Here is a 144,179-nt window from a genome sequence, read left to right as displayed (position 1 = left end):
AGCACTTGCCTTGAATGTGTGAGGCAATGGGCTCTATTTTCAGCTCCATATATAAATAAAGTATTAAAGGTCCATCAACAACTAAAATAAATAAATTAAAAATACTTTTTTCTCATTTTTGTATAAAGGATTATTATTATATGTCTTGAACTTTTTTGCTGTTTCACATGGTAATATAGGAAAATATTTTGCTCAAGAGAGCCTGGCCCAATGAGAGTGATTGTATTTTTTTAATTAGTTTAAATTTAACAGTAATTGAAATGTATCTTAGCCTCTTTTAAAATGGAAACACTGAAATCCAATCCTGCTTTGAATCTTCTGTGTCTAATTTATTGCATAGTGCTCAATAAGGTTTTATTGAATGCAATCAACTATACATATGTGTGTGTGTGTGTGTGTGTGTGTGTGTGTATTTATTTATTTATTTATTTATTTATTTATTTATTTTTGCCATTCTATAACAAATACTCTTATGGGGGGAGTGTTTTTATATTTTCCTTTAGATTTTTGGGTAAACTTACTATTAATTAAATTAATTGCTGTGAAAATCACATAGCTCAGATGTTGGGCTTGAATCCTGATTTTATCACTTATTTATTTACTATGGAGTTTTGGGATAGCACTTTATCTCTCTTTAGCTATTTCCTATTCCTTAAACCAGGAACAAAGATATTTTGTTCCTCTTTTTTTATTAGATGAGCTTATTCATGCAGAGTTCATAGAATAAAATATATTATCTATCTAAATGAGTGCCTTTCATTTATAGCGAAAGATTGACTTTGATTATCTCACAACAAAGTTGTTTATAAAGAGGACATAAAAATGATAATAAAAAATGTGAATATCCATTTCTCCAAATCCTCAGGAGCCTCAGAGAAACTGGAGATGGAAATCTTCACTGATACCCCACATTCACTTTTCACCACTACTTACACTTTTCTTGCTTTGATCAGGACAATACCTGTTCTCTACTCCAGGTATTTTGTTTTCTTGCTGACCTGCACATTTGCATTACCTTAGAAACTTTTAGAAAACCATGATGACAAAATCTCATCCAAAATAAGTGAACCTCAAATTTCTGAAACTTGGAATTATGCATCATATTTTTCAAAGCTCTATAAGTGATTGCATGGAAAATCCAATGTTGAAAACAACTGTTTTACTAAGCACACTCATGGTCCCAAGGTTTCTGGTGAATCCCAGTTCCTATTCATATATTCAGATGTCTTATGAGCTAGGGTGTTACATGGGCAATTTGTGTAAATTTTTAAAACTCCTTTGATATTAACAAAATGCATTTTTTTTCTAATTATAATTACTGAAAGCACTGTGTGATTGACTCTAAGCCACTGATTGAAAATATCTTTCTATGCTAAGTAACATCATTAGCCATTACCAGATTGTTACTAGGTTATGCACAGTTAGTATATTGGATCCTCATTTAATCACCTGTTGAAACATTAGGAGGATATTTCTTAGAGATGGATGCTTCTCAGATGAGGTTTTATGCTGAGAGCAGATTCCCATAGAAAGGGACCATATGGTTGGCTGTAAGCATGATGGGAGACCTCCACAAACTCATGTAAAGATGAGACTCCATCCATTTAACAGACGTTAAAACCCTTCATCAAAACCCTTCTTTATGAAATATCTAGAAAGCTGACTTTGATAGAGTAAAGTGGTTTTCATTCTTTGTTTTGTGTGTATTTTGTCTTTGACACTTTGATAACATAAAATTTGTTAGGAGAACATTTTAAGGACTTTGGTGAAAAACTGCCATACCAAGTGCTCTATCAATCATTAGAACATCCCTTCATCTCTTATGACATGATGTGTAAGAACTTTATAACTTTATCTCCATCCATTCTTTCTCTTTTCCTCTCTCTGTCATTATGTCAGTAATTCTTTCCATCTATGAATACAGGTATTAGTTTCATATTCTATCATAGGCAACAGACTTACCTGTTAAACTGCTTTCCTGGTCACTTAAATCTCTTCATGAAGTCATCCAGCCCTAATCTCAGAGTGATTTTGCTGCAGTAGTTACAACTAGAATTATGAGATCAATATCTATCAGCTTTTCAATAATTGTATAGAATAACTGCTGAAGACTTTTAAGAAGGAAAGATTGGTTTCATTGGCTGCTCTAAATTGTGCTTATTCTTTTATAACAACTTCTTTGAAACTCTTTTTTTGTCAGGATTATCAAAGACACATGGAGGAAAATCTGATAATGTGCCTTAACAGAAAAGAGTTTTTCTAAAATTCCCTACTAATAATTTTCCTTTTGTTCCTTGCTTTTCCTGAATTTTGATCAACTCAAATAACACAATGTACTTTACATTTCAAAAAATTAGAACAAAGGATCTTGAATGTTATCACCATTACAGTGATAAATGTTTAAGAAGATATATATGCTTAACCTAATTTAAATGTAACACAAAAAGTAATTGTATTAAAATATCACATAGTATCCTATTAATATGAACAATGTATATTTTTCATGTGTTTGAATTTGCTCATTTATTAATTAATTTAAAAAAACTAATTATTATGCACTCTACTAAGTTTGAGGATATAGGAGAGTAATACACAGTTCCTACTCTTAGTGAACTTACTGTGTATATGGAAATACAAATGCAAAAATATCAATTGCTTTTAAAAATAAGTCAAGACTCAGAAAGACAAGCATTGTATGTTTTAAATCTTATTTTATAGCTGAAAAGAAGAAAGTTAGAAAAAAAAAGTGGGGAGGGGTGTGTGAGGATCTCATGAAAATAGCTCTCCTCTACCATTAAGGTAGAGAAAGGAGGACAGGGCAACAGATGAGGGGAAGGCAAGTGGAGTGAAATTGATCAAATTATGTTGTATACATATGCAAATATGGCATGGTGAGACCCACTATTTTATATATTAATATATATCCATAAATTTTTAAAAAGATAGATTAGAAAGAAAAAAATCATTTTCATAAAAAACAAAAATCAAATCATGCAAAAATTGTTTCTGAGGAAGTATGGTATATTTTTAGAGGTTTTCAGGTGATATTTAAGATATAGGAAGCATAATGTGCCAATTCATTGAGGACCATAAGAGTTGGATAGCTTGAAAACCAAACTGTGGGAGCCAGAAATGAGACTAGATAAGAGAAGGTGCTAGGCAGGAATATGGAAACAGATCAAGAAGGGTCTTGTTTAAAAAGAAAGAAAGAAAGAAAGAAAGAAAGAAAGAAAGAAAGAAAGAAAAAGACTTGCAAACTTAAGTCTGTACTTCTGAGTTATTTATTAGTTTAATGACCTCATTTGCCCTCATTGTTCTTTTTCACACACATTAGTCCAGAGTATTGTTGCAAACATCTGCCATGATAGATATTATTGTTTCTACCATTCCATTTTTATTGTCCTGATATTTAAGTTGAGTAAGATGGGATATGCCTAGTAGAAAAAAAAAGTATGCTAAATTTAGAAACAAGTATCTGTGGATTAGTGAACATATCAGATTTATATTATCCATTTTGATACTTATGAGTCAATATAAACTGTAAAATTGAATTTCTACAAAATATATGAAAGCTAAATTTGGTTCAGTATCTAAATGTAAAACTTGTAAAATGTTCCTGATTATTTTCAATACTTTTAATTCTCTGAACCAAGAAATTTTTCCTACATAAATTTTGTTAACATCCATTTCTTTTGCAAATCAAGAACATAGGGGCAATCAAAATAAAAAAAAAAGGAAAAGAGAATTACCCCATGAATGAACATCTAAGGAAAGAAATTGCCACTTGGAAATAGAATAAGCAGGGAAATTTTTTCTGCTCTGCATTTGGTTGTGCTGTATTTGTTGACACCTTGAAATCTAACCTCTCTTTTCTCTCCATGGTCTTAAAGACTCTTCCAAATTTCCAACAACACATCTGAAAGTGTATGAATGCTAGAGACAGTTGTGATCTTGCTTTTAAACAGTCCCACCAGTATGAAATGTTATTAGCAAGCATACTCAAACATGACTTTACTCTTCCCAAGATAATGACAATTTTATTTGATTAATCCATACTCTTAGCAGAGGCTAATAATTGTGTCCTGACCAAGCAAGCAACAAATGAGATTGACACTAGTGTTTACCAAATAATGACTTCCATTTTTTTTTTCTTAATTTGGAGAACATTTGCTCTAATGATGAGTATAATGGTCAGATGTGGGCATGAACATCAATATGATAGTCCAGTGGGAGAATGTGTGATTGGTCACTAAGGGTTTGTGAAACTCATAAATCAAATTACTAAGTCTCTGCTTTATTCAAATGTTGAAAGATATTAATGATATTATTCCATCTTAATAGTGCTTGTTAAAACTTAATTTCCCATTGGCCTCTGTTTTTTTTTTTTTTTTTAAATTTCTATATAAGGGACTAAATGGGGCAAGATAGTACCTCCTCTATAGGTAAGCAACAGCATCTATGATAGAATATATAGAATTAATTAAGTTAAATAAATCCAATGTGCAGAAAGTCAGTATAAGGAATCAAAGACAAACATGCTGACTCATCTGTCCTACATTCTGGAAATCTTCATGAAGCTATTTTCTAAACCGGCTGATCTCTGAAACAGGCTGTAATTATGCCAAGTCCAATGGTTTCTTCCCATTCACAGTTATTCAACATAATTAGCAATATTTAGAAATTTAGTCAAGTGTTGCACATTTCCTTTGTAGGTGTTGGATTTTTGCCAAGTGAAAATTCAAGGTGCTACAGTCCTTAACACTTCAGAAAAGATGCCTTTCAAAGACAATGAGATGTCAATTAGTTTAGTTGCTCTTTAGTTTTACATCTCTCTTAAACATCTTTCATTTTTGACAGACTATGTTTCTGAGTGGACTCTAAGATAAAATCGTGTGCATATTTCCCCTTCATCTAATGATAGGGAACAGATAAAAAACCAATTTACAACAATGTAATAAGAATGAGAGTCTAGATTTTGTGTGTTTGACATCTTTACTGTAAGAACTTTTTGTTCTCTAAATCAAATTTTGTCACTTGAAAATTACAATGTTGTTGGAAGTTAAGCCAATTTTAAATGCATAACTTTCAAACATTAGAGCTTTTCCTACTAGCTCTAGTATGCAGATTTAGCATTAAAGTATTCCTTATTGGATTAGTTGATGCTTTACAAAGTGTGAAAACTTTCATTTGAATCATAGAAGAAAGTTTATTTAAAGAGAATACCACAAACCACATCCCTTTAAAAACCAGCTTGGTTAAGATTATTTATATGTTATTTAAATCAGTGAAACATAATAAAGAAAATATCTCCATTTCATGATAGTGGGATTTGATCATTCTTAATGTCAGTCAAATGTTATTTTACATGAATATCAAAATAAACAAGCAATAAAACTGTCCAAGAAAAATTTTACTGGACAATTTTCAAAAATATTGCAATATTCAAATATATTACAATAAGGAAATATTTTCAAATATTGTAATAAGGAATATGGTGATATTCAAAAATATTGCAATAAAGAAAGAGATTAAACCTACTTGTATTGAAACAAAAGATAGGAGGAATTTTAAGTGCTGGGATATAAAAGCAGAAATTTACTGGAGGATATAAATCTTGAGAATTCTCAAGGTAACTTGGCCATCTGTGTTGCTAATTGTTGCTTATTGAAGTTAGATACCTACCCTCCTATAGGGACTGGAATAGAGGGAACAACTTTTGGGGTTTTCAAGTTCAAAGAGAGGTCTCCCAAGTTCTTGAGGAAGTTCTTCCTAGTAAGAGTCTGAAGAAGATTTATGTTTCAGAGTGGCAAAAGAAGAATTTGCCATTGGTTTTTCTAAAGTAAATGTTGTAAGAAAAAAGGGAAGTCAGAGATGAATGTTAAGTCAGGAACAACCTTCTTAAAATTTAGTCAAGTTGAGGAAAGATTTGAAAAAAACAAATAAAAGCAAAAACTTAATTTCTCTGGAGCCTCTCTGTAACGTGTGGCATAGAGGTGTATATGACAGTTGCTTTAAGGATTATTAGAGAATTTTGACATTCAAAAATATATTTTAGAGTACTCCTTGAAATCATGATGTAAATCTTTTATATCACAATTTATTTGTAATATTTATTATGCTAAGAATTCAAGTATGTATTTTGTAAGTCAGAGGTATTTCATTCATTGTCAGATCCAGATAAATGTTGCTCATCATTTTCAAAGAAATCCTATTGTAATGTTATGTAACCTGTAACTAGTCATGGTAATTAGGAAACTATCACCTTTGTGTTTCACAACAGTTAGAGAATGACATTAGCAACATTCAGACAATTTCAAAGATTTCTGGCAGACCTGTTAGTTTATTAAGCTTTAATAGGATGTTTTCTAGGCAAATGAGAGTAACTTAATTTAAAAGCTCTTGAGCGAAGAATGTTCCTTTAGTTCACTTGGCTAATTATAGTCTTAGAGATCAGAACATCCTTCCAAACAAAAATCAATTTTAAATCACTTTGACCTAAGGTCTTCAAGTAGTAAAATGAAAATATTGAGTCTATGGAAATGTAAAAGTTATTGTCTCTAATACATTCATTTAAATAAATGTATTTCACCATTCTCATATTAATACTGATTTGGAAATCAATGTTTCTGCTGAAGAAGGGTCCAAAATATTTTCTAAAAGTATATACTTTCACAGAATAATAAACACACAATAAGAACACATAAAATAATGGTTAATATGCGTTGTGATTTCTATATTCAAAGTAATAAATATTTTAGATATATTCAATCAATTATTCTGTCAACTCTTTGAGACAGGTGCTATTAACAGTCTCATACATAAGTTACATTGCTTATCCAAAATCACACAGTAAGTAGTAGCCAGGATATAAGAAGTCTGATTTCAGAATCGAAATGTTTATTATTAAGGTATACAATCTGTGCAACTCTGAAGTCAGAATTTTTCAAATTACTAAAGGTCAGAGTCTCTTTTATATTAAACAAGATAAAGTGTAACGTTATTTCTGTTGGTTTTTGATTTTCAAATGAACTTTAGAAATGTTTTTTTTAAAGAAATGGAAGAAATATAGAAAGACTGACATTCTATCCAATTTTTATTGTCCTCATTGTAAATAATACCATTAAGTGCATTCATTACATTTTTAAAGGAAAAATAGCATTTTAATTGCATGGTCTTCACATATTTTTCAAAAAAAATTAGTAAAAGAAAAAAATTACTGTAAGTAAAGAATTTTATGACTTTTTTCTTTTTTATTAATTATTGGTGCATTATATTTATACATAATGTTGGGACTCATTGTGATATGGTTGCACATAGAACTAACATAATTTGATTGATTTAATTCCCCAGTACCTTCCCTTTCTGTCACCTACTTCTTTCCCTAAATCCCATCCTCTATTCCTCTACTGGTATCCCTACTATTTGCACCCCGACCTTGTTTCCTTCCCCTCCCCACCTCTAGTTTGTAGATAGAAGAGAAACATAGAGAGACTTTGTTTTTTCTTAGTCTGTATTATTTCATTCAACATGAAGTTCTCCATTTATCTTTTTTTATATTATTTTATTGTTGGTTGTTCAAAACATTACATAGTTCTTAATATACCATATTTCACAGATTGATTCAAGTGGGTTATGAACTCCCATTTTTACCCCGTATACAGATTGCTGTGTCACATCAGTTACATTTCCATTGATTTATAAATTGCCTTTCTAGAGCAGATTATGCTAAGTGAAGCTAGCCAATCCTTAAAAAACAAATGCCAAATGTCTTCTTTGATATAAGGGGAGTAACCAAAGACAGGGTAGAGACGAAGAGCTGGAGAAGAAGATTAACATTAAACAGGGATGACAGGCGGGAGGGAAAGGGAGAGTTAAGGGAAATTGCATGGAATTGGAAGGTGAGCCTCAGGGTTATACACAATTACATATAAGAGGAAAGGAGGAGTAGGATAAAAATTATATAAGTGGAAGAAACAATTTATAGTAGAGGGGGTGGAGAAAGAGAAGGGGAGGGGAGGGGAGGGGAGGGGAGGGGGGATAGTGGAGAATGGGATAGACAGCAGAATCCATTTATCTTTTGAGGGGCACCTAGGCTGGTTCTATAATTAGGCTACTATGAAATGCACTCCTATAAACATGGGTATGCAGGTATTGCTATAGTATAGTGATTTGGATTCTTCTGGATAAATAGTGAGGAGTGGTATAGCTGGGTCATGTGGTGGTTCCATTTTTAGCTTTTTAAGAAACCTCTATACTGATTTTCAAAGTAGTTGTACAATATGACCAGCAGTATAAAAGTGTGCCTTTTCCCCCTCATATTCTTTCAGCATTTATTATCACATGAATTTTTGAAGATTACCAATCAGACTGAGATGAAATTGAAATGCAGTTTTGATTCCTTGGTTCCCTGATTACTAAAAATGTTAAACCAATTTTTGTACATTTTTTGGCAGTTTGTGTTTCTTCTTTTGATAAATGTATATGTAAAAATTTGAATCTGTTCATTTGTGTTTAACATATGAACAAATATTGCACAATTAAATTTTCTTCATAATTACTTTTTCACAGTTTGCATAAATATTCATGTATGATTTGTCATATTATTCTAAACAGTTATGTATTTAGACAATTTGGCTAATTCTATTTTCCACCTCTTCTTATGAAATACTTTAAGGATTTTATTGATATAGACTCTACAAAAATGTTATATATTGCAATTAAATAAGTTGCACTTGCATGATGGGTAGCAATTAATAAATTAATAAATAAATAAACTACACAAGTTGCTGTAGTTTATTAATTTCACACAATAAAATGTGTTCTATTTTTACTATGATCTCTTTTCCTTGATCTTCATTACTCTTCTCTCTTCTTTTTAAACAAGGTTTTGCTATATTATTTAGGCTAGTCTCCAATTTCAGGGCTCATCTGACCCTCTTTCTTACCTCCCTGGAGCTGGATCTTTATATAGGCTCATGCTACCACGTCCAGCTTCTTCACAATGGTCTTCCATTTTTCTTTACCATCAGCATCATACTTTCTTTACAGTTGAATTATGGCTGAATTTTCTGTGTATACATAGTAGTAAGAAAAATGCATGTGAACTGATATATTTTGTTACAAATAACTGTGGTGGAATTTTTAAAGTTGTTTTTTATTCTAGTTAATATGTGTATGTATATCCCTTTCAGTGGGAATTAGCTAGAATAGATGAAAATTTTAAGGTACATTTATAGACTTTTCAGGACTTAGAAAAAAATGTCACATTGGTAAAACTGCAGCTTTGTGGACTATTTTCTGCTCTGTAGGCTAGGAAGATTCACTAGAGAGCATGATGTAGACTTATTCACAGTAATTCAATATTGGCCATTTATTGAGCATTTAGTGTACATTTCACTAAATATATGAATCATTTTGCATGCATTTACTTCATTAATATTTAAAACCACCCAGTGGAGTAGAACTCCTTTTTTTATTCTTTATTATTATTTTTTCTTTTTTTTATTGGTTGTTCACAACATTACAAAGCTCTTGACATATCATATTTTATACATTAGAATCAAGTGGGTTATGAACTCCCATTTTTACCCCAAATACAGATTGCAGAATCACATCGGTTACACATCACATTTTTACATACTGCCATATTAGTCATTCTTTAGATGACTTAAAGATGACCAAACCAAATCTTACATATATTAAATAATTATGCAAGATCATACAGCAAATAAAGCTGAAATACAGATTTCAAACAAGGACTTCAAAGTCCATTACTTATAAAAAAAACTTCCTTATTTTTTGTTCTAGTTAATTTTGATATTTATACAAATTAAAAATTGTCATCTTCAATCCAATTATTTTTGCTCAAAACTAAATACTTAAATATGCAAATTTGTTTTAATCCCTCTTTTGTATTAATAGATTCATCTAGTTACATCTTTTTCTCCCTACTCTATTTAATATTTACAGTAACTCCAATAACTTCTACAGCATGCCTTCTGGGTTCCAAGATATGACATTTGTGTTGAAGTCACTAGCTAGACTGGTGTTGTACAAATTTAAGCTATTAAAGAGAAATAAGAGTAATTATATTCAATTACTGTTATTAATAAATACTAGTAACTAGCTAACAAGTAATTTATATATTAATGTTTATCATGTGGTTTTTATTAGTAGTTTACAGTTGTACATAGTAGTTGGGTTCATCTGGACCAATTCATTCATTGCAGGGAATGTGATTTCAGATCTCATTCTCTGTCCCTTTTCCTTCTTGTCCTCCCTCCTTCACCTGTTCACCTTTTTCTTCTCTTCTAGACTTCCTTTCACTTGTCTACTTATTTATATTTTTGGTTCTTTTTACTTAGATATAAAGGTGAAATGTCCTATGGTATATTCATATATGCACATAACATGATATTTTAAGAATTCATTACACTTTACCTCTTCAATTTCAACCCTCCATTTTGCCTCTTAAAGTCCTTCTTCTACACTACTGATTTTCCCTTTATCTTTTGATATCCTATCTTCCTCTACCCCTTTCCGTTATTTAACAGTATCTTTTGAATATAAGAGAAAACATGAAACCTTTGAATTTCTGATTTCACTTATTTCACTTAGCATGATATTCTCCATTTCCAAACATTTTCTTTAAAAATGCCATATTTTTATTCTTCTCTGTGACTGAGTACAATGCAATTGTGTAAACATACCACAATTTCTTAATCCATTCAGCCATTCACAGGCACCTGGGTTGATTCTATTATTTAGCTATTGTGAATAGCTGCTATAACACTCAGGTGACTATATTGCTGTCGTATACTGATTTAAGATCTTTGAGGAAAATACCCAAGTGTGAAATACCTGGATCATATGGTGCTTCCATATAATGCTTTCAGTGGCGAATCTCCATTCTTCTTTCGAAGAAGTGGTTCTATTAGTCTGCAGTCTCACCAGAAATGTATAAATTTATCTTTCTCCCCACAACCTTATTAAGTTCCACCACTTAATATTGGTTGTATCCTTGATCATTGCCATTCTGACTGAAGTGAGATGAAATCTTAGTGTAGTTTTGATTTGCATTTCCTGATTGCTAGACATATTGAACTTTTTAAAATATATTTTTTTAGACATTTGTGTTTCTTCTTTCAATAAGTTTCTGTATATTTTTTGTTCATCTATTTATTTTTTATTTTGGTTATTACATTTTTTGAGTTATTTATATATTGTGGATATTAATCCCCTATTAGAGCGGAAGCTGACTATGATTTTCTCCCATTCAGTAGGCTCTCTTCAAACTCATAATTATTCACTTTGCTGTGTGATGATATTCCTGATATCCCACTTATTGATTTTGAGTTTTATTTCTTGCCTTTTGGGAGTCTTTTTAAGAAAGTTGGTGCCAGGCCCTATATGATGGAGTGTTGAGCCTAAATTTTTTTTAGGAGTTTTTTTGCAGGGTAAAAGATAGGGATCTAGTTTCCTTTTGTACATACAGATATCCAATTTCCCCAGTCTTACTGTTAAAAAGGCTGTCTTTTTCTAATACATACTTTTGGCAACTTTGTCAAGTATCAAATAGTGTAGGTGTGTGGGGTTTTTCTCTATATCTATTGTGTTTCATTGGTCTTTATGACTATTTTTATGTCAATATCATGCTGTTTATACTTTCAGATTAGGTATTGTGACATCTCCTACTTTGTTTTTCTAGCTCAGTATTGTTTGACTATTCTTGGTTTTTTATTCTATCAAATGAATTTAAAAATTATTATTAGTAGTAGTATTAGTATTTTACTTATGTGAATAATGCCATTGGGATTTTGATGGGGATTGCATTGAATCTGTATATTGATTTTGCTTCTAAGGTCTTCTTCAATTTCCTTCTTCAGCATTCTATAATTTTCATTGTGGAGCTCTTTTACATACATACTTAGATTAATTAATTCCTGATAATTTCTTTCTTTCTTTCTTTTTCTTTTTAGGGTATTCTGAATAGGATCATGGCATGGTTTTCCCGTCCAGATTTATTTATTTAACTATCTATCTATCTATCTATCTATCAATTTATTTATTTATTTATCTATTTATTTATTTGCTTATTGTAGTGCCAGGGTTTGAACCCAGGCATGCTTAACCAATGAGCTGCAGACCCAAAAGTTTTCCATATTTTTATCAAGAGACAGAGTCTCACTGAGTTGCTTAGAACCTTGTTAAGCTTCTAAGTCAGGCTTTGAACTCAAAGTTCTCCTACCTCAGACTTCCAAGGTGCTGGGATTACAGGTATGCACTACCACACTCATGGCTGGTTTATTTATTTATTTTTTAATTCCTCCTCAGCTGATTCACTGTTGGAATATAGGAAAACTATTATTATTGATCTCATATCCTGGTATTTTGCTGAACCCATTTATAAACTCTAGAAGTCTTCTGGCAGATTGTTTTGGGTCTTCTAGATATAGGATAATGTTGTCAGTGAATAGAGATATTTTAACTACTTCTTGCCTTATGACTCTGGCTGATGTTTCAAGGATTATATTGAATAGAAGCGCTGAGAATGGAAAGCTTGTCTTCTTCCTGATTATAGAGGAAATGCATTTAGTTTTCCTCTGTTTAGTATGATGTCATTTTGAGTTTGTCATAAATAGCCTTTATGATATATAGGTAAATTCTTTCCATCCCTAACTTCACCAGTGTTCTTAACATGAATGGCCTTTTATCAAAGGCCTATTCTGCATCTGTTGGGTTGATTATGTGATTTTTATCTTAAATGATGTTTAAGTGGTGAATTACATTTATTGATTTGCATATGTTGAACTAACTTGCATCCCTGAGATAAAATAAAACCAACTTGATCATGGATATATGGAGATATATATATATATATGTGTGTGTGTGTGTGTGTGTGTGTGTGTGTATGTGTACAATTTTTCTTGGTGTTGACTTCTAGTTTTATTTCATTATGACCTGATAGAATGTATGGTACTATATCAACTTTATTGCTTTGCGATTTCAAATATGGTCTATTATTGAAAAAGTTTCATGAGCTGCCAAGTAGCTAAATTCAGCTGTCTTGTGTTGAAATATTCTGTAGATATATCTTAGGTTCACTTTATTTATAGTATTATTTCGTTTGGAGACATCTTTGTTCTTTTTGGGGTGTGTTGACATCAGCCAGTATTATTGTGTTGGGTCCATCTGGGATTTAATGTCATGGTATTTTTAATGCAATTGGGTGAACTGAAATTTGGGGCATATATATTTACTATGATTGTATCTTTTGTTTGGATTATTCCCTTTACCTGGATGTAGTATCCTTATTTGTGTATTTTTATTATATTTTCCTTGAAATATGATTTGAGAATAATGATATGAGAATAATGATTCTGGCTTATTTTCAGGGTCCATGTGCATGGAATAGATTTTTTGGCATTATTTTATCTTCAGTCTGTGTCTTTGCCTATAAGATGAATCTTTCATAAACAGCATATAGTTGTATCTTGTTTTGTGAATCATCCTCATCATCTGTGTCTTTTAATTGAAGAATTGAGATTATTAACATTCAGCCTTAGTATGGATATGTGTTTGTGGTTTCTTGCCATTTTGATTTTTTTAATGTTTAATACTTTCTTGATTCATGTTTAGTGGATTACTCTTCTATTGATCTTCCTCTATTTGGAAGCTTTGGGAATTATGTCTTTTTAGTTCTTCTGTGTGCAATTAAGTTTCAAGTATTTTTTGTAGTGCTGGCTTGGTATTCATGAATTCTTTTAGTGTGTATTTGTTGTGAAAAGTTTTTATTTTTGTTTCAAATTTGAAAGTGAGCTTTGCCGAGTATAGTAAACTTGACTGTCAGATATTCTCCTTTAGAACTTGAAATATTTGATTCCAGGCCCTCATTGATTTTAGAAATGAGAAATCAGAAGTAAACTTTTTGGTTTGTCTTTAAATGTAACTTGATGATTCTTTCTGTACCCCCCGCCACCTATTTTCTATGTTAGGCATTTTGATTATGATATATCTTGGAGAGTTTCTTGTTTGAATAGGGGTTCTATAAGCCTACTCTATGTGGGTCTACATGTCATTTCTGATCTGGGAAAACTTTTCTGTATCTATATCATTGAAAACATTCTTTAAGCCTTTAGCTTGTATTTCCGTGTTATCTTCTATCACAATGATTCTCAGGGTTAGTCTTTTGAAGTTGTCACACAGTTCTTGCATATTCTGATCACGTTCTGTAGTTTTCTTCTTTATGGAATTCTGTGTACTCAAGATCTTATAGCCTGTCTTCAAGACCTGAACTTATATCTTTGATGGCTGGTGTTCTATTTTCTATACAATCTAATCTGTTAGTGATGTTTTCAAGTAAATTTTTAATTTGGTTGATTGTGTCTTTCATTTATGGGAGTCTTGATTGGTTTATTTTCACTCTTTTTTTTAATTGAAATGGTCTTTGGTTTACTTTATTTTCTTTCTTAATTCATATATTTAGTCTTCTTTTAGTTCATTGAACTTTTTAATAATGAGTTTTCTATAATCTTTAAGTGGGATATTTTGTTGAGGGATTGTGGATTTTGGGGGTATATGTGTTTGCTCTTTCCTAATGTTTTCAGAGGTCTTTGACTTACACACTGATTGAAAGGGGTTCTTCTTCCTCTTTCATATGGTTTTGATATATGGGTGAGACCTGAAATCCCTTATTGTTTTTCCTTGGGTTGCTTTGGTGTTTTTGTATCCTCAGTTCTTTGAGTTAGAGTACATTTAGGGCTCAGTTGGGTTATATTTTGTGGAGGGGTGAGATTCATTCTTGCAGGATCTCTACTCTCTAATCTGAAAGTGTCCCAATCTCTTTCCTGTCCCTCTTGTGAATGAAGGGAAAGCCAGAAATAGCACTAACTTCAGCAACAGATATATGTCCCTAATATAAATGTCCAGTGTCTATTTTGACATTTCTAACACTAATTGCCACTGAAATAGGAATGGTGGGGTCAATGTTTAACTATAGTATCAATGACAAAGAACTATAAACTAAATCAGACATTTGACAGCTGGTGCATTCTATGGTGTCCCTTATATTAATAATCTCAACAACTTGAGTGGAGTAGGAATTACATTGTTTGGAAAATTTCTATTATTTCATGAGATTGCAGTTTCTTAAGTAATAGAAAATAGAGTAGGAAGGCAACAGAAAAAGTGATCAGGGGAGAGGAAAGAAATAGGAAGCAGCTATCAACTGTAAAGAAGAAATAACAAATTAATTGAGATGGGTGGTGGAACATGCCTGTAATCCCAACAGCTCAAGAGTCTGAGGCAGGAGGGCCACAAGTTTGAGGTCAGTCTCTGAAACTTAGCAAGGACCCAAGGAACTTAGTAAGACACATTCTCAGTAAAAAAAAAAAAAAAAGAAAGAAAGAAAAAAAAAGAAAAAAGAAAGAAAGAAAGAAGTAAAAAAGGTTTAAGGATGTGGTTCAGTGGTTAAGCACCCTGAGTTCAATTCCTGTACTAAAAAGTAAGTTTTATGAAAGAAATTTTTTAAAAAAGCAAGAGAGAAGGAGAGAATAGGAAGTTTTGGTGTTATTGGAGGAAGACAGTGAAGAAGGAAGATAGGAGGGCCCAGAACTCAGGTATAAGAGAACCAGCAAATGTAAGATTGAAACAACTTGACCCTCACCTAAGTCTAATCTAGGGTAAATAATGAACACATGCAGGAGAGAGCTATTAATGTGTAAGTAAAGTTATATAACATCTTTGAAGTGAGAGCATACATAATCACAGAAACACAAACATTAACATACACACAAAATCACACATAATAAAAAGAAGAAAAAGGGTAAAGAACAATAAAATAAATGTGATAAAATAATGCTTGAAGAAAATTGTAAAATATATTAAAACTTAGGGGCTGGGGATGTGGCTCAAGCGGTAGCGCGCTCGCCCGGGTTCGATCCTCAGCACCACATACCAACAAGGATGTTGTGTCCGCCGAGAACTAAAAAATAAAAAAAAAAATTGGAAATTCTCTCTCTCTCTCTCTCTCTCTCTCTCTCTCTCTCTCCTCTCACTCTCTCTTTAAAAAAAATATATTAAAACTTAAAAAGAGCAAAAAAAAAAACAACTAAGAACATGAAGGAAATAAAGAAAAAAATCTTTGTGAGAGATAAAAGGGTTTATTTCTGCTGTGGTGGTCAAATGCAATGGCATGTCTATATTTTTAGCTACCTTCCTTATGCTCCTCACCCAGCCGCCAGTGAGTCACCACAGGGGACTATTTTGGATTTGTTTTAATTGAGGTGCTTACCCTATATAAAAATCTGTATCCATTAACATCAGCCTTCCTATGTAAACCCCAGGTTTCCCTAGGTCAATTTTTCTTTATTTTTTTAAATTTCTTTATTTGCTGGCCATGTTTTTTCCTCTTTCTTTTTTTTCTTTGTTATTTTTATATATACATGACAATAGCATGTATTTTGATATATTATACCTTCATGGAATATAACATTGTCTGTGCTCCCCATCACTCTCTGATGGTGAAGAATGTAGCATGTATGTAAGGTATTATTTCTTATATTCAAGTAACTGGATTCTGTACCTTTATGATTTTTTAATTACAGTTAAATATTAGGTTTCAGTGAGGATCCTTTGTTATTTTACCTCACTGAGTAGAAGTGCTCCCGTTTTGTAAGTCTGGTGCTCAGGGACTGCTGGGCTTGGCCTGCTTTCTCTGCCTTGCTAAATTCCCTTTTCTGACAAGAATAAGTAATTTAAAGACTTTTATATCCAAAATAAATATTTCAATTGGAATAAGATTACATCCTATACTGGATCCAGTGCTAGAAAACATTTAATATCTGTATTACTTATAAGGAGATTAAACAATTTAGTAAGCATGTAAATCCAATAATTTCCTACATATTGACTGGTTGTCAGTATGATTAAATTATTTTTCTTATTATTTTAAGGAAAATGCTTATGTTGTGTGAATAGTTTTTTTAAGCTAATAATTATAAACAAACATATTTTGCTACTGTTGTTTGAACTGCAGTTTATCCATAATGTCTTATGAATTCAGAAAAAAACTTGTAACCATTTCAGAAAACATACAAAAAGAAAAATATAGGATGAAGGCAATTTATTTCTTTTTTCATGGACTTTTTCTAGTATTGACAATAATTTTTATTTTCACTCAAACTCAGATCTGAAATTTACGGCGGAATAAATATGAGAGCTTTATTTTACTGACAGACTAGAATATCATTGAGTAGTTGATGGTATAAAATGCTATATTTTTCCAAGATTCTACTTCTTTAAAAGTTCTTTCAAAAACTTCTTTAAAAGATCACCTTAGAAAATAGTTTAAAGTAAAATAGTGCAGGTATTATTGTGAGTGACTGCTGAATTTTCTGTATGAGAAACATTGAGTGAAAGGATGCTGTGTGTTCTATGAGATGAAGGTTTTATTTTGGGTTTTGTTTATGTGAACAGGATGCATATAGATAAAGAGTCAATTTTTTTAAATATGCTTCTAGACATAGTTGGAAAAGCTTGATTGTGTTCTAGAAATTAATGCATTATTGTCATCAATATAGAGATTAATATGGAGCCTTTCAGTAATCACAATAGGGCATTATTGGAAAATGATTCAGTTAGGCTCAATTGGAACTCAATAATATAGAGTAATGTAATTGTGAATAGTCTTATAATATACACCAGAGAACCTTATCATAAACTACCAAATTTTACTTATAATGATATATCAATATTAGCTCATGAATTAAAATAAATGAACAACATTAATGAAAGACATTAATAATAGTTGAAACTGAGATGGAGGAGTGATGGAACATAGAAATCTATATTTCTTGTTCATTTTTCTGCTAAATATGCTCAATACATAAACCCTACTTACTTAAAAAATGAATAAAACAAAGTTTGTCAATGTATACTAGTTTATCATAATACAATATTAGTGTATCTATATTTAAGGTACCAATACTACAGTTCTAGGAAGAAATTATAAGAGTTAGGTCTTGATATATTATTTTAATTTTCATATGTAAGTGTCAGTTAAAAAGTGAAAAGAAACAGCATTGTAAAGCATTTCTTTTCAGCAAAGGCTCTTCCTGATTATCCTGAGTATCCATTCTCATTCATTTTTAATCTAGATGAAATATGTCTATATCATTGTTGTAATGCTGTAAGTTGCAGAATATAATAAAAATTTATATGAAGGGATAGACATTTTAATATTATTAATTAATAGGAATGCTCTATTTTCTTCTTCTCCTTTGATATCTGATCATGGTAAATGCATTTTTTTTTGATGTATTGAGCACCAGAGGGAGTTTTAATAAACATCATTTAATTTTCTACTTCCATTGTTGTCAAAAAGGAAATGAAGCCAAGTTAACTGACATATTTCTAATAATAGTATTAAAAAGAAAACTTCAAAATTTTACTTTTTAATACTTAACCACACAGAGAACTGTGACATGGATATTATTTTATTAAAACTAAAAGTTTACAGAAAATGAGCATCAACTTTGTGTGCTAATTGAAGTTACTATTGATTAGCAGCAGTCTAATAAAACTCCCTGAGATCATGAATATTTTATATGTCTGGTCTATTCAATACTGTAACTACTAGCCCTATGTTGTACCTGAACACATGAATAATGGCTAAGATACAATATTGTTAATTTAATGGAAATACCTTAAAATTTGATTAGACAGAACAGGAAGAAAAATAATGGGTTAAAAACAAAGTTCTTTGAGTCATATGAATTCTGAAACATAAACACCGAATATCTATAAGTTTCAATGTTATTAGTGTTATTTAATGTTGTGATTTTCAGTGTTTTAAAAATTATTGTCAATGTAGAGCACAGAGATTTAAAATATATAACTATGAATATATGAGAACTATTCAAAAAGGTTGCTGAGAGAAAATGAAACAAAATAAAGATCTATCTCTTAAAAGCAACTTTAACATGAAAGGTAAAATTTTTTGGTAATAGTCAACAGAAGTTTCCCAAAGTAAACAACGTCTTTTCCCTTATTAAAGTAGGTAGTGAAATTAATTATTTCAATTAACTTACTATATATAAGCTTATTTAATTTTTATAACTCTCAGGAGATGGATGCCATAAATGATATTGTAGAAGTTCAGAGAATTTTGGTAAATCCAACTGTTGTTAAATAGCTGAGCTGAATTTTTATATTTATTTGTTCAGAAACCTCATATTTTCTCATGCTATTTCCAGTGAAAACAAGGACTCCAGGTAAAGATGATTAACACTCACACGTTAATAGAACATATGGTATTAGTTTGCTAGGGTTGTCATTAAAAAAAAAAAAAAAAAGACTGGCGGTCTTAAACTATAGAGGTTTGCTTTCCCATAGTTCTGAAAGCTAGAAGACCAAGTTGAAGGTGATTGCAGGTTTTGTTTCTCTGGAGGCCTGTCTGCTTGGCTTGCAGATGGCTTCTACTTTGCTTCTGTGTCTCTTCATACAGTCATCTCTATTACCGCCTGTCTTTTTCAGTCTACTATCAAAAGATTGGATATTGGTCTATCATGATAAATAATTTTAATTTAATTACTTTTTACAAATCCTTATCCCAAGATACATCAAGGCATAGGGTGAGGGCTTCAAAACATGAAATTTTTAGAGGCCCAGTTCAGCCCATAGAATCAAAATACAGTAAATTATACTAGCAGTTTTCAAAATATATTAATAAACACTATTATCATTTTGATTATAAACAATAAAAATGTAATTTAAAGTATATGAGAATTTTTAAAATGAGATAAGGGGCAGAAAAATTAATTGCAAATAATTTCATTAATATTAATGTAAATATGTATTATATATTAATGTAAATTAATATGTGAGGCCATGAACTTGTCAAAATTGGTAAAATGAGTTAATCTCTTAGAATAACAGACTATACACCATTGTAAAACTTATGGAATACTTTAAAGCCATAACATACCTAGATTTAAAAAGTATAACATAAACATTCTTCTGTTAAAATATTTAGGTAACCTACTTATAATTAAAAAGTAAACTTAAGTGGGTGTAGCTCAGTGGTAGAGTGTCCCTGTGTTCAATCCACAGCTGCACCAAAAAACAAACAGACAAGAAAACAACAGCAACAACAACAAAATAAAAAACACCAGCAAGTCTAAGCAAAATATGATTAAATTATTTTCCATTGAGCTTGAATGATATTTCTCTCTGCCTGAGAGGGATCAAGGATAATTTATTCTGTTAAAGTTTGAAATAATTTTTGTGAAAGTGTGTGTTGCTTAACTTATTGATAAAAAAAGTAGTTTTCTAGGAGATTCAGGACCTCTATTAATCATCCAAATTCTGCCACTGAATTCATGCCAACTCACCTGGACAAAAAAGCAAGTGAATAAATATGGAGGTAAAAAGCTAAAGGGATCTGAGAGCAAAACCAATTTGACACAAAGAAACATGGACAAGTGATTGTAGGCTGACTGTGAACTACTTGATTCACCTATAGTAACTCTTTAAGGTGATAATTGGTGAGTGGGCAACATAAGGCTGACATTGTACCAGAAAGAAAATGTACAGTTCTAAACATATGAATAAGATTTAAAATAATCTTGACTTATTTTGTTAAAACATGAGTTGCGATATTCCTTACTTTTGATATAATATTAAGCTTTTTTTTTAAAGAGAGAGTGAGAGAGGAGAGAGAGAGAGAGAGAGAGAGAGAGAGAGAGAGAGAGAGAGAGAGAGAATTTTTAATATTTATTTTTAGTTCTCGGTGGACACAACATCTTTGTTGGTATGTGGTGCTGAGGATCGAACCCGGGCCGCACGCATGCCAGGCGAGCGCGCTACCGCTTGAGCCACATCCCCAGCCCAATATTAAGCTTTTTTATTTATCATGTAGTCTTTCAAGATATAATGTTAATGATTGTTATGGTAATATGAAGCATTTTGATCACGGCATCTGTGGGGTCAATGCATTTATGTGGGATCCATTTTCTGTTAAAGGTTGAAGAAATATTTATAAGACTTAATCCTTAAAATGATGAATTTGTAGATAAGAACATTAAATTCAACTCTTATTTGAAAATATAATGAAAAGAATACAAAAATATAATTTTAATGAAAGAATCCATTCATTAAAGTGTCTTAGATAAAAGTAGTCTTTATTTTCTGCCAAAAGTAAATTTTCAACAAATAATAGGTAATACTAACTTTACTACTGCTGTTTATGTTTGTTAATAAAGGAATCTTATGAATCCTGTCAGAACCAAACAGCTATGTAAGGCTGAAGTAGTGATAAGCTGAATGTTTGTTATAATTTAATGAAAATATTAATGTTGTAGTTTAATCTGCAAATGCATATTACTTCATTTTGTATTTTCTTAATCAAAAGTAACATTTGATAAACTTGTCAATTTCTCATTTATGTTTTGAATTCACACTTGGAGTTCTTGTTAATTAATACATGTTAAAAAGCAATATAGAAAATATTTGCCCCCAAATACATTTTTGAATCAATATTTTGTTGTTGATTTTGATACTTCTTTATTACTCCTAAGATAGATATTTCAAGTATGTATAATTTTCAAAGTTTTTTTTTCATTTAATTAATACTCTAATTTGAACAGACACTTTATGCTTTCAAGAAATATATTTAAAATATTCTATACACAGGATGTTTGTTACATGTTACCAATAAGCAAAATTTGAATTTTTTTTCCGGAATGTCAATCTCATATTAGTCTAATGAAACAGTGGTATTAGAATAAAACTACAAAAGAATGGTGAGTAAATAATGTGTACTAGGAAATGATGGTTAGGGAGAATACCCATCTTTCCATCTCTTGGGAAAAGGGGGAAAAATGTACATTACATCTGGGACTCACAAAAAAGTAGAAAATTTAGTACCTGAAGGAAGAATGTGACATAAAAGGAGAATTTTGAGAAAATTGTAATGGAAATTGAAGTATTTGAACATAATGCTTAAATGACAGTTTGGAGTCATATTTTTCAGTTTCTTTGTCTCTGTCTAGCCAGTTTGGGTTTTATCACGTAGCCACATGTAGGTTTTTAGCAAGAATATCATGTGAGGAAATTTAGAACAATAGAAGATATACTAAAATGGGAAAAGTCAAATTGCAGAGTCTATTATGGAGGTATTCCATTAACCCAGGTGAGGAATAAAGTAGAGGTAGCAACTGCATTAAACTAAGGTAAATAAAGCTAGATATAAAAACAACTGTGTTGAAAGTTGATATGATATAAAAAAAACAACTGAATGGAATCTATATAAAAGAATGAAGATAAAAAGACAAATATAAAACTTTTTACTTTAAAAAACTGAGTGACAGAAATGCCATTACTGGAAACAAGAAAATGGGGATAAGATATGAAGTGGTGTGGTAAAAAGATATGAGATAATTTGTGTGATAATTTCTAGTTACTAAATATAAGATAATGTGTAATATGTATATATAGTTAGAAATTTAAAATAATTTTAATAAATTTAAAATGTGTAAAGTATAATTTTATGAATTTAAAAAAAATGTTTGTAATTTATTATTTTCCTAAAACTTTTATAACCTTTTTACATTGCCGCATTAATTTTGGCTTTAATTACATTTTATTTGTGATCATAATTATTAACTCTTATTAATTATAAAAAATAATAAAATTCATTGATAACCCCATATATTCATTCATTGTGAATTGATCATGTTCCACCATTCTTCTTCTACAAACTCTTTTGATTAGCAATGCTCATGAATAAAATGGACTTTAATACATTGTTAAGTTTACACAAGTTCACAAATTTTGAATGTATGAATTTAAACTTTTAGTACAAACACTTAAATTAAATTGTACATGATGTTCTATTAGAATACTTATTTATTTTAGTATAATAAGAAAGCTTGTGATTTTTTTTTCATGTACAACCAAAAGTTTGAGTTCTACAGTCCTGAAATGACTAAGATATTTATCTTCACTTTGCTGTGCTACTACTTTGAGTCTTGTATTTTTTTATGGATTAAATTGATCACTGGATTCAGTAATTCAGGCTTTGAACATCTAAATAATGAGGCTTGTTTTGATAAACATGTAGTTGGTTGAAAAAAAATGATCTTTCATGTTTCTGATCAAGTGATTTCATCATGCTTGCTTATAGGAGCATTTAGTTGAATCTAGTGACTCTTTTAGACAAATACCCAATTTATTATACTATTCCAACTGCAGGTTTAAATTTCTGTCCTCTGGGGGTTTTTTTTGTTTTGTTTTTGTTTTTGTTTTGTTTTTTGCTGCTTTTCTGTCACATTTTAAATGCTGTGGAACTACAAATATGAGAAAGAATATCTGCATATCAATGAAATTAAATCTACTTGTGTCTTTTTTGGACTGACTCAGTTGAACAACATGGCTGTGTTAGGCACATATTCAATTCTATTTGCTTCCCTTAGTACTGACAACCCCTTTGGGATTCAGCTGTTCCTTTCTTTTGGTCTTAGGCTTGTGGCATCACAAGATTCATCTCTCTTCCATACTGTAGACAGGTAAGCTTGTCATTCACCATTCTTAACACTTCCCCATGTTCAAGTCATGGGATACCAGGAGAAAATCTGCCCTGGCAATATGTGCTGCAGGATGTCAAGGGGAATCTGCCTATGCAAACGGATCATTCAACAAATGAACTGCTCTTCTGAGGCCTGGTGACTGATGTTACTACAATCCAGTAAGTGCTTATACCAAGAACAGCGTTGGAAAATAGTGTGCCCATCATCTTGCTAACCAATAACCACAGATTTCATAAGGTAAACTCTTCTTTATATTTCATTTTATCCTTTCAGTGCATTCATTCTGCGAATTTAGTGGTCAGAGTCCCAACAACTCCTGAAAATGTATGCTTATCTTCAATTCTTATTCCTTCCCCCTTTCTCCAGATCTTGCTACATGAAGTGAATGTGTAAAGTCTCTCCCTCCAAATTTTATTTTCCATCCAAATAATTTGCTCTGAAATTATCAATTAGTGGATTCTTCTTTCCTTAACATAAAACTGTCTTCTCCCTTCAGTTTATTGGTAATATTAGAGAAATAGAGAAAAGATCTTCAGTAAAATGAAATATGCCATATCTCAGAAATCTATGTATTAGCATTTTCATCCCTGCACAGACTACTAGATTCAAAATCCAGAGACTAATAATTTAGTCTTAATTTTCCAATCAAATGATTATTTCCTGTTTGTCAAATTACTGTACACTCTCAGGCCTTTGCTTTCCTCATATGTAGATTGTGAAATAAAGGACAGTTAATAAGTTAAAATTAAAATTTTCTAGTTTCTATGAGGTTTCTGACACAAAATATAGTAAATCTAGAGCAAGATGATAGTATAATAGTTTCCTGATGTGTATACCCCCTGAAACACCAATAATTTCACCATTATATATAGACAAAAGTACCTTTGTGGGAGCTTTGATATCCAGGAAAAGAGTCTTAAAACTGTGGTTGTGCACAAGACGAAGGAGGACTGATTTAAAAAGGCAGGGCTGCATCTAGATGGCAGACTTACCAAAGATGGCACTGGCTACAACCTTTGAATAGTCCATTGCCTTGCAGACTTAGCTACATCCCTTTTGGGTCCTCATCCTGATACCAGTACTATCTGCCAAGGAGGAACTCAGAGGAGAAATTTCCATCCAGTCTTGGGTGAGTGTCCCACTGACACTGTTTATGCACCTGATTGTGGCTTAGTAACTCAATCCCATCCCCCTCTCAGTCCTGGACTAGGAGCAGCCCTGCCCCCTCAGAGGCCTGATGGGAGACATACTCCAAAAGACAGACACGTAAACCTTAGACCAACCATGGAACCTGAACGGACCTATAACCTGTTCTAGTCCTACTTGGCCATAGTCTGAGAGTAGTCCTAACCACCCAGAATCTGTCCAGTGACCAGAAAAGAGCCATACATATCCACATATTTGGTAGCAGATTTTCCACTGAAGACTTAATTGCACATCCTGAAGTAGACCCTTGTCCCAGCACTAAATCTACTGAGAAATATGCTGTCTACCCCAGAACCAGGCAAGGTCTACATTTGATCAACTCCTGGTAAAGGTTTTCCAACTGCACACCTTTAGTGGGCATAGTAGCAGACAAATGACCTGACTCTAAACTGACATAATTACAATAAGAAAGAAAATTCATTCTCCTCTGTTAACACACAGGAGAAAGTGTGTACTTGCATATGTCAGTCTCCAAAAAAATGGAAGCATTTTCTCCTTCAAATGCAAGCTCCATCAAAATTTTGTGGATCCTGAGATCCAGGCAAATAGGATGTCAACAATGAAGACATAGGCTCAGTAACCGACCGCATACACACACACACACACACACACACACACACACAAAGAAAAAAAACAACAAAGATGTAAAAACTTCCTGACAAAAAACTCTTAATTATCTTAAGAATCACAATAAGACACAAGACAAAAGAGAGAACTAAAATCAGGACAACAGTATGTGAATAAAATGAGAAGTATATTAAAATACAAGTGAATAAAACAGAAATCCTGGAACTGAATAATAAAACAAAAAAATTCAAAAATTCAAGATATCTTCAGAAGTAGACTGGGTCATGCAAAAGAAAGAATCAGTGAACTTGAGGTCAGATTATTATAAATTAGTGAATTAAGAGATAACAAAAAGAACAAGAAAATCAAAGAAGGTATTCAGGACTTACAAAGCACCATCACATAAAGATATATATTTTAGAGAAGTCCCAGAAAAAGAAGAGAACAAAGGGGGCAGAAATAATATTTAAAATAATGGCTAAACACTTACCCTGTGTTGGAAAGAGGGACATTGCCTCAAAATCTGTCACAATGTAAGAGGGTTGCTATAAAATAATAAAGGGTACAATTCAATATGAGGCCACAATAATTGAATATATGTATGCATGAAACTTTTGAGCACCTGAATATATAAAGTAATTACTTACTGTTCTGAAAGAAGAAACAGGTGTGTTGTAGTAGTATTGGACTTCAATATCTCACTTTCAACATTGGTCATCCAAACATAAAAATCACTAACGAATGATAAGACTTTAATAACACAATAGAACAAAATTACCTAACAAAATATACAAAACAGTTCTCTCAACAGTAGAGAATATACATTCTTCTTAAGTTCATATGGAACATTATCAGTAAAAATAAGTCAGGTCCCCAAAAATGTCTTAACGTTTCCAGAAGACTGAAATCATGTCTCTTTAAGTCTTTTCCAAAAACAATAGTGTGTAATAAAAAGTCAGTAACAGGAAAAACTGGATAATCTCTCTCTCTCTCTCTCTCTCTTTCTCTCTCTCTCTCTCTCTCTCAAAATTAAACATCATACTTAAAAAATTAAAAACATCATACTTCTGAAAGATCAATGGATGAATAAAGAAATCAAATAAAATAAAAAAGTATCTTGAAACAAATGAAAATTGAATCATAATATCATAGTATTTTGGGATCTGTCATCAAAAGAAGTTTAGATTGAAATTTGATAAATACCTACATTTAAAATAAAGAGGTAAATGAATATCCTGATATTTCAATAAAGATCTTAATGTCTCAAGAAACTAGAAAAATATAGTTTTCTATCAAACCAATGCAACAATAGCAGAGGGAATAAAATATAATATCAGAAATAAATGAAATAGAGACTAGAAAGACAAGCAAATTAACAATTAAATTATTAATTTGTTTTTTTTTAAAGACAAAATTGACAAAATTTGGCTATACTAGCCAAGAAAAAAGAGAGGATTAAAAAATATAAAGGATGAAAGAGAAACATTAAGGATCACAGAAATACAAAATCATAAGCAAGTACTATGAACAATTGAACATTAGACACTCCAATAACTTAGAAGAAAGGGATCAATTCCTAGAAACAGAACTTTCCAGTACTGAATCATGAAGGCATAGAAAATGTGAGTAGACCGGTATGTAAGGTATGTAATGAGATTGAAGTAGAATTTTAAAACCTCCCAATAGGACCAGATGCCTTCATTAAAAAAATTCTATCAAGAAATTTTAGAGGAATTAACATAAACCATTCTCATACTCTAAAAAGTTTGAGAAGACAGACACAAACTTATCTTACACGCCAGCATCACCCTTATGCTAAAGTGAGGAAAGAACACTACAAGAATATAAAATCACAGACCAAAATTCCTGATAAACATACATTAAAACATCCTTAGCAAAATCCTATCAGACTAAACTCAATGTCACATTAAAAGGACAACACACCATGATGTAGAATTTTATCTTTATTGTGAAGTATTGAGAATCTGAAAACATGCTCCTTTATGGTGTTTGGAAGTGAGGCCTTTGAGAGATGATGAGGATTAGAAGTTCATCAGGGTGGAGTCCTCAAGACTGAATGCTTGTGTCTATAAGAGGTTGGAGTAAAAATAGACATAGACATGCATCTATGCCCTCCCTATTTCCTGCCAAATGATACCCTGAGACACCTTGAGACTGTGACTACTCAAAGGGCCATCACTGGTAGTGGGCACTAAGACTTGAAACAGAATCATGAGCCAAAACATTCCTAATTTCTAATAAATTACCCAGCCTTGGGCATTTCATTATAGTAATAGAAAATGGACCATTATAGTGGGCCAAGGCCTAGAATATCTTGTATTGTAGGAAAAGGCCTTCTTTGTTCTAGCTCATGTCAAATTCATTTTCCACCACTTATTCCTTCTTACTTCATCTTCCAGCAGTAGTGTAACAAGTTCCAGCTCTCCACATTTGTATAAGTTTTGTATTGCCTAGAAAGACCTTATCAAATTCTTGTTATCCTTGAATCCTCAATTCACACTGGCTTCATGGTAGACTGGCACTTAATTAGGTTCTCCCCTCTTTTTTCCTGTGGTAAAGCAATATGAATCTCTTTCCAATTTCCAATTATAATCCATGTGTACTTTTACTTTTATATTCTAACATATTTTAATACACTTAACTGGTTGCAAGTCTATCTATCCTAGTACACTGTGAATATTTGATGTCAAGAAACATGACTTGGTCATCCATGAGGTCAGGATTCAAGGTATGTTTATTAAATGTTTCTTGAATTAACTTATGAATTGAACACTAAAATATATAGGTTTGCTGTGAAGTTTGATGAGTAAAGTATTGTTCCTGATATTTATTTTTTTTCTTTGTCAGAGGGAGCATTCTGAGTAAGTGAAGAGTATATTTATTCTGTTTTTCATTTTTAAAATTCTTTTCCTCTTCTTACCATACAATTCACCAAATATATTTCAATGTATATATTTCAATATATCTATATCTATCTATCTGTATCTATCCATATATACATTAATAATTATTTCTTTGTGTATAGGGGAAAGAATGATTTTAGAGACAATTCATTGTTATTATTTTATATGCAGAGATACTATTATATGAAAAAGTTGTTTTGGGGCTGGGAATGTGGCTCAAGCGGTAGCACACTCACCTAGCATGTACGGAGCACTGGGTTTGATCCTTAGCATCACATAAAAATAAAATAAAAATGTTGTGTCCACTGAAAACTATTAAAAAATTCTCTCCTCTCTCTCTCTCTCTCTCTCTCTCTCTCTCTCTCTCTCTCAAAAAAAAAGTCATTTTGGAAAAAAAGTCTTAAAAATAAATAATTATTATTTACATCATACTAAATGTATGAGTATAAAACAATGGTATTTCTAGGCTTAATCACAGACCTAAACATATTTATTTTTAATTCATATTTTGCGTTATGTTGTATTTGTATTTTCTTTATTTAGTGTGAGCTCAGAATTTCTTTTACCTTTATTAAAAGTAGAATACTTTCAAAATTGTCCTGCAATTCATTTTGCAAACCTCTAAGATGTTTCTTTAGAAAAGGGAAGTAATGAGTCCCGTACCTGCTTGGAAAGATTTGAAGTAGAATGATATAAGGTTTGAAATCTGAGGCAAGGCAATGAAGTATTGTTACATTTATAGGACATGTAAGGTGTTTCTTGGTTTTGATCATAAAAAAGAAAAAGGGAATTGAATCTTTGACATGAAAAGTATTTCACTTCCTTCTTCTATATATATACAATGGCAGGTATTTATTATTTGGTAAGAGTCACTTTCTAATATTATTTTTAGCAAGAAAAGTAGTAGTCTGAACTCTGAAATGCCAAACTTTAAGGGTAAAATGTCATGAACAATATGTTTTAATAAAAATGATTCACCTTGAAAAAGGCAAGCATCTGTCAAATGTCTGATCATGCGCACCCTGATCAGATTTTTCGATAAGTTTGAAAGTAAAGTTGAAGAGGCAGAAAGGGTATTTGACATAAATGCTAGTTTCCTTGATATCACCCTCACCTTAAAACAAGTAGAAATAGAGTAAAATTTAGATAGATCGTTTGAATGAATTATGACTACTTAACGCTTTCTAAATTTTATTAAATGGCTCTCAATTTCTCAGTGGCATATAAACAGGCCAAAATGACTAAAAATTGTTATTAAATGTTATAAAGCAAGGGAATATGTGTAATCTTTCATAAAAAGCTTAAAATAATTTTAATTCCCAATGTTTTTTTGAGTGCTTACTTTTTGGCATAAAGTATGTCAAACACTTTATAGATAATAGAAATTTTAATAGACATTTCACTGAATTTATTCTATTGTTATGTTTTCAGATTAGGAAATGTCAGGGAATCCCAACACCACAGGATTTAGGGGAGGATATAGAGACTAACACATGAAAATCTTTTTTTTTCTGTTTATAAAGACTTATTTATAAGGTTCTATTAATGTGGGAGTACACATAAAACTCCAGTTATTGCCTACTATGAAAATCCATGAATATCCATGCTCATGAAATTGTTTTCTTCCAGAATTTTCCCCACCATTTTTTTTTTTATTTCAGAAAGGGGGCAAGGTAATAATCTCATTACAGTTTATTTGTTCATTCTGCATACATGCTCAATTTATAGCAAAATAAGGAGAAGATGTAAGAGTTATAATACAACTTAGAAGAGAGTAACAGATGTGGGTCAGGACCCTGAACTAACTTTTAGCTCCTAGACTTTCTATGTCAAAAGTTTGCATTTCAGTAAGGCTCAGTCACACACTTTTGTATTCCCAGTGACTCTGGAGGTTGAGGCAGGAAAACTACAAGTTTAAGGAAAGCCTCAGCAATTTAGTGAGACTGGAGATGTGCCTCAGTGGTAGAGTACCCCTGGGTCCATTCACCATTAATGGAAAGAAAACACATTTTGATATATTTTTGAAGTTAAAAAGAAAAAAAAAAGCTTTTATAAACAGGCATTTCAGAATGCAATGAAAATGAGTACAGGAGTCATATTGGATATAAACCAGTTTTCCAAAATATAGTTAGTAAGGTTAATAATGTACTTGTGAATTATTTAGGAATTTTGTCTATCTTTTGACAAACTAAGTTTGTAAGAAATATCTGGTTTTACTTTGTTTTTTAAAAGCTAACTTGATCATATTTTGAGCAAAATCATAATGTCACTACCTATAATATTAGTTAAAAACTGATTTATTTATTAATTATTTTATTAATTTGGTGATCACAGAATTAACCCATAAGCCCAATGGAGTGCTAAACCATTATTTAATCAGAGAGTATTAAGCATGGAAGGAGTTAGATCATCTCCAACACCTGGTTAGATTAATCATTTGCTTATAAAGAGATAATCTTTACTCTGACAGATGAATAGAGAGGTAGAAAAAATTCATATGGTATTAATAAATTTTAAGAAAATACATTTGAATGAATTCCTTGGCAATTATTAGAGCACAATACAGGTAAATACATAATAAATTACATATGATATATAACAGAAAGATTAAGTGCTATTTTTATGTTCCTCTATTCCCCAAAAAAAGAAATATAATTTTATATTTCATCACTTAAGAAGATAATTAATTTTTACTAGCAATGCTTAACAACAGTCAGGAGGAGGATATTTTAAGTTTTAAATTCTTAATTATGATGCCCAAACTTTTCTCAAATATATTAATAACTGCAACAATAGAAAAGTCTTAAATATAAATAATGCTTTAATATCTTTTTTTTTACCATCATACAAAAATCCTTTGCACCAACAATAAGAGCTTGTCAGCAAGATAGGCAACCACCTAGAAGGGAATAATTGATGTCAGATATTAAATTTTCTGCCTGCAAATGACTTTTAAAAGGTTGCTCTTTGAAACATTTTAGAACGTGTCTGCAAGCAACTTGGATGGGCTTAATCTCAATTTAGGATGACCTTGCTTGATATGAGAGATTCCAATTTACTATTAACCATGTGTTAAGATTTCTTTAATATTCTTTGTACCCTTTGGAATGTTCCTAAAATCTCTTATGTTATATAAGTACCATATACATACAGAGTATAATTTTCCCCTTCACAACTCTGACACTCAGAATATAATTTTCATATCTCAACCAAGAAGATTTTAAAAACTCTCTAGGAAAAGCTCTGAATTGACCTGAAAATTAGGCATACTAGATTTCATTGTCCACATTCACCTGCAGGAATCTGCAAATAACCATTCCATTCTATATTTGGGGTAGAATGACCTTACTTCTTTTTTCTTTCTGAGTCTCTACTCTTCTTTCTCACAACTCCCTTCCTTGTAAATTTTTTGTTGAAATGGAAAAAATACCTTATGGTGGTTAGGCTATGGAAGTCCTAATGTTACTTCATATAAGAATAAGCTTGGCTTTGTCTACCATTAAACTGCTAAACATGACTTGAAAAAAAATGATTGATAAATAGCTATGAGTTAGTATTAGAATGTTTTTGGCCAGGTGATTTTTCTTAAGATAGTAAAAACTGTTTAAACTGATGTGTCTTCATTTTGTTATGCTATACATTCATTTCAATTTATTGATTGAGTGAATAATTATTAAACAATTGCTATGTTTGGTGTTGTTGGAGTACTATAGATCAGATACACAAAAAAACTTGTAAAATTAAGAGGCATTTAGTTTGATTATTACAATATTCAGAAAGAATATTGAAGTAGATTTAATTTCAGTATAATGTGAGTTGTACTATAAAATAGTTGTATGTAAAATCTCTGATGACTAAGAACAAGGAACAGATTGAGTTATCTGAGGATGTGGGAAAATAGTCAAGTATGTAAGGAATGATGCTGAAGAGAAAATTTGGAGAAGAAACTCTCAAGCAATGAAAGTGTATAAGAATATCCCAAAGAGAAGAATTAGCAAGCACAAAGGCTTGGTGGGTGCAAAGAAACAATGATTCAAGAAACTGTAAAGAGCTGAGTCTCCCTGGGGGCGATCACAGACAGTATGACAGAGAACAGTATACATTCACTTCTGCTCAGATGTGGAAATGTGTGTGGGAATCAATTCGATGATATTTTGTCAGCTTTGTTTCCTGAATGCACCAAGTAGAGTTTTATCCTAACTTCACAAAGGGAGGACGTTTTTCTACTCTAAATCCAACTATCTGAACTAGTTAATAAATCTCAGTTTAGGAGATAAAATACATAACCCAAAGCATCTTCCAAAACCTTAAGAGCATATTACGAATATTAATCCTAGAAGGGAATCTTAAAATGTATAGAGCTCCCTAGCTTAATATAACTATTTAAGAAACCCTCAGCATGGCTCCTTGATTAGGGTTACCATTCACCAACAATTTCTCCTTCCAGTCATATAGTTGCATTATATTTTCTGACTCTTATGGTTTGGTGGTACCAAACGGCCCAGAATGTAAATGAGTTATGAGCAAAATTGTCAATATATGTGAATTTATGCCACTGTGCTTGATGGCATACAGCTTCTTGTGTGTTTTTGCCTGGATTTATCACTTAGTCCCCTTAGTCTCTTTCCATCACTCTCAATGTAGCCTGCAAAAGTAGGGTTTAGCCTAGAAGACCAAAAACTGCAACTCAAAAACGTGCCCTATCGAAAGAACCATGACTCAGTTCCAGGAAACCTTATTGCCTGGCCAAAGTTTTATTGGGGTATAAACCTTGTTAGTGGGATTTGGGGTCCAGTGTCTCCTTCAGTGTCTTGCCCCCACTCCCAGTAAATTTTCAAATGTTGAGTACTCAATGAAGCATATAAGGATGGGTATGTATTCAAAAGTGTACCCACATTTCATTGCATTGCAGCTTTTCTTCAGGTTTTATGCATATATATTTAGAGCTTATGATTTCCTTTTTTATTGTTCTAATATAAGAGAAAAACTTTTAAATTATCATTTATCTTTTTATCTATGAAAAGAGTGTGAAGATTATTCTCCCATCTTTTCTAAAGTTTTTCATCGCTTTAATCACAATGTTTTAAAATCACAATGTTTAGGACTGCTGTTCATCTAATATTTGATGTATAAAGCGAAGCTTATAATTTATTTAGATTTTTCATGTCACTCTGGTTATTTCTACACAATTTTTTTGAAAAAAATAGCTTTTCTGTATTGAATACCTTGGCACTTCTAGTGAGCATCATCTGTTGGTAGCTTTGGATTTTGTTTTTGAGTTCTTATGTGTAGTATAATTTTAAGAATTCTGTGTAGCAATGGCTTAGTGGTCATAGATTCTCTTATCCTCCTGAAAAGTTTTATTTCTTATCAATTCTGAAAGATACCTTTGTTTGATATAACAATCTATCTAGAAAGTGTTTTCTTTTAGAGTGTAGAATATCTCATTCCAAGCTCTCCTATATTTTAGGGTCTGTTTTGAGAAGTCAGAAGTGAGCCTTATTAGTTAGCCTCTAAATGAGACCTGTCATTTATCTCTTGCAGCATTTTATTCTTATTTTCTATTTGGGGAATTTTTATTGTAATGTATATTCAAGTGGTTTTTTAAATTTTTGTCTATTCTGAGTTCTGTATCTGCCTTTTTTGCAGATTTCTATCTCATTTAGATGATTAGGAAAATTTTCTGGTATTGTTTTACTGGAGAATTTTTTAATGCCTTTAGCTTATATCTCCATGTTCTCTTCTATCCCAATGACTATTAGGTTTGGTGTTTTGATGGAGTTTTAGAGAATATATAGGTTGAAACCTATCAATGCAGTAAGGACCCCACACACACACACAGACACACACACAGACACACATAATCATGCTGATTAGAAAAACATTAAAATAATTAAAAATGAAAAATAAATTAAAATTTAGAAAAAGAAAAGTGATAATGATGAATGAACCTTAATGAGAAATAGAATGTTTCTGCTGAGGTGGTCAAAACTGTTGGTAAGAATGGATGTTCATTTCTTATATTCTTGTGTCTGTCTTTGTATTTGGGAGGGGATAGTGGCTTTGCAACCTTTGGTTTATGATTTAGGAGTTAAGTCCCACTTCTGTGTTTCTCACAAAATTGCCACCTGTTGTGGCCAGGAGCCAAAACTTGTTAATAACTCTCAGCTTCCCATATCCCAGTAAAGGATGGGATACATTGAGGTGTGCTGATGAATGATATACCCCTATAGCAGGTATGTTGCAGAGTCTAAATTAGAATTTCGGGTAGGTGTGATTTAGTCATGGCTAAGTTTTAGAACTCTGTCCATGACTGTTTGAGATTTGATCCACATTCCTTATAGCTTGGGCAGTTGCAATCTCTTCTGAATATCTGGTTCTCAGGTGCCTCTGAAAATTCTACTTTTAGAGTTCGAAGGCTGTTCTTCCCCTTGCCCCACATATTCACCATAAAGGATGTGAATTACCAAGAATCATACCTGGAGAGTAGGTTACTTGCATTGAATACCTTGGTTACTGGCATCTTTCCTGTTGTTTACATGGGACACCAGCAATGAAGGGAGACCTTTTCCCTTCTGTCTGGCACCTGGATCACCTTGGCCACAATTCTCTCTGCTTGTTTTCAATCACACTGGTCCAGGCACACTATGAACGCCACAATAGGCGACTGCTGTGGCAGCCTGGCAACTTCTTTATGATCCTGCCTCTGATCACTCTGGGCAGCTGCTTTATATTCAGCACATCGTGTATACTCTAGTTGGTGTTGGTTCTTAGAAACAATCCTAATGCAAGTAAAATCAAAGGTATATTTTGTTAATGAGACAAACTTGAATTATTATTCTCACTTTGATATTTATAAATGACCCTCACCAATTAATTAAAATTCTCAAGCTGAATTTTTCATGAAATTAAAAATTAACATACATATCTGCTATGGATAATAAATAAATATATAATAAACCTTATATAAAATAGAATCTCAATGAAAGCTTGTGCTTTTATTTACTTATCTTAAATAGAAATATTATAATTGTACATACATAGAATACAAGGTGACATGGTAATATATGTGTATAATATGTAATAATCAGACCAGTGTAACCGACATATCCAACACAAATATTTTCATTTATTTTTCCTGGTAATATTCAAAACTTCTCTACTGGGTACTTTGAAACAAATATTTGTCTTCAACATAGTTGCCCTCTTGGGCAATAGAGTATTCCAAGTAATGGCTCCTTTCTAGTTGCACCCCTTTACCCATTCATCTTCCTCTCTCTATTCCCCTATACTCCATCCTATCCAGTATTTATTTTTAATTGCTCTATATTATTTATTTTTATATAGGTACCACATTTTCTTTATCCATTATTCATCAATGAATATCAAGGTTGATATTTTGACTATTGTAAGTAGCGCTGCAATAAACATAAAAATTCAGTTATCACTTTGAAATTCAGATTTTCTTCCCTTGGATATATACATAATCATAAAATTTCTGGATCATGTGGTAGATATAGAGAAATCTCCATACTTCTTTTCATAATGTCACCATTACGTTTAATTACCAATAGTAGTGCATGAGAGTTCCCCTTTCTCTGTTATTTTTTTATTTCTATTCATGGTCATTATATGACATAATAAATATTTGAGCAGAAATAAAATTGAAACAATAAATAGAAAAGATGAATAAAACAAAATTTGATTTGGTGAAAAGGTAAACAAAATTAGAAAACCATTAACTAGACTAAGAATAAAACAAGATCAACATAAATAAAAATTTTCTTATTTAAGAAACTTTTTAATTATGTGTGTTTTCACAGAGTCTTTAGGATTTCTTCTCTTTTGCAACATAAAATTATAACATCTACAACAGGGAGAGTTTGACTTCTCTAATTTGGATGCTTTACTTTTTGATGTTGTTGTTGTTTTTGCCTAAGTACTCTAAATTTTAAAGACTCTAGTATTATGTTTAATAAGATTTGTGGAAATGGGCATTCTTATTACAGATCCCCAGATTAAATACTTTCCATTTTTTTGCCCCATTCAGTATGATGTTAAATGTGGGTTGTTCATATAGGGCCTATATTTCGTTGCCCTATGCTTTTTCTATACTTTATAGATTGAGAGTCTATTTTATGATGAAGAGATGTTAAATATTATTGAATGCTTTTTCTGTGTCAATTGAGTTGATCATGTAACAAGTTTTATGACTTGCATATGTTGACCCTTCTTTACCATTCACTTGATCAAAGTGTCTAACATTTTTCAGGTGCTATTGGATTCTGTCTCCTATTATACTGTTAAGATTTTTTGCATCAGTGTTCATCAGATACATAAGTTTGCCACTTTCCTTTTATTATCTCCTTTTCTGGTTTTGGTATCAGGGAAATGCTAGTCTTGTATAATGAGTGATAAAAGATACTTTACATCCAATTATTTGGAATATTTTGAGAAGAATTGCTGATAGTTTACAAAAATACGTTGAATTAAGCAGTAAAACATTCCAGTCCATGGATTTTTTTTTTTTTTTTGGTGGAGAAACTTTTTAATTCTGATTAATTTTGTGTAATCAATGTGATTAATTTTGTTTTATCATTATTTTTCTGTTTAGATTTTCTGGATTTTCAGGGTTTAATACTGGTTGGTCATATGTGCTCAGACATTTTTTTTTCATTTTTTCTATATATTTAAGTGTATTGACATATAGTTTTATAATTATCCTCTATACTTCTTTGTATGAGCTATACTACCCATTTTTTTTGTCTATTTTATTTATTTGGGTCTTGTATTATTTCTTTGCATAGATAAGAATTTTTCCATTTTGTTTATCTACTTAACAAGCTAACTTTCTGTTTTGTTAATCTTTTGTATATTTTAGCTTCACTTGTATTTCAGATCTAATACTTATTTCTCCTTTTCTTATATTAAGTTTGAAATTGCTTCGGTCTTTCTAACCCATTGACTTGCAAGGGTAGGCTACTTAAAATACTTTTCCTTTTTTGATGCAGGCATTGATTGCTACAATATTCCATATTAGACTATTTTGATATATCCCACAAGATTTTTAGTAAGCTGTTTTCATTTGTTTCAACAATTTTTAAACATGTTTCCTTTAATTTCTTCATTGTCTAATTTGTTATTCAGAAGCACATTGTTTAGTTTCCACATATTTGTACAATTTCCACATTTCCTACTATTGTTGATTTTTAATTTATTGTATTGTGACCAGAGAAGATACATGACAAGTTTTCAGGGCTTTTTTAGGGTTTATTGAGAGTGCTTTATAATGTGGCATAATTAGGTACATTCTTGGAGAATGTTCCATGTGTTACTGAGAAAAAGTATATTATGCATGTATAAGATGAAAAGTTCTATAAATGTCTGTTAGGTTCATTTGTTCTACAGTATGGCTCTATTGCATTGTGATTTTTATTTTCTTTGTGCATAGATTCTCTATTGAGGAAAGTGGAGTGTTGACATCCCCAGCTATTACTGTAGTAGAATCTTTCCCGCCATCCGTGTCTTATCCTATAAGTAGTGTGAGATATACATTCATGGTACTAATTATTAGAATGATATTTCAGATGCCTCTACAGCTGTGCCAGTGGAATTTACCAACTTGATACTTAATGCAGATCTACAAACCCTGATTCTTCTGAAAAACAAGTATCATTGCTTAAAATATAAACTTAGTTTAAACTATCAAAACTAATATTAGAAATTTTGAGATGAAAGTTCAAACTTTTCTCATTTATAAAGGTAACTTGCAATCAAACATGGAAGGATACAGTAATATCTAAATTTTTTTAATAAGTTCATAGGTGAGAGAACTAGATCAGACTTTTTTTGAAAAATATTTCTATGTTATTTATGTCTTAACTTATCTTTAGAGAATTTAACAAGAGAAATGAATTAAATATATATATTTTTTCTAGATAGTATCTAGTAATTGCTGTCAGATAATTTGAAAGAAACAGAAGATTGAGTGATAATGCTCTCATATAATGTTAGATATGAAAATGAACTTCAAGTCCAAATGTACTTTTATGAATCTCAAAAATGTAGACAGTTTGTCCTTTTCTTATCAGAGTTGACAAATATCTGACCACATAATAAAATTAATTTCAATAACACATGCCCTAGGTTTTCTATCAATTTTGTAAACCTCTGAATTTTGAAAAGTTAATTTGAGAACTTGACACTATTTTACTGCTAGCAGAAAACATTGTGCTTAGGAATCTACAATGAGATATAAAAAATGTATATCTTGAGACTGTACTAAGTAGGCAAAACATGGTCCATCTACTTTTTTTTCTTTGTTTGTACCAAGAATGTGGAGCTACATCCCCAACCTTTTTTAGTTACTTACTTTTATTTTGAGACAGTGTCTCACTAAGTTGCTTAGGGCCTCCTTAAATTGCTGAGGCTGGCCTCAAATTTACAATCTCCTACCTCACCTTCCAAATTGCTGGGATTACAGGCATGGGCCACTAGGCCTGGCAAGGGCTACCTAATTTTTATCATCTCTATTTATTTTATTATTACTTATTGCTTTATATAATCTATATGCTTTTTAAAAAATAAACACTAATATAAATAATGAAAAAGGTACAATGACTAAAACATTTGGACAATTTCTTAAAATTTAAACTTGCCTACCTATGATACAGCTATTTCATTTCGAAATATTTGTCCAACAGGAAAATAAAAAGATTTGTGAATGAGTGCTTACACTACTGTTTTACAATAACTTAAAGTTAGACACATAAATATCCATGAAAAGATGTATGAGAAAACAAATTTTGTAAATACACAGAAAAGAATATCATTCAACAGTAAAAAAGGAAACCCATTAATATGCACAGCAACAGGGATAAACCTCAAGCTAAATCTTCTAAATGAAAATAGAAAATAGAAACTATTATTCAAATTCTATAAAATTGTAGATAATGTAGACTAATCTGTAGTGACGGAAAAAAAGATTAGTGATTATTTTCTTAGGGAAGGAGAGGGATAAGATAGTTGGTTAAGAGTAATACCTTTGGCATACATAGCTAGATTGTGGTGATGGCTTCACACAACTTTGAAAACATATTCAATTGTATGGTTACATATATGCAATTTGTTCTTAAAATTATACATCAGTCAGATTGCTTTAAAAATCACAAAATTATGTGTAATGTTATTTAGAAGACAGTAAGCAGAAGTATACATGTGAAATATATCTTTAGATGTAATGGATTTTAGAGGGAAACCTTTGCCCCAATCTGTATAAGTGTTTATAATTTCTTTTATTTTCCCATCCCATGAAAAAAAATGGACTCATTGTATTGCTCTGCTCTTGATTAGGTTTGTTGCTTGTGATGGTAGCAGAGTTCTGTGTATTGCATACTGTTATGATTGCCAGAGAATAAGAGAACCCAAAGCAATCTCAATACTGCAATAATAAACAAAGCATAACTTGCTTTAATATTTTAATAGTCTATTTTTATTGCCCCAGTCTGGCTGGGCACAGAATCACGAGCCACCACACACCTTGTAGATTCAAACAGCAATTCTTTATTCCTGAACTCACACCGGCCCCCTACAAACACGTTCTGGGGAAATCCACGTTCTGCCACAAAATTCACGTACTCCACCAGGCTTTGAATCCCAAATACTTTCTGAATCCCAGGAGAACTCAATGGGAACTCAAAGATTGGGCGTGCCTGAGGCAGCAGGATACGCCCGGCAGGGTACACCTTAAACCTGGAACCACCCTAAACCCTAGGATGGGATACTCCCTAAAACCTGATCCGCCCTAATCCAGTAGGATCCTCCCTAAACCAGGATCCACCCTGGTCCTTGAGCAGGGTCACCTTTCTCAAACATACATGCAAAGTCACAGCAAATGTCCAAGGCAAGTCCATTTCCAGAGTCCTTCCTCTAAGCAACATGGGGTATGCTGGCAAGGAAATTTCAATGCATCATTCCTACTTGGCAATGGCTCTCAGCATTTTATATTGTCATTATCAGCATGAGTATGAAAACCAGATTTAAAAAAGCAGAAAAATCAAAAAAATGACTAATAGTTCTAATTATAAGTCTGAACTACTTTAAATGGGTAAATATAGCAACAAAGTTCAATCATAAGCATAGGCTTACTATGCTAGTTTAACATTTACACACACAACCAATATTTAGTAAACTCCATCCAGGCTCCTAAAGGCATATGCATAGAATAAAAATCAAATAATTAGAATCACTACACAAAATATTTTGTAAGCATTAATATTTGAATGTTTTAGACTTTGAAAAGTTACAAAGATGTTACCAAGAGTGTCCTTTCACCCCAACTCCGGTTTCACCTCTTATCAGAATCCCCTATTTGATTGGCATGTTTGAATCAGCTGATGAGCCAATGTTAACACTAGGACATATTTATTTGTATTTTTTCTTTTTACCTAATTATTTTTTAATCTAGAATATTCCATCCAACATCCATATTTTATTTAGCATTCATGTTATTTGTCCCCCTCTGGACTGTGACAATTTTGCAGATATATCTTGTTTTAATGATCTTAAGGGTTTGAGAATTACTGATTATGTATTGTAAAATGTCTCACTATTTTAAATTATCTGAAGTTTCCTTCATGACAAGAGGTTTTGAGACATTACTATGAGTTTTTAGATGAAGACACAAAAGTAAAGTGCCACCCTTAGCATATTATTGGAAAATATCTATTATATATATGGTTATTTAACTGATATTGTGCTCCTTGATTTCAGGGCAGAGATTGTATTTATCTAATTAAAATGAACTAAATTTTTGCCTTATTTTTGTGTTATATTCTTTGGAAAGAAGCTATACTTTATATTCTTAAGTTATGACTAACCAAGCAAATATTTTTCAATTACAGGATATTTATCTATTTGCCTCATTTATTTAGTGTGCCAATCATATATTTTTTATCAATTTGGACTTATGGATATTTATTTCATACTTTAGATTATAACATAATAGTACTTGCCTTATCAGTGTTCAAGTTGCTAAAGTTCTGGTTATAGGTATGTCTTTTAATTTGCTTCCATGTCCCTTTTACAAGCTCTATCACTTTGATTTATGAATATTTCCTTTCTGGAACTAGAGGATACTGCAATCTTTTTCTGTATATTCTTGCCTTATCTTCAGAATCAGTAATTTCTCTAAGTTTATTTTGTTGGCAAATGCTATTAGAAACTAAGATCTGGGAGTTGGTATTATATTAATTTTTAATTTATTTTAAAAAGGTCATTTCCCCTGTGGGCCATCTTAACATAGTAGAGATCAAAAACTATGAATTATTAACTGGAATCCCCATATTTTGTATTATATTCCATATATTATAAAATGATTAAATGTTCATATGAATAAATTGCATTAAAATAGTTACAGAGCAGATTCAAAAGTGTAACATAGTAAAGCATAAAATGAAATAAGTTTGACATAAGAAAGCCCCTGAGTCATTAAGTCTTAATGCATGCTTGACTTCCCTTCTTCCTTCCTTAGCCCTTGGTCAGATAGTAGGCCTGATGCTGTGTATTGTAGGATTAATAGCCAAAGATGTATTCTCTGACCTATCATAATGAAATTAGGCTGCAAAATATTTTTTATATAGCCCATTAATTGTATTTGTTTCTGTTTTCCTGCTTTTCTTTTCTATCTTTTTATTTTTTAACCTCTCTCTTCACATTTTCCTAAAAATTTTGATCTTGTATATGTATAGTTTTCACACCCATATTATCTTTGAAATCATATGGCTTATGGTATCGAATAGAAAAAAAATACCTCTGGAACAGGAGGAAAAATTGCAAATTATACAGTTTAGGCACAGTGAAATGGAAATCCATGGTGAAATTTAATAAATTTTAAAAAATTAAAGGCATCTATGAAGCAGAGTAATATACCATATTGTTTTCATATGAATGTTGCCAATGTCAGTATTATGGCCAGGAAAATGAAAAGGTATTAATAAGATCACTGTATTCTCTTTTCAAATACCACAAAGAACAAAAACATGAAACATTATCATATTCAATTCCTATAACCTCACCATAATGCATCCAGCAAAGTAAATCACAGAAAGGTGATGAGGAAATCTTGTTCAAGTCTTATTCTTATTTCAGGTCAGCCCAAGTTGGTTTTCTCAGTTACCATTTTACTAAATGGAGAAATGAAAAAAAATCTTTCCTTACAACTTATACAAAATTTCTCATGAGAAATAATTACGTGTGTGTAGGCACCCTGAAAACACAAAATATAATCTATTTCATGAAATTCCATATGCCTTTCAATCAGTTAACACCTAAATTTTCTTGCATCAAATATTCAACTTTCTGTAAACAGTAGGTAGAAGTAGGGTTGGCATGTATTTTACAGGACAAATAGCAAAGATTCATTTAGAAAATTCTTTAAAACTACTTGACCTATCTCTACAAGTTAGTTTTAAACCACAATTTCTTAGTAAGCATCAGTCAACCCTTTTTAAAATTACCATTATGTTTTATTTTTGTTTACTTAGTTTTGCTTATAGTTTATTTCATTTTATGAAAAATAGTTCAAAAACATTCTTCATTTTTATTGTTCTTTATTTTGTTCTAAAACTAAAAAAATAGTTTTCTGACAGGTAGGAAAGGGAAAGTAGAGGGAATGAGATTGATCAAATTATTTTATTGAATAAATATGACACAATGAATCCTACTACTGTGTAAAATTAAAATGTACCAATAAAAATGACTCACTTTAAATACAATGACACTAAAAGTATAAAAGTTAAAAAATGAAGAACATATATTCTAGGCAAACAGTAAACAAAACAGAGTAGGATGGCTGTACTATATGAGGTAAATAGATTTTAAATAATAAAAAAACTTTAAATTATTATAAAGTTTCTGTTTCATAAGATGAAAATAATTCTATGTTAGTAATTACAGTAAACAATGCAAATGTACTTTATATCATTGAATTGTACACTTAAAATGGTTTAGATGTCAGATCTTATGTTTTGTGTATTTTATTACAATTTAAAAATTGAAGAAATGAAAAACATTAGTTTAATGAGAAAACTTAATTATGATGAAGAGGGATTTATTCCTGGAATATTTGGTTAGTTCCATTCTAAGTAGTTCATTAATGTACCATAATAATCACCATAAATAAAAAATACTTTTATTATCTCTGTGATAAATAGAAAAAGGTGGAAGGAACATGATGTATAATATTGATGCCTCAAACATCCAAAATGGCATAATATGTTGTAAATGCTCTCAGATGATCATATTCTTATGTACTTTATGTACTCCCACAGTGACAGTTTCCGAATTCATTGCTTTATTTTAATGCAAGGGCCATATACATTTACCATAAAATGTTATTAAAATTGAAAAAAATTCTGTTTCATAACATGAAAAGAATTCTGTATGTTCTATTTCTTAGTTTGAAGTTTGTTTCAAAATGAGATCCTCTCCTCCTCCTCCTCCTCCTCCTCCTCCTCCTCCTCCTTCTCCTCCTCTTCCTCTTCCTCCTTCTCTTTATTCTTCTTCTATAATTCTTTTTTTTTTATGTGCAATACCAGAATACACCCTGACATAATCACAAAAGTGTAGAACACAAGTTGTTCCAATTAATTCCCTGGTGCTCCACCCAATCTCCCTTTGCTCTCCTTCTTCCACTCCACAAATCCCTCTTCAATCTATTTACTAGTGACCTGTGGATATACCAGTGCTGGGACCCATCACGCCATATCCATGTATGTACATACTAAAGTTTGTTCAGATTAATTTCACTATTTTTCCCTTTTCCTGTCCTTTCTTCCTCCTCCTCAATCCTTTTCACTTACTCTATTGACCTCTTCTCTATTTTCTCTCTCTTTTTTCCACTTTATATTTTTAATTCTATTTTAACCTCCCCCACTCACTTGCTTCTTTTGGATTAATGTTCCCCTATTAAAGAAAACATTTAACCTTTGACTTTTGGGGATTGGCTTATTTCACTAAGCATTATAGTCTCAAGTTCCATCCATTTACCAGCAAATACCATATTGTCATTCTTCTTTGTGGCTCAGTAACACTTTTTTTGTGCATATATACCACATTTTCTTTACTAGTTCATCTGTTGAAGGGCACCTAGTTTGGCTCCACAGGTTGGCTATTGTAAATTATGCTGACATAAACACGAGGTGCTTACATCACTGTAGTATACTGAGTTTATTTTTTTATTTGTTCTAATTAGTTATAATAGAGCACAATTTGACATACTGTACACAAATAGAGCACAACTTCTTCTTCCTCTGGCTGTACATGGTACTGAGTCACTACATTAGTGTAATCTTACATGCATAAAGGGTCATAATGTCTGTCTCATTCTACTGTTCTTCCCATCACCACAGTCCCACCCCTTCCCTCACTTCCCTCCACAAAAACCAAAGTTACTTCATTCTTTTATATTTCCTCACCCCACTATGGATCAGCATCCACTTGTCAGAGAAAACTTTGGCTGTTGATTTTTCAGGATTGGCTTAGATTTTTCAGGATTCACTTAGAATGATACTCTAGTTCCATCCATTTACCTTAAAATGACATAATTTAATTCTTCTTTATGGCTGAGTATTATTCCATTGTGTACATGTAGCATATTTTCTTTATCCATTCATCTGCTGAAGAGCACCTAGGTTGGTTCCATAGTTTAGTTATTGTGAATTGAGCTGCTATAAACATTGATGTGGCTGTGTCATTGTAGTATGCTGGTTTTAAGTCCTTTGGATATACAGTGAAGAGTGGGATATCTGAGTCAAATGGTGGTTCCATTCCAAGTTTTCTGAGGAATCTCCATACTGCTTTCCGAATTGGTTGCACCAATGTAGTGCCACCAACAATGTATGGTGTACCTTCTTCCCCACATTCTCACCCATATTTATATTAGTATTTGTATTTTTTATAACTGCCATTCTGACTGCACTGAAATGAAATCTCAATGTAGTTTTGATTTGCATTTCTTTAATTTCTAGATATATTGAAAATTTTAAATGTATTTGTTGATTATTTGTATTTCTTGTTTTGATAAGTATCCATTTAGTTCTTTTGCATTTTTATTGATTGGCTTATTTGATTTTTAGTGTTAAGTTTTTTGAGTTCTATGTATGTATTCTGGATATGAATTTACATATTTGTATCCACTTATCACACACCACTTTCCTTCCTTTTTTACCTACTTTATCCATAAAGCAGCAAAAGTAGTGTTGAATTCAAATCTGATCATAGGACTCCCTCGTCTAAAAGCACTTCTGGTTTTTCATTACACTGAGCATTAAGGGGAAAAAAATGGCTATGAAGTTCTGAAATGACTGGTCCAGGAGAATCTCAGCAGACTCATCAAATGAGCTCTTTGCCCTTATTTTGTGATCCAGACATATTGATCTACTTCAAAATTTCCAAATGATTCCTATGCCACCATTACACAGAATTTCTGTATCCATGGTTCTTTTACCAGGAACAATCCTGTATTCTGTATTCACTACCCCACATACCCTACTCCAACATTGCCAATTTAATAATAGATTTCAATGAAAATTGTACTACTTTAGGATAGTGGTGAACCACAGCATATTTAATATTCTCATTGTTTTGTTATGTGTATATGTGTACATATTCAAGTATTTCAACTTCATATACACATATATATGTGTATAAATATGCACACACTATATACATATGTGTATATGTATGCACACCCAAATACATGACCTATATATTTATGTAATACATATATGTATATATGTATACATACATGAGGTATTTATATAGATATCTACCTAACTATCATTTCTTTTTCTCTGCACACATATATAAATATAATATAATAATTGCTGTTATTATTGTTTTCCTGATTAATTTGATTAAAGTCTGTCTTCTAAAGAAAACTGTAAGATACATGAGAACAGGGACTGAGTCACCTTGTAAGATTTTCTCTCTGTTTTCTCATCAGTCCATAGCAGAATGATTCAAACTTCTGGACTCCTACTGAATTTTGAATAAGTGGATAGATTGCCTCATCTATTTTGCATTCTTTGTGACTCTAAATGTAATTTCATGTGTATGTGTCTGCATACACGGGAGGGTTTTGATGATTTAGACAACCTGCAAATGCTTAAAAATTAATGAGGGAATAAAATAGATGCCAGATGTTTCTTCCATTTGGCAACTGTCTAGACCCGTAACAAAATCTTTTAATATAGGATTTTGTGCTTCCTTAACACATAGTTTTCTACTTAACTTGTTTTCAAGAAATTGTTCAAAAAAAAAAAAAAAAAAAAACAAGAGCATATTAAATCTGAAGACATCCTATCCCAAGTGGAAAAGACAATCATAAATTGGATTAAAAGTTAATGAAATATTTTACTATTGCATTTTACCACAGCATTTGAAAATTGTATCTAAGAATCCTGATAATTTTAAAACCATTCTCCTCATCTCAATCAGTGAAGGGCCATGAAAAAGTTCTCATTTTATGAACCAGAAAGTCTCCTGCAAAAGAAGAGAAATTAGGTTATAAAAAGAAGGTACTGTATAACTTGCCTAATGGCCTGTAATCTGCTAAAGGTACAGCTGTGGTGGGCTGTTTAACAGGTGCTATGATTATGGAGCATAACAAACATGTTAGGCTTTGTAGTGCATTTAATACCTTATAAACAATTGGGCTAATTTGGACAAGGCTAATGGATTAGTTCAAATGACACTCTTGTAAAAGGTCTGTGATTATGTTGTGCAAATTTGACTGAAATTCTAAGCTTAACAAACGTGTTCAGCTTTAAAATAACAAAACTATTTTTTAAAAATATTCCACCACTGAATTCCAATGCTGTTTCCTCCATATATAACATTTACATTCGAGAATGAAGATAATCATCCTCCTGGTATTCTAGCAGTTTCCGTCAACATAAAACCATAGCTTAGAGTGTTCCACTAGTTCAATCAAAATAGCCCATGTACTGTTTGAAAATGAGCACAAATTCCCTACCTGAAACCATCAGAGCAAATGATTTAAGGTTTTTGCGCCAAGCAATTAACCACACACGTGTTATTTAAGCACCTCTGAGGACAGTGACAGGATTTTTCTGTATAGATTTAAAGCTAATTACTTAATAAATGAAAGACTGCAAAAATACTGAATATGTGCATCCAAAGGCAGGTGTAAGCTGCCAAATGGCAAAAAGAAAGTGCCATAAATAATAAGACCTCCAGATATACTGTGTAAAATACAGAGACTTTAAGAACAAAGAATGAATTCAAGAGTCATGTAGGGAAAAAAAAGAAAGAAAGAAAAAAAATAGAAATTCACTTTGCTATGGGCAGTGATACAACAGGGATTCAAATGACAATTTAGAAGGAGGTGTTAAAGGATGAGTCAACTCAGAAGATAGGACCAGTCTAATGGTACAAATTTAGAAACCATTAGCAGATTTATTGGAACTATTTAAATAGATCTATGATTTAAAATGGGTGTATCTAGAGTCCAGGCCTGGTGGTACATGCCTGTAATCTCAGCACTTTGGAAAGCTGAGACAGGAGGATTGTGAGTTCAAAGCCATCCTCAACAAAAGCCAGGCACTAAACACATCAGTAAGACCCTGTCTCTAAATAAAATACAAAATAGGGCTGGTGATATGACTCAGTGAACAAGTGCCCTTGCATTCAATCCAGGTACCAGCCTGCCCCACAAAAAAATAGGTGTATCTAGAGATGTCAGGAGGTCTAAAAACCAGCTGCTAAAAACAATCATAAAAGGTTAGAAAGAGGGTGAAGGCAAGAAGGCTGAACCAGGAGAGAATGGTTGGTCTGGCTGTGGCACCTCGGAAACTTAGAGGAGAAATTGTCCTGAGAAATGAAAAGAATATTTCAAAGTTCTATTGACTATTGTCAAGAAAACAGCAATGGCCTTTAGACATGAATTATTTGGATGGAGTTGTAAGGATAAAAGCATAATTATGAGGTGTTAAGTATAAATCAAGACATATCTCTGGCAATGCATAATAAACTAGATAAACATCTGTTTCAATGTGTTACCAATTACCTGAAAGGTATAGATTAAATCAACTCAAAGAACAATTAAAATTTAGTGCCAAAAACTGGAGAGTATAAATACAATTTAGGATAAGATAGATTAAATAAACATAGAAATCGCCGTTGGTAAAATAGCAGTAAATTTTGAATTTAACAGAAAAACTATCATATATAATATTACTTATAAAATACAATTTCACTTAGCAATCTATCATGTGTATTTTTCTTTATGTGTATATAGACTTTTGCATTAAGTATGCATTTAATAATTTAGAAAATAAAAAGTTTAACAAAATCTACCAAATAATATATTATAGGTTCTTTTATTTTTCTACATTTTTTCAAATTTTATTAATGTGACTAATATTTGAGAAAACATAGAGTAGAAATTGGAACAACTAGGAGATAATAAAAAAATACTAAATAAAAAGAAAGCTCAGTGTTTTAGCATCACACACTTAATAAACATTTCTGATATATCTGCTATGAAAAAGAAAATCTTCTACCAGCAGATTGACATATGGAATAATAGAAGGACCGAATATTTATAAATTGACAGAAGGACAGTCAGAAAAGGGTTAGGGTTAGGGTTAGGGTTAGAAAAGGAAATCTACAGGTGCAAGCTAATGTGGCATCAATGTGGCATTAAGAAGGTACACATTTAATGTCTCCATCACATCTTTTATTCAATATTGTTAGAAACATTTTCCATGGTAACATATTTCAAGTCACAAAATTAAAGCCCTTCTGAAGTAGGGAACAAAATAATTAAAGTACATAGAGACTTCACCAAAGTGGTAACTTAGAACAAGCTGACACCTCCCTTGGAAGTAGAAGAGAGCTGGTTCATTCAGTGCAAAACCAAAAGTTGGGGTCTTATTTGGCCAACAAATGAAATAAATATCTAGTGATCCACTATCAAATCTCAGAAGTTTACAAGGGTTACGTTTCAAGCCCATTAGATGGTAAAGAGAAGCAAAATTTAGATGTCAGAGACAAGAGCTAATTTTATGGGAGACACAAACATAGGGAATGGTTAAATGAATCTGATAGCTTTTTATATAATAATAATCTTTATGAAATTGGATGCCTATTTCCAAGAAGTATCTTCAAAAGTTCTATATTTTCTTTTTATGTAATATTTTTATTTATATATGACAGCAGAATGCATCACAATTCTTATTACATACATAGAGCACAATTTTTCATATCTCAGGTTGAATACATAGTATATTCACACCAATTCCTGTCTTCATACCTATACTTTGGATAGTAATAATCATTACATTCCACAATCATTAAGTACCCCATGCCCCCTCACTTCCTCTCCAACCCCTCTGCCCTATCTAGAGTTTCTCTATTATTCTCATATTCCCTCTCCCTATCTCACTATGAATCAGCCTCCTAATATCAAAGAAAACATTCAGCATTTGGTTTTGGGGGATTGGCTAACTTCACTAAGTATTATCTTCTTTAACTCCATCCACTTACCTGCAAATTCCATGATTTTATTCTCTTTTATTGCTGAGTAATATTATATTGTGTATATATGCCACATTTTTTATCCATTCATCTATTGAAGGGCATCTAGGTTGGTTCCAATCTTTTCACACACAGAATTCATATACAATAACACAATGCTGATAGAGGTACTATTATTGTATAAAGATGCAAGGCAGAATTGGGTGGGGAACATGACTGTCTCATTGTGGATCATATTAGTCCTCATTCACCAGATATATAGTTTTTTTTCTTGTTATATAAATGAAAATAGCATTTATTGGATTTTTCATTGCTTTTGGTATTAATACCCACAATTTCAGTTAGTCACTGTAAAATCATCCCTGCAGATCATTACAATCTTCATTACTTATACATATTATCAATGCAAACTTTTTATTTGCAGTTTACATGTTAATATCTGTCTTTTTCACTCAAGAATGCCAATACTGATGAAACCAGGAATCCTATTTCAGAAGCAATTACTTTTACTGTTTTTCCCAAAAGACAGGTAGACCTTTTCAAATATACTAAATTTCTCTTCAAAAGTGTTTTCCAAAATAAAAAAAAGATTTGTTTTGCAACTTTTTCTGTTAATCATTCAGGTAGGAGCTAAACAGGTCCTGAATAGTATTCTTATATCATTCATCATCTACACACACACATTATACACACACACACACACACACACACACACACACACACACACCACACTGAGCAACTTCTAATATCTGAACTTCATTTTCCATAGGTACTACTGAATGGAGGGTATAAGCTATTGATCAAAACTAAAAGCAAATCTAAAAAAAATCACAGTTATGGTCTCTGAGAGCTGTTGAAACTGGTATGTTGATAGAAAAATATCTCATCAAATGTTAATCTATCTCAATGTATTTATTTTAATATACAATTATCTGCCTTTATGTATCTAACACAAGAAATATACATCCTGACACCAATTTCTCACATTATTGCTATTATTAGAACAAAATGTTTGAATTCCCTTATTATATAACTTTTACCCTTCAAGTTCTCCATATCATGAAGTATGTAGATATCTGACTAGAAGTTGATCTGGAGGCTGTGAGAGTGAAAGGAGAGTGTCATTAGGAGAAGTGTCATTCTTTTACATGGGAAATTTCTTCAGTAGGCTTCCTTTTTTTTGCTTGCCTCCAATACAAGATCAATTACTCTTGAATATGTATAAAATAAAGTTGAAATGAACTGCAGGCAATTTGAATAGATAAGAGTATGATTTTTCACATTCATTCAAGATATTTTTATAGCTCTTACCCTGAAAACTCCATAGCAGAACTGTGATAATGAACTGCTGTCATTATTATTTTTAGTTGAACCACTTTATATAGGTGTGATTTGCATATGAAATACGTTTATATGTCCGTAGGTATACTTAATGTATACAACTTAATAAATTTGGAGATAAGTATATCACCATAAAATTATTGCTATAATGAATATTGTAAATATCCATCACCTCTAAAAGTTTTTCTTTGTTTTGTGATGAGGACACTTAATGCAAGATCTATACTCTTAGTGAAGTATTTAGGTGCATGAGACAGTACTGTAAACTATAGGCCTAATGACATACACTAGCTTTCTCTGACTCATTCTTATCCTATAACTGAAGCTGGTTAACCTCTGACATAACTCCCATTTCTCCTACCCAGTCCCTGGAAACCACCATCCCACTCTTTGCTTTTGTGAGTTTCACCATTTTATATCTACTCTATAAATGGAATAAGGTAGCATTTGTCCTTTGTATCTGGCTTATTTCATGGAGTCTTCAATTCTCCAGGCTCATTTATATTGTTGCATATGGCAGGAATTCTTTTTTAAAAAGCACTAAAATGATCACTTAAACTTCTTAGAGTTTCATTTCACTTTCTTCCTAGTTAGAAGAAATATGCCCACTTTATAGTCTTGAGTTTCATATGATTCTTAAAATGTCATATAATCAGGGCCACACTGTCTAGAGAAGAGTTATCTCTTTCCATCTATCTTTCTAGGTGACAGCGAAAACAATTTTCAGCAAGTCTTCATCATTACACTTCTTCCTTTAATTCTAACCAGACTTTCACAGGCCTCAAACCCTCAAACTCATTCATATTAGAAATAACCTATTTCTTAATTATATTGCCCTAAGGATTTTTTTCCTACATGTAAGTTTAGCTGATGAAAGTAAAATCCATTCTTCAGATTTTGAGAGGACAACGATTTATTTTAAAGCATAGACCAGAGCACAATATTTGAATCATATTCATCAAGAAATAGTAAAAAAAAAAAAAAAAAAAAAAAAAAAAAAAAAACACCACTAATGGCATTGTTGCGACATCTGCTGTGTAGCCACCTGTCAATACACATCTCAAAATAAAGACCAGAATGATAGAATTTCCGTCACTGATCTTTCAGAAGAATAATAGACAAAAAGCACAAACTTCCCACCTGGGTCATTTGATCACATTTCCCTTTTAGGCCCACAAACCTCATTCGTGTGAATGCATCTACTGAAAGAAATGTTGCTTTCAAATAGTTGGGAAACAATGTTTATATTTTGTTTATTCATCTAACTTTATATTCTCTAAAGTACATGAAATCAAGCTAGAAAAAAGATGGAATGAAGATGGTGAAAACTTAAATATTAAACAAGTCCAACTTTCTCAGATATGGTTGTGACTTGGAGCCTATTCATATGACTTGAATGTAAATACTCTGTCTTTGGAACAAACAAACAAAAAAAAACTGATGAGGAAGAATATGATTAATGACCTAACATTTAAGTTAACCAGATAAAACACTTTTCTCCTCAGTTTGCCTCCAGATAGTGTTTGATATTCATTTTCTAACACAGTTGGAACTAAATTATACCAAATGCAAAAATGCAGATATAAAATAGTATGAAATATGTATGATCAATTGTGCAGCTCAGGAAAACTCTTGAAAAGATAAACCAATTCTGCAGTGAGTGATGTATTTCATACACAATTTTAGACTGAATTTTATTTTACAATAAATGCTTAAAACATCTATGTCCTGAAATATAAAATTTAAAACATCTCCCATTCATTCAGCTGTCAGTATAACAGAATTAATAATGACTTATCTCAAAATGATATACATTGTTTGGGCAGTGATTTCCTGCCAGAAAATTAATAATGAGATAATTTAAGAAAGTACTAAAAATGATTTAAAGACTCAGTCTGCATTTTCTGTACTACTCTGACATTTTGCTTATAACCTTTTGCATATTGTACTAAGACATCAAATGAGATTCCTTCTAACCCAATCCCATAATGTCTTAAGACAATAGAGTCTTGATATTATCAGCACCCACATCTGTGAGCTGCCAGACCACTTGGAGTAAGTAAAAACATAGTTAAAAATTAATTTGTAAGCTTTAGGTTTTTATCTATTTAGACTGTATAAAAACAGTAAAGTTGAAGAGGTAAATGGGAGGGATGTACTGTTAATACAGTGAAGTTTTTTACTCCTTTCTTTGGAGCTGTAACATAGGATAATACTTCCACCTCATTCTTAATCCAAGGAAAAGAGTCTCAAGAGATCATTAAGAGAGTTTGCCCTACTTCTCCTGACATCTTTGGAAGAAGGGCACAGAATGACTGGTTCCAGACACATGCCTTGAAATCCTGAAAGCTTGAGAAGATGACCACCTGACCTCCTGATTGACACAAATGAGATGACTATGTTGGAAATATTCTTCCTATTCAAAGTTTGTTTTGGCATAGATATTAGATATATTCCACTTAGACATGGACAACCAATGAGAACTGACCTGAACACGTTTTAAAAGGATAATTTCCAAAACAGTTATGGGTGAAATGTCAAAAGATAAAATCAATACAGGTCTACTAGCATAAACCAGAAGTTGACAACAGAGTGCTAAGTAGCCAGATGAAGGAAAAAGTATTAAGGAACCCAAAGGCATGGATTTAGTATAAGAAAAAGTCTCTGAAAAATCTCCAAATTTCAACTCAAGTAGTAGTGTCACTATCAATATCTTCATTGGCCATAAGAAACCAACCCAATCTTATACCACTTTCAATTCAATAAACCACTCCATTACTCTTACTTCCTTTCCTTATTCTTCCTTACTTCATCCCTGGAAGAATCAGGAGAGGAGGTTAAGGTACTAGAAGTTGTTGTGTTGCCAATTATTTTAGCTATAATTGTAGTAAAATTTTGTGTTTCTATTAACTATTTAATAACTAATCTCTGAGACTAAACCAAGGATCCTAGTTATAATCTACTAAAACATTCCCTCATTTTACTTTGTGATGAATATTACAACTGTAATGAAATGATCACTTTTGAAGTTATTTGTTCCATCTCTATAAGTTCTATTTTCAAATATTACTAAAGAATAATACTTGTTTACTCCTTACCAATTGAAGGTAACATTATATACACTAAGTCATTCTTCATCATGTACCCATGTACTATAGTTTGGATCTGGAAAAATCTTCAAAGACCCTTGTGTTTAGGGAATTGTCCCCAGCTTAGTTATATTGGAGATGTGATGGAAACCAAGAGGTTGAACCTAGGGGGAAGTCTTCAAATCATTGAAGGCATGTCCTCAAAGAAGATTGGGAGACCCTGGTCTCTTCTTCTCTTTTCTCCCTGGCCAAGAGTTGAGCAGTTTTGCTCTACCAGCTACTTCAGCCATGGTGGATATGCTGTCTCACCACAGGACAGAATCAATGGGGGATAAGCAACTATGGACTGAAACATCAAATCTATGGGTCAAAGTAAACACCTTGCCTTTATAAATTAATAATCTCAGGTATTTGTTACAGTGACATGAATCTGATGATGTCAGAAATATTTCATTCAATCTTCTTTATAAGCCTGATGACATTTTTTTATTCACTGTATTTAAAGAAAATTAAGATTTAAAGCATTTACCTTGTTTGCCTAGTAATACTATAGAAGTATATCATATTCTGTAGTAAGCATATCTTATTCATTGAAACACACTATATTTTCTCCTAAATGTACCCTATGCTCATCTCTTCCTATGCAAACTTATTGCTATAATTCTGTTTATTAATTTATATTTGGTTTATTGCAATTATTTTCAGAGTAAGGTCCCTGATATCTCTGTGACCTATTTTTTGATCTTTTACTATAAGAGATTCCTTTTTAAGAATTCAGATGTTTCTTTCTTTATTTATTTTTTTATATATGGTCTGGGTATTTCCTTTGGTTGATATGAAAAAGAGAGGAGTTTACAATATGTTAATGTATTTTTGTCACGTTTTTAAGCAAAAAATATTGCCTATTTCATTCATCAATAGCTTAACATACAAATATACTTGTTTCTTTAATTGTTGCATTTTACTACAGATTCCCTCCTGTGTTCTGCAACATTTAACTGCAACACTGTTAACCTTATGCAAATTATTCTATAAGCTGAAAAATACTTTAAACGATGAAAATATCCCTTGTGTTAGTACAAGGACAAGTGTCACAAACACATATACATGACAAACAACGTTTCTCTCAAAGTGAAAATGCTCCCTTGCAGTTAAGTTTTGTTTGTATTACAGTATGAATCCTTTGTGATCTAGTGTGCTCATATTATTTGTTATGGTCTAAATGTGCCCTCCCATTCATATGTTGATATACTAATCCCCAGTGTAATAATATTAGAGGAGGAGCATTGGGGGTGTAATTACATCATGAGTGTGGGGTCCTTAGGAATAGGATTAGTGCCTGTATAAAGGAAACCTTATTGATCTCCCCAACCCCTTTTCTCCATTGTAAGGATGCAAGAAAGAGCAGAGAATGTACAATAAGAAAAGGGCCCTCATTATTGTTCATGCAATTTCATAGTATATTTCCAACCTCCGGAACCATGAGAAATAAATTTCTGTTTTCTATAAGTCACATACTATATGAAAATTTGCTGTACCATCTCAAACTAAAATATTATTTCAGACCTCATTAACAATCTACAATTTCTGCAAGGAAACAAACAAACAAACAAAAATGTTTTCTAGATGCCTAAAGAAAATAAAAGGTATGCACAGATAATTTCTTCTTATGCTTCTGTTGTCATAGACTCAGTATTTGTGTCCTCACCAAAGGTAAGTATTAAGGCCTTAGCCTCCAGCATAGCTGTATTTGGAGAAGACTGAAAGAATCAAATTGAGCTCAAACTATGTCTTACAAATGGAGCACCAATCCCATTAGATTAACATTCTTATAAGAATGAGATGCTTACTTGCTTTCTCTCTACTTAAACCAAAGAGATCATAGAAGCATACAGAGGAATAACAGCTGTCCATCTTCACCAGACACTAACCCTATTTGTACCTTGATATTGGACTTCCATTCTCAAGAACTGTGAGAAAATTATTACTGTTTTCTAAGCAGCAGTGTGTGTAATTTTGCTAAGGTAGCTGTAGAAAAATAATACATGCCTCTTGACTTTTGTCTGTTTTTTGTTGTTGTTGTTGTTGTTGTTGTTGTTGTTGTTGTTGTTTGGGGGGAGGGGCAGGGGAGGCGTGGGTACCAGGGATAGAACCCAGGAGCACTCAGCCACTGAGCCATATCCCCATCCCTATTTTGTATTTTATTTAGTGACAGGGTCTCACTGAATTGCTTAGCACCTTGCTTTCACTGAGGCTGGCTTTGAACTTCCGATTCTCTTGTCACAGCCTCCCAAGTCTCTGGGATTACAAGCGTGCGCCACCATGCCTGTCTTTCTATATATTTTTCAGGCAACCTCAGGCAACCTAACACCCACATCTTTCATTCCTATTAACATAATATCTATTTCTTTTAACAACAAAATTACTTTATGAAAACAATGTAAGATTCAAATTGTGCAAATTTTTCTAAAGTGTAATCATTTCACTTCAGAGAACATACTGCTTAGTCTAATCTAGTGACAAATGCTCACTTATGACTCAGAGGAATGGTTAGAAGAAAAGAAGTGATGGTTGGATACATTAATTTTCATTCATGCATTTACTTTTCTAAAAGTAAAATCCTTGGTTGTAATAATAATGAATACTTACTTTGACCCATGTGAATTGCTTGGAGGGAAATAAAATGAAGATGTTGTTAACACAGATGTAGTTAATATTTGCTTACATTTGCTATAATCATAATTGTGTACCTATGCAAAGATACTATGTGAAAATCTAGTAATTTTTTTTCTAAATAGAAGAAAATGACTACATAAAATCAAGAAACCCTTAAGTTTTCAATATTTGTACATTTTGAGTAAATATATAACCTAGAATGAGAGTAGAAACCAAGCAAACCATACATAATAGCCTCAGGTATGTTTTAATGTATTTGTTAAGAATGCCTTCATTGCCTCCCCTACCTTAAAAGTTATTTCACCTATGTCAAAAGCATAACTCCTACTTGCTAGATAATCCAGACCTATCCAGAATATGACCTAGATTACTAAGTAAAAGCCTTTCGGCTCTAGATATTCAAAGCTCCAAGCATCATGAAAGTAGCTCCCAGGCTCTGAAAATGACTAATAGAGAAGAACAGAAGCTCCTGAACATGGAAGGCAAGGAGAACTTGTGCTCCTGTGCATAGTGCCCCTCTCCATTGCCCAAGAATGTCCCTGAAGCCTGACTGCCTCAGCTGGCTCTAGTCTTCAACTTCTTTTGCTTTCTCAGAAGCATCCTGAAAGCAACACTCTCAGAGTGTTTAGTATAAAAGAGTGACAGACACAGATCTGTTTTCCAGGACTCTAGATCCTATAACTCCAAACTTTTCCTTTTTTCCTGACTTCAGAGGTTGACAGAATTTTCGTTAGAAGCCCATGAGGCAAATAATTGAGGTTTTGCTACCAAGAGGTGAATTCAATTATAGTACATATAGACAATTTATAAAAAGTTTAAAAATGTTAAATCATTCTGTACATACCTTAAAAATAGGTGAACAACTGAAATTAATTCACAGGCCACTGCTTACTGACCCCTGACCCACATCTTGGGGTGTAGTTGCTTCCTACATTTATTATGTGTGTAGTACCTTAACTTTTTCTTTCTTATCTTTTCCATTCTTTCTGATTGATGCATGCAATTTTGATAAACACAATGTGGGTTTTCCCACTCATGTGCTCAGAAACATCTAGGATCAAGGCATAAGAGGGTGGAAATATGAAATTCCATGGTTAAGCAAAATGAATGGAAAAATAACATTTAAATTTTAATGAAAAGAGACATTGCATAGCACTTAAGCAGAAATCTGTTTTATCTTTTCCTTATAGATAAAAGTAAAGATCATAATTCATTAAACTGGAAATCAAAGAGGGTAATTTTTATATCCATTATTTCCATGTACTGAGAGAAAAGAGATGTGAGATGAAATTTTGATTCTTGAATCTTAGAGTGTCAAGAAGTGTCTTATGAAAGAAAATTACAGACAAAATGTATAAATAATTGATAATCTTATTATATAACATTGGGACTGGATTAATATTACAGAAGGTTAAAAATAATTTTCATTTCAAATTAAAAATTAACATATATACATGTAATTTATACTTTAATTTTCATAATGTTAAGTCCGACATTTTGTAAAGTTAACTACTTTAACTTAAACATCTTCTGTTGATAAAAATATAAAACCCCAAAATTTGAACTATAATGTTTGAATCTTAATAATAAGGTCATTGCCTACAATTTTGCTTCAAAATATGATACTTGCATATTTTTTAGATCTTTTACTAGTACTCACATTAGTAATGGGAAATTTTAGTTTTGGTGTAAAAATTTCAATTATCATGTTCAAGTAGAAACAAATGCATAAATCATTGTTTGATAACAGTAAGGTTTTTTCCTTTCTTTTTTTTTTAAATCAGCTTAAGAATCAAGTGACATGACATTGCAACATTGGTTTAGTGTTCTGATACAATGGAATTGTCATTACATCAATTTAATTAAATTGGACATTCACATGAAGAAGATAAATATTCACTACTTACAAGCTGTGGGTCCATCCATGGGTATAAGTACTAGAAAGCTTTCTTGAGATTGTCCATGGAGCAATGGAGTCAGTCCTATATCTGATCTTTGGATAGCATTTCTGAACACCATAGAGAAAGCTACCTGGACACTCTTTACACATTTTCTCTCTGGTTGGGGTCAGCTAGCATAGCTTCAGTCCCCTCAAAGTATAATCAGATCCAATGATGTTTAGACATCTATTAGTATAATCCACAATGGAATAAAAATAAATAAATTATACCAGAGTTAATCCAGATTGGAACTGCATTGTTGTTAACAAGTGGTAATTTCACCACTAGGTTGAACAGAAAATAGCATAACCTTTACATGTACATTTGTTTATAAAACATTATAATGTGTTGAATTGTCTTATAAGCCAGACTTGTAAGAATATGGAAATGCTGTTCACTAGTTTGATAATCCTGTTCGAACACAGTATCACAAATGGAACAAAATACAATCCAACCTGTCACATATTACCACTGCAGAATCTTAAATATGAAGGGCAGAAAGTCATTATCCAGACATACAATTTAGGGATAAATGCAGATCTCCTGTATTCAGGGCTCCTACTTATAACTCTATGTTTTCTTCTATTATAGTTATAATACTTATAATACTATCAATAAATTGATGGTGGAGTAGAAAGAGGGAAAGTAAGGATTAACCATGAATGAGAAAGAAATTACATGAGGCCAATATGCCAGTTTAATAATAATGCAACATAAGCAGGGAAGCAAGCTTTATTAGTTATTTTTACCTAAGGTTATACAAAATATATTTTATGTGGCATTGATGTGTCAACCTAATTTTAGTGTCCTGAGTTATGCACCTGTGCAAACCATCATCAAGTAATAAGAACCAATTAACTAAAGTCTGCTTTAATAAAAAGTATATTTTCAATTATATCCCAAATGGTCCTAAAATTATGAACAAATGCTAGAGAAGTCTAAAGCTAACCTTTAAAAATAGATTCTCCTAGCTGACCCACTACTTTAAAACCTCTAACCACTTAGTGTTTCATAATGAGGAGAATAATGGGCCCCAAATACTATTTTCTTTAACAAATCAATAATGTTTTTAAAAAAATCAACACCCATGACTTATGAAGGTGACTGATGCAATGCAAGTCAGTGCCTTAAAAAAAAACACATTAAGTATTTGTATTTTACAATTGCATATAAATCGTGGCAATTTGGCAGTGTAGTCTTATTAAAAGTTCATTTGTAAAATTGTGCACTGTCATCTTTTGTGTTTCAAAAACCCTCAAGGGAAAATATTTTGTGTTTCCTGGAAGAAACCATACATACATAAATAATTCTTTAAAGTCAATTATTTGAAAGCATACCTTAGAGAGTTAATCATATGTTGATGTACTCTAGTTGAAAAGACATAGAATACACAATTAATACAGAATTAATTCTGCATTAAATTAAGAATTGTTCTCAGTTTTCCTAAAGATAATAAAGGTGAATTTTGAGGTGGGGAAAGAGGAATCTACATCTGGGTTGTTTAAAGTAATAGAGATCATCAGTATATTTTAATCATACATTATAATTACGGGTCAATGAAAGTAATAAATGGATTCATAATTTTAAAGGTAGCAAAAAATTGTGTCATTTAAAAAATTTATGTGAAAAAATTAATTTAGAAGTTACAAAGATATAAAATGAATAGTTGGTATTATAAACATCACCCATATGATGTTTAGTGGTCACAAATAAATTCTTAACTTTATATAAGTCCCTATGAGCCAAAAGTAGGCATCATAACTCTTAATATTAATTAATGAACTAATTAATGTATTTATTGGTACTAGAGTTTGAGCCCAGGGGTGCTTTACCACTGAACAGTGAGCCACATCTCCAGACCTTCCCCCACTTTTTTTTTTTAAATTAGAATCTCACTAAGTTGCTTAGGACCTTGGTATGTGCTGAGGCTGTCTTTGAACCTGTAATCTTCCTTGGAGGAGCAATGCTTTTAACTACTAATTACACATTGAACTTGTGGTAAATTCAATGAAGGAGAAGTAGAGAGTGATGATGTAACATAAACGGGAAGGATGCTTTTATCAATGAGACTAGGGAGATTTATTCATAGAATCAACATTTAAACTAATAACTGAGGGTTTATAGGAGTTAGTTTGAGGAGTGTGTGTATGTGTGTGTGTGTGTGTGTGTGTGTGTGTGTGTGTGTGGAGGGCAAAATTGTGTGTATGTGTATGTACTCAAATGCAAAAATCACTTCTTTTATAATGATCTCAAATTAGAAATAAAGCCAGTATTTTCAAGGAAATGAAAACTAGCCAACATGATTGAAATCCATAGAAAACCATATGAAACAAAGTACAAGATTACATTTTTTGAAGAAAGTATAGTGCAGAATATATATATATATATATATATATATATATATTAAAGAGTGCCCTTCATACCACACTGTATGCATTGCTCTTACTGTAATGTTAAAAGTTAAGCAAGATAAAGAAAATTTGTTATCAATGACTGTATTAAGCATGTCTTTTTATTCTGATTCTTTAACATATTAGGGTTTTTCTGACATCAGAGGGACTTCCCTTTCCAGAATTAACTATTCCTAGAGAATAAAAACAACACAGTCCAGAAACTACCTTCTATATGCAGACCAACCATCTTCTATATCAGGATCTCAGAAAACTCCCACATTTGGGGCCAACATGTTCTTCCCTTAATTGACCTGGGAACAATTATCAGATAATCAGAGAAATCACTTCCACCCCAAAGACTGCTGAATTATTCAAATGATCCAATCCTAAACCTGATTATTCCATGTACCCTGCCTTGCCTATCCCTTTGCAGAACCGTAAGGGGCCTTGTACTTTTTCCCCCTCATTCATCTGCCTCCTGATCAAACTCACTGCTTCCCTATGTGATCTTGCTTCATGTGACAGGTCTTTTTCTCTTGAAAACTGTGAGATATAGTCTTTTGATGGCATCATCTCCAGATCTGTAGGCCTCAACATACTTAAGCATTAACAAACCCACATTTTTTTTCATTAATATCTTTTAGTAGTTGTTGGTCCTGGAAGTGAAATAAAAACTGGCGAAAAAAGTGAAATAGAAAAAAAAAATAAAATATAGAATACCAGTTTGAATTTCTTAATTTTGATAAATATTCAATTCTATAGTCTTCTAAACTGAGAAATACATGACTGAAGGGTATTTGGGAACTCTGAGCCCCTTCCTTGCAACAATTTTGTAAATCTACATTTATCTCAAAAGAAAAGTTTTATTAAAAATTAAACAGCTTACCCATAAAAATAGCAAGAGTGAATGTGCAAGTTCCAGTTAGGGGCTGTAACAAAAAGGAGAGAATTATGAATTACTTTGACTTCTGTAAGGATGGATCTGATTTCAGTGTGCTTTACCTCAGCCCATTTATTACAATACTTGACAGAGGAGGTCTACTGAATTATACCACTGGTGAATTATACCCATTGATTTATATTTATAGTTTGATGCAGTCTAACTAAATTAAGAGGTATTTAGTTTCTTTATGTTTACTTTCCCTTGGAAAAAATTGAGGGACATTTCCCCCCATATTTACACTGGAAACTTAAAAATTTTTCTGAGATAACTTTATTTAGGTCTACTTGGATGGCCCTCTGAATACATGTCCTCCAACTGGTGCTTATCATCAAAATGTGGACACATTTCTATCTGCTTGATTTTTATATGGGTATTACAGGAAAACTCTGCTGTGCATTAGAAGTCTCACACAGAGCTTCTTCAAATCCAAGCAAAAGCAGAAATAATTGGAAAGATGATGTCTTAGGACTTCAATTTCCGGGTTTTCATACTCATTTATACCTATACTTCCAGAACTAGAATCTATCATTTTTGTAATATATTAGAGATCCTTGAAGTTCTTCTGGGACAATATTTCCTTTTTTTTCAATTTATTATTAAAGCACTTTATCTTTTGCTTTATCAACACTCCAAAAGGTGTTTTACTAAAAGAAAAAAAAATGAAGCTAATTTTTTTCTATTTTGTTAAATGATTTTTGTTATTGTTGTTTGTTTTCTCCTCTTGTGTACTGACTGAGAGGGAATAGAGATGCTGCCACAGTGCTCAAGGCAAGGATTGGGAAGGAGAGAAAGGACAATGTTTGAGCTTACACTTGACCTTATTTATTTTGGCAAATAACTCTCAATGCAAAGTGACAAAATATAGTACTATGTCAGGCTACATGCTGGTGAATCATAAGAACCAGCCATTATAAGTGAATTTGAATTTAAGAAGTGAGAATAATTATACTTACTCTTATACCATCTTGGCACATAGCCTTTTAGTATATATTTGTTGCACATGTTCATGATGAATATTGACATTTATCAGGGCTAATTCCCTCGATATGAATGCAGTGATGTTATTCAAAAAGTTAAGAAGCACTAAAAATTTTTAAAGTTTACATATGAACAGAACTCAGCAAGTAAATAATGCATAACATTCCTTTAGGTGTTGAATTTAAAATTTAAGCCCTCTAGATGCAGAGAAAAAGAATAGTTGGTTTCCAGCGATAAAGCACTTGCTTATCTTTGTCGGACAGAAATGCTTAACAACACATCTCTGCTTACCAACACACTGCAGTATGCAACTTAGCATTCTACATGATTGTATGATTTATGTCATTATAGTCCAATATATTACTATATTACTAAAAATTGTAAATGATTACACAAGTAACATTCCTGGCACATTGCTTTTATAATTACCTTACTTCCTCAAAATGGAATTACATTTATAATCTCTCTCTTGAAAAAAAATATGGATAAGACGTAAGAATTCATTTTTATTTCAAAGAACATCCAAGAAGCACATTTATTTGAAAATAATTATGCTGTATAAGAGATGAACTTACTGAAGGTTCTTCATAGGCAAACAAATTGGAGAAAGAAAAATTGAATTGGGCTTTTGTTTTATAAAAGTCATATCCATGTGTGTTTCCTACATTTTTATCTGTATGTATTATTTTATGCTTACAAGTCACAATCTAATTTGTTTTATTTTCCAGATTAAAGGACAAGTTTTCCATTAAGAATTTTTTTTCTGTATTTCTTCTCTTGCAGACTTGGTATATGTGGAATACTCATTATAATCAGCATTATATAAACTTGTATTGTTAATTATTATATTCTTGGGAGCCTATCTGATCTGACTTTGTCAAATCCCTCATGAACATACCATGCTGTTCTTTTATTTCAATGCATTTATGACTTTTAGAATTTATATTCTGTAATTATTTGACAAATATCTTTATGCTATTCAAAATTATAAACTGTATTAAGCTAAGAACTCTATCTCATGATAATTTGTTCTAAGTTTCTCACATTATACTTAATGTAAAAAGATGAAAATATCTTTTTGAGCTATGCATGGTGGTGCACACATGGAATCCCAGTGGCTCAGGAGGCTGAGGCAAGAAGATCATAAGTTCAAAGCCAGCCTCAGCCAAAGCAAAGTGCTAAGCAAATCAGTGAGAAGCTATTTATAAAAAAAAAATACAAAATAAGGCTGGGGATAGGGTTCATTGGTTGAGTGTGCTTGGGTTCAATTCTTAGTACCCCCAAAATAAATAATAATAATAAAAAGATGGGAGATATAGCTCCAGTAGTAAAGCACCCCAGGTTCAATCTCTAGAATTGCCAAAAAAAAAAAAAAAAACTAGTTGAATTAATCAATGTGTGATTCGTACACTAGGAATATTATAAATGGACTTCCAATTTTTCCGCATGTCCATGGCACAGTGATAAACTTTGAGAAGAAAAAAGAACAGTCTCTTTATCACTGCATACTTGCTTGATTGGAACATTAAAAAAAACATTAAAAAAGCATAATAATGGAAATACCAATTTATTCACTGCTTAGATTTTTTTAACTGCTTTGAAAAAATTGTGCATTTCATAAACTTTATATTGTTTATTCCTCAAAATAATTCTGAGTTTAAAATTCTAACATTCATTTAATCAATGAATAAATTGAGACACTGATTAATTTCCACTATATTATACAGCACGTGATACAGTAATTCAAATACAAGGTTGGATTCCAAATATAAACTATTCTTAATCCAATATGATTTATTTAACCTCCTAAACTAAATTAAATCAATCTATTTTAATAGCTTTCATTCAAATATCTTTAGGTCTCTTCGTACAATTCTAAATTTTTTAATCAAATTCAATCTCATCTTTCAATGTATCATTTTTTTTAAACTTTTTTTTGGAAAATTGAAAAAAATGAAAATAGCATTTAATATATATACTACTGGTGAAGCTTCATAATGTATACATAAAAGTATCTTGCTTTATGTATATGTATGTATATATATATACATATATGATGATTAATTTAAATATATCTAGATGCAATTATATTGTATGCATTTAACAAATATATATTAATAAATATCTACACAGGTTTTGCTTTATTATAATGAGTAATAAATTATAATAAATACTTGAGCCAAAGCTTAAATGAACTACAAGAATCACAATAATTTGATTAGAGACATATATCAATGAATGAATAACTTCATCCCAAAATCTTATAAAATAATATATTTAACTTAAATATTTTAATTGGCCTTATGAAAAGTTTTATTTTTCCTATCTGATTAATAATCCTGGAACAGTAATCTAAAAGTCTGTCAGCTCCTAACTACCCCTTATCTGTCCGTTTTTCAGTTGATTCAGTTCTATTAAAAATTTCTTCCCATATAATTACAATTAAACAAAGTTAGTGCATTGAGAATCATTCTAGGATTTGCATTGCTTATCCTAATTATAGGCATTGTAATAATTGTACATTTTCTAATAAACTCTTTTGCATGGAGAAAAAAACAAAACAATGACTTTTATTTTACATGATCACAAATTAAAGACCAAGAATAACCTTTCACATATTCCAGGCACTGCTATCTAATTTGCAAATAGGAGTCATGAATCATCTAATCAGACAGGCTTCATTTGAAATGACACACACTGCACAGCATTCACAATGCACATGCTAGTTTACAGGATCATAGGTCAATTGGTTTTTTTTCCTGTTGCTATTGTTTATGTCAGTCAGTGTATTTTTAGATTTTTTTTAAAAGCAAGCTTTATTTTGACCAGTGCTGTTGTTGTTAATCATATATTTTTATCTACATCCACCAAATTAAAATTTAAATAGAACTGCTATTTTATGGAGTATGAGGGGCTAAAAGTGAGAGGAATCAAATGTATAAATTCTGAGCATGAGTGGGGCTATATCACTCAGCTTGCTTTAGATTTTTCTTTCTTTATTTTTTAATTAAGCATTTTTATTTTTTGCACTGCCATTATTTTTTACCCCGTCAGTTTTATTTTATTCATGGGTAGTTATTTCACCTGGCTTTAGCATCATCTTAGTACAATCATTAATAATATTCTGTGGTCTCTGATGCATATTATAGGCAACATTTCGTAAAGAAATAAGTATAGAATTTCCTTGTGTGTATTGTTTTTTGTCATAATCTTAGGTCATTTTTAAAATTGTGACTTTTAATGTGCATAGTTTGCCACACATTTTACACACACACACACACACACACACACACACACACACACACACATATTAAAAAGCATCCTAAAATTATATTCTAGTTTTCAGTCAATTCCCAAAATTTCAAGTAGAGGGCAGGTATGAAGAGAGAAAGAAGAGACACCTTTTATTTTCTCCTTGATCTCCACCCCCCCCCATATGGTTTGACTCAGAAGATGTTGAAACAGTAAATAAGGCATAAAATAAATGACAATACAACCACATCTTTCTATTTCTTCTTCTGTCTCTTTAATTCATCCAGGATTTCAATGTAGAGCAAGTTGGGAGCTTTGAGACCAAGAGAGTACGAGGAAGAAAATGGTCATCCCTGCTCCCCATGTATCCATACCTTATACAATCTTAAAAGATCAAAGGTAGGAAATAAACCTTAATACATTGTTTTACTCAGGTTTTTCAGGGTTGTGACTAAAAGCCCAGGACAAAACAATTAAAGGAGGAAAACTGAGGGTGGGGATGTGGGCTCATGGTTTCAGAAGTCTCAGTCCATAAATATCTGTCTCTACTTCTCTGTGTTTGACGTAAAGCAGAATTTCATGGCAGAAGAGTGTGGCAGAGAAAAGTGGCCCAGCACATTACATCAGGAAGCAAGGAGAAAGAATGACTTCATTATCAGACACAAAATATATACCCCAAAGTTTTGATCCAATGATCTACCTCTTCCAGTCACACCCTACCTGCTTGAGCCACCACTCAATTAATTCTGATAAGGGGATTAATTCACTGATTGGGTTAATTTTCATTTCACCTCTAGATGGTCTTACGTTTTCTCACACATGATCTATTGGGGGACAAAGTTGTCAAAAGCATACAATAAATGTTGGAAAAATTGACTATCCACAAAAAATATGGAAATGTACCTTCTCACAACATATAAAAGAATCAATACAGATTCATTTAAAACTTAAAAATAAGGCCACAAAAGGGGATAGGGTTGTGGCTCAGTGCTAGAGTGCTCCCCCAGCATGGGTGAGGCACTGGGTTTAATACTCAGCACAACAGAAAACTAAACAAATAAAAATAAAGGCATTGTGTCCACCTACAACTTAAAAAAAGGCCACAAAGTATATATATGTACATAAAAAAAAAAACCTATAAAAAAACCTAGGAGACAAGTCATACACTCATTGGCCTGCACAATGATTGGGCCCTAACTACTTCAATGAACAAAGACATTTGATACTTTTGAGAAATAGCTTTATGGTGTAAATAGTGTATCCAAAGCTCCTCCATCAAAGTGTAAACTACAATCATATTGAATATATTCACAAAGTTGTTTAATCATTTATTCTAATTTTTTAACATTTTCATAACCATAAAAAGAAAATTGAGAAACATCATTATTATATTTAACTTCACCTACAGTAATAGACAAGTATTCATCAACTTTCTATCTCTGTGAACTTGTCAATTCTAAATATTTTATATATAAATATAATCAAACAGTATTTAGTTATTTCTAACTGGATATTTTTAGTTGAACATGTTTTCAAATCTCTTTTACTCTGAATCACAATTAATAATATTTAATTTATTCCTATATATCAATAAATATTATTCAAAGTGTAGATATACCACATCTGGGTTTTTTTTTCATTTTATTATTGACTAATAGAAATTATGGCAGAATCATTTCTATACAAATTTTTATGTGTATGAACATACTCTTTTAATTTTTTAGACACATTTATTTAAGTGCATTTCCTCTGTCCATAAGATAATTAAAACTGTGTATTTAGAGGACTGCCAAAGAGATTGCACCATATTACATTCTCAATGGCAGTGTATGAAGGTTCTATTATCACCATGTCTTTGATAAATTTTAATGTTTATTTTTGCCACCGTGGTTTATGTAAAGATATACAATACTACAGTTTTGATTTATCTCTCCTCAATAAATTTTCAACATACTTTCCTGAGGTCATTTGTTTATCTTTTCTTGGTGAAAATGTTAATTAATCATTTTCTTTTTATTATTGATTTATTTTTTAAATGCTAAATTATAGTTATACATAACAGTGGAATTTATTTTTATATATTCTTACATGCACATGATATAGTTTGATTAATTCCATTCCCCTTTCCAATACTTTCTCCTTCCCACTCATTTCCTTTCATCTACTTCAATTATCTCCCTTTTTAAAATTGTTTATTTCACTCTGTCTTCTGTATATGAGAGAAATATTGACCCTTGACTTTCTATGCCTAAATTATTTCATTCAGCATGATATTCTCCAGTTTCATCCATTTACAACAAATGTCATGATTTCATTTTTCTTTATGATTGAGTAAAACTCCATTGTGTATATATACCAAATTTCCTTTACCCAATTGTTTATTGAGGGACACCAAAACTAGTTCCATAACTTGGCTATTGTGATTTGTGCTGCTATAAAATTTGGTATATAGAGAGAAGAAGATACAAAACAATGAAATTATTCCTGGCTTTGGAGAAGATAATGCTAAGTGAAGTTAGTCAATCCAAAAAAAAAAAAAAAAAAAAACAAAAACAAATGCCAAATGTTTTCTCTGATATAAGGAGGCTGACACATGGTGGTGTCGAGAATGGGGAGCATGGAGGAACAGATGAATTCTCGATAGGGCAGAGGGGTGGGAGAGAAAGGGAAAGGGCAGGATATTAGCAAAGATGGTGTAATGTGATGGACATCATTATCCAAATTATATGTATGAAGACTCAAATTGGGGATCAACACACTTTATATACAAACAGAGATTTGAAATATTGTGGTATATATGTGCAATAAGAATTTATAATGCAAAAAAACACCAAAGTACATGTATAAAGGCATGAATTGGTGTGAACATAGTTTATATACAAATATATGAAAAAATTGTGCTCTATATGTGTAATAAGAATTGTAAAGAATTCTGCTGTTGTGTATTTAAAAAAATAAAATCAATAAAACAACAAGAACAACAATTAAATTAGAGATAGAAAAGGAAAAAGCACCAAAGATATGGCTGAAATTCTGAGACCATTAGGAATTATTTCAAAAACTTATACTCCAATAAGTAGAAAATCTAAAATATACTGACAAATTTCTAGACACATAGTACTTATGCAAACTGAAACAAGGGGATACAAAAAAATCTAAACAAATCAATATCAAGCAATGAGATTGAAATAGTAATAAAAAGCTTTTCTGAAAGTAAAACCTAGAACCAGATGAATTTTCTGATGAGTTTTATCAGATCTTTAAAGTATTTATGCCAATTTTCTTTAATTCATTCCATAAAATAGAAAGGAAGTGAACAGTCTCGAAATCAATTCTATGAAGCTAGTATCAACATGATTCCTAAACCAGAAAGATACATAAAGGAAAGAAAACAACAGAGTTATAAATCTAAGAACATATGCATGGCAATTCTTAATCAGTTAATAGCAATCCACACTGAATAACTTATTAAGAAGTTTGTGCATCAAGACAGTTTCATTCCTGGAAGGCAATGTTAATTCAAGAAAAACAAGTCAACAAATGTAATTTATCACTTTTTTTTTACTTTTTTAAAAATTGTTCTTTTTAAGCATACATGACAGTAGATTGTATTTTGACATATTGTACATTCGTGGAATATAACTTGTTCTAATTATGTTTCAATTTTTGTGGTTCTATATAATGCAGAGTTTCACTGGTTGTGTATTCATATATGAGCCTAGGGAAAGTTGTGCCTGATTCATTCTACAGTCTATTCCCATTCCCTTTCTCTTCCCAAACAAAGGCTGAATGTTCTCTCTGATAAATGGATACTAACACACAATTAGGGAGATTATAGAAGTTCATCATTTTTCATGAATAGAATCAAGGGCAAAAATCACATGTTCCCCTCAATAAATATAGAAAAAGCTTTTGAAAAAATTCAGCACCCATTAAAGTTAAAAAAACCTGAAAATATAGGGATAAAAAGAATATACCTCAACACCATAAACACTATATATGACAAACCAAAGTCAACATTATTCTTAATGAAGAAACACTTAAAACAGTTTTTTTCTAAAATCAAGAATAAGAAAAGAATATCTACTCTCACATTTTCTATTCAATAGAGTTCTTGAAATTCTAGACAGAGAGAAGGCCTGTAAGAGAAGGAAATCAAAGGGATATAAGTAGGAAAAGAAGAAGTCAAATTATGTCTACTTGCTGATGACATAATTCTGTACTTAAAGGACCCAAAATACTCCACCAAAATTTTCTAAAGCTTATAATCAAATTTATCAAAGTAGAAGGATGCGAAAATCACATAAAACTGAAGTGTTCCTATATTACATAAATAAATGTGCTGAGGAAGGAATCAGTAAAACTACTTAATTCACAAGTGTCTCCAAATAACAACAACAACAATAACAAACAGCCACTTGGGAAAAAATATAACCAAGAGATGAAAGACTTCTACAACGAAAATACAGAACACTGAAGAAGAAAATGAAGAACACTTTGGTAGACGGAAAGACCTATCATGCTATCTAATAGGCATAATTAATCTTTTCAAAATGTTCATATTACCAAAAGTGATACACAGATTCAATGCAATCCCCAACAAAATACCTATAACATTCTTTGTGGAATTAGAAAAAAATTCCTAAAATTTCTATGGAAGGAAAAAAAACCCAGAATAGCCAAAATATTACTGAGCAATGAGTGATGTTGGTGGCATCACAATACCTGATATCTTTGATACAAAGATCTTCTATCTACAAAAACAAGGTGGTATTCACATAAAAACAGACACAAAGTCTAATGGAATGGAATACAAGACCCTGATGTCATCCTGATAGATACAGTTGTCTTATTCTTGAAAAAGTTTCAAAAGCATACATTGTAGAAAAGATAGAATTTTTAAACAAATGGTGCTGGGAAAACTGGATATAAATATATACAAAAATTAAACTAGATCCCCATCTCTTACTCTGCACAAAAATCAAAATTGATTAAAGATTCTGGAATTAGAACACAAACACTGCAACTGCTAGAAGAAAACATTGGGTTCCCACTCCATCATATTAGCACAAGCCCTGACATCCCTAATAAGACTCTTAAAGCTCAAGTAATGAACGAAGCATATACCAGAATACATATATAGAACTCAAAAATATTAACACCAAAAAAACAAAAAATAAGCCAATTAATAAAGAAGCAAATGAACTATACAGACAATTCTAAAAAGAAGAAATGCAAATAGTAAACAAATATATGAAACATTTGTCAACCTCCTTAGCAACCAGAGAAAAACATATCAAAACTACACTTAGATTTAATGTCACCACAATAATGACAATCATAAAAAATACAAATAATAGTTAATGTTAATTAGGGAAGAAAAAGGCATTCTTGTTTGGACTGAAAATCAATACAATCACTATGGAAAGTAATATGTAGATTCATCATTTTCTTATTTTAAATTAAATTATCTTATTACATTGTCAAATTTTAAGAATTATTTTTTGACTTACAAATGAAATTCTGTTATTAGACATCTTATGCACAAATACATTAACCATTCTATCAGTTATCAGCTATTTTTCACTTTCTTGGAAATAATATTCTTATCAAAATTCAAATTTTTATCTCATGTAATTTGTCGATTTTCTTCTTTGTCATATGAGCTTAAGGTGTTGTGTGTAAGAAATCATCAACACATGGCCACCAATATACATTTCTGTGTTTCCATTTAAGTGTTTTATACTTTTAGCTCTGAATTTCTGATCCATGATCAAATACACTTTTTTTTTTTTTAGTATGTTGTGAGATAGACGTACAAATTAACACTTCTCATTTCTACTTTGGATAGACGTAGAAATCTTTAAATAAAAAGAAAAGCTGTTTAAATAGAGTCAATGTAGAACATCAGGTTCTCATTAATTTTCACTTGAGGTTGTTTTTACTTCTTTAAAAATGAGAAGCTGAGATTAAAATCAAACAGATACTATTTTCTTGCCTAGGAATATTCACCTCTATATACTGGAGTCAGATATTTCTCATTTTATGATTATTTTCTTAGTTCAATGAGCCTAAAACTGACCAATGCATAAATAGATTCTATATATTTAATCCTATTCTTTTCCTTCTTGGATTACACTCTTAGTGTTGGAGGATGAGGAACTTCCTAGTTCCAAAGTCTCCATTCTAAAGGTCACAATGAAATAAGATCTGTAGAATAATATTGATTGCATTATGAAAATGTATAAAAGAAAGGATTTATTGTTTTCAGAAATAAAGAATACCATAGAAACTGTAGTATATCAAATTCTAAAGAATTAGGGAGTTTTATAAGGAGGAAGTAGAGATGAAAAACAACATAATTATGCTGTGGCATATGAGGAATATGGGGTAGTTTTTAAACATTCTGCAGGCAAAGTGATTGTAAATTAACTTGAAAATGGTGCTTTAAAATAAAAAAAAAACCCTCTTTAGCCTCTAAACTAATTTTGAACTTTGCTCAAATTTCAATGCACTAGAACTGCATGTCAATCATAATTTCAATTCCATATCAATAATTTAAACCATCTGTGAAAAAGGATAAATACCCCCTCTTTTCTTGAACATTCCAACAAATAATATAATAGAAATAAATACTTTTATTAAAAATAAGGGCATAAAGCTTTGTTCTAATCCCAGGAAATGTGTATTTTACCTCACTTTGAAGTGGCACAGAATAAGATAATGACTGGAAGGTATCTGGCAATGACCTTTAGATTGGCAGTTCCTAAAAATATTCTAAACTTCACAATACAGAAAAATAAATGAAGTCACCCAAGAAAGATTTGGATATATTTTATACACGGAGCAAGAGGAAAATTCATAAAACACAGGAATGAAATACATCTAACATTTTTCTTTATTTTCCCCCATATTATAGTCTTTTGATTTAGATGACAGGAATTGTGGGAGGCAGAATTTAAATCTCCATTACATTCACATGGATTTCAAATAATATTTGCATATTTCCATATAATTGTAGGCCATGCAATGACTTAGGGAAATAATTCCACTGATATAAATAAACTGATAGTTAATTCCAAAGCTGTACATGTTATTTTAATATGTAGGAGATTTCTCTTAATCTTTCACTCTAAACTGTCTATTTTAGCTTTCAGTTCATTGACTAAGGTACATTTATAATGTCACAAGCACCCTATTACATATTAAATCACTTATTCCTAAGAAAAAATGATAATGGCAGGTATTTTACACACACACACACACACACACACACACACACACACGCACATGCACATTTACTTTAGTGATTTGGGCTAAAACCACTTAAGTAATTATGGCAGAATCAACTAAGTTTCTAAACACATGAAAGATATTTGCATCTCACACAGCTGAAAACTATCTTTCTTTCTTCTTTAGAGATGTGGACTTAAAATAGTTTAATAAGCAGCCAAATAATGCACATATACTGGAAACAGTATCTACTTCATTAACATTTAATGAGTTTCCTTATGTAATCAAAATCATTTTAGATTGGGTAAATTTTGGAGGTTCATAGAGAATCATTTCAGATTTTCAACCTATTCACAATGGTAGTAAATGTGAATCTATATATCCTTAAAAGAATCAAAACTGATAAGAAGAGAGAACAAAAAGATAGCATTTTAAAGGAACTTTATCTTAGAAAACAGTATAGATATACAGGGGTGAAGGGAGAGAAAGATACACTTATAGTATAATATATATGTACATATTACAATATACATAAAATATTTTACTTTCTCTATGTGTGTGTGTATGTGTGAAAACATGTACACACACACACACATACACTTAAGGAGAGGGGAGGAGGAGGATGAAGGAAAGATAGGTCAAGTGAGGGAGGGAGAGAAAGTGCCCCAACTAGAATACTTTTGTTTCTTCTTACACACATGACTAAATTAATTTTAAAAGTATTATTAAATAGTAAATATGAATAGACAGAAAAAGTTTTATATTCTGAAAATGGTGCTACATTAGTTGAATGATAGCTTAGGGAATAGCTGTGAATTATTAAAATCAACAGACTAGAAAGTATTTGATATATTCTTTTATATCATCAATCCTTTAAAATCTATTTCATTTTCCTTTTGAGTTATTCTAAATTGAAATAGGAAATGTAATATTTGCCTTTTGTTTGAAAGAGATATATCCTTAGTATATTTTGTGGGTACATAAATATATATCTGAAGTGAAGCTTATCATCTTGAGATTTTAAATGAATAGCACTGGAAATAAAGATGTGTGTGATGATACTAATAAAAAGAATAGTAAAGAAGATGCTATTGTCAATTTTATATTGAAAACTCTAGTTACTAAAGTTTTATTTTAGAACACTATAATACCAGATAGTTATTTTAAGTGTTATTTTTCCAATTGCCGTTATATAAATTTGTATAATATCACTGAAAAAAATAAAGTTATGGAAATATTTATCTGAAGGCAGAAATAGTACTGAATTTTCAGACAATTACTATTTTAATTAACTATTTTTAAAGTTTTTTTGACAGTAATCAGAGTAAAGTACTCTGTCTCCCAAAATGGCAAATAATTAATGTAATAAAAGTATGGACATTAGTTATTATTATAACCAAAATATAAGAGATCAATATGGGAAAAATGCCAGACTCTCTGTAACTTTACTGTTCAAATCTAGTAAGAGAAAATTCCTCTCACCCAAAAACTACTCAAACACATCTTTGTCATTTGCTGTGAGATAGGCTTACTTGAAATCACCAGTATAAGCAAAATCATCATGTTCTATATTCAAATTGTGAATTTGGGGAGAAAATATTCAGTACTTGTGTATAGATGTCCTCAGTGCTGATTAACTAGCATATTACCTTATATGTGTTTGCATATCATGGTTATTCTTTGACGGCCTTTAGGATAGACATGTTTTGTCTAACCTTTAGGATAGCCAAAAAATAGTATTTTGTTTTATTTATTTATTGGTTTTATTATTTATACCTGATATAACTGATAGTTTACAGCTTATGCTGTCTCTACCTCCCACCATCTCAACCCTGAATAAGATGAATTCTTGCCAGTGCAATGTGTGAAAGGTAGAAGTGACTTTCCTAGACCATAGCAGTTGAAAGCAGTTGTGTGTTTTCCACATTCTCTTTTCCAGGAATACAAAACATACAATACTAATAAACACTGAATACTACTTCCATAAGTTAAAACTTCTTTAGGGTTGGGTCTATAGCTCAGTAGTAGAGTGCCCACCTCACACTTGTGAGGTATTGGATTCGATCCTCAACACCACATAAAAAATAAATAAAAAGGGGCTGGGATTGTGGCTCAGTGGTAGAGCACTCCCCTAGCATGGGCAGGACCCAGGTTTGATCCTCAGCACCACATAAAAATAAAATGCATTGCGTTGTGTTCATTAACACCAAAAAGAAAATATTTTAAATAAATAAATAAATAAAGATATTGTGTCCATCTACAACTAAAAATAAATAAATAAATATTTTTAAAAAACTTCTTTAGATACACTTAGTGAAAATCTAACAGTAATTTCTCTGAACAACATTTTTCCTTACCTAAACAAATCAACTTTCCTTCTCTGTTCATATGTTTCGAATATTCTAAGCCTTAATTTTTATTACAGTTGTCTATTGTTATCTTCTCTCTCAGGTTATGTTCTCAAAAGCTGTCTAAATAGAAAGAATCAATGTTCCTTTGAAAATGCCCCAAAGTTAATGGAGAATTAAAAGTTGGTTTCATATGGCAAATTAAATGTATGTAAAATATTAAATATGTGTATGTTCACACATATACATAAATATCTAACTATCTCTGTCATTTACCAATCTGTAAATAGAAAAAACTGTAAGAAAATCAAAAGGAGACAGAAGCAAGGTACAGTGACAAAGTGGCAGAATAGCAGGATGGCAGAATAGTAGAAAGCTCTTGTCCAAGCTGCCAGCTTTATTTATATCAATAGTTTACATTAGGTCAGGGGCATCAGTAGTACATTATTGTTATTGTGTCATTAGGCAGGTTATAGAGTTAGAAACATTATGCAGCTTATTTCTCAATTACATATTATAGTTGCATTGTGTGATGTTAGGATCTTTGTGTAGCTCTTAAGAAAGTCCATTGCTTAAAGTTACTATTATGTAGACAGGTTTAGGCTCAGCTGAGCTTGGTGAAACATTGCAGTTGTCAAACAAGAAAGTTCCTTTAGTCCAAGGAACTGAGTTCCTGAGATCAAGATAGAGGAAGATAAGACTCTAGCACAAAGCCTCTTTATTCAGGGCATTGACAAACATTGCACATGTATTAGTTACTATAGTAGTTCCTGGGAGAAACTGCAGAATATTCCAACTGCCGAAAACAGGGCACCTGTTACCCCCTGGGAGTTTGCTCACCAGGAGAACTCTGTCCTGTACATTTCCACAGCCAGAATCCTTATGTAAAACAGACAATGAAAATAAAAACATAACTTCAAGTTGGTTCTTTCAGTAGATTAATTTTATGTTCATAACTCCAGGTGAATTTAACTTTAACCTATCTTCCATAAGAAAACTTTTTATTTTGGCTCTGCCAACAGTCTCCACTTGCTTCTTTGTTACTCATGGTTATTGTTTATTTTTCCAATGTCATTCACATTAATTTGTACCCAAGTGTAACTTCCTTATGTCAGAGCTACAACATAATAGTTAAAAATTTCATATAAGATATATGAAATTCTCCAGAAATTCAAATTTTAAAAAATGAATTTTCCTCAAGTTGTCAACACAGAGGGATGATTAAGTAAATATAATTGTTTATTACCCTGATTGCTCATTATATATTATATAAAGGTTTTGAATTATTATCCTGTATCCTATAAAGATATGTAAACTTTAAGTGACTAAAGAAATAAATGAATCTAACTGAATTAAAATTTCTTGGTTCTATTTTGAAGTAGCAAATAACATTCATAAATATTTCTGGTTACTATGTCAAAATTCTCTATATCAAAATAATGCTAGTGAATTCACATCCAAAATAATAACTTTTCTAGTCAAGGAAGAAACTTATGGAGTTCTACACTTCTATGGATGAAATAGGAGTATGAGTGTCAGTAAGAAAGGATTAATATTTATCTAACTTATTAATGTGAAAAACAAGTGATAGCTATGGCACTTTGAAGATTTCAACTCTACTGAATAATCTAATATATCCTTTTTTTTAGCAAGAGTGTCTCAAGGTATTTTAAAGAAAAGGAATATTTAAAGTTATTCTTCTCACCCCAGTAAGATTGGCAGCCATTATGAAGTCAAATAACAACGAGTGCTGGCGAGGATGTGGGGAAAAGGGTACTCTTGTACATTGCTGGTGGGACTGCAAATTGGTGCAGCCAATTTGGAAAGCAGTATGGAGATTCCTGGGAAAGCTGGGAATGGAACCACCATTTGACCCAGCTATTGCCCTTCACGGAGTATTCCCTGAAGACCTTAAAAGAGCACACTACAGGGATACTGCCACATCGATGTTCATAGCAGCACAATTCACAATTGCTAGACTGTGGAATCAACCCAGATGCCCTTCAATAGATGAATGGATAAAAAAAAAAATGTGGCATTTATACACCATGGAGTATTATGCAGCACTAAAAAATGACAAAATCATGGAATTTGCAGGGAAATGGATGGCATTAGAGCAGATTATGCTTAGTGAAGCTAGCCAATCCCTAAAAAACAAATACCAAATGTCTTCTTTGATATAATGCGAGCAACTAAGAACAGAGCAGGGAGGAAGAGCAGGAAGAAAAGATTAACATTAAACAGAGACATGAGGTGGGAGGGAAAGGGAGAAAAAAGGGAAATTGCATGGAAATGGAGGGAGACCCTCATTGTTATACAAAATTACATATAAGAGGTTGTGAGGGGAATGGGATAATAAACAAGGAGGGAAATGAATTACAGTAGATGGGGTAGAGAGAGAGAAGATGGGAGGGTAGGGGAGGGGGGATAGTAGAGGATAGGAAAGGTAGCAGAATACAACAGTCACTAAAATGGCAGTATGTAAAAATGTGGATGTGTAACCAATGTGATTCTGCAATCTGTATTTGGGGTAAAAATGGGAGTTCATAACCCACTTGATTCTAATGTATGAAATATGATATGTCAAGAGCTTTGTAATGTTGTGAACAACCAATAAAAAATAAATAAAGTTATTCAACCAACATTTGTTCAGATTTCACAAGAAGTCTGTTTCTAAATTGAATTATTTTGCATGTGCTAATTTTGAGATTTACCAGTTATGGAAACAAGAAGATTTTGATCATTATATATCCTTTGTGACCACTGAATAACCTTACTGGATATGAATCTGTGGGACAGTTTTCCATTATGTAAGAACTTGGTTACTATGACTCATATTCTCAGCTACTCACTTTATTGAAAAGTATTAATTTTGGCCCCCATTAGTAATATGGCAGTTCTGCTAGGTTCAGCCAGCAATGACCAAGAAAAGAATGATCCTGACTATCTGTAAACATTTACTTTTTATTAAATTACTAGTCCTTCATTAAAATTTAGTAATTCTTAAGCAATAACTGGTGCTATTTTTTCTTTGATATTTAAACACTAAATAGTTTATAGATGAAACTGATAAAAATGATAAAAATTCTGAAGTCATACTTTGAGCACTTGTCAGTTGTAATAAATTTGATATGTTTTAAATGAGCAGGATGTGATCTCAACTTAGTTTACTTAAATCAAGGTAAACTAAGAAGAAACTATCATCAAACCAGGGGGGGAAATGTCATTAATAAATATAAACTGGGCTGGGGATGTGGCTCAAGCAGTAACATGCTCGTCTGGCATGTGCGGGGTGTTGGGTTCGATCCTCACCACCACATACAAATAAAATAAAGATGTTGTGTCCACCGAAAACTAAAAAATATTTTAAAAAATTCTCTCTCTCTCTCTCAAAAATAAGTAAGCAAATAAATAAATATAAGCTAAGGAAAACTAAATTTCAAGTTCCAACTAATGTTTCTGTAGAATTTTAGAAAATGTCTTGTAAACAAAATTATATATCATTTCACTATCTGAGGAAAACTTTGTCAGGCATTTTCTATACCTAAAATATCACTTGATTTCCCTTTAATGCTTTGTTTGAGGGGTGTTGGAAATTTATAATTATTACTCAAATCCAGGAATCACAATCTCCATCTTTGCAATTTTTGTTGTTTTCAACTAGTCTGAGAAAAGAGGAGCTCATTAAGTTTCAGTTTAATGACTTTTGCCTTAATTTAGGATAAAAACATGACTTTATAAACCAAAAGAAAAATGACTTTATAGACCAAAGAAGACAGGGATCTAGTTTATAAGCTGTAAAAGAACATTTCTTAGGAATAATTCTGATTGGTTTGACTTAAGAGTGAGACCATTCCAAAGCCTACCGCGGGAATACTAGGTCCTATGCCCATTTCCAATCACATATCTAGTTCTCTGGTGCTGGGAAAAGGGCATGGAAAGTGTTTCCAATCACAATCAACAAAACTACAGTATCACAATAATATATGAAAGATTGCCCCAAATAAGAGGAATAGATTGTTAAATGTATTAGAGATTGGTCTTCTACAATCTCTGCCTCTTTATGTTTAATCACTTGTATAGTCTTCTCCCCTGAAGTATGGATATAATCTGTGTGATTTGCTTCTGAGAATATGACAAAGGTGACCATATGTAGCCTCTTGGTGAATCTCTTTCATTTTCTGGATAGGAATAAAAGTCTTGTCAGAAAACCCTCTGGGGCAAGGAAATATGTATAGCCTTTAGGAATTAAGAGCAGTCTATCACTCACCACATAAATGATTAAAGCCTAAACCTAAAATCAAATAAACTAAATTCTGCCATTAGCATGGGTGAACTTAGAAGCAGACCCTTCTCTAGTAGAGTCTTAGAGAACACTGCATCCCTGATTGACAGCTTGCCTACACATTTAGTCAATAAACAAAGGACCCAGCTAGCCATGTTTGGATACTAAAACTCATAGATATGGTTAGAAAATAAATCTATGTTGCTGAAATGTAATCAGTTTGTGGAAATGTTATGCAACATATAACCAATACAGATAGTGTATTTTCATTAAAATGATGATTAATAACAGTGACCGTGACTCTCATTAACAGGTGTCACTGAAACAATACATCCCATTACTCATCCTTATTTTAAGTGAATTCTTTATTTTCATGATCCTACTTTCCTATTTACTTACTTGATATATATTTAAATTTTTATATGTAAGAGAAACCCTCTACATGTAAACTGAAACTTTCAATTTCATTAGCATAATTGTGACAAATACCTGAGGACAACTACTTAGAGGAAGAAAGTTTTATTTGGGCTCTTTATTTCAGAACTTTCAGTTTCTGGTCTGACAGTTCCATTACTTTTGGCCTGGGGTAAGGCAGAACATCATGGTGTAAGGACATGTTATAGGAAAGCTGCTTAGCTCAAGGTTGCCAAGAAGCAAAGAGACAAGGGAAAAATGTAGAAACTGGGAAGAAGCTATCTGATGAAGTCAGGGACCTCATGGTTCTAAAATTTCCACCTCTGTACACATGAGATTTTAGAAGACATAGCAGGTCAAAAATATGGCACATCCCCTTTGCTGCCTTGATGTCTCCCTACTGTTCTGTGACCCCAGACACAATGTTTATCACTGCATATAACAGCCAAGTTGTGAAAATATGATGTTTCTAATTTACGGATTTTCAATTGCTCCAACTTTTATCAGCTTTCCAGTATTGATGGAAGTTGAAATCAAATAATCTATGATCAGGACAATAACTGCTTAATTATACAATTGTAGGATTGTTAATAATGATGTTCAGTGTTCTCTGCATTTTCCATTCTTTTATAATCCTTTTTTCGTTGGTACAAAGAAGAAAGTTCCTCTGATTTGTTCTAAGCACAGAAACTAATGTTGAATAAACTAAGCTAACTGTATTTTTCGGAAAATGGAGACTGACAAAAAGAATAGATGTTGCTTCAAATAGAAATAAAGTTTCCTACTTTATTATCTGATATCTGAATTTAGATTATCAATTTATCCCTGTCTATAGTACCAGTATTTGTTATCACATTCTCTTAAAAATCTCAATATGATCCTATTTACACTTTATGAACAATATATCTTAATATGGAATTGTACTTTCTAGTGGTAATATTTGAAATATTATAACATCAATTTTTAGTAAGAATTATTTTTATTGTTATTTAAAGCAAAATAAGATTAAAAGTCAGGACTATATCTCTGTTTAACACCTTAAATTATACACAAGAGAAAAGGACTTGGTAACCTTTTCCTTGATCAGTTCTTAGATACAAAACAAAAGGGTGTGCACATATGGATTTTTCACAGTTTAATAAAGTTAATAGTATATAATATATAAATTTTATCTATAACCAACAAATAACTCTTATTTACAAGCTCAGTAGATCTTCTAATTCAGAGGTTGGTAACCTCTTCCTGTGAAAATAAGTTAGTAAATATTTTTAGGTTTGTAGACCATAAAATCTCTATTGCTACTACTCACCTCTGTGAGGCCTCAATAATATGTAAATGAATGACCATATGTCTATTACAATAAAACCTTATTTTCAAAAATAGATAAAAAATATATTGAACCTACAGGGCAAGAGTTTTCTGACCTCTCTTGTAAGGGAATGCAAAAATATGAATCTCATTAATCAAAAGATATGTTTTATCTGGTCATCCTGAAGGAAAGAAGGATATGATAGAAATTTGAGATTTGACACTGAAATAGAGTTTAAATTAAAATATATGTTAAAGTTGGGAGTAATTTTGTTGTTGTTGTTTTGCTCTCTTTGAGTTTTGGAAGGAGAGGAGAGACAGAAAAATGTGTGTGAGCTAAGAATTCTGAGAAAACTTTCAGAATGAAAACACATTATCATGAATGACATTATCTATAAAAGAAAATTTGACACCCAAATATCCACAGTACATTAAATGTCCATGCTGTAATGCACTAATTCTAAACTTTCTCATCTTACTCTAAAATTCTGTAGCTAAGACTCTGTTGTTCTCAAATTGTTTCTGTAAATAAATAACTTTTAAGTGTTAAAATTTAGGCATCTAGCTGTAAATTGAGCAGGACCAGGAAAAGGTCTTAAAAATGAAATTGTCTTTATTTGACTTTCTGTTATCCTTTGCTGTAAGAGTTCTTGCAGGAGGCTTCCACCAGTAGACAAAGGCTCACATTCCTTAGTGAGTCCAAATCTGATTTTAAAAGCACACAAAAGCACAGGATTTATTCTAGTTGGCATTATTTATCCTAAGAATTGCCAATAAAATGCAGCCAAATAAAACCAAGTCTTTTTTTTTTAATTTCTACAAGAACTCTGTAGAGCTCCATAACACTTTATTTTTTAGTTTACTCCTCCTTACTAACTTTCCTTATAATGTGAAATGTTGGGATAAGTAATATACAAGCACAGTTTTACCCTTTTTGGTTTTATTCTGAAATTGTGCAATTATATACGCACATATATGTTTATATATGTGTATATACATACTTATGATGAATATGTGTGTATATTTGTATATATTTGTTTTCTTCAAACCTTAAACATGTTAATGAAAATATCTACAAGAATTCAAAACACTGGGAATACATAATTTTGCTATTCAACTTTTTTATAAATCAGTTTTATGAATAGAAATTTGAACCTATTTCTTTGACTCTAATAATAAATGGAAAAAAAAAGTTGAATTTTTGGCACTATTAAAACAGAAGTCTAAACACTAAGCATGGAGAGTTAAGTTACAGTCACCATTGGAGACAGCTTAAGTCCATTTGCCTTTCCTGCCTCTCATTGTCTCTTGAACTTTGAAAAATGTTAAGATAGATAGCATTTTAGCTTCTATTTCCCAATTTACCATCCTTGCATATTGTCATCAGAGTGAAATCCTTGACACCCTAATTCCTCCTATAATTAGTCTAACATCAAGAACCTTCTACAACCCTAATCTACTAAGACTATATATAGCCTTTAAAGACTATAAATCTGATTTCTCTTTCAACTTTTGTAGCCTACAATTCCCTTCCATGTCTATGAATCCTATTATCCACTTATGTATTATTTTCTGAAGTTCCAGATATTTTCAGTAACTACCTACAAAGGGAATATATATTATGGTGCATCAATTGATAACATGGGCTAAAATTCTTCATCCCTCCTGTAGACAGGCTTTTTCAGTAAGTCATCTCTTAGGGAAAATATGTTTCTCCACTCTTTGTGGTGAATTGTTGTTCTTACCTTGTCCAATGGAAAAGGAAGAAATTTGATACAAGAAGAGGCTTGAAAGTGCCTGAAGTACAAGCCTGAAGTAGAAGCTGCTTTACATGAAGAACTTACATTATAAGAATGTGAGGTAAGCCTGCTGGAAAATGTGAGAGACCTATAGTAAAAGTGGAGTTGTTTGAGGTAGGATCATCCTAAACAAGGCTTTCCAGCATCCCCAAGTAACATCAGTTAAAATGAAATACACCCTATTGTTATGTATGTCTAAAAACAATAAATAAATATTTTTTTAAAAAAATTCATTTTCCCCATTTTAAAAAAAACAAGTTGAATCTAGACAAGAATAACAAATAAAAATATTTTATAAATTCAGGAAGATAATAAATATTAGGTCATATATGAAAATAACTGAATTAAGCTTTTTAAAATTCAATAGGTAAACCCCACATTTCAGAAAGACTAATTTGTTTGCATTAAAATGGGAAAAAAAGGCAAAAACCATCTGTTTTGTTTTATTTTTGTCACATGTTAAATTTAATTCATAACACCTGTCTTCCTGTCTAAACATTGAAGATTTGTGATATAAATAGTAATGAATGAAAGATCTCTGTTATCATTAAATTTGTTTTTTTTAAAAGAGTTTTTCACATATAAATTTATCCAGGTAAATTACAGTTTATCATATCTTTACCAGAGTTAATACTTGACTTAAAAAAGTAAAAAAAAATATATTTTAAGAATACAGAAATAGCCCCCTTCCAAGTCTTTCAGCTTTCATTTATCTTTGCCAAGTAATGTCCATTAACAGTCTTTTGGCTTGCATTTTTCTTCTTTATTCCTGAAACTTTATTACACCACTATCTAATAGTTCTAATCAAAACAGCTTCCCTCAAATAACTCATGGCCCATTTATTATGTTCTGTGTGTAAATGTCAAGAAAAAGAAAGTGTGGCTGTTAGGACTTATCTAGTATGTAGTGAACATTCAAGTTATCTTTGATAAACATAAGACTATATTTGTCTACCTCTGAAGAAACACAATTAAATTACTACTCTGAAGTTTAATTTCCCTAATCTGTAGGTATCCACACTTTATTGATATTAGTTATGTCTCTCTACCAGAATGAAATAAGAAAAAAAATAAAAACTTTAACTTCCCCAAATGATGCACATAAGACAACAAAATCTACCTAAAATATCTCTAATGCCATAAATTCAAAGTTAATGATGATGAGTGTAATAATTTGAAATTGGTTAAGGAGGAAATTGGGTAGTTTTATTGATGATGTGAATAAATTTATAAAAATAAATGAACAGAGATTCAATCTGATAAATCCAGTTAACCTAATTTGACACTTTTAATCTCCTTACCTATCATTAGGTCAGATGGGTCACAAAAGTAAAATATGGCTAGAAGGTATTTAAAAAATATCAACTACATACAATTCAATGACAACTACAGATAGAAAATATTAGGAATTCAGTCTAGCATAGAACAAGAAGTCAAAGTTTGGAAAGTTTATATTGAATTCTATCTGTAGGTTATCATGTAACATAAAGAAATATAATAATTTCCCATCTCCTTTGTGCTTCATTATATCCCTTTGCAAAGGTAAAGCATCACCACCTCACAGAATCTTTAATATCACTGAACTTCCTTAAAAGAATGGTGATGTGTAGCCAAATAGCATGAGATCACAAATGTAATACAATGTAAAACTTTAGTAAAAATATAAGAGCATGAGTGAAACAAATTTTTCGATTCTTGGCAAGTTTAAAAACATGTTTTCAAAATGAACCATGATAAAGTTAGTGAATAATGTTCTCTTGTTTACTTAGTGTATATTTATTTATTGCCCATACTATATAAAAAAGTATGCATGAGATATTTATTTTACTCAATCAAATTTCACAGCTACATTCAAACAAAAGTGAAAGAATTTCAAAGATATCTTGACATATGAATTAATATAAAACATTATTTTATGTATTCACATATATAATGAAAAATTAAGCAACCTTCTTTATTTCAACAACTTGAGAGTGTTGCTAAAATAAAGTCAGGAAAGGAAAGGAACAAATTCTGCATAGATCTAATACAAAGGTATATTTCAAGGTGGGCCAACTAGGGAAACTCATTTGCTTTCTCTAAAACTATCATTTTTATTAATTCTTAAATTTTTATTCATATTTCATAATTTTGTAAATATTTAAGTAATGTGTTAAAATCAAGTTATCTAAGTGAAGTAATACAAGATAACTTGTTCTATCTTCAATATTTGAATACCCAAATTTGAATTCTATAGGCCTGCTTTTTATTTTGATTTTTACAAAAATTTTTAGGGTACTTAATAGTCTTTAGGATATTAAACAGTATTTTATAGTTTTCAGAGTTTTTGTTTGTTTGTTTGTTTTACGTTCTTTAGTTTCTAATGGAAATATGTAATGGCCTACATTTATATTAAAAACTTGTGCAGTAGTCCACATGTACCTTTGTTGAGTCAGACTTTATATTTAACAATAAAATATTATCAAGCTGGCCTGTTCCAATTAGTTTAATTTTTACCATTTTTTCTGGGTAAGTCTTTTGGGTTATCTTATTTTATTTCATGTCACTGCCAGCTGCAAAAACACTTTCTTCTTATGATAATCAAAAAATGAACTGCTATAGAAATGTGAAATGATATTGTTTTCTTCTCATCCCGATATCCCATCAACAACTTACAATTTCAATGCAGCATTAGCACAAAATAGCAAGAAACAGCTGCTTAATTTACCTTAATTGTTAGGCAATATCTCATTTTATCAAGATAGCAAATTCAGCAGATTCTTGAGAACATATGTTTATTGTTCTTTAAGGTTGAACAAAAAAAAAAGAAAAGAAAAGAAAGATAAGTAAAAGAAAAAGGAGAAAAAAGCAGGCTCTATGGTTCACTCTCACAAGAAAAAGTTTCCAGAGGATCATGCTTTGCAAGTGAAAAATAATAGCCACTAACTTTCTGCAGAGCTGGCTTTAGTAATTTGTTAGATCACATTGTGACAGATGCCCTGGATAAAAGCAATTGGGAATGAGAAACAATTCTACTTGACCTTGTAATACTACTGCTCCCAATGTATGATCAAGATTTAAACAGCAGTAGAGAAAGGTACCCTGACGATATTTGTTTCTGTGAGTGTGTTTTTGTGTCTCTGAAACTTGGTCCTTAGTGAAACAAGGAATCTATAGAGTGTTAAAATTCTTGCAAATGACTAAACACTCACTACATCAAAAAATGCAACAAAGGAAATTTCTTCAACATATTTCAAACTCACCTTTATTTTTCCCTATAAATAGCCTATCATGTGGTTTGAGAATGAAACTGTTACACTAGGGTTGCAGGAATGGTCATAAAGAATTTTGTTTTATTATTTTATTTATAGTTAGATTTTATTTATTAGCATTTATTGAAGATGTTTATATTTGTGTTTATAGGTAATGCTGAAATGTTTTTAATTATCTCATTGCTTTTGTCAGATTTCTAACAACATTAAGAGTTTCATGTTTTTTATTTTTTTATTTATTCACAGTTTCATAGATTGCACTGTTAAACCAAAATGCTAGAGACCAAGGATTCTCCAAACATAAAAGGGTATGTTGAATTGTTATAGAAGCTATCCAGCAAAGAACTGGCCCTGGGAGCAGTAAGTTTAGATAATGACTAGGAATATGTCATACACATTAGGAACCAAGAGAATCTTTATAACTAAAAGTGGGGAGAGAAAATATTCATCATTTACATTGAGCTTACATTGACTGTACATAATAGGGGTGGATCCAATTGAGATGGGAACGCCTTAGGAGAGAAGGACAATCCATAAGGACTAGAACTTATTGATAGTGGATTAATTGAAGTTAATAGTGCAAAAAGGTCTTCATCAGCCAGACATGCTGATGTCCAGTGGCACACTTGTAGTTAAATTTAGGATGTATCAGAATCTTGTTTTTATCAGTACTTAAGACACAAATACTGTTCAGATAATTTATTTTTTAAAAAAGAGTAAGGAAATAGAATTTCAAACTGAAGCTAGTGTCTTCAATAATTATACATTAAGCATTGTTCTCTGATATATTTTGTAATTTTTTTAGTATTTAAAAGTAAAGTACCCTTCTTATTCTCTCTCTCTACCTCTCTCTCTCTCTCTCTCTCTCTCTCTCTCTCTCTCTCTCTTTCACTCACTCACACACACATATACACACACTCACATGTACAGTTTCTCTAGATCATGCAATCAGTTTAAATAGTTAAAAAGTACTTACTTACTCCTTTTTTTCCAGAAAAATGTGAATTAATTTTAACATGATCACTTTCAGCTACTTTTATAAGAATTTGCTTTAATCAAAAACATCTAAGTAATCATATTATATTACTCAAACTAATATTTTTTCATATTAGAGATTATTGTTAATATAAAACAACAATTAAAACCAAATTTCAGGGTTTCTATTTTTTTTTTTTTTTTGGTACCAGGGACTGAACCCAGAAGTACTTAACCACTGAGCCATGTCCCCAGACATTTTTTAAATTATTTTTAAATTAATGTAGAGATACAGTCTGGATGAGTTGCTTCCAGCCTCGATAAGTTACTGAAGCTGGCTTTGAAATCACAATCCTCCTTGCTTCAGCCTCCAGAACCAATGGGATCATAGGTGTGCACCTCCATGTCCAGCTAGGATTTCTACTCTTAAATTCTTGTTAAACAAAGTTTTATGGGAGGCCATTGTTTTGTACTATCCTCCTATACTGGGATAGACCAGATCAAACCAAAGTGTACTTTTCTGCTTATAAAAATAACATTCTTGGCTCAGTTTGTTGGAAAACTGATTCTCTTTTATAGAATGTGATGTTGTACATTCTAGAATTAAAAAAAAAAAAACAAGTAAGTTATTTAACCTACATTTGTAGTAATTTTGTCTTTCAACATACAATCTCCAGGCCTGAGTTAGAATGTGAAACAAACATGAGATTCTTATTAAACAATTTTTCTTATTTAGCTGATTTCTGATATTTAAGTCTGAAATAAATGCTATAAAAGAAAATAGCTTTCACTTCAAGATAACTTATGTGAACACCTTATCATGTCACTCTCACTACCCAGATCAATATCATTTTGTCAGAATAATGTTATCCTGTAAACTGTGGACATAAGTGCTAAAAAGTGATCTCACTGATAATCAAAATATAATTTCCAAGTGAAAAAAATAATAAAAGTGCATAACAACAGGAATGAAGAACACACACACACACATACAAACACACACACACTATAATATACAACATATATTGAACAATTTTTCTAATTCCAATTATTTCAGTAAGATTAGGCATGCAGAGAGACATGTTGCCAAGTAAGTGGATCAGCTTTAAATTATTTGAACATATTTTAAACCACCTATGACTTAGTTTTAAAATGAGTTTGCCAAATTAAATAGGAAGAATACTTTTAGCTTTTAAAACTTTTCTGAAGACACTAAATTTCAAAATAGATGACCTAATGCTAGCAACGTTTTTCATTACCTATATTTCATATGCTGAAAATGTAATAGTGGGAGGCAATTTAAGAGATAATGATAATGAATTGGAAGGGAATGAAAGGACCAAGAAAATACACTTCTAAAAAAAGTATGCATCAGCAAGCCCAGACCACTGGTAGGAAAGAACACATTGACAGAAAGTCTATAGCAAAATTGGAAGCTGGCAGCTTCTAACATGTAATAATAAGGGCAAGGAAATAAACTATACCCATGAAAATAAAATATGAAAGAGTCACCCAATGAATTATTTGAATAAGCTGTGAACATTTTTCAAGAGTCAGAGGTATAGGGAAATCACAAAGATAAGGATTTGAGTATTGTTCAAGAATTTATGGACAGCCTACAGAAGACCAGGTCAAAATAAATTGCAGCTAGCACAGGATTTTCAGAAGTAAAGAAGAAAGAAAATTTAAATTGTATATGGGGATAAGTAATAATCTATGGTGAAGGAAAAGGAAGACCTGCAATTTTTAAATAAATAAGTAAACTAAAATGTTCATTTTATTAACATTTTACCTTTTTTGTACACTAAAATCTTTTGATACATAGGACTAGATATGTGAAAATTACCTCTTAAAAAGGAACTACTTAGTAACTTACTTATAATCCTTTGATCCAAAAACAAAAATAAAACATCTTGTGTTGTCACATAGATATGTCCTAAGTTTCAGAACATTAATTGCTTGATAAATAACTAAGTTGATGGTTGGGCAGACAAAGAAAGAAATGAAAACATAATTAAAAACTAACTCTTGGTAGGAACTGCTATGTATGGCAATTTTAGTTTCAAATAAAACAGAAACAATAAATATCATTTAAAACTTTATCTATATAGTGTACAATGTAAGTAGGGAGAACAGATAAAACCAATGTTAAGGTACAATTTTTATCTTTTTCCCTTGCTATCTAGCCAACTTCATCAATCTTAAGAACTACTGATACATGCAACAAAGCTCCTACTAATCAATTAGCAAGGTAATTGGCCCCCAGATAACTAAAAGTTGGCCTCAAGAGAGAAAATAAAGCATTGAGCCTCTAGTTCATGATAGTAGTATGAACAAGAAATAATAGATAAAACCAAAGATATTATTTCTCATATTTTAATTGCTTTTGTTTTAAAAATCTGGTCAATTCATATGAGAAACAAAAATAACATTTAAATTGGCATTGTTTAAAAATGTAACAACTAAAAGTAAAGTGTTCTCCATGCCCATTGCCAACAAACAAATCCAAGCCTCAGTCACCTCTTGCTTTCCTTGTTGCAGCAATCCCCTAGGGATATACTGGTGTCCTAGAGTCTCATTCCAATTTCCTGACACATTTGACTTCACCTTTACCTTTTCCATTTTTTATTTTTATTTATTTCGTTACTTATCTATTAAGAAAAATCAAAAACAACAACTATTTTCCTGAGTACCATTCCTAACCAGCACACCTCATGTTTCTCAACATATTGGAATTACTTGCAAAATTTAACAAATACTAATATCTGGGTTCTAAAGTAGAGACTTGATCTAATTGGTCTAGGGTGAAGTGTAGGCACCAAGGTTAATGAAAAGATCTTGGTTTATTCTTGTGTATCGAGGATTGACCACTACATCTTGCTTCCAAGTTTGATTTTCGTGCTCCATTGATGTAATTTATAATATACTTTAGACTTTCTTGAGTCAAAACTATTGTCTTCCCTCCCTGAAAATGCCATGTAGCAATAAAATACCGAGAATAGGAGCCTTTTGATGGTCTTGACAGGATGCTGAGTTTAGAGAACATAGAAGAAATTCAAGAAATATCCATTGAATAGCTTCTAGAATTAATGATTCAACTCATCAAAAAACATATAAATATCATTTAATTGTATTTGCCCTCTACATAATTGTTTTAGAATAGGAGACTTCAGAGATATTTGTTTCTTTTAAGACTCAGAGACTGAAACTGTAAACATTTACTGAAAAATTTATAAAAATTGAAATATATAATAAACTGAAACAATGTATTAAAATTAAGATAATGAATTTTTTTCAAGTAATCTAAACGGTGTATAAACACATCTTTGGAAATTTGCTTATAAATTGATTAAATTTAATGAGTCCATGTGAATATGAACATATCTATTATTTGTTAATTACATTATGTTTGGGAAAACTGACTTAAAAATCACTTGAGATTTTTTTTTCAAATGCAGATTCTTGGGAAACTGGATTAAAATTTAAAGATGTGACTCCTAGAAACAGAATTTTTGGAAAAATAAAATAATACATGAAAATGAAAATCATTCTCATTATTTCTATCAGTTTTCAACTATGGATATGCTTTTTTAAAAAATGACCTTGTCTTTGCAGGAAAACTATCAGCATAGCTGAAGTAGTTATTGTATTTGACAGAATGCTGCTTTGTTTACTTAAACTATTTCATAAGTTTGATTATTTTTAATTTGTTCTTGATGTAATTTGTCTTTAACTCTCTTTGGTTTCCTAGTATAAATTAGAGAATCTTAAGAGATTTAATTATCAAATACATAATTATTTTTACATGGAACTTTCATACTAAAAAATCATTTGAAATCAGTCTGAAACATTGGCTAGGAGTTTGTTAGAGAAATAGAAAGAGAAAGAGAGATAATTTTCCTTTGGGAAAATGCATAAAATAGCATTATCTTTCCAGGAAATATTGAGAAACTCTTGGAAATAGTGAATAATAACAAATGAGTCTTCAGTGAATTCTAGGAAACATTCTGAATGGTCATTGTCCTAAAATATGATCATGATTTTGTTGAGGAGAAGTGTGTGTGTGTGTGTGTGTGTGTGTGTGTGCACGTGCATACATGCAAGCCCAGTAAAAAACTACTGGTCAAATAAAATTTTCAGACTACTTTATTCAAGGCACTAATTAATTTTATCAGGGCATACATAAATTCAGCTGTGAATGTTTCAGAATTTAATGACTTCCTGATTCAGAATGAATTCCATAATAAAAGCTAATTAGAAGGGAAATGAATGCCTAAAATATCCCTCATGTTCATAAAAGAAAAGTGTAAAGATCATTAATTAAAATTAAAATTTAACAGTATACTAATGCAGCATGACATAAAATTCCATCTGTTCTATAGCATCACAAAAAAAATACACAGGGAATAGTTCATCTTATGCTTTGGATGGTTAATTCCTGGTTAATAAGAATGTATTTGTATAAAAAATGGTGTTGATTATAACAATTCCAAAAAAAAATAGTAGAATTTCTTTTTATTTTCCAAGTTGACTTGCTTTTGGTAAAAGAAATCCAACTGGCTAACTGCTACAATAATATTTCTTTTTGTAAATGAAATATTTCTTTTTTTACTATCAGAATTTACATGATCCCCATAAAATATATAATGTATGTTTGAATATATGCATATTTCTATACATATTTATGACTTGTATATAAATTATGGACAAAAACATTGGATATAACAATGAAATAAGAATTGCAATAAAAAAAAGAAAGTAGAATGGCATTTCTTTTGTATAAAAAATATATATAGATGACTAGACTAGCAAATGAGACTTCTTCATTTTTCAGCTGAATGGTATTATCTGAACTACATATCATATATTTTGACTTTCAAAATGTGATTCTAAAGAGAATTTTTATTTGTCTGAAAGTAGTACTGAACTGTAAAACAAGTATTATGCATGTATATCAACCTCAAGTAGAAAATAATTAATTGTAATTAAAATCAATAAGAAGTTGCTATAAGTCCTGATGCTACCATGAAGCATACATAATTACTTAAGAGAAAGAAAGTCTTTGCAATATCATGATATTTTTAACATAAACAAAATATTCCCATTACATATGGGAATAACCTTGATTATGTTGGTCATCCTGTTCCAATACCTACCTCAATGTAAACACGTATGTTAATAAATGTCCACTAAGTAAAAATTTCAAATTGACAATAGAAATTAACTTTGTCAGTGGTAGAGCCCTTGCCTAGCATGTATGAGACACTGGTTTCGATTCTCAGCACCACATATAAATAAATGAATTAAAAAAAAGGTCTACTGACAATTTAAAAAATATTTTTTTAAAAAAAAGTTAACTTGTGAAGATTTTGTTCATCTTAATTGTGAATTTTAAAATGATCCATTTTAACAAACTGTGGGGCAATTTTAATTTAATCAAGCTTTTTAAACTTATGTCAGCACTAAAGTGCTTTAAATACTTTACTGAATGAAAATTAATTTTACTGAAATATTTTCTAGATCAGGCAACCACTGGTGCCAGAGACACCCAGCACTTCGTGACAATATCTGAGATTGAAGAACAGTCTGAAGGCTTGACCTCCTGTTCATTGTGCTTCTTTTTTTTTTTTTTGCAAGAAGTTCTTGTTTTAATCCACTTATTTTAAAGTAATTCATTGTATATTGATATTTGGTTATATACCATAATTATATCATTCTACTTCTTATTTTATGTAGTATCTTTATACAGTATTCCTTCTACTATATTTCTGTTGTATTAGATACCTGACATAAAACTCTACTGATTATATTTATTACTCTTTAATAATCACTTACTATTAGTTGACTATTTAACAATCAAATATTCTGCAAAAGTATGACATTTATTTTAAAAGTCAGAATTGTTATTAAAAATTTCAATATTCCAAGAGATTTTGAAAATTAAATGCAATAAAAATCACCCTTTCTTCTTTTAGTTGAGCTTTACAGTTACACATAGTAGTTGGGTTCATCCCGAAAAACTTATATATGCATGGAATTCAACTTTAATTCATGATACTCCCATTTTACTGTCTGTCCTTTCCTTCCTCTACTGTACTGGGATTTTTTGGTCATCTATTAATTTATATTCAATTGGTTTTTGCTGCTAATACATAAAGATGAAATTTCATTATATATATTAACATAAACAAAATGGATGTTATAAAATTTTATATTATATATATTATATATATGATATACATACATGATATATATACATTTTATATATATATATATATATGTATATATACATATATATACATATATGTATATATACATATATATATATATATATATATATATATAACAAATATTTAGAAATTAGTCTAATCAAGGAGGCCAAATTGCTCTACAATGAATATTATAGAACACTGAAGAAATAAATTGAAGACCTTAGAAGATGAAAAGATATATATGTGATTGGCATTTTGATGGGGAGTGCATTGAATCTGTATATTGCTTTTAGGAGTATGGCTATTTTGACTATATAGATAGATAGATAGATAGATAGATAGATAGTATGTCATATATATGTATATAAGAATTCATTCTGCATTTCCTCTCCTTACCCTTCCCTCTACTTGGCCCTTAATATTCCTCTTATAAAATATTGATCTTCCCTTTAACTCCATGTTAACCTATTGTTCCTTCTGCCTTTCTTTAGTTTTACTCTAGCTTCTACTTATGAGATGGAGCATTCGACCTTTGAGTTTCTGAGCTTAGCAAGCAAATTTCACTTAGTATGATATTCTCCATTTTCATCCATTTACTGTCAAATGTCATAGTTTCACCCTTTTTTTAATAGCTGAATAGAATTCCTGTGTCCTTGTGAATGGATAAAAAAATGTGTCAAAATTTTTTAATACTTTCTTTTATTGAGAAGCATCTTGGTGATTTCATAATTTAGCTCTTATGAATTGTGCTGCTATAAATATTGATATGGGTGTATCACTACAGTGTTCTGATTTTAGATATTTTGGGAAAATAACAAGGAGTGGGATAGCTGGGTCATAGGATAGTTCCATCCCTTGTTTTTTTTTTTTTTTTTTTTCAGAATCCACTCTATATTTTTTATTATCTTTTCCAGTTTCTTTTTTCTTTTTTTTTTATAATATTTTATTGTTGGTTGTTCAAAACATTACATAGTTCTTAATATACCATATTTCACAGATTGATTCAAGTGGGTTATGAACTCCCATTTTTACCCCGTATACAGATTGCTGTGTCACATCAGTTACATTTCCATTGATTTATAAATTGCCTTTCTAGTGACTGATGTATTCTGCTGTCTATCCCATTCTCCACTATCCCCCCTCCCCTCCCCTCCCCTCCCCTCCCCTTCTCTCTCTCCACCCCCTCTACTAAAAATCGTTTCTTCCACTTATATAATTTTTATCCTACTCCTCCTTTCCTCTTATATGTAATTGTGTATAACCCTGAGGCTCACCTTCCAATTCCATGCAATTTCCCTTAACTCTCCCTTTCCCTCCCGTCTATCATCCCTGTTTAATGTTAATCTTCTTCTCCAGCTCTTCCTCTCTACCCTGTCCTTGGTTACTCCCCTTATATCAAAGAAGACATTTGGCATTTGTTTTTTAAGGATTGGCTAGCTTCACTTAGCATAATCTGCTCTAATGCCATCCATTTCCCTCCAAATTCTATGATTTTGTCATTTCTTAATGCAGAGTAATACTCCATTGTGTATAGATGCCACATTTTTTTAATCCATTCATCTATTGAAGGGCTTCTAGGTTGGTTCCACAATCTTGCTATCGTGAATTGTGCTGCTATGAACATCGATGTAGCAGTATCCCTGTAGCATGCTCTTGTTAGGTCTTTAGGGAATAGACCGAGAAGGGGAATAGCTGGGTCAAATGGTGGTTCCATTCCCAGCTTTCCAAGAAATCTCCACACTGCTTTCCAAATTGGCTGCACCATTTTGCAGTCCCACCAACAATGAACAAGTGTACCCATTTCCCCGCATCCTCGCCAGCACTTGTTGTTGTTGGACTTCTTAATGGCTGCCAATCTTACTGGAGTGAGATGGTATCTTAGGGTGGTTTTGATTTGCATTTCTCTGACTGCTAGCGATGGTGAGCATTTTTTCATGTACTTGTTGATTGATTGTATGTCCTCCTCTGAGAAGTGTCTGTTCAGGTCCTTGGCCCATTTGTTGATTGGGTTATTTGTTATCTTATTATCTAATTTTTTGAGTCCCAACAGCATTTCTTGTAGAAATAGATAAAACAATCAGGAAATTCATATGGAATAATAAAAGACCCAGAATAGCAAAAACAATGCTAAGCAGGAAGTGTGAATCAGGTGGTATAGCGATACCAGACTTCAAACTATACTACAGAGCAATAGTCGCAAAAACAGCATGGTACTGGTACCAAAACAGGCGAGTGGACCAATGGTACAGAATAGAAGACACAGTAACCAATCCACAAAACTACAACTATCTTATATTTGATAAAGGGGCTAAAAGCATGCAATGGAGGAAGGATAGCATCTTCAACAAATGGTGCTGGGAAAACTGGAAATCCATTTGCATCAAAATGAAACTGAATCCCTTTCTCTCGCCATGCACAAAAGTTAACTCAAAATGGATTAAGGAGCTCGATATTAAATCAGAGACACGGCGTCTGATAGAAGAGAAAGTCGGCTATGATCTACATACTGTGGGGTCAGGCTCCAAATTCCTCAATAGGACACCCATAGCGCAAGAGTTAACAACCAGAATCAACAAATGGGACTTACTCAAACTAAAAAGTTTTTTCTCAACAAAAGAAACAATAAGAGAAATAAACAGGGAGCCTACATCCTGGGAACAAATCTTTACCCCACACACTTCAGATAGAGCCCTAATATCCAGAGTATACAAAGAACTCAAAAAATTAGATAATAAGATAACAAATAACCCATCCCTTGTTTACTGAAAAATCTCCATACTGATTTCTAGAGTGGCTATACTACTTTGCAGTCTTACCAACAATGTACAAGTGTACATACTTTTCCAAACAACTTTACCAGCATTTATTATTAATCATATTCTTGATCATTGCCATTATTATTGGAGTGGGTTGAAATCTTAATATAGTTTTAATTTGCATTCCAGAGAAATATTCCTAGATATATTGAACGTTTTTCATATATTTATTGGCCATTTGTGTTTCTTCTTTTCAGAAGCTTCTGATTAGTTCTTTAGCCCATTTATTGATTGGGCTTTACTTATTTATTTATTTTGTATAGGGGGATATTAAGTTTTTGAGTTTTTTATAGATTCCAGATATTAATCCTCTTTCAGAGGTCTACCTGGCCAAGATTTTCTGCCACTCCATTTGCTGTGCATCCCACTTATTTATTCTTGGTTTTATGTCTTGGGCTTTGTGGATCTTATTGAGGAAGTTAGTGCCATAATCTATATGATAGAGTGTGACTCTGAGTTTTCTTCTAGAAGTTGTAAATTTTCCCATCTAATTCCTGTCTTTGATCTATTTTTTTGATTTTTGTATAGGGTGAGAGGGATCTTGTTTCACTTTTTCTACATATAGCTATCCAATTTTGGAACTATACTTGTTTAAAAGGCTACCTTTATGAAAAACTTATTTTGGGCAACTTTTTCAAACATCAGATGGCTATAGTTATGTGGATTTGTTTCTGTACTTTCTATGGAATTCTATTTCATTGATGTTCATGTCTATTTTGATACACATATCATGATGTTTGTGTTACTACAACTCTGCAGTATAATTTCAAATCACGTAATGTAATCCCTCCTGCGTCACTTTTCTTGCTCAGTATTGCTTTGACTATTTTGGGTTTCTTATTCTTCCAAATGAACTTAAGAATTGTTTTGTTTAATTCTGTGAAATATGTGATTGGAATTTTGATGGGGTGTGCATTGAATCTGTATATTGCTTTTAGGAGTATGGCTATTTTGATAATATTTATTCTACTTATCCAAGAACATGATATATCTATCTTTTCATCTTCTTAGGTCTTCAATTTATTTCTTCTGTGTTCTATAATTTTAATTGTAGATCTCTTTAGCTTCCTTGATTAGACTAATTTCTAAATATTTTGTACTTTATTTATTTGGTTATTCATTTATTTTGAAGTTATTGTGAATTGGATAATTTTTCTGATTTCCTCCTCATTTGAATCACTGTTGGAGTACAGGAAATGTATTGAATTGAAGGTGTTGATCTTGTATGCTGGACTAAGGCCATACTACCCTGAACACACCTGATCTCCTCTGATCTTGTATTCTACTACTTTGCTGAACTCATTTATAAGCTCTAGATGTTTTCTGGTGGAGTGTTTGGAGTCCTCTAAACATAGGATTGTACCATTGGCAAATATAGTTTGACGACTTCTTTTCCTATTTGAATATCTTTGATTTACTTTTCTTGCCTGATAAATCTGGCTTAATATTTGAGGGCTATATAGAATAGAAGTTGTGAGAATGAAAAGCCTTTTCTTGTTCCTGAATTTAGAAAAAATACATTTAATTTTTTATTGGTTGCTCAAAACATTACAATGCTCTTGACATATCATATTTCATACATTTGGTTCAAGTGGGTTATGAACTCCATTTAGTTTGATGTTGGCTTGGGGTGTGTCATAAACGTCCTTTACAATGTTGAAGTGGTTTCTTCCATTGCTAGCTTCTCCAGTGTATTTAATGTGTATGGGTGTTAAATTTTACCAAGGGCCTTTTCTACATTTAATAGGCTGATCATCTGATTCTCATCCCTAATTATGTTTAAAAGGTGAATTGCATTGATTGATTTTCTTATGTTGAAACAACTTTGCATCCTTGGGATGAAACCCATTTGATCATGGTGTATTATATTTTTGATGTGTTCTGAAACATGGTTTGTTAAAATTTTATTAAGATTTTTTGCCTCTATGCTTAACAAGGATATTGGTCTGTAGTTTTCTTTACCTGAAGCATCTTTTTCTGATTTGGGTATCAGGATTATACTGACTGCACAGAGTGTATTTGGGAGTGTTTCCTCTCTTTCAATTTCATAGAATAATTTGAGAAAGACTTGTGTTGGTTCTGCTGTTAAGGTCTGGTAGAACCCAGCTGAGAATCCATCTGGTCCTGGGATTTTCATTTTTGGAAGGCTTTTAAGTGGTGTTTCAATTTCATTGCTCAATATTGGCCTGTTTTACTTTTTGATACTTTCTGATTCAATTTGGTCAGGTCATATGCGTTTAGAAATTTGTCAGTGTCTACCCGATTTTTCAGTTTATTAAGGTATAAATTTTCCAAAAAAGTTTCTGATAATCATATGGATTTCAGAAGTATCTGTAGATATATCTCTTTTTTTATAAAGAGAGAGTGAGAGAGAGAGAGAGAGAGAGAATTTTTAATATTTATTTTTAGTTCTTGGCAGACACAACATCTTTGTTGGTATGTGGTGCTGAGGATCGAACCCGGGCCGCACGCATGCCAGGCGAGCGCGCTACCGCTTGAGCCACATCCCCAGCCCAGATATATCTCTTTTTCCATGTCTAATCTTGTTGATTTCAGCCTTCTCACTCTTTCTTTTGGTTAATTTAGCTATGGATTCATCAGTCTTATTTATCTTTTTTTTTTTTTATTGGATGTTCACAACATTACAAAGCTCTTGACAAATCATATTTCATACAGTAGAATCAAGTGGGTTATGAACTCCCATTTTTACCCCAAATACAGATTGCAGAATCACATCAGTTACACATCACATTTTTACATACTGCCATATTAGTGATTGTTGTATTCTGCTACCTTTCCTATCCTCTACTATCCCCCTTCCCCTCCCCTCCCATCTTCTCTCTCTACCCCATCTACTGTAATTCATTTCCCTCCATGTTTGTTATCCCATTCCCCTCATAAACTCTTATATGTAATATTGTATAACAATGAGGGTCTCCCTCCATTTCCATGTGATTTCCCTTTTTTTCTCCCTTTCCCTCCCGCCTCATGTCTCTGTTTAATGTTAATCTTTTCTTCCTGCTCTTCCTCCCTGTTCTGTTCTTAGTTGCTCTCATTATATCAAAGAAGACATTTAGTATTTGTTTTTTAGGGATTGGCTAGCTTCACTAAGCATAATCTGCTCTAGTGCCATCCATTTCCCTGCAAATTCCGTGATTTTGTCATTTTTTAGTGCTGTGTAATACTCCATGGTGTATAAATGCCACATTTTTTTTATCCATTCATCTATTGAAGGGCATCTGGGTTGATTCCACAGTCTAGCAATTGTGAATTGTGTTGCTATGAACATCGATGTGGCAGTATCCCTGTAGTGTGCTATTTTAAGGTCTTCAGGGAATACTCCGTGAAGGGCAATAGCTGGGTCAAATGGTGGTTCCATTCCCAGCTTTCCCAGGAATCTCCATACTGCTTTCCAAATTGGCCGCACCCGTTTGCAGTCCCACCAGCAGTGTATAAGAGTACCCTTTTCCCCACATCCTCGCCAGAACTTGTTGTTGTTTGACTTCATCATGGCTGCCAATCTTACTGGGGTGAGGTGGTATCTTAGGGTGGTTTTGATTTGCATTTCCTTGACTGCTAGAGATGGTGAGCATTTTTTAATGTACTTGTTGATTGATTGTATGTCCTCCTCTGTGAAGTGTTTGTTCATGTCCTTGGCCCATTTGTTGATTGGGTTGTTTGTTTTCTTATTGTCTAATTTTTTGAGTTCTTTGTGTACTCTGGATAATAGGGCTCTATCTGAAGTGTGAGGAGTAAAAATTTGTTCCCAGGATGTAGGCTCCCTATTTACCTCTCTGATTGTTTCTCTTGCTGAGAAAAAACTTTTCAGTTTAAGAAAGTCCCATTTGTTGATTCTTGTTATTAACTCTTGTGCTATGGGTGTCCTATTAAGGAATTGTGAGCCCGTCCCCACAATCTGTAGATAGGAGCCAACTTTTTCTTGTATCAGATGGAGAGTCTCTGATTTGATATCTAGCTCCTTTATCCACTTTGAGTTGACTTTTGTGCATGGCGATAGGAGGGGATTCAGTTTCATTTTGTTGCATATGGATTTCCAGTTTTCCCAACACCATTTGTTGAAGATGCTATCCTTTCTCCATTGTATGTTTTTAGCTCCTTTATCAAATATAAGATAGTTGTAGCTTTGTGGATTAGTCTCTGTGTCCTCTATTCTATACCATTGGTCCACCCGCCTGTTCTGGTACCAGTACCATGCTGTTTTTATTACTATTGCTCTGTAATATAGTTTGAAATCTGGTATCACTATACCACCTGATTCACACTTCCTGCATAGAATTGTTTTTGCTATTCTGGGTCTTTTATTTTTCCATATGAATTTCCTGATTGCTTTATCTATTTCTACAAGAAATGACATTGAGATTTTGATTGGCATTGCATTAAACCTATAGAGAACTTTTGGTAATATCGCCATTTTGATGATGTTAGTTCTGCCTATCCATGAACAAGGTATATTTTTCCATCTTCTAAGATCCTCTTCTATTTCTTTTTTTAGGGTTCTGTAGTTTTCATTGTATAGGTCTTTCACCTCTTTTGTTAGGTTGATTCCCAAGTATTTTATTTTTATTTTTTTGAGGATATTGTGAATGGAGTGTTTTTCCTCATTTCCGTTTCAGAAGTTTTGTCGCTGATATACAGAAATGCCTTTGATTTATGTGTGTTGATTTTATATCCTGCCACTTTGCTGAATTCATTTATTAGTTCTAGTAGTTTTTTTTGTAGACCCTTTTGGGTCTTCTAGGTATAGAATCATGTCATCCGCAAATAGTGATAATTTAAGTTCTTCTTTTCCTATTTTTATGCCTTTAATTTCTTTCGTCTGTCTAATAGCTCTGGCCAGTGTTTCGAGAACTATATTGAATAGAAGTGGTGATAGAGGGCATCCCTGTCTTGTTCCAGATTTTAGAGGGAATGCCTTCAATTTTCTCCATTCAGAATGATGCTAGCCTGAGGCTTGGCATAGATAGAAAAACTAGGGATAACAGGAACTTACCTCGACATTGTAAAAGCTAATTTATCTTTTTAAAGAACCAATTCTTTGTTGCATACCAACTCTGTATTATTTTATTATTTTTAACTTTATTGATTTTGCTCTGATTTTAATTCTTTTCTGTTTACTACTGTTTGGTGTGTTAGTTTGTTCTTCTTTTCTAAGACCTTGAAGTGGAGAGTAAATTATTTATTCTGGATATATCCAATTTTTTAATGTAGGAACTCAGTGCTGTGATTTTTTCTCTTAGAATTGCTTTTATACCATCCCAGGGACAAAATGAAAATTATACAAAACCAATTTAAAATATATAATCCAAAAATCTTGAACCCTCAAAAAACAAAGCTAGAAAAAAATAGTTGTATCTTTTAAAAAAAACACAAAAGCTGAGAGAAAAGGAAAACAAATAAGTATACGTATATATGTCCCTGAATCAACCAGCATGGTAAGAATTCACATGAACATACACATTAGCAAGGGGATGGGGGACTTAATGAAGAATGAAGGAATCATCTTTACATGGTGGTAAAAATAGTTCACCAGATTGAGTGGCCACTTTCTATTACTTTTCAATTCTTCTTGAGATGTGTACTGACAGAAAGGGCAAGAGGTGGGGTTGTTAACCATTTCCTGTTTTTGTGTTGCTCTCTGAAACACCAGTTGTAGCGGTCTAAGATTGAAGCTGTTTGATAATAGGACTCAGCTTCCATTGTCAACATTATGCTACTGAGTCACTGTTCATTTCTTTGTTCAAGTTGTAGAACTTAGTTCAACAGTTACTATTTACTGCTGTGTTTGGTTTCACAGGGAACAGTTAAATTCATAAGAATGTTCTTCGTGTACTTGTCTATCAAACAGTCAACTAAAATGCTTTTCAAATTTAGACCAGCAAGATATGTAACTTTGTTTTTTAATGTTTTATTAATGCAGTATAAGTTTACCTAATTGTGGAGTTCATTTTGACATATTCATGAATACATATAACATAATTTTCTTCCTTTCAGTGCCCACTACTACCCCCACTCTCTCCTTCTATCTCCCTAACCCTCTACCTGTACTCTATTGATCTTCTATTAATTTTCTTTTTCAAAACAAAATATGTATTTTAGTTATACATCAAATTGGAATTCATCGTGATATATTCATACATGAATATGAAATAAATTTGGTCCATTTAATTCCACAGTTCCTCACCTTTTCCATTCTCCTTCTTCAATTTTGATCCTCTTCCTCTACTCCACTATACTCCTTTCTAATTGCAACCCTGTTCTTAATAAATCATATTCAAATTAAATTTTACATATATGAGGTTTCACTAGCATCTCTATTTCTACAGAATATTTCTTACTTTTTATTTTAATATACTCTAGCTATCTAATATACCTGAAGGGAGGCTGAGTCTAGTCTTCTTTATCCACTGATGAAATAATTTCCCTGAAGACTAAATCTGATTAAATCTCTATAAAATTACAAATTCTCATCCTTTGTACCTCACAATGTGTCTCTCCCTTAAACTGTATCTTTTTTCTCTTCTTACATTTTTATACATTTTCCCATGTGTCCACATCTATATATTTGTTGTGATGTAGACAACAGATATCTCCCTAGACAACAATCTAAAACATAAGAAGACTGGTGAAGTTATGGAAATGGGATTAAGGAACACTAGTGAGATAGAAAAGGATAGGCAGTTGAGAGTAGGGAAGGAACCGTAAAGGTGAACAAGAGTGCAAGCATGAGGACAGCCATTTCAACATGTGCTGACATATTATAAAACAGTTCCTTTTTTTCAGAAAGGGAAAACAGTTTCATCTCACAGAATGTGACAGTGTAATCCATAATCTGGGCCTCATTTTTGTTCACACTTGGGGAAATTGAAATATCAAGGACCAGTCAAGAGGAGCTTATCAACTTCTCCTTATATTCCTTTCAAAGAAAGAATGTTGGGGCTGTGTTTGTGGCTCAGTGGTAGAGGACTCACCTAGCATGTGTGAGACCCTGGGTTTGACCCTCAGCACCACATAAAAATAAATAAACAAAATAAATGTGTTGTGTACAACTAAAAAATAAATATTAAAAAAGAAGGAATGCTGTAAGACTTAAATGGCACTCTTGTTCCTACCAGGTGTGCTGTTATGGGAGTTGTGAGTCTTTTTCTCATTTTCCTTTTTTTAATACAGCAGCATTTGTAGTATTCATTCTTCAACTCCATGGAACACTAACCTGATGCCAACTCCTTCCAGTAGCCCTAGTGTGAGGAAAAAAAAAAGTGACAATTATCTATGTTGTCACATGCTAACTCATGCTTATTTCAGATCAAAAGATCAAGGAAAACCTAGGACATAGCAACTAAAACTAAATGTAATAATTATTCTATTAATGTCTTGAAGGCAAGTTCAAACTATAACTTCTGCCTCCTGGAGGCAAGCCATTGACCTCTGTGAATTTCAGTGTCTTCATCATTATAATGAGATGTTTGGCCTTAATGATCACTGAAGTCCCTTCAATTATGATTCAGACATAAAGAATGGAGAATGTCCAATTACAAAACAGAAATTCAGATCCTGGCTTCTTCATTTAGCCAGGTATTTGACCTTGTACATGGCCCCTTTCACCCTAAGTCTCAGTTTGTCATCAATGAAATAGATTATAAAGTTGTTAAAAGTTATATTTTTAAAAAGTATATTAAAGCAATGCAGTAACTATTCTATATTAATAATAATTATTACATTGTTTCTGTATTTGAATCAGGAATTAGCAAAAAGAAATAGAATTGTGTAGCTTAGGTGATGAGAAAAAAGCACAAAAAATAACTAAATAATGCACTGAATAAAATAAAAATTTATCACAGTAGCAAGAGTGAAAATAGCAATTTTATTAGGATAGAAACTAATTTTGAAGTTATAGTAGATTCATAAGAAGTTGCAGTGTATATAGTTAAGTAATTAATTTCAGTATTTTTTGTTTTAGTTGTTTTAGTAACAGACTCCAAAATTCCAGTTACAAAGTTCTTCAGAAAAACTCAGGTTTTAAGAGATGAATTTTTTGCAATATAAGTTTTAATTGGTATATTATGAGTGGATAGGTTAACAAAAGAAATGACAAGCTAAATTAATCTCTCTTTTTTTTTAATGGACTTACTGAGATAAAAGGAAGCAAACTGAAAAAAGAAACACGTACCCTAACAAATATAATACCATAAAAATACACACATTTTATTTAGCATTTAAAGCATCTGGAGCTCAGATGTTGAAGAATGAGAAGGTCATCTCAGAGGATGTTGCGTGTGCCAGGTCCCTTAGTGACTTATGCTTTTGCTCTTCAAAGGGCTTTCTTGGGAAAATCAAGCAGTAAGTAAACAACAATCAACAAAAACATCCAGAATCTAGCCTCATGTGTTCATGTTCACAAATGCATTAGATGAGAGAAGGTCACTTACTTTCAAACACTGAGCAGACAAACACCATATTTAAAATTTTATTTTGGCTGTTTGAGTGAGAGCATGCATAAATCTAAACTCTCTCTCTCTTTCTCTCTCTCTCTCACACACACATGCACAATGTTTTTAATCAAAATTAAAATTTGGCTTTTGATCAATCTCATTGATTTCATTCATTGAGATCACATATTTCTAGAATGCTGGTGATGGTAAAGGGGATTGATCATATTACTGAAAGTGTTAAAAAAATACACTGACAGTAATGCCACTTTATAAAAGTGTGGAATAATAGAGCCATAATACAAAAAGGTCTTGCTATTATTGGAACCCCAAATTCAGAATGGAATTTGTAATAAGAATTAGTCCTCTGTGGTGCAGTGAGGAAGGAGCTCACTGGAGCCTGAAACAAAAGTGTATTCCCACAGGTTGAGCACTAAAAAATATATTTTAAGTGTTTTATGTCTATTTCCACTTAATTCACATGACAAATGGCTCAAGAGCTTAATTCACTGAAGAGACTGAAAAACAATTGATATGCACAGAGCTTTCTACTATTTAGTGTCTCAACCACCTACTTTCAGTCCCAACGGGGAAAAAATACATTTTTTTATCTTTCTATGATTTATTCAGCTGTTTATTAGGTGATGAGTACCTTCTCTCACAGACCAATCTAAATGCACTGCTGCCATGAAACGTATTGCTGTAGTAATTTAGTTGTAATTCAGAAACCCAATATACACACCAGAATGAATTTACTTGTACAATAAAACTTTGCCTTCCTATTGATATGGGATGTGATTCATTTCTTATCAGTCACGACTGGATTGTCAGATACTGACAAGACTTATCGGTTTGTGTGTGCTCATTACGTCATTCAAAATATGATAATAGCTCACTTTCTAACAAGTGTGAGAAGGCCCCAGGATAAACATATTACATGCTTGGAAAGAAAAGCCATAGTAAAAATTTAAAAGCTAGACAAACAAATCATATTCAACAGAAATGAAAAGTAAAAGGAAGATATGAAATAATAAGCAAGCATGTTTACAAAACAAGAGGGAAGTTAAAAATCCATAAGCTGAAGAAAAACAAGTCTATAAGAATGTGTGTATACATATGTATGTATTGATATTGATTGTGATTTAGTCAGTATATCTGACCTTAAGTCATGAGTAGTAAAGACTCATAAATTAGTAGTTTAAATGCTTTTGAATACACTATTTACCTCTTCAGATATTTCTTCATGTTGAATTATAATATTTAGTAGTTAGTAATCTAGAAGCACAGCAACATGGATTGAAATAAATATATTTCAGTTTTAACAGTGGAACAGAGGCATCCCCAAAAACCTAATTGACTTGTCATCTTGAATGACAATGAACCTCTAACATGAACTGATCTGATTCCTTGATGAGGAGGAATGATTGAAATAGAAGTGTGCTTAGAACATTTTATTGAGAGTATCAGTTTAAAGCTAGTTCTCTAAAGATAAGGCTTCAAAAGATAAATTAATGGTAAATGGAGGAAAAATATGGAGATAAAGAAAGGTGATAAAAATTGTATCTTATCACCAAGGATTTTGAGAAGAAATGTAAAGTTTCAATTCTAACTCCACTGTTATTTGTGAGGCTTTAAACACAATTCCATGTAATTCATAACTTCATCTCATTTGAGACATCTATATCTTATAGAATAATGTGAGTACTACTAAAATTATTAAATGAAGAAGGTTTTTAAGTTTTATTTTTACTTAGTTTGTAAATATATAGTAAAAGAATTTTTTTATCATTGAGGAATCCATTGATTGGTTAAGTTATTGATTCAACACTTAACAGAGTTTTCTGAATATCACCTATGATATAATAATTACTGTTCCAGGTGCTGGACACAGAAAATTGTTGTGACTACACTGAAGACAAAATTTAGAACTACATGGAAAGGCATCGGATTTAATGTTGAATTAAATGCGAGGAAGCATTTGTTTACTCTGGTAAAGCTACTAAAGTGCTTTGTTTTTTAAAAACAACTTTGAAATAATAGGACATATTTAATTGTTTCTTTGTTATATATTTCATTTAACCAGTAGCTAATTATTAAGAATATTAATTTCCATGGATATTATGGGCTTTGTTATATTAATAAATTCAACTTGCTCATGTATTAGAAATATCACTAATGCATTTGCAAATACTTTTGTTATATTATTACTATAAATAATTTTTATTATATTATCTATTGTAAGCTGACTTAAGTCACTATCATATGCATTCATTAATGTTTGTACATATAATTATAATTTGTTGATTAATTAGTTTTCTATTAAGCATTTATTTAGTACAAAAATTCACATTAAGTATCATAGGGGTTGTAGATTTTATATAAAATATGTTCCTTTGTAGCTGTCTGCCCCCAGCCTGTAATCCCAGCAACTTGGGAGGCTGAGGAAAGAGGAACATGAGTTTAAAGCCAGCCTTAGCAATTTAGCAAGGCCCTAAGCAACTCAGTGAGAACGTGTCTCTAAATTAAAAACACAAAAAAGGGCATGGAATGAGGTTCAGTGGTTGAGCGTTCCTGCATCGAATCTCTAAGAAAAAAAAATGTTCTTTTTCATTGCATATTTTAAAATCTAATGAACTGTAAGTATTTGTATATTGGAACGTCTAAACCCTTTTCTGTTGAATTAGTTTGTTTGCTTGATTTCTTTCTTTTTTTTTTAACATTGATTCCACAATTTGGAGCCTACAGTTTAGAAGGGTGGTAGTTTGTGCAGAAGATTAGAATATTGGCCAATTGAAAACTGGCCTTCTTTCTCAACTGGCTCTTGCACACCCCTCCATCAAAACTTCTAGCTATGTATAATATCAGAGTATCAGAACATTGTATTTAGATTTTATATTCCCACTTGTACCATGTTTTCCATTTTATTTAACTAAATTTATAGTAATTCTCTAACTATGTCTTCAAAACACATCAAATTTCCCAAATAGAACCAAGTCATCCATCTACAATTCCTATTTATAATTCCCTCCCTCACTTCATCTAGAATCATCTTTGATCTTCTTTATTCCTTTATTCTTTACTCATTCAATTTCAGTTAGACTTCAGGCTGGCTTTGCCCTTTGAAAATTCCACTGATAACACACATGTTTCGCCTCAGTTCTTGAACTCTTACAGTAACTCTGTACTAGGTTGTTCTGTCTTCCATTTCTCCCTAACTCCAAGCCATCCCATTTATAGTGGCCTAAAAGGCAGTTCTCATGAGGACAGCTTTTAAACTGAATCATTTCCTTAATGCTAATCATTGGTTCTTCATTGAAATAGGTTTCTCTTTTCAAGATTTATGATTTTCCTTCATACGTTTCAACAACAGGAATTTATTTCACTTGTTCAAATGATCCACAACTTGGACAAAGTTGATTATTTGTATCTTTACCTTTAGGAACTATACTGGACCTTGTTCATAAATATGTAGTCTTCATCTAAGAAAATCTGATTCATTTAAAACTTTTTCACAAATTCTTTATCTTTCTCCCTTTCTCCATTCACTTAGTAATATAATTGATTATTTCCTCAATTCATATAAACATGATTATATTACTGACCTTACTAATATGTGAAATAACATTCATTCATATATTTATCTAGGCACCTGTGACTCTTCCTCCTTTATTTCTGCATCTCTCATTTTAATTCTTTAGGCATCCTTCACTTTATTTCATTAAGTCTCTCTTATGCTTAAATTGTTTTTATTTTTTTGTCCTCCTGAAATCATAAGATTTCACTCAAAGTATTCTTAATTTTGGAAAATAAGACTAAAAATATACATTTGTTTCACTGCAGAACATCATTTCAATTTTTGTTCAACTGAAAACTCTGCGGATGAACTTGGCATGGAAAGAGTAGAACAAGGCTTAAAGATGCTAGTCACCTGAACTCTAATACAGGATTTGTCCCTAATTTACAGAAAGAGGCCAGGGTTCACTTGTAGAGAAATGACATGTTTCCAAGGGAAGTAAAAAAGTGTGTCAAGATTTAAGGTAATAGACACTGGAGTACTCAAAGAAAACCAAAGCACACCCACAAGAGTAGATGACACCCCTTTTGACAAAAGGAAGAGCCCTATCTCAAGGCTGCACCACAGGGTTGACCCTAATTTTTACAGTCAGATCGTTAACTATTTCACAAGTCATGTGTACAAGGAGAGTTAGTTGACCATAATCTTAGAATGAATACAAAGGCTAGATCTAAATACACATATTAGAATCAGTAATTGAAAAGATAAAAAGTACAGAATCTGAATTCAGGAGTGCCGTTATCAGAAAAGTGGACTTTATTAGCACTAAATTGTATATAGCCAAGGACTTTCTAGTCATTCACTGCAAAGCTTCTTCAAAAGGGTCTATGTGGTACCAACTCATAGTGGGTTAAGAAAACCAAAATGCTTTCTATTTTCCAGAGAATCAGGTTAGAATTAGGATAAACCTGAGCAGATATGTGGGAGCACTTAGTAAAATAGAAATAAAAATTCTTGACTTCTAATGATTTGACTTATCATTATACTTTACCATGGTGCAAAAGTGATACATATTCAGCAAAATCTATGTTTTGAATTTCCAATTTTCATCCTTTCCTTGGCTAATATCATTCAGTCTGATCCTCTCTAGCCATTCTTGACGGTGGTAGCAAGTCTCAGCTCCCAGTGAGTTAGACAATCATAACAGTAAGTAATTCATATGCTACAGTGTGATGTGTTGGTAAGCTATGATGTTCAATAAGTTAAGTGTCTAAAATGCATTTTTGACTAATGATATTTTCAAATTATGGTGGGTTTATTGGGATATAACCCCATGTTAACTTAAAAAGCAGAAGCATCTGTAGTGGGGATTACGTGAAGGGTGATATATTTGTTTTTGTAATTTGTCTTGAGGCTTCCTTCATACTTTTCCATTTAGATAATCAATAAATCATGATAGAGCAAATATGATATTGTAATCTGTTAGTATATATTTTTCTTCTCTGACTTTTTCAATGATAACTTTATTGTGCATTTTTTTGCTTTCAAAATTCTTATTTTTCTATGTATCTTTAATTTTTAAAATAGTATAAGAAAGATTTGCTAAATCTAGAAAACTGGAAAACTGGCGATAGATGGTTTAAAGTGATCATAGTACTGAAATAATTCCCATTCAGATGCACTTATGTCTTATTGACTGTGAATTTCCATTAAGAAGTAGGTGATCCCAATGTTTATACACAATTTCTTAAAAGAAGTGGACAAATGATAACTTATTTTTCTGTAATTGTGACAAAAAAAAACATTGAGAATAAGAGGGTTTTATTTTACTTATATTTACATAGTGAGACATTGATATCAACATCAATGTTCCTTCCAGGACCCTATTTTTGAGCAAGATGCCATTGGTGGCTTTAATTCCAGTCAGAGAACCAAGAGGCAAGATAAATTACTACAGAATGTAATACAGATGCCTTTGCCTCATGTAGACAATAGGTGTTAATAGATACTTACAATTAGTCAAAAATATTTGGAATTTAAAGTGATTTGTGGTCCTCTGGGAATAAATGTGAATATAATTAATATTAGGATGAGCCATGGGATTTTGGGCACACATGTGCAAACATAAATGCTTCTCTTAAATGCAAATGAAAAGTACACCGAAATTTCACCTCATACAGTCAGAATGGCTATTATCAACGATCCAAGTAACAGTAAATATTGACAAGGATGTAGTGCGAAAGATACACTGATACATTGATGGTTGGATTACAAATTGTTTCAATCCTTCCAGAAAGCAATAGAGGGATTCCTCAGAAAACTTGTAATGGAACCACCATTTGACACAGTTATTCCATTCCTTGATATATATACCCAAAGGACTTAAAATTAGCACACTACAGTGATACAGTCACATCAATATTTATAAAAGCTCAATTGAAAAGAGCTGAGCTATGGAATCAAACTATGTACTCTAAACAAATGAATAGATAAAAAAATGTTATATATACACAATGGGATATTAATCAGCTATAAAGAAAAATGATATTATTGCATTTTCCAGTAAGTAGATGGGTCTGGCATTATCATGCTAAGTAAAATAAGTCAATTCCAAAAAAGCAAAGGCTGATTATTCTCTCTGATATGCAGATGCTTATCATACACAATAAGGGAGTGAGGATGGAGAGTAGAAGTTTATTGGATTAGACAAAGAGAAATGAATGGAAATAAGGGGAAATGAGAGTAGAAAAGACAGTAGAATGAATCAGATATAATTTTCCTATGTTTATCTTTGAATACACAACCAGTGTAACTCCACATCATGTCCAACCGAAAGAATGGGAAGTTATACTCCATATATGTATAATACATCAAAATACAATCTACTGTCATGTATAACTAATAAGAACAAATTAAAAAATTGAAAAAAAATATTTCTAACAAAACTTTGGTTCTTTCTGATTTAAGCTTTGTACTTTATTTCTTGTAAAGGTGCATGACATTATAGATCAAGTTATATATATTTTTTCAGACATATACATATATATGTCTGAAAAAATTGCTTTTAAGAAAAAAATAGTCATTGTAATATAAGAAATTCTATTATACCAATAGAAATTATATTTCCAATGCAAATTTTACTCACAATTGATTATATATCACACTCATGGAAATTGTACTAATTAGTTTATGTGAGTTATTTCTTTGCCTAGTAGAAATTATTGGATGCATTTAACTATGTACATTTTTGTTTTCAGTAGTACTTCCCAAGTATAAACATGAAACACATTGTGAATTGCATGTAATTTCATTTTTGTGAAATTGGTTTTAGTCAGTGGGGGAACTTCGGGTACTTAATACTCGTGGCCTCATCACAGCATTCTTTCACCTTCCAGGGCAGAATTATCAAACTACCACTGTAAGATCAAATTCAAGTTTCTGCCTAGAATAAAATTTCATAAATTTGAACTTGTAAACTCATACAATGCTCTTAAACAACATGGTGGAAATCTTAAATTATCTTGAACTTTTGTCTTGACCTGAGTATTTCAACTCCAAAATTTGGTAAAAATGTTAAAACTAAAAATAAACATAACCCTAAAATATGCATGAGATTAAAATTCAGTGTACTTTGTTGGATAGACATTTACTTTGGAGTTGGTTATTGTTAAGGGCCAGGCTATATGGGCAATGACCAACCAGACTCCATTTTATCCTGAGACTCCATATCATGTAAGAAATACTTCTCCCTTGGGAAAGCCCCACCTCTGTACCCATTAATACTTACCTAGCCTAACATACTTGGCAACACAAAAAAAAGCAATTCTCATACAATGTAAAATTGTTCTCTTTGGCTTACATTTTTCTTGGGTAAGGTAACTTGTCAGAGATTGATTGTCTAGATGTTAGTAACCATTCTCTAACTTGTATTAAACTAGGGTCATTTTGACCTATTTCCCATCAGCTTGCTTGCTGCTATGCCAACCTGGAAAGTCCCATGGGAAATAACAACATACCCATTGCATTGTCTCACTAACTGCCCAATACTGTTTCTGTACCTGCTTTCTTGCAGCTATGTCAACCCAGATGTGGGTTATTTTGTTTTGTTTTTGCCTTTAAATTGCCTAAAATGCTCAGGCTCAGGGCTATTCCTTTCAGAGACAGTTATGGGTCCTGCCGGGAGCAGTCGCTGGCTGGCTGGCTAAATAAAGACTCCTCAATTTGGACAAAACTGGGACTTGGTGTATTTTCTGAGCAACCTACCCCACAACAGTTATAAATTTTGATGGCATTATAAATGACTTTTTAAACTGTACAAATTTTTAAATATAATCACTCAGTGAATTGTATAAGCGACTTTTTACTTTTAATTGGATATGGCACACTTTGCTCCTCTGTGAGAACTTGCACCTACTATAGCAATAATAAGTTTTTTTTTAAATTTTTACTCTGTGCTTTTATTATTATTTATTTAAATTGAGTTTTAAAGGTGTTATATATTGAATGGTCCAAAAATATAAAAATGTAAAGGCTTTTAAAATTATCAAATAGCTTGAAACAGAGATATGTATTATTATACTTTAAAATCGTTCTCACTTGAGTACTTATTTTATGTAGTTAATGTATGTCAATTTACCTGTGTATTAAATGGCTTAATTCAAAATATTTTGAGAACCCTCAATAAATATTAAGATCATATTGTTTTCCCTTTATCTTTTCCCCAGGGTGACTTCAGCATTTATAGTTTGGTCATGAATACCACATGTACCTCTTTCCACTGCAAGTTAGCCTTGTCCTCTATGAAATGTTATGCTAAATTATACTTTCAATAACTGCTCTAGTGCTAATCCAATGGTTAAGTTTATGTTACTGCCAGTGCAGATCCTGTACTTTGCAGTTTGACCAAGTATCTAATTGTCAGATACTTTCCACATCTAAAGTATAATAAAATAAATTCTATAAAGCCATCCATTTACCTGCAAATGCCATGATTTCATTCTCTTTTATTGCTGAGTAAAATTCCATTGTGTATATATGCCACAATTTTTTTTACCCCTTCACGCACTGAAGGGCATCTAGGTTGGCTATACAGTTTAGCTATTGTGAATTGTGCTGCTATAAACATTGACGATGTCCTGTAGTATGCTGTTTTTAAGTCTTTTGGGTATAGATGGAGGAGAGGGATAGCTGGGTCAAATTCCCAGATTTCCAAGGAAACTCCATACTCCTTTTATTTCTTTTTAAATGATGAAATTTTTTTTAAGAAAAATACTCTTAATTAGAAATACTGCCACAAAATATACTGCCAATATCAATCATCCACATTCAATAAGGCTACCACTTCATCTGTCTTTTCTTTCTCCTCTTTTTTGCCCTCTAGGGGGTCTATAGAGAATACCACATATTATGCCATGCCATTTTACAGTGACATACTTCAGTATGCATCTCTAAAGATACACACATTATTTCTAAAGGCCTACTTAGATTTAGTTCTTCTCAGCAAGAATAGGTCATAAATGATGCCCTCTGTTCTGTATTATATTACATCTGGGGCACATCATGCCTGTCTGTCCCACATTTGGTTATGTTAAAGTTGATAAGTGGTTTAAGTGGGGACATCATGTTTGTGCATTGTGAAAATTTCCACTCACCTTTAATCTATTGTCTTACCCATTGATTGGCATTATTAAACCCATTATTTTACTAATCCCTATAAATCAATGATTTTCTAATTCCTTTAAAATTCTTTTCTATGTATATTAGTTTCAATAGCTGTTTAAGAAAATGCTTGTACTCATCAACTAGGCATATTTAGTTATACTGAATCATGATTTATACTGTAAAGACAAGGTTAATTCTTTATTCTTTCCAATTAATTAAAAAATTTAGTGTGAGTAATTACTATGATGTTTAAAATGGTGCTACTTTGGTGTGGTTTTGTCTTTACATTCTTTTGTGTATGTATTAATATGACCTTGTAGATTTTTTTAAAAATAGAATATAGATGACATTATCATTATTCTGATATTACATTCTGAAGTACAAGGAGTTTGTGTCTTCTTTGTCATTATTGTCTGAGTTCCCAGTATAGCCAGCATATGACTCCATGTAAATTCTTTTTTTTTTTTTTTAGAGACAGAGAGGAGAGAGAGAGAGAAAAAAAACTTTTTTTGTAGATGGACACAACACAATGCCTTTATTTTTATGTGGTGCTGAGAATCGAACCCAGGTCTCGCCTGTGCTAGGTGAGCGCTCTACCACTGAGCCACAATCCCAGCCCCTCCATGTAAATTCTTTAAAAAGACTTGTTAAATGAGTGAATTAATTAATTACTTAAGACATTTCTGATGCAGTTCCAATGTAATTTGACTATTAAGACATTAGTCAAAGAAATATCCCAGAACTCTACACAGAAAAAGTAAATGTATGTCTTTGTATATTTATCCTATACATTATGCTATAAATATTGAATTTATGTGTTTTGTTTTGTTTTGCTTTGCTGTAACCAAACAAAGATCAGTATTTATTTAAGAGGATGAGTTTATGTAGCAATTACCAACATAACAATTACATTAAATTTTGCACAACGAATTTAAAATTGCTTATATTCAAAGGTTGGAGCAAAATATTTACTTTGGCTTTGGCTATTTTAAAATTATTTTCCTTCTTTTTAAATCTTTGGGATGTAAGGAAAAGGTCATCACCATCAAAATTATATTTTCTTTTTAGCAGTTTTTACATTTCGTGATCAAACTTAATCTCATTTCACTGTTGTAAAAAGCTGTTCCCAAGCTTATTTTGGCAAGGCTGAATGTGCCTCTGACATTATAAACTTTGTAATAATATAAAAAATGACATTTAGACAAAAATTTAGTGGAACTATATTGAAAATTAGAAGCTGTCTCAGACTCCTGAGTAGCTGATTTTTCACCGTTTTTAATCCTTTGAATAGCCTCCAGGCACGTGCATTATATTTTATATTTATTAAACATGTAGTGCACACTACTAAGAACATAGGAAGACAGTGTAAGGAAATCCAGTAATACTTGGACAAGTGCTGTTGACACATAGTGACATTCAGATTTTTTTTCTCACTACAAGCATCTAGATTTATTGAATTGCTTTTTTCTCCAAGATTTGCTTCTCAAAGAACTATTTTGAATGTAGTGTTGTTGATTGCTAGTGCTCTAAAATTAAGAACAAGTTTAGTTAAAGTTCATGGAAAGACCTGGTAGGGGTTATTCAGCTCAATATTTTCTTCAAAAGTTTCAAGTCTCACAGGTGGATGGTTTGATTGTATTAACAGGTATTTTTATTCTGTTTTGTTTGATGAGGATAGCCAATATCTTAATATTATACAAATTCTATTCCTTTTAATATATCATTATGTTGTTTAGATGTGTCTTCATAAAGATGGCCAATCTTGCTATGTGGTGCTTTTTTAAATCTGGTTGAATCATTTCATTTTTTAGTTGATTAGATAGTGATTTGTTTATGTTTTTAAAATAATATTTTATGCTTCCTATTTGACCTAACAATAGTTTGACACAGTTTTTATATTTGAGATTCTAATTATATATATACATATGTATATTAGCCTGTTTGGTTTGCCTTAACAAAATACCATAGCCTTGGTGCCTTACACAGCATTTATTGTTTTATTGTTCTGCTGGCATGAACAGTGCCAGATTGATCATAAAGTTCATGATCAAGGTGACTATAAATTTAGTTTCCCATGAAAGCTCTCTTAGTGGCTTGTATACAGCCACCATCTTTTTTTTTTTTTTTTTTTTTGTATCTCACATAGTCTTGTCTTTAAGTGTATCTAGGAAGAAACAGTTTTTTTTAAATATATATATTTCTTCCTCTTCTTACAGGCACACAGTCCTATATGATTAAGGTCCCTAGCATTATGATCTCATTTAACTTTAACAATTTCTACAAAGTGACTACAGTTATTTTAAGGGTTCTTGCATCAACATAAGAATTTTGGGGGCACACAATTTTATTCTCATATTATATTTTTTCCCTTAGTAAGTGATTGCTGAAGTAGATTCCAGGTATTTAAGATGTTAATTAGATATAATTATATGTAAAAAGCTGGAAAGGGCACAGAATTGGACAGAGGAAGAAATGGAACTGTGATTCAGACCTGTTCAACATTCAGCTAGTCTTTGGACAGAGTGTTGGAACAAGTACAACCTGTCAGAATAATCCACAAAGAGCATTTACTCCCTCACCTTGCTCCATCATCTGTTGAGGTTGCCTCTGCAAAGTAAAAGGGCTCTCTGCAGACCAAGAGTCCTGCAGACTGTCTGCTGATTGCATTTCCTACCCTTGAACAGTGAGTCCTTCAACAGAAATCTCAGCAGCATATCTCTATGCTATAGTCCACTTCTAAAACTTTGATTGCATATTGTTTCTTTGTTATGTACTTTTTGATTTTTTAAAAAATCGTGCTAAGTATTTATTATTTCACCTCCATAGTTATAAGTCTATAACTTGTATTTTCCCTTATTATGTCATGATTTATTTTCATTATTAACTCATGATTTTTGAGACTTCATCTAAGAAAACTTTGTGAAGAATGGATTTCAGTAAAATCATATATACAGAGAATTTGCTTCTTCAAGTGTCTTGAAATAAAACCAATTACGACTACTTAATTTTGTTTGGGGACTTTGTTTTTCTTGTGGGGACTGGGCATAAATGCAGCAGATAAATAGAAAGCTCTCAGGGAAATCTTCATATATTCTCTACCTCACCAGAAACAAGACCCCTAGTGTGGAAGGCTTCTATCATGTACCCATGTAGGACAATTATATTAGAAGAGATCTGTTTCCAATTGTATTGTTCACAATGGTCAGACCTTATTATTTCTTTTTATCAGTAAAGTTTTTCTGACAGTTTTGGCTCCATTATGCATACAAAATCAAGGTCTGAAGAATGCACCTGAGTATTTCTCTGCATTAAAAAAAGCCTTATTCTGTTATTTTTAAATTTATGAGATATTCACTAAAGATTAAAAAAAGTATGTATGCCAGCCCAATGAAAATGTTTACATATAAGTTCATGAATAAAATTGCTAACATAGCCATCTGCTTCATTCTGTGTCATAGGAACAAAGACCACTGTGCAGAAAATAAACACTGGGGGTGTATCTCTTTGGATAAAAATGGCTTTAGAAGATACAGATTGCAAGTCTCATCTAAGTTTTATTCTTCAATAAAATTTTCTTACCTGACACATTATAAGAACTTTACACTGTAGCACAAACAGACATAGTAGTTTCATACATAAGTAATTTACCTTTGTTTCTAATATTAGTTTCAATAATCACTAGTAAAATAGCAAAAATAATCAGTTAAGTCAATCTATTGGATAATGTCAAGTTAAATATTTTATTCATAGGATTTGGCAGTAAATTATTTTTTATTTAATGTTTTTATACCCTCAAATTTTATATTCAATAATTTGAGTTGTCTTACTAGGAAATTAAAATAAATAATATGTATATACATTATTTTCATAAATATTAACTATTATATATATTTTAAGGCATAATTAGTTTATTGTTAATCTATCATAAACATAAATAACAGGTGTCTAATATATCAAAACTTAGTAAACCAATGAGAATACTATAATCTCCAACTTGTAGTTTGAATGAATATAATTTATTACTTTATAGATTTACACCTGCACATGATGTAGGATGGAAATTATCTATTTAGTGACAATAATATTTTACTGACATTGAATGAGGAACAATAATAAACAGTGCTAGGAAGCTATTATTTTCTATCCTCATTTCCAGATCTATCTCTACCCCTCTCCAAATCTATTCTATCTACATTTCCAGATTTATCCCTCCCACCTCTCTCTCAAACTGCCATTTTTTCCCCTTCCTGAGAAATATCTCTTTTTTAGTAGTTTCTATTTAGATGTGTGATAAAAATTAATGACACTTCTTATTTAAACAATAAAAACTTTTACTATTGTAGAAATAAAAACAATTGTTTTACCATCAGTTTCTGCATTAATAGAAATTTTCATAACCATAAATGTGGTAGATCTTACACAATTGTTAGGAGAATCATATTTGTATAGTCACATACACTCTTTTTCATACATTTATTCAGATCCAACCAGAGACATGAGGAAAATTTGTCAAAATAAATGCCATCCAGTCAATGTTAAATGTGTAAAAAGTCAGGACAGATATAAATTTGCTAAAACAGCATTTTGTGAAGAAATATCTCACAATAAATAAATAAAAATAAGACATATGAGACTGGAAAGTTAATTAATCTTTCTTAAACTTAACTCTATCTTTTGTGTACTAGTCACAATACTCATATTAAAGTATTTGGGCAGATCCTAGAAGATTGTAGGTGTTCAACAAATGGCAATGAAAGTTAGTAATTGATGCTATTTTATTGTATTGTACAAAATAGCTTATTCAGATTATAGTGTTATAATCATCAATACTATTACCTTAGTTACCTTAACACAAACTAAAAAGATTTTAATTTGATACTCTATTATTGTATTCTAGAATTAAATATCTAGTTTAAAACTATTAATAAATAGAAGGAAGGCAAGTAAAGAAAGAAGAAGGGGAAGAGTGAGGAGGGGAAGGAAAAAAAAATACTGGGGGATGAATTGGAGCCAATTATATTCCATGCATATATGATCATGTCAAAATGAACCCCAATATTATTCATAATCATACTGCATTAATAAAAACAAATAATAATAATGGCCTAGTCATGGAAGTATAAATGTTGTAGACATTATTTTATAGAACTATCCTTCCAGAAAGCTAAGACATATTTTCTTTCCAAAACAGATGATGGACTTATCTCTCAGTACTATCAGTTCACCATATGCTAAATTTGCATTTATTCTTATGTATTTATTAATAATTAATAAGAGAATCCCATAGTCATCAAGTCAGTACTTAATTATATTAACTTTAGTGGTTTGTCTTTAATTGCTTAGATGTATCATCTCTATTTCCAGAAGACCAGAAGCAGCAAATTAGAAGAGTTTGAGAGGACTGAGATGTTATTTGATATTGGAAGCTAAGCCACAAGGAGTTCAAAGAAGGATATTAGGAAACATATACATATCTCCTCAAATATATATATTTCCTGAAACATAAGAACATAAAATGCATTGCAGTTTCAAGTTATTTAGGAAAATAAAAGCAGTATCCAATAGTTATATGTAATATTGTATAACAATAATAAAAGCCAACATTATTCAGTGATTATTACTCTTGACATCCTATTTAGTGATTTTTCAGTATTGTCACAATTTATGATAAAATTATGAGTAGATAATGCTATAATTCTCATTTTATATGTGAAAATATTCATATTAAAACAAGTCGAATATATTTTTTAAGATCAAGTATGTATTATTAACAGAATAGTAATTTTATTTACTACCCATGATATTAGTTATTTACCAAGTCCAAGGACACTGTAAAGAATTAAAAATGTTCAGTCAACTTTAAATAATTCTGGAGGAGATGGGGGTCAGTGAGCTTCATGCAAATGATGACTTTCAAGTCAGAATCTAAGCTATGGGAACATTATATAAATGTAAATAAGAAAGAGAAAGGAATGAGAATATTTCATCCAGGGTAAACTCTTATAATGTGGCATTGCATGTCACATCCAATGAATGATTCTCTGAATTTAATCCTCAAAAATTTTAAACAAGGAGCTGGGGTTGTGCCTCAGTGGCGGAGTACTCACATAGCACAGGTGAGGCATTGGGTTCTATCCTCAGCACCACATAAAAATAAATAAGTAAAAATAAAGACATTGTGTCCACCTCCATCTAAAAAACAATTTTAAAAATTTTAAGCAAATTAACTTTGCAAAAAAGGGGGCTACAGGGACTAAATAAATAAGTATTTCTTATCTGCATTATTAAAATGATCTCATTACAGCCTGCTTTAGAATACATAAATACAAGTATCTGCTTTATACAGTATAGCACTGAATAAATTTTATTCAGCATTCCCCACACCTTTTGTTTGTTATATCATGAAACTGATTGGCATTGAAACTGTTTACACTTTATGCAGTATAGGTAGAAGATTAGACACAAATTTTGTAATATTGAATTAAATCATCAGAATATGTCCTATAATTTAAAAAAGCTTCATAAGCTTCATGCGTGGTTTTGAATGATTGAACATGAAGCATTTACCTAAAGAATCATTCTCATTTATTATCTCTACTCCTCCTCTTGTCCATCTATGCACAAACTTGGGACTTGAAGGCCTTCAAATAAAAGTGAGTACACTAATATTTTTATCATCTTACCAAACCTTGCCTTTCCTGAAATCAGAAAATGGAAAGGAGACAGAGAAAACCAACAGGAAATCCTCTTTACCTTTACTCAGATTCATTCTCTGATCACTCTGGCTCAGGAATGGAAATGAGACTAGTGTGTCTTGTTTAACTGGTGTTTGATAGTTTTTATATTGATTGTGGTTGATGATTTAAACACCTGAGGCTATTAATGCTACCATCAAAATGCAAGCTTTCTTATGGGTGTCTAGTGAAGATTTTTCTAAGTGCTGTTACTGTGCTACATCTTAATATGAGAAACAGAGTACCGGTCCTAACTCCTTTGTTCAATAGAACTCCTTAAGAAGTATTTCTTGAGAACTCTTGGTACTGAAGGCCTTTTTGGCAGATATTTCTCTACAATGGGAAATGACAAGAGTGCTACTCAAGTGTAGTTATCTTATATTTGAAATACTTAACCCTCCAGAAAATCACTCATTCGTCTATTTCAAATGATGGGGATTGTGACTATTTATGTGTCAATCTTTCACTTTCCTCACCATCTCTCTTCAACTACCTTTTCATGTGCTCAGGTAAAAACACAGCAGACCAATAGAAGCGCTTTCTAGTGAACTGTCTAAGAATAGACATAAATGTTAAATAGTCTTGATTATACAGACACTTGGAGCTTTCTTCATTTGGATTTGAGGTCAATTGGGATGGGAGACAAGAAGTGACACTCTCTTTTATGGTGATAATTCACAACTCGAGAATTTTTCTCCCTTTTTTCATGCCCTATTTGTGTTATATACAAGAGATGTATGGCACTTCTGTAGAGGGGGAGAGAATGAGAATATAGTCTGTTGGTCATACTTAAAGAAAATCTTTCGCCTAGAGTCAAATCTTATCTCCAGCAAACCCATATCTGTTACAAGGAATATCAGAATATGAAATTCAAGAGCTGGTTAAATAGAGCAGATTATTTGGCTTTTAGTATTAATACAATTTTGCTGGCATAAATGTAAAAGGAGACCAGAACACCATCAGTCAAGATGTGGCAGAAGTAACAAGAGTGCGATTCCAGGCTCTGCTGACTATCTGTTCAGAATATCAAACTTATGTTCTGATAGTGACTTGTCTCTCACTTCTTCAGTGATTGGATATCTACAGATGAAAAGAACATACTTACCCTTCTTCTTATTTTCCTCTAGAATTTTACTTTAAAGATAATAAGTGAGCTTCATATCTGACCTCAGCATTATTATTGAATGATCTCTAATTGAATATCCATTTTATGTGTAGTTTTACATGTTTCCATAGGACCAGATGGCTTAATTTGACTAATTTTCATAGAATTATGGAAGAATGACTTAAGACTTGAGTCAAATATTATCTTATCAAAGTTGTTGACTGACTAATCTCTACTTATTTTAGTCACACTTTGTTTCATCTTACTTCTTTACTGTTAAAATCAACTAGATATTTTATCTATTAATTAGCTTATTTATTTAAAGTCATTATCTGCTAATTAAAATGCAAAGTCTCAAAACACCATTCCTGTTTTATTCATTGCTACCTACCCATTTCTCAGAAGAGTGCCTTACACATAGTTTATTAAATATGTTGGATGGATAATTAAGAGAAGGTAAAAGTTTAAAAAAAAGATGCATATTGGAATTTCAAGAGTATTAGGACAACCAATAATATTATTCTGTCAAGTAGGAACTAAATAAAAGTTCAATAAATATTGATTTAGCACTCTGTTTCACCTATCAATCTCACTAAGCCATCTGTGCTCTGTGGATTTGTTCTGGTGGAATAATAGAAGTGTGAACAAGTGGTTGAATATGTCCTCAGTGGCTGTCTACTGACTTCTGTCCCTTTTTTCACCTACATTTGTGTGTGAACTTTGCTCAAGAATCAATAAAACGACTTTCAGATCAGTCTTTCCCATCCTTATTTATTTCTGGTAATAGAGCTCAAGGTCTGTAATTTTTTAATAATTTTTGGTTGTTTCTCTTGAAATGAGCATGAATCAACCCTGTGTGGGGGGCAGGGGACATAAACAGTCTGTTCATGTATTGGGTGGATGATCTTACAATTAAGGAAAATATAATTTACTTCTGTATTTGAGGAAGATAATATGAGATGAAGAGTAAATACATTTTCTTATGTATGTTTTTAAAATATTTGATAATTATTTTTAAAATACAGATTTCTATTTTTACAGGAACATGATTTCTAGTTTGTGTTATATATATATGTGTGTGTGTGTGTGTGTGTGTGTGTGTGTGTGTGTGTGCATTTTTCATTTTCCTTTTCTATATTTATTTTTAATTGACACATACAATTTGCCCTATTTATGTGATAAATGATGTTTCTACACACATATACATCATATAACATTCAATGCAACACACACATATGTTAAAGATATAATAAATAATTATTCACAGTATTTATTTTACAAAATGACAACTGCTTTAGTGTTTTGCATATAGTCATATGAGATATAATTATGGATACTGATAGCCATACCAGTAATAGGATGCATTTTCATATTTCTAAATAGCAATTTTTATATTGTTGTTTTAAATAAGAGCATTTTGGACATGTTTATTCCTTTCTTTGTATAATAATTTTGATTAATTCTATGTAATAAATACCTATAAGCAGAATCTTAATGTAAAAAAAAATAAGTGATCTTTATATAACATTGTGATAAGTGTTTTCTACTGTTACTAAATTTTTACTTAAAATTGTGTATTTCATCTCTGATCCTATAATATTGGGTCTATTTGCTGACCATTTAAAGTAACCTACTTATTCTCATAATTCAAAAATATAGGGTCTTGGTAACTTTAGTAGCTACAAAAAATTTGAAAATATTCTTTATGTTAAGACATAGAACACAATGTTTTACTAAAAATTTGGGGCTAAATATGATGGGATAATTTTTAAAATGCACTAATTTGCTATGTATTGGTACTTTGGGGATGTAAAATATTCAATAAAGCAAAACAAAAGGAAATTAAAAATATAAGTTTTATATATATATATATATATATATATATATATATATATGTGTGTGTGTGTGTGTGTGTGTGTGTGTGTGTGTGTGTTTATAGGTATATAATATATATTACTATGTGTATAATATTTATAAATATCTCCTAATGGATAACTAAACATCTCTTTCACTTATACAAATTATGGAAACTGAGTTCATATTGTCTGGAATTTAAAAGAAGAAAATATATCTGCAATACATCATAAAACATCTGATAAGAATGCTAATACAACTTCATGACAGATAGAAATACTTGACCTGAGTAATCAAATTTATTTTACTAGAAATGAGATATTACTTAATAATTTATTCATTTAAATGGATTTCACACATAGGGGCCAAATATCTACCACTCTAACATTGGTTCAACATAATTTTACCCAGAATATCCACCTCAATCCTCCCTCACAGCTACATCATTTTAAGATCAGTATTCCCTTTGTAGCAGATCAAGAAACAGGAGAGATTGACAGATAATGATGAATTCAATAGTTCAATGTCCTCTCCAAAGAAATATTTTACCACTAATTTATTAATTTTCAAAGAAATATTAAATTTATATTATATCCTTTTAATATAGGGGAATAAAAACTTGGTGAAATTAGATAAATTTGGCCCTAGTTAAAAAAAAAGCATACTATTAACAGGAAAAAAATAAAATAGCAAGATATTAACTTATGGCTTTGTTCAATTCACAAATACCTCACTATGAATGACACATTAAATTAAATTAAAATTTTACTCACTGTGTTAGTGAAGCATAACTTTACAAGTTTCTTTAATTCCCATTGTATTATTTTTGTAAAAAAAGTCTTAAATTATGGATAAAAGATAAAAAGTTAATAATAAAAACAACCAAATATTTTATAAACCTACCTTCCAAATCTGTCAGGAAAATAATTTATAGAGGATTACTCTTAATCTTTCTGATACAGAACATAACTGTTTGCCCATATCTCATAAATTATAGAAATATGTAATTTCTCTGTAACTATAACAGGGAAGAAAGTCATTAAAATAAGCATAATTGACTGTCTCAAATTTGGAGAAAGTCTTTATAAATATTTTTTGTGATAAAGAATGTTTGAGCTTATCTTAGTTTCCATTATATCTATTTTTATTTCAGTAAACATATTTAATAATGCCTGAACTTGCAAAAAATAAAAGTATGATTGCATTTTGAATAATCTAAGGAAACATTTCTTTTCTGGGATCATGATGATCAGACATAAAATATATACAGTACTCAGTTGGAATTCTGCTACTTAAAATACAATGTTGATGAGTGAATTAAAATACTTTGTCTCAAACACAGGCTAATATATCTGCATCCTTGTCATTTTTGCTGTATGTTAAAAATGCATATTCTAGTGTTCACTCTAGGTCTATTGAGTCAGAAATCTTGAAGCTTCGTCCTCAGATTAAGTGTGTATATTTCCATGTGTTCAAGTGATCCTCACATAGGGCTTTTATTTTAGAGTTAACAATAAATACTCTTATAAATTTCTCATTAGAACCAAGTAGTCTTGATAAGGTGATTAGTAGAGAAAAGTGCATAATAATTTAAGTATTATTTTTTGCTTTTCCTTTCCTTCTTGACAAAGGTTTTGTTATACATTTTTTGACACTTTTTAGTCATATAGTAATTGTGAGGCATTTCTCAGTAATTATCTATCTCAATGGATAATTTTTTTTTTCCATGTATAAACATACCTCCAGGGAAAAACAGATCATAAGGTATTTGTTCACATTCTTGCTAACTCATGAGAGATGGTTTTGTCATCCTATGGGGTAAATAGTTGAAGGATATATAATGAAGCAGCATCATGTGGGAATGAGTTAGTTTAAATTCTAATGTCACTGATGTGTCAAATAAGCTTATCTCCACAGGATCAGGTTATACTCTAGAATAATCACTTGTTAGGAAGGTGGAGAAAAAAATTGGAAAATCAAGAGGCAGGTGTCTGATACATATTTGCTCTACCTTTCTTCTGAGTTTGCAAGGTCTACTTTGAAGAGAGGTTGTAGAATGATGTTCAGTTTTGTCTATAAATTTCTCTCCAGTCACATATTAATTCTTTAAGCGCAATAGCAATACTTTGTTTCCAAGGCCTCCAATAAACCTCTAACTATTTTGGCCTTTGTTTAACTGATCACTTTGAATCAGGCATAATCTCTTACTTAAGAACCTGGAAACATTCTCTTCATCCTTCAGTACATCTTAAGGAGCATATTCTGAGATAAACTTTCCTGATATTTCCCCAAATTAGGAAAATAATAATAATTCATTCCTTTTTTACTACATCTTCTCTTATGTTCACAATGTTTTAACTAAACATAGTTTTCTGTATCAAAATACAGAATACCAAAGTGGTTTCACATCTGGTGCTTTGCTGGCCCTGGATGGATTGATTCTACCAGGGTTAGTCATTTCTTGGAGATTGTTAGGTCAATTGCTAGAGACTAAGTAATATCTGAAATAAAAGAGGCTTTTTTTTTTACTACTGCAGAGCAATTGAAATAAAAGATAAGGTCCTGGAGGAGTTCCTTCAAATACCAAGTATAACAGGGCTTGGTCGCAGTTGCAAATGTCTGTGGGACCAGGGCTAAGAGAGATTTTAATAAACTTTTGAGAAGAAAATCACTTTTTTTTTTTGATACTGGGAATTGAACTCAGGGGAATCAACCACTGAGCCACATCTCCAGCCCTGTTTGTATTTTATTTAGATAGAGTCTCACTGAGTTGCTTAGCGTCTCGCCTTTGCTGAGACTGTCTTTGAACTCTCAATCCACTTGTCTCAACCTTCCTAGCTGCTGGGATTACAGGTGTACTCCACCATGCCAAGCCTGATTGAATTCTTTACCTTGTCATTAAATTTTAGATATCTTTAGTTTGTTTTATATTTATTTATACAATTTGCTAGTTTCTAGGCTGCTCAAAAATAAAGCAACAATCCATCCATACTCCACCACCAACTTTGTCTGATTTTTACTCTTGAGTCCAGTTATTCTGCCTAATCCACCCAGGTCCAGGTTACTCACAATGGGGAACAATTCCTGTGCTCCAGAGCCTGCTGTTTATTCTTTCCTGCAGAAAACCACAATAAATGCTCTTTTCTGTAGGTCTCCCAATTCCTACTTTGTAACTGACCTCAGTACCTCACTATGTTTACCCCAAGCATAGTGTATCCACTTCACTTCCTCTTGGGAATTGTCGGTAATAAAACTATCCTTTCAATGGTGATGACTATTGTTTTAACTATATCTCAATTTTCTTCATTAAAAAGCTGTATTTAAAAAAAATCCAGGGCTGGGGATGTGGCCCAAGTGGTAGCGCGCTCGCCTGGCATGCGTGCGGCCCAGGTTCGATCCTCAGCACCACATACAAACAAAGATGTTGTGCCCACCGAAAACTAAAAAATAAAGATTAAAAAATTCTCTCTCTCTCTCTCTCTCTCTCTCTCTCTCTCTCTCTCTCTAAAAAAAATCCATACAATTTGTAATTGTCCTGGGAAATGAATCCAAACCCACTGTTTAGATTTTCACCGAAGTCTCATGCATCCTGACTTGGATAGTCATCCTCAAAATAACATGATTTCTCTCATTTTAAGTCCTATGACCTTGAATAATATTTATTTATATTTTGTTCTCTGACTATTTTCCTTCATTATGTCTGGTGTTTTGTTAATAAAAGGGTTATCTGGGAAGCAGTACCATCCTCATCTTCTGGGAGCTTATTAGAAATGTATAATATCAGTCACTGAATCAAAAAATATTTGAACAAGATGCCAGGTGATTCATGTGAACATTAAATTTTGATCAGCAATCTCTGCAGTAGGATTGTAACTTCTCTATAATATTCTTTTCAACTAGAATGACCTGCAGTTTAAGATTTATATTGAATTCCAAAATCAGAATGATTTTGTTGTCTATCCTTATATGCAACAATTATTGTTGAAATAATCTCACTATCTTTATCTTCTTTTTCATTCTTCCACAGTTTTCATTTGATTGTAAGATCAACCAATATTTAGACTAATACTATATTCCCCTGAGTTTCAGAGACTTCCTTCAGAAAACCCAAGAAATATTTCTGCTCACATAAGTTATTAGGCATTTTTTCTTCTTACTGTTTTTCCTCTACTTCTGAATAAGTTGTATTATATCAGTCAAAATGTTCCACTTGTAAACTTTCCTAATTTTATTATCTCTCCTTGCAAATGTAAAGATATAGGGACTCTATTTTACATCAATACAAGGCAATGATATAACCATAGCAGAACTGGATACTTCTTTTGTTTTGTTTGTTGATGAACTATATTAATTCTGCATAGAATAATGTACAACCTTGGTATCTGATCATTCAAAAACATCATTCAAATTCAAATATTTATAATATCTACTTGTCCTAAGAGCACAAAAAGGTATTATTTCTCATATATTTTTTGAATTATTTCTTTTGTTTAAATTTTATTGATTTCTGTCCTGATTTTAATTCTTTCCTGTCTTCTATTGCTTTTGGTGTTAGTTTGTTCTTCTTCTTATAGGACTTTGAGCTATAATGTCAGGTCATTTATCATTTTTTCTTCTTTTAATGAATACGATAAATGTAATGAACTTTCCTCTTAGCACTTTCTTCATAGTGTTCCAGAGATTTCCATAAGTTGTATTAGAGTTTTCATTTAACTCTAAGATTTTTTTTATCTCTTTCCTGATATCTTCTGTTACCCATGTGTCATTCAATAGCATATTTTTAGCTTCCAGATATTGAAATATATTCTATTTTTTATTTTATCATTGATTTCTAATTTCATTCCATTATGGTCAGAGAGAATACAGGATAGTATCTCTATTTTTTGTATTTCCTAAGACTATATATGGTTCTATATGGTTCTTGTAGTTGAGAAGGTTTTGTTTGATATACATAGATGCCCCATTGGTTGGCGCATATATATTTATGATTGTTACATCTTATGATGTATGAATCCCTTAAGCAGTAGGAAATATTCTTCTTTATCTCTTTTCACTAGCTTTGGTTTGAAGTCCACTTTATCTGATATGATGATGGAAACCCCTGGTTGTTTACATGGTCCATGTGCATGGTACATTTTTTTCCCCACCCTTTTACTTTCAGTCTGTGGATGTCTTTTCCCATGAGATGAGGCTCTGGAAGGCAGCATATTGTTGGATCTTTTTTTAATCCAGTCTGTCAGTCTTTGTCTTTTAATTGACCAGTTTAGGCCATTCACATTCAGGGTCATTATTGAAATATGATTTGTATTCCTGAACTTTTTGGTTTATTTTTGTTTTTCAGCTTGACTTGGTTTCTCCTTTGATTGGACTTTATTGTGGTTCCTCCCTTTGCTCATTTTCATTGTTGCTTTCCATTTCCTTCTTCTGGAATATTTTGCTGAGAATGCTCTCTAGTGCAGGCTTTCTCACTGTAAATTCATTTAAATTTTGTTTACCATGAAAGGTTTTTATTTCATCATCAAATCTGAAGCTTAATTTTGTTGTATATTAGATTCTTGGTTGGTATCCATTTTCTTTCAGAGCTCTGTATATGTTGTTTCTGGATCTCCTGGCCTTGAGGGTATAGGTTGAAAAATCTGCCGATACGAATTGTTCTCCCTCTATATGTGATCTGATTCCTCTTTCTTGTGGCCTTTAAGATTCTATCCTTATTCTGTATGTTAGGTATTTTCATTACAATGTGTCTTGGTGTAGATCTGTTGTAAGTTTGTACATTTCGTGTCCTCTAAGTGTTGTATATATGATTTTCCAATTCATTACTTATGTTTGAGAAATGTTCTGATATTATTTCATTGAAGAGATTGTGCATTTCTTTGGCTTGAATCTCAATGTCTTCCTCTATCCTAATAAATATTAGATTTGGTCTTTTGATACTATCCCATAATTCCTGGATGTTCTCCTCATAGTTTCTTACCATCTTCAATGTGTGGTCAACTTAATTTTCAAGATTGTATATTTTGTGTTCATTATCTGAGGTTCTATCTTCCAAGTGGTCTACTCTGTTGGTGATGCTTTCTTTTGAGTTTTTATTTGGTTCATTGTTTCCTTCATTCAAGGATTTCTGATTTTTTTTTCAGATTCTCTTTTTCTTGAAGTAAACTTGTGCTGCCTGTATTTGCTCCCTTCTCTCTTTGTTGGTGTGATCAATGATTGCCTGTATTTGCTCTTTTGTTTCATTCTTTAATTCACAGATCATTTTAATTATGTATATTTTGAACCCCTTTTCTGACATTTCATCAAGTGTGGTGTTCATGGATCCTATTATTTTAGTGTCATCATTTGTTTAGGATACTTTCTTCCCTTTTTTGTTGTTTTGTTTTTTGTTTGTTTGTTTTATGTTGTCTGTGTGTCTTCCTTTCTTGCAGTGTGGATCTGAAGTATTACAGTTTCTATGCTGTATTCTTGTAGTGCCCTCACAGATTACTTATACCTCAGCTTGGTGTTGGGCTTCCAGTCCCTAGTTGGTATTTCATAATGGATGCTATTCCAACTAAAGATGGTGGTGGAATAACAGAGATATCTCAAGACAGCAGTGGGATTGTCCCAAGATGGATGCAATATTTTGAGAGGTGGGACTGAAAGGGTAGGCCTTACCATGGCTATGGACTGCCAGTTCTGAGATGCAGTTGCCTCCAGGCTCTGTCTGTTGTCCCAAGGTGGAGGTTATTATGTGGGGAGGGCTATGGTGATCGCTGCAGTGTCCCAAAATGGAGCTGAGCTAGACTTGGTATCCTGGATGTGTTGATCCTGCATGGGTGAGCAGAGGTGGTCCTAGGTCTGGGCCTGGTCTCCAGCATTGGTCAACGGGTCAGTGGGCACAGTCCAGGGCTGGTGACTAGGCTCCAGGGTGGGTATGCCAGTCTGTGAGGCAGTCCTTAGCATAACTTTGGCCTGGGCTTCTACATGGGTAGGCAGGGGAAGTCCTAGGCCTGGGCCTCAGCTCTGGTATAGTAGAGTATATTTTGACATATTATACCTACATTGAGTATAACTTCCCTTTCTTATGGTTGTACATGATGTGGAATAACAATGATCTTGAATTCTTATATGAACATAGAAAAATTATGTCTGATGCATTCTAGTATCTTTTGTATTCCCATCTCCTATCCCTTCCCTTCATTCCTTTTTGTCTAATCCACTGAAGTTCTATTCTTCCCTCCCCCACCCTTAATGTGTGTTAACATACACGTATCAGAGAGAACATTCATTCAGCCTTTGACTTTGGTGGATTGGCTTACTTCACTTAGCATGATAGTCTCCATACTCATCCATTTACTGGCACATGCCATAATTTTATTCTCTTTATGGCTGAGTAATATTCCATTGTGTATACATATACCACATTTTCTTTTTCCATTCATCTGTTAAAGGGCACCTAGTTTGGTTCCATAGCCAAGCTATTGTGAATTGAGCAATTAAACAAAAGAAAGAAATTAAAAAGATATAAATTTGTAAAAGGAGCTCAAACTGTCCCTACTTATCAATGACATAATTCTATATTTAGAAGACCACCCCCCCCAAAAAAAAAAAAAAGAATTCCACCAGAAAACTTCTAGGACTCTTAAATGAATTAAGCAATGTAGCAGGATATAAAATTAACACCCATAAATAAGTTGCATTCCTCTACAATAAGCTAAAAGAGATGACAAATCAGCTACGAGAGAGATCAGGAAAACTCTCCCATTCACAACAGCCTCATTTTTTTTCAAACCAAATTTAGCAAAAGAGGTGAAAGATCTCTACAATGAAAACTACAAACCACTACAGAATCAAATTGAAGAAGACCTTAGAAGATGGAAAGATCTCCCATGTTCTCGGAAAGGTAGAATTAATATTGTCAAAAAAGCCATATTACATAAAGAGTTATACAAATTTAATGCAATTTCTATTAAAACTCCAATGAAGTTCTTCACAGAACCAGAAAATGCAGTCATGAAATTAATTTGGAGTGTCAGGTACAGTGGCAAATGCCTGTAATCTCAGGGGATCCTGAGGCTGAGGCAGGAAGATAATGAGTTCAAAGCAAGCCTCAGCAAATTAGCTAGGCCCTAAGCAACTCAGGGAGACCCTGCCACTAAATACAAATGAAAAAGAGATGGAAATGTGATTCAGTGATTAAGCACCCTTGGGTTCAATCCCTGGTACAAAAAAAAAAAAAAGTTTGGAAAAATAAGAGACCTAGAGCACTCCTTAGCAAGAAAAATGAAGCAGGAGGCATCACTAGACCTGACCTTAAATTACACTGCAGAGCTATAGTAAACAGTATAATATAGGGGGAAAAAAGGCATGAATACCAATGGAACAGATTAGAAAGCACATAACTGTGATTTTACTTGTAGGTTTTACAGCAAAATACTTGATTACATTGATAAAGTTATCATCAATTCTTAATTTCTTGCCAATTCTCATTAGGTATAGATATTGGATTACTTTGCTTCTATTGAGTTGATTATGATTACTATATTAATATGGAGAACAAATCAATATAATTTTGGAGGATAAAAAATCTGGCATTCTTGGAAGAACTCTATTTGACCGAAGAAGTTAATCTTCCTTATGTAATATAAAGTTTAATTGCTTTCCTGAGATTTTTTTATTCACTTTAATTATGAGTCATTTTGCTCTTCTATTTTTTATTTTAAATATTGCAGTTTTAATCTCTGTTTCGAGTGCTTTAAATGCAAGAAATCTATGATTAGAAAAAAAATGTATCCTCCAAAACTTACCAAAAGGTTTTGTGTGTTCATTTGTTTTTTAAATGAAATAAGCAAAACAAAAGGTAAAACTATGCTTGCCACCTTGCAAATATGGCCATACCCTTTCACTTATATGTTGTGATGTCATTTGTTTTACACTAAAATATCAGAGTTGAATAGTTGCCATAGAGACCTTTGACCCAGAAATCAAAACTATTGTTGGACTTTTTTAGAGAATATGTTGGATAACCTCAGGTTTATATCTGAATAGTCTAATATAGGCCAACTTTCATGTGTTATTTAAACAGTTTGAATCTAAAATAATTAACTGAAATCAAAGGAAGTTAAAACTTCAGATTCTCAATCACAGTGATGCAAAAGTACTCTCATTCAGTCAAAAAGCTCAAAAGCTACATGTGACTGCTGAGTGGGCAGAGAACATTTTCATCGTGAGAGAAAGTTGTCTAGGTTAGTGGTGGTGTGGGCCTCCCTCCCCATATTTCTCCAAAAGTCTGATTAGCTACTTGCCAACACCATCAGAAGCCCTTGAGGAAAACAGATACCAATCAAACCCACATAAAACTCCTGTCTTCTTAGGAAGAAAATGAAGTGCTTACCTCATCATTGAATTCCTTTGTGGCTTCCACACAGTAACACAATATTTAAGAAAAGATTCATGATCCAAGGAAACACAAAGAAAAGAAAATAGACAAGTTCTGAGGTTTATGTCATGTTTAAAACAATCAACAGAAAACTTTAGTATACCTTTGCAAATTTATGGTAATTAGAATTTTTCATGTTTATGAGGAAAAAAAATATAAAACTTTGGCACTTATGCTTGCTCATGGATTTAGTTAATAAGCCTAAAGTCATTTAGAAATGCACAACTCACTAGTTTACCATTTAATTGGTTTATTTCCCTGACAGCAGGAAGTGAAGAAGTTTGTATGTGTTTTAATTAAATATATATGCAAGTTAGTGCCAAAATTTTGATCTTCAAATATAAATGTGTTTTAAATAAAATATTTTCTATTATGTAAATGAGACTTAAAAAATTTCCAGCTAACTGTTCTAGTTAATTTTTTTCTTTATGCAGGGTTAATTTCATTTCAATTCTTTTTTAAATAATAGATAAAATTTACTTTTAAGTGGCAATCACTGTACTCTAAGAATCTGTATCATTGGGAAAACAACTTCAGACAATGGAATTTGTATATTTGTTCAATTTATTTTTTTTAATTTTTTATTGATTATTTAAAGCATTACATAGCTCATGATATATCATCTTTCATACATTAGACTCAAATTGTGTTTTGAACTCCCATTTTCACCCTAAATATAGATTGCAGAATCACATCTGTTACATATTCACATTTTTACATAATGCCATATTAGTGTCTGTTGTATTCTGCTACCTTTCCTAACCCCTACTATCCCCCCTCCCCTCCCCTCCCCACCCATCTTCCCTCTCTATCTCCCCTGCTGTTGTTCAATTCTCTCCCTTTTTTTCCCTCCCCCTTGCCCCTCATAGCCTCTTATAATTTTATGTATCCTTGAAGGTCTCCTACCATTTCCATATGCTTACCCTTCTCTCTCCGTTTCTCTCCCCCCATTCATCTTTGTTTACTGTAGTCTTTTCCACATGCTCTTCCTTCCTGTTCTGTTCTTAGTTGTTCTCTTTATATCAAAGCAGACATTTGGCATTTGTTTTTAGGGCTTGGCTAGCTTCACTTAGCATAATCTGCTCTAATGCCATCCATTTCCCTGCAAATTCTATGATTTTGTCATTTCTTAGTGCTGCATAATATTCCATTGTGTATAGATGCCACATTTTTTTATCCATTCATCTATTGAAGGGCATCTAGGTTGGTTCCACAGTCTAGTTATTGTGAATTGTGCCGCTATAATCATTGATGCAGCCGTATCCCTATAGTGCGCTCTTTTAAGGTCCTCAGGGAATAGTCCGAGAAGTGCAATAGCTGGGTCAAATGGTGGTTCCATTCCCAGCTTTCCCAGGAATCTCCATACTGCTTTCCAAATTGGCCTCACCATTTTGCAGCCCCACCAGCAGTGTACAAGTGTACCTTTTTCCCCACATCCCCGCCAACACTTGTTGTTGTTTGACTTCATAATGGCTGCCAATCTTACTGGAGTGAGATGGTATCTTAGGGTGGTTTTGATTTGCATTTCTCTGATTGCTAGAGATGGTGAGCATTTTTTCATTAACTTGTTGATTGATTGTATGTCCTCCTCTGAGAAGTGTCTGTTGAGGTCCTTGGCCCATTTGTTAATTGGGTTATTTGTTATCTTATTGTTTAATTTTTTGAGTTCTTTGTACATTCTGGATATTAGGGCTCTATCGGAGGTGTGGGGGGTAAAGATTTGTTCCCAGGATGTAGGCTCTCTATTTACCTCTTTTATTGTTTCTCTTCCTGAGAAAAAAACTTTTTAGTTTAAGTAAGTCCCATTTGTTTATTCTGGTTGTTAACTCTTGGGCTATGGGTGTCCTATTAAGGAATTTGGAGCCCGACCCCACAATTTGTAGATCGTAGCCAACTTTTTCTTCTATCAAACGCAGTGTCTCTGATTTGATATCTAGCTCCCTGATCCATTTTGAGTTAATTTTTGTGGATGGCGAGAGAAAGGGATTCAATTTCATTTTGTTGCATATGGATTTCCAATTTTCCCAGCACCATTTGTTGAAGATGCTATCCTTCCTCCATTGCATGCTTTTAGCCCCTTTATCAAATATAAGATAGTTGTAACTTTGTGGATTAGTCTCTGTGTCTTCTATTCTGTACCATTGGTCCACCCGCCTGTTTTGGTACCAGTACCATGCTGTTTTTGTTACTATTGCTTTGTAGTACAGTTTGACCTCTGGTATCGCTATACCTCCAGATTCACACTTCCTGCTTAGAATTGCTTTTGCTATTCTGGGTCTTTTGTTTTTCCATATGAATTTCATGATTGCTTTGTCTATTTCTACAAGAAATGCCGTTGGTATTTTGATTGGCATCGCATTAAACCTATAGAGAACTTTGGGTAATATCGCCATTTTGATGATGTTAGTTCTGCCTATCCATGAACAGGGTACATTTTTCCATCTTCTGAGATCTTCTTCTATCTCTCTCTTTAGGGTTCTGTAGTTTTCATTGTATAAATCTTTCACCTCTTTTGTTAGGTTGATACCCAAGTATCTTATTTTCTTTGAGGATATTGTGAATGGAGTGGTTTTCCTTATTTCCATTTCAGAAGTTTTGTTGCTGATATATAGGAATGCCTTTGATTTATGCGTGTTGATTTTATAACCTGCCACTTTGCTGAATTCATTTATTAACTCTAGCAGCTTCTTTGTAGACTCTTTTGGGTCTGTTAAGTATATTATCATGTCATCCGCAAATAGCGATAGTTTAATTTCTTCTTTTCCTATGTTTATGCCTTTAATTTCTTTTGTCTGTCTAATTGCTCTGGCTAGTACTTCGAGAACTAAATTGAATAGAAGTGGTGATAGAGGGCATCCCTGTCTTGTTCCAGTTTTTAGAGGGAATGCCTTCAATTTTTCTCCATTCAGAATGATGCTAGCCTGAGGCTTAGCATAGATAGCTTTTACAATGTTGAGGTAAGTTCCTGTTATCCCTAGTTTTTCTAGTGTTTTGAACATAAAGGGATGCTGTACTTTGTCAAATGCTTTTTCTGCATCCATCGAGATGATCATGTGGTTCTTGTCTTTAAGTCTATTGATGTGGTGGATAGCATTTATTGATTTCCGTATATTGAACCATCCTTGCATCCCAGGAATGAATCCTACTTGATCATGGTGCACAAGTTTTCTGATATGTTTTTGTATTCGATTCGCCAGAATTTTATTGAGAATTTTTGCATCCAAGTTCATTAGAGATATTGGTCTGTAGTTTTCTTTCTTTGAAGTATCTTTGTCTGGTTTTGGGATCAAAGTGATGTTGGCCTCATAGAATGAATTTGGAAGAGCTCCTTCTTTTTCTATTTCTTGAAATAGCTTGAAAAGTATTGGTATTAATTCTTCTTTGAAGGTTTTGTAGAACTCCGCTGTATACCCATCTGGTCCAGGGCTTTTCTTAGTTGGTAGTCTTTTGATGGCTTCTTCTATTTCTTCTTTTGTTATTGGTCTGTTTAAATTGTGTGTGTCTTCCTGTCTCAATCTGGGCAATTCATATGCCTTAAGAAATTTATCGATATCTTCGTTATCTTCTATTTTGTTGGAATATAGGGTTTCAAAATACTTTCTAATTATCTTCTGTATTTCTGTAGTGTCTGTTGTGATATTGCCTTTTTCATCCCGTATGTTAGTAATTTGAGTTCTCTCTCTTCTTCTTTTCGTTAGCGTGGCTAAGGGCTTGTCTATCTTATTTATTTTTTCAAAGAACCAACTTTTAGTTTTATCTATTTTTTCAATGGTTTCTTTTGTTTCAATTTCATTGATTTCTGCTCTAATTTTAATTATTTCTTGTCTTCTACTACATTTGCTGTTGTTTTGCTCTTCCTTTTCTAGATTTTTGAGGTGTTGTGTGAGTTCATTTATTTGTTGTTTTTTTCTTTTTTTGAGGTAAGAACTCCAAGAAATGAATTTCCCTCTTAAAACTACTTTCATTGTGTCCCATAGATTCCGGTATGTTGTGTCTGTGTTATCATTTGATTCTAAGAATTTTTTCATCTCCTCCTTTATGTCTTCTATAACCCATTGATCATTCAATAACATATTGTTCATTTTCCATGTGATGTAGGATTTTTCCTTCCTTCTTTTATCATTGATTTCCAATTTCATTCCATTATGGTCAGATATGGTGCATGGTATTATCTCCACACCTTTATATTTACTAAGAGTTGTCTTATGGCATAATATATGGTCTATCTTTGAGTAGGATCCATGTGCTGCTGAGAAGAACGTGTATCCACTGGATGATGGTTGATATATTCTATATATGTCGGTTAAGTTTAGATTATTGATTGTGCTGTTGAGTTTTATAGTTTCTTTATTCAGTTTTTGTCTAGAGGATCTGTCTAATGGCGAGAGCGGTGTGTTGAAGTCACCCATAATTATTGTGTTGTGGTCTATTTGACTCTTGAACTTGAGGAGAGTTTGTTTTATGAACGTTGCAGCTCCATTGTTGGGTGCATACAAATTGATGATTGTTATGTCTTGTTGGTGGATGGTTCCTTTTAACAGTATATAGTGACCTTCTTTGTCCTTCTTGATTAACTTAGGTTTGAAGTTGATTTTATTCGATATGAGTATGGCCACTCCTGCTTGCTTCCGAGGGCCATGTGAGTGGTATGATTTTTCCCAACCTTTTACCTTCAGCCTGTGTATGTCTTTTCCTATCATATGAGTCTCCTGAAGGCAGCATATTGTTGGATTTGTTTTTTTGATCCAGTTTACTAGCCTATGTCTCTTGATTGGTGAGTTTAGGCCATTAACATTTAAGGTTACAATTGAGATATGATTTGTATTTCCAGTCATGCTTCTTTATTTATTTATTTTAGTTTGGTTAGTTTTGCTTTTTGGTTATTTTCCTCCCCCTTTACTGAGATACTTCCTGCTGTTAGTTTTGGGCACTATTTTTCACATCCTCTTCTTGTAGTGTTTTGTTCAAAATGCTTTGCAGAGCTGGTTTTCTTGCTGCAAATTCTTTTAGCTTTTGTTTATCGTGAAAGATTTTAATTTCATTGTCAAATTTGAAGCTCAATTTTGCTGGATATAGTATTCTTGGTTGGAATCCATTATTTTTCAGCGTTTGAAATACGTTATTCCAGGATCTTCTCGCTTTCAAAGTTTGTGATGAGAAATCTGTCGTTAACCTAATTGGTTTACCCCTGAAAGTAATCTGCCTCTTTTCTCTCGTAGCTTTTAATATTCTCTCCTTGTTCTGTACGTTGGCTATCTTCATAATTATATGTCTTGGGGTTGGTCTATTATGGTTTTGAATGTTTGGGGTCCTGTAGGCTTCCAGGATTTGGCAATCCATTCCATCTTTCATCTCTGGGAAGTTTTCTAGAATTATTTCATTTAATATGCTGTCCATTCCTTTGGTTTGAATCTCTGTGCCTTCTTCTATCCCTATGACTCTCAGATTTGGTTTTTTTATGACATCCCATATCTCTTGAATAGATTGCTCGTGGGAATTAAGCATCTTTTCTGTGTTGACTATATTCTTTTCAAGTTGATAAACCTTGTCTTCATTATCTGATGTTCTGACTTCTACTTGATCAAGTCTATTTGTAATATTCTCGTTTGAGTTTTTAATTTGGTTTATAGTTTCCTGTAATTCTAGGATTATTGTTTGATTTTTTTTTTAATATCTCTATCTCCTGGTAGAGCTCGTTCTTTGCCATTTGAATTTGTTTGTTTAATTCATTTTCAAAATATATTTTTATTTCTTGGACTTGCTGTCTCATGTCTTCTCTAATATTCCTTTCCATTCGAGTTAGGTATGCCTTGAGTTCTTTCCCTATACCTGTTTCTGAAGTTTCTATGTCCTCCTGTAGAATTGAGTAGTCTTGCATTGTTTGTAATCCTTTTTTCCCTTGTTTTCTCATGTTGTCCACGTTACTTTCCAGCTCTTTTTGATTGTCGTGTTTCTGCTCTCCTCTATAGATTTGTTTTGTTTCTGTATTACTCTGATGTCTCTCCTTTGTGTTGTTGAAGTATGACTGCTAACGTGGATTCCGCTGGGAAGGAATTCCGACGTTCGAGCTCCAGTGACGACACTACTCTGCTATGACGGGCCCCAGTCTCCTTGCCGGGGTGCCCTAATGGGGGGGTGTGACTGGACTGTCTCTGTGTGGTTTCAGCTCCCGGTCGTGGCAGGCGGGTAGACTCCAGCCGCCCAGTATCACAGGCCGCGGGCAGGTGATCCGTCACCAATGGGAGGGCGTTCTCCTACCGCCCAGTTACGCGGGCAGTGGGTGAACTGTCACCGGTGGGCCTGCAGTTTACAGCTGCCCAGTCGTGAGGGCCTTGCCTCTAGGCTCCTGGTTTCTCCTGCTAGCCTTGGTTTCTCCTGCTAGACCAGATTTCCCCTCAGTGATGATTCTCGGCAGTTCAAACTGTACTCTGTGCCTGTTTTGTTGTTGCAATCTGTCGGACAGTGGCGGTGGATACTTCAGCTGTCTAAGATGGTGGCCGCTGGTTACCTTAGTGGAGTGTCCCTTGTGGGGGGTGGGGCTGTACCGCTTCCGTCCCCGTCAGCAATCCCGAACTCAGCCCGGGGGTCAGTGCAGGCTTGGGCTTGGCTGGTGGGATACCACCGTGTCGCAGCCACTTAATTCCCTGCTGACTAGTTAACCCCTTCTCTGGGGCGCCACGCCTTCTGTAGCCTCGGGGCAGGCCGCACGTATCAGACAGCCTGGATCTCCGGGGTCACACAGTTGGCTTTTGGGATCCCCGGCACTCTATGGTTTTGATTTTTTCTGCTTGCCCCTCCCCCATGTTCAATTTATTTAGCATTGTTATTAGTATTCTTCTAGAATAGCTTCCCCAATAAAAGAACAAATATAGTTATTTTCCTTGAAAGCAGATATATAAATTGAAAGGTTAAAACCAGTATTTTATAAAATCATAGGTAGTGTATCCGTTTTTGAAATTTAAACATCTGTACTCCACAAATAAAAATAAATTGTTTCATAGAAATATTCCCTGTACAAACATTGCAAAATAAGACAACACTATTTATAATTTCTTCATTTCTTTTGAAAAATTTCATGAATTAAATTGTAAAGTTCTTCTATTGTTTTCTTCTGAATAGTTGTTTTAAACTCTCACTCCATTGGCATTAATATTTCTCTGAACTGTGAGTTACCTTTTAAAAGATATTTTTATCAAATGAGAAAAAAATCCTTCTGATTTATTTATAATTTATCATTTGCAGTGCCATTTTTTAAAAAGAAGATCCAAGTTTTCATTTTGCATTTTGGCTTTTTTTTTTCTTTTTGAACTTAAATACACTTTCTTTATTTCCTTTATGATTTCTTGTTACATAGGATTTCTCAGAAAAAGTCACTACGATGAAGTTTTTCTGAAAATTGCATTATTTATTTTCAATTTTGAAAGGATTTTAGTTGGGTATAAGATGACTTTTTTTAATGATTCTATTTTAATCATTTTAATGATTCTATTACATTGTCTTTTGTTCTTCATCATATTAAACAAAAAGACAGCAGTCATTATTTTTATCTGTAATTTTTTTCCTAATCTACCTGCTTTGAAATTTACTCTCTGGCACTGTTTTTAATCATATTGATTATGGGGACCATGGATGTAGCTTTATTTTTGTCTTAGCAGTTTTTCTTTGTGAGATGAGTGAAATATCTGGATTTATAATATTATTAAATTCATTAAGTAGTTATCCATTGTTTCCTCAGCAAAGCACCCACCAGTGTTCCAAGGATCAAATTTTATATATATTGTATTTCTAGATTTTATCATGCAGGTCCCTGAAGCTGTCTCCAGTTCCTCAAACTTTGTTTTCCTTTTAATGAGTTTATTCTTCTGTCATCACGTTTACAAATGTTAAATTCTAATGTCTAATATACTTCCAATCTTTTCCAGAGAGATTTGTATTGTGTGTATTTTATTTTGAAACTCTAGCAGTTGCATGTATTACTTTATTATGAGTACAATAACAACTTACTCAAAAACTTGGTGGCTTAAAACCACAGAAGTTGGCAAACAATGTATGTTGTTTCCAACATGAAGTGGTGTGGCATTCATAACAGCTATGGATATTATTGTTGCAATAGGAAGAAAATGTCTTCTTAGGAAGAAAATGGAAATAGTAAAAGTATCTCTGTACCCAAATAAGTTCATATTACATCAGGAAAAAAAATTAAAGATTCCAAGGTCTATATGTAATCCTTTGGGATTTATACCTCTGTCCTCTTGACCCAACACTATGTCTTTAAAATTGAGTTTTCTTTTTCTTGCTGGTAAGTACATGTTTGCTTCTTAGTGGTTTTATAATCTGTTTGCTGCCCATAGAATTTTGGGAGTATGACTGTTTGCTTTCATGTCACTCTATTTCTATGGCTTTTAGTCAAGTGTTTCTGTTGGAGTCCCATGTTCAAAGGCCCTAGAGGTCAGTTATGCATGCCAGAGGGGTTCAGACCACTAGTCTAGAATGACCTCCAAAGATCTTCTCTCGGTAATTATGTCTGTATTCCTGCTTTCATCTGAGATGTTTGAGTTCATCCCTGAGTCACATGCCTAGTGTTTTCAGCAGAAGTTTTCAATTTGTAATTTGAGTTTCACTCCAGTGTACATCTTCCTAATAGTAAAAATCCTAATTTTGGTCTCTTTTTCTATCTGGACAGGCTAAATTTTTCCCAAAATATTGAGCACTGGTTCAATGTTTCTTAACAGTTATTAGTTTATTTCCTTTTGCTCACACCTTACAGCATCAAGAAGAAACTGGGGTTCCCTCAGACCTTTTAATTAGAGATTGTCTTGGTAAAATATTCAAAGTTATTAGTTACTAGTTCTGCTTTAGACCTAATAGAGTACAAAATTCAGTCTAATCTCTTGACACTATGTAACAAGAATGTTTTTTCATCACTGTCTAGTGATGTGCTCTTCATTTCCTTTTGATCTTACCTGAATTATCTTTAATGTTCATATTTGACCAATAGTAAGTTTAGGGAAATCTAGGATATTCATATCATGTTTCTCAAAATTTTACACAGTGCCAAAGTTTGTATTAGGGTTGTGCAAATTACCACAAATGAGAGAGCTTTAAAATGTATTATCTCACAGTTCTGGAGGCTAAAAGTCTGAAAGGAATAGAAAGGGCCATATTCCACAGGGAGCCTTCAGGGAAGAATATGTCTTTGCTTGTCATACCTCCTAGTGGCGCTCTGACATTCCTTGACTGGTGACTGCATTTTGTTCTGATTTACTTTATTTAAATTGCTTTCATCTCTGAGTGTCTGGATTCAATCTGCCTCTTTCATAAAAATACACAGATGGGCTGAAAGTACCCCTCAATGGTAAAGCATGTGCTTAGCATGTGTAAAGCACTAAGTTCAATCCCCAAGACAAATAAAATAAAATAAAACATACACATGTTTGTATTTAGGGTCCACTCAAGTAATTCAGGTTAACTTTCTACCTTCAAGTTCCTAATTTATAACATTTTCTTTCAAGATTTAAAATAAACTTATTAAAATATGTATTTCAGATGAAAAATTAGGAGCTTGATAACTCAGAGGAAAATATTTAAATTGGAATGTGAAAATAAGTGTCATTCCTTTTTTCTTCCATATCATCACACCATAGAGGAAACCATAGTGATCATGTATCTCAAGGATCCAGGTTTCTCTCCCTTACAAAAAATACAGTGGCTGAAATAATGCCTTCAAATAGTACAATAATCCTAACATTGTACTAGATTCTTTGATATGGTGGAATAAACTCCTCCTGAGTTTTAGAGAGAAAGCATATGGCAATGGCAAAATGTAGTCACAGAGAAGTTTCTAGTTGTTCTAGTAATATTTATGCTGGGTAACTTTTCTTTGTCAAAACAGAAATAATAACTGAAATGCTTTGTTTATTCCTGAAGTAAAATTAATGCTAGGCACAGTGGCTCACTCCTGTAATCCCAGCAGTTTAGGAGGCTGAGATGTGAGGATGGCAAGACTGAGACCAGCCTCAGTAATTTAGTGAGACACTCAGCATCTTAGTTATATCTTGTCTCACAATAAATAATTCAACAGCCTTGGGATGGAGCTCATTGACAGAGCACCCCTGAGACAATCTCCATTATCACAAAAAATAAACAAATTATAAGATAAAATAAAACCCAAATGGGTACAATGAATTGCAAATAAATCTAATATATTAGTAGCCTAACACATTTAAAGAATCTTTAATTTAATAAATTCAAACTGTTTTAATCTATAGAAATGTTTAAAAGAAACATAATGTAATTATGATGAAGTTATTCAATGCAGCATATACATTTGTAGTCCCTTTAATCTAGAGA

This window comes from Spermophilus citellus (genome assembly GCF_964194105.1).
Source record: "Spermophilus citellus genome assembly, chromosome: 1".
Classification (NCBI taxonomy): Eukaryota; Metazoa; Chordata; class Mammalia; order Rodentia; family Sciuridae; genus Spermophilus; species Spermophilus citellus.
Note: the sequence above shows the minus strand (reverse complement) of the source record.